General features: G+C 38.2%; 1 protein-coding gene and 1 pseudogene across 2 annotated transcripts; one reads left to right on the forward strand and one right to left on the reverse strand.

Annotated features, from left to right (window-relative positions):
- Positions 1 to 10,936: 10,936 nt before the first annotated feature.
- On the reverse strand, positions 10,937 to 107,205 carry ANO5 (anoctamin 5). 2 transcript variants are annotated; one of them, XM_065937229.1, is made up of 22 exons: positions 107,084 to 107,205; positions 98,042 to 98,085; positions 94,244 to 94,291; positions 86,583 to 86,624; positions 83,604 to 83,717; positions 74,892 to 74,960; positions 73,122 to 73,406; positions 68,100 to 68,213; positions 56,655 to 56,770; positions 50,498 to 50,632; positions 49,190 to 49,295; positions 49,026 to 49,086; positions 39,695 to 39,846; positions 37,545 to 37,619; positions 35,543 to 35,765; positions 32,426 to 32,595; positions 31,426 to 31,523; positions 24,281 to 24,411; positions 21,938 to 22,143; positions 20,039 to 20,217; positions 17,719 to 17,824; positions 10,937 to 13,067 (listed from the first exon to the last, which is right to left on the reverse strand). In XM_065937229.1, the coding sequence occupies exons 1-22, from the start codon at positions 107,121 to 107,123 to the stop codon at positions 12,843 to 12,845; spliced, it is 2,739 nt and encodes a 912-aa protein (XP_065793301.1). In that variant the 5' UTR covers positions 107,124 to 107,205; the 3' UTR covers positions 10,937 to 12,842. The 2 variants fall into 2 exon arrangements, with proteins under 2 accessions (XP_065793301.1, XP_065793302.1); XM_065937230.1 differs by lacking the exon at positions 86,583 to 86,624.
- Positions 107,206 to 115,908: 8,703 nt separating this feature from the next.
- Positions 115,909 to 117,423, forward strand: LOC136168875 (microspherule protein 1 pseudogene; annotated as a pseudogene).
- Positions 117,424 to 144,179: the final 26,756 nt, after the last annotated feature.

Here is a 144,179-nt window from a genome sequence, read left to right on the forward strand (position 1 = left end):
AGATGTAAGCAGATGCTATCAGTACCCCCACCAAAGCGGTCACTCACCTAGAGTTTGCCTGTAGCTTCAGTGGACAATTTCCATAAAGACTGTTGTATTCTAACCAAAGTACTTATAACTCTTCACCTGGATTTTTTTTTTCTGCTACAGGAATGTCCTTGTCCTAGTAGGGCAAGTAGAATTGCATAAAAGTTACTCCTAGAAGCACCCCTCAATCAATGAGTGATGGGAATCAGTGGATAAAGATCCCACCTTGTCCATCCCTCAGGGTAATAATTCTATGCTTTGCTTTACAGTCTCTGAAGACCCTCAGCGAGAATGAACTCTAATTTCCCATAAAGGTAACCCCCTGATAAACATTTGCTTTACTCTCTGTCTCACTTTCTCACTCCTTGGAATTGCATCCTAGAGTACTTTACCCAAATCTTTATTCCAGACTCTGCAAAAAGCAGGGCGGGGGGGCATTGAACTCAGGGAGTGATTGCCCCCATTTCCAGGTGGGGTCCCTAGGAGGGAACTAGGAAGTTATACAGAGGACTTCACACTGATTTGGATCAATCCAACATAACCACCAAGGAGTAGATAGGTCTGATCAGAACGAACATCTAGTTCTCTTCCTCAAGGCTTCCTCGATTTTTGTTGCAGGGGGTCCTAAGTGGAGAATCGGTGGCATTGCCAGTTAAGTGCCCTACCTAGAGAGGCTGAGAGCAGAGGCCACTGAACCAGGGGCAAGGTGGGGACATGGAATAAACCTAGGGGCTTTAGTTAGCAAAACCTGGGGGAGAATGGAGTTGGCAAGTGGAGGATGTTGCTCCTCTCAAGGAGTGTTATCCAAGCCTCTACTGCAGATTTAATTGCCATATGATGTCAGTAGAAAAGCCTACAGGTTCAATGGCCATAGGATGCTAGGAGGGCTCCGAGTGACCAGACCTACAAGGGTTATCTTGCCAAAGAACAGCAGAAAGCAGCTCACAGGCTAAAAGCAGCGTGAAATCAGATACCCTTCTCCCATGCCACATTTCCTTCCATGAATAAACTGTAACACCATCTTCGCAGTGGAAACAAGATGGGAGACAGGCTCTCTGAGAAACAGCATTTTTATCCAGGAATTACTGAGACCCAACTAAAAGCACTGTTTATGTCTTTAAGCCAACAAAGTTGGACATCTGCTAAGGTTAGAAATTATATTTCTTCCTGGCTACCAGCAGGTGGCGATCAAGATAAGAGTAATTACACACACAATAAAATTATTTTGGGGCTTATCTCAGATTCTAGCGTGAATTAAATTGTGAATTAAACTATACACAAATGAGAGGACTGTTTTGTAAAAATCTCCATTCTCCATATCAATTTCAGTGAATGATTTTGTTGTATCCCATTAGGTTAGCTTATTTAATCATTTCTTCCTAATTACTTTTAGGTGATTTCCAGTATTTGTTACAGATAATGCCATAATAAAATTGAATGTACTTGAGTTATCAACATTCTACACATATTTTTCAATATACAGTTCACAAATTTGAATCTGTGTAACATCAATATCTAGAGTGAAATTGCTGGTCAAACAGTGTAGTTTGCTATTTTTAACTTTATTGTGGAAAATGTCAACATATGAAAGTAAAAGAATAGATCTTAAAAACACATATGTCCCCACTACTGAATTTCACCAAATGGGAGCATCTGCAAATCTTGTTTTATTTATATCTCTTTCCATTTAACCTCTGCTCTCCAATCTATTTCCAGGGATATAATCACATCATTTCAACTACAAATATTTAGAATACATTTCTAAAATAGGTGTACTTTCAACATTATAGCAATAACACCATTATCATACCTAAAAATTGAAAATGATTCCATCATCCATTTTGAGATGAAATCATTGTTCAAATATATGCTTGCCTCATACTCTGCTGCTGCTATTGTTGCTATTCCCTAAAAGTAATCATTGTTCTGACTTTTACTATCATAGGTTAGTTTTTCCCTCTTTTAAACTTTATGTACATCAAAAACATCTATGAAAAAGTACTCCTTTTATTTTCTGTGAAATGTATCCATGAGTAGTCCATTTTTCATTACTATTAGTATTGTTTAATTAATATAATACAACTTTATTATAGCATAGCTGCATTTTTAGATTATGTCTAGTTTAATGCATTATTAATAAAGCTGCTACAAACATTCTTTACATGACTTATGGTGGACCTAAGTATTCAAAAATTGCTCCATCATAAGGTAAACTAATTAGATTTTGTAGCTCATACCAAACAATTTTCAGTTATAGTAAAAATTTCAGTCTCATTAGCAATGTATGAGAATTCCAGATGCTCTTCTCCTTTTCAACACTTGGCATTATCAGTCTTTTCATATTCTAGCGAGAATGTACTGGTCTAATCAGCATTTGTAATAAATCATGCTGTTTACCTTTCTGTGTTTTTATTGGCAACTTGGATAACCCCTTTCGTGAAACGTCTGGTTAGTCTTTTGCCCACATGTAAAACTGAGCTGTAAGCAATATTTACTTTGCAGGACTTCTTTGTACATTCTGAATATGTCTTTATTTTGGAAATATCTTCTCTTATCTGTGCCGTGTATTTTTACACTCAGTGTACTTTTGTTGAATAGAAGTTTCAAATTTTAAAGAAGTTAAATTTATCTGCATCATATACTTATAGGTTCCTGTTTTGCCTATTTCAAGTCATGAAGATATTCTCCTGATTTTATATTTTCTTCTTAATCATTTTCTAGGTGTTTGCCAATTTTGCTATTTTTTTCAAAGAATCAACTTTTGCCTTTGTTAATTTTCTCTATTGTATGCTTGCTTTCTATTCCACTGATTTCCAATAATATTTTTATTATTTGCTCTTTTCTCTGTTTTCTGGGCTTATTTTGCTAATTTTCTGTCTATATATTTGGGACAACAGCTTAACTGATTTTTGTAATTTATTCTAAAATATATATAGTTTTAAGATCTCTATATATTACTCCCAAAACAGTGATTTAACTGTTTCTCACAAATTTTGAAATGTCAACATTCGTTTTCTTTTTAAAATGTTACCTAATACCCACTGAGATTTCTTCTTTGATCCATATGGCATAAACAACTACATTGCTTCATTCTGAACATTTGGGAGATTTTTGAATTATCTTTCCATTGAGTTTATAGTTTAATCCACTATAGTCAGAGAACATATTCTAAATTGTTTCAGTCCTTTGGAATTGTGTATGGCTTATGGTCTGGGATATGTTCCATTTTGACTGATGTGCACTTGTAAAGAAGATGTATTTTGCATTGTTGGATGTGTTATAATTTTTCTGTCAGTTGTCACGTTGACTGAATGCATCAGTTAAATTTTCTATATTTTTACTGCATTTTTCTTGCCTAGTCTATCAGTTATTAAGAACATGGTAACATCCAAATACAGTGGTGGATTTACTATTCTTTTTAATTTTATCAACATTTTAAAATATATTTTCTTCAATGTTATTAGATAATACATATTTAGAAGTTACATCTCCAGGTAGAGCTAGTCATAAAAATCCGCCAGCCAATGCAGGAGACTAGACGTAAGAGACACGAGTTTGGTCCTGGGTTGGGAAGATCCCCTTGAGGAGAAAATGGCAGCCCACTCCAACATTCTTGCCTGAAAAATTTCATGGACAGAGGGGCCTAGGTGGCTACAGTCCATGGGGTCACAAAGAGTCGGACATGACTGAATGTCTGAGCATGTGTGCTTTTTAAATTACCATTATTCATTATCAGTTCAGTCACTCAGTCATGTCCGACTCTTTGTGATCTCATGGACTGCAGCACCCCAGGCTTTCCTGCCCATCACCAACTCCCAGAGCTTATTCAAACTCATGTCCATCGAGTCGGTGATGGCATCCAACCACCTCATCCTCTGGCGTCCCCTTCTCCTCCCACCTTCAATCCTTCCCAGCATCAGGGTCTTATGAGTCAGTTCTTCACATCAGGTGGCCTGTTGCACTAATTGTCTGGGAGCGAGTGATGAGAATGAAGACAGAACATGAAATCTGGTGCCATGGGTCGGGGGGCCTGCCACCTCTATGGGACTGAGGTGCAGAGTCCACTCTGAGTCCAGCTTTAATCCCTAATTGCAGACTACACGGTTTGCTCAGATCTTATCTTTCTCAAGACACATGCTGTGTTAATCACCTAATGCTAAATGTCACGGACTACACTGACATAGTCTAGATCTCCTTGTGATTACCCCAGGCCGTTTCCTTCTGGGCTAGTCTCCAGAGCAATTAGCAAGTGCCTAGGCAGCATGGACTCGTGTTCCAAAGTCCATGCTTTCATGATCCCAGTCATACTTCCTTCTGGGTCTGGTCTTGGGGTTTGTAACAAGGCAATTATTTTTAAGAAAAACATAAAAGATAATCATTAACACAGTTTCTTAATATATGTTATTTTTCCAGGTGCTATTTCTATGAAATTTCTCAAGGCTATGAAAGTACATTATTAGGAATTCCCACTACAGTGGCCAAAGTATTGGAGTTTCAGTTTTAACATCTGTCCTTCCAATGAACACCCAGGACTGATCTCCTTTAGGATGGACTGGTTGGATCTCCTTGCAGTCCAAGGGACTCTCAAGAGTCTTATGCAACACTACAGTTCAAATGCATTAATTCTTTGGTGTTCAACTTTCTTTATAGTCCAACTGTCACATCCATACATGACTACTGGAAAAACCACAGCTTTGACTAGATGGACCTTTGTTGGCAAAGTAATTTCTTTGCTTTTTAGCATGCTGTCTAGGTTGGTCATTGCTTTTCTTCCAAGGAGCAAGTGTCTTTTAATTTCATGGCTGCAGTCACCATCTGCAGTGATTTTTCATTATAAAAATCTCAATTCCTAGTATTACGTCTTGCTTCCCAATCTTCTTTGTCTAATATATGCACAGATCTGTCTTGTTTAGTGTTTCCTTGGTCTATTTTTGGTCCATTCTGTTACTTTCAACCTGTGTTCTTATATGTAGTTTCAAAAGGAAGCTCTGGAATTTTATCAGGGGTACTTATTCTGGGAAGGACCTAAAGATAACTTTTTCCTAAGCCCTGAGTCTGTTGAATGCTCAGTTGAACTTTTCTTTTCAGCTATTATTTTTGCTTTTGAAATCTATTTCCTTAAGATCAAATAATCACCATAAGCACAGGTTTAACTCCTGCCCATTTTTTTCTTTCCTCTCCTAGACACTGGTTCTGTAAGGCCACAAGTACCCCTTTGCCTTGAAATTTCCTGATGTTTTCAATCAAGTTTTTAAATACTTTACCTAGTTTCTCTAGTTGTTCTCAGGGTTCAGTAATCTGAATAAAGAACCAGGATTTTATTATGAGAAGTATCATTTCTTGCTGCTGATTAAAAACAGGATGAGTCTAACATGTTCCCATGAAGAATGCTTTCTGTACGCTTTTCATCAATTTTTCCTCTTAAATTTTTTCCTTTTCCTTTGCTTAAAAAAATTTTATATTACTATCCTCTTCTTTTGATGCTATTTTTCTTTGCTCTTTTAAAATAGCCTAGTTAAAAACTACACATTGTCCCTAAAAACCCGTGAGAAGTGTTTACTGCACCCATAATATTTGAGCAGCACAGTATTTTCAGTATCATGTACTTGAAATTATTTTGTAAATTCCATTGCATGATCTGTGAGTTATTTCAAAATTCGTTACATTATTTTCCTAGTTATTTTCTATGATTGTTTTACAGTTTGATTTTTATTGTGAATGAAGAAAATTATATGATTGATTTTAGCCCACTGAAATGGCTGGGGGTTTGGGTTTGTTTTTAATGGACTGGTATTTGGTGTGGTTAGTAAATGTTTATAGAGTGTGCATGAAAAGAAATTTCTATTCCTCAGATACTGAGTACACTATTTCATGAAGGGAAGTCTACTTTTTAATCACATTGTTCAAATGACCAAGAGTTTTTCAGTTTATTTTTTAATATTTTTGTCTCCATTGTAGTTTGGACTTTGCCAACTTGGTGAAGATGCATTTACCAGAAGGTCTTTACTTTTATATGGTATCACGTTAGATTACAAGAGGCAGATAGAAGGGAAGCTGCAGCTTTCTTTCTGAATGTCTTGAAGCCAGTTATGTGGAAGGACGAGGTTTCCCCGCCGGCTCAGGGGTAAAGAATCTGCCTGCGATGCAGGAGACCTGGGTTCAATCCGAGTCAGGAAGATCCCCTGGAGGAGGGCATGTTAGCCCACTCCAATATTCTTACCTGGAGAATCCCATGGACAGAGGAGCCTGGTGAGCTTCCGCCCACAGGGTCACAGAACTGGACACACGTGAAGCCCAGCACATGGGGAAGGACGCACAGAAACGGACCCAGTGGGTTCTACTTGTCCAAGACCTTTTCTACCCCACATTCACATCTTTCCAGTCAGCAAGTGGCCCCAAGCCCCTGACTGAAGCTTGACTGAGGGCTCAGGGCAGTAGTTACAGAGCCGGCAAAGTTTTACAGACTCTTTCCTGAGCATCCCGCGTTTGCGCATGCTCCAATATGACCGCACAAGGCGGTGTTTGGCAGCGCTGAACGGTACCTTTCCTCTGCACATCCAAAACTTCCCTCCGAGAAAATTACTTCCTAGTTCCTTCCACAATACCAAAGTCCTATCTTTATAGCGAATCTTCTGTTCTACAGTATTATTTTCTAAATTCCATCATATGATCTGTGTTATTTCAAAATTTGTTGCATCATTTTTTCCTATTTTTTATTATTGTTTTCTAGCTTGATTTTTATTGTGAACAAATAATTCACAAAGAATGATTGATTTTAGCCCACTGAAATTGCTGGGGGTCCTGCTTATATCCTGAGAATCAACTTGTATTGTTTAAACTTAGAATGTGATGTATTTAATTTCTCACCAATGTGCAGTTTTATTTTCTTGAATGTATTGGTAAAAGCACATACTTAATCTTATCTCTTTTAAATAAGATTTTCCATAGTTATTTTATGTAATTATTTTCTTAACTACACAGGCCTAGGGTTCTGAGGGTGTAAGATTCCAGCCACTTCTTCACGCTGCAGGATTAGAACAGTTTGACAAATTGGGAAGCCCTGAGTCTACATGCCTTTGCATATTTTTCTCTGATAGGTTGGAATGATAGATGTTTGGGAGTTATTACATAAAATGCTCTTGGCTAGTGGATTTGTTACTTTTATGAAATTCTTACCAGTTTTATGTCCCACTCCCCAAAATAACCCCGAAGATTTTCAAAAGCTCCTCTCCCATGTGACTTAGCAGCAGCATAGATTATATTCCTAGGGATATGGGATAGAAACAAGGGAAATGCATTATCTCACAAGTAGCCCAGACAATTCCAATGAAGCCTGTTGTGGATTTCTTTAGGGGAAAGATGGACTTAGAAAAAATTTTGTAAAATATCTCAACACACTATTTTTCTTCTTGGGATTTTCTGTTCATTTTAATCACCTTTCAAACTAGGAAAGATTAAAAAGGCAAAACAACAAAAAAATTACCACCTTCTCCATTTTTTCTGGATCATTCAGACTCTTTCTTCAAGGAATGTGCATTGCTAAATGTAAAAAACTTGCAATTTTGTGAATTAAACATGTTCCATATAATGCATTTTAATGTTTCTAGACAACCAAAAATGACTTAAAATCCTCTTAGGATGCTCAAATTCAGAAAAAAATTATTATCAATATTTTACTATAAGAATAAATTGAGCTTGTCAAAATGGAGCTTAAAATTAAGTATTACTTTATTCATCATGCCTATTTGAATCTCTTGCTGCTGTTAAATCACTTCAGTCATGTCCAACTCTATGCAACCCTATGGACAGCAGCCCACCAGGCTCCTCTGTTCTCTAGGCAAGAATACTGGGGTGGGTTGCCATTTCCTTCTAATGAATCTCTTGCGATGAATGAAATTTATGTATATGGGCTTCACAGGTAACGCTAGTGATAATGAACCTGTCTGTGAATGCAGGTGGCATGAGACACGAGTTCAATCCCTGGGTTGGGAAGATCCCCTGGAGTAGGAAATAGCAACCCACTTCAGTATTCTTGCCTAGAGAATCCCATGGACAGACGAGCCTAGCAGTCCACAGTCCAGGTCTTTGCGAAGAGTCAGACATGACTGAGCAACTGAGTAGACAACATAAGAGCAAATTTTCCTGTGTACCTCATACCACCCTCTTTGCAAAAAAAAAAAAAAAAAAAAAGAGAGAGAGAGAGAGAAGAAAAGAAAGCACTTGTTTTCTTGGTTAACACCATGAATAATTCATAGGAAAGTCATACCTAGTCAGCTTTAGGGGAATGGAAGCAGGTATCTCATACACATTGAAACACACTATCGTTTTTAATATTCTTCTGAATTTTCACATAATCCTGGAATAACTGATGTGATTGAATTATCACACACAAATTAGGGAGGTTAAATGTCATCTAGAAAAAAAATAATAGTTATAGTGATTCATGGGAGCAGGCTGCTCTAAGCCTGGCCAATGGTACATCTCACAATGCTATTTTCCTTAATGATACTCTTTGATCACATTATAATTTTGGTGGTTTATTCACTCAGTTGTGTCAGACTCTTTTGAGACCCCATTGACTAGCTCACCAGGCTTCTCTATCCATGGGCTTTCTTAGGCAAGAATACTGGAGTGTGTTGTCATTTCTTTCTCCAAGGGATCTTCCCAAACCAGGGATTGAACCTGGGTCTCCTGTATTGCAGATTCTTTACTGATTGAGCTACCAGGGAAACATAATAACTATCACTAACTAAAAACAACTATTAGAGAGGTTCTTTCACAACAACAGATTCACCTTCTGAATCAGTAGTACAAATTCCTTACCCACAATTGGAGTAAATCAACAGAGATCCCAGGGCTACACAGGGTACCTGACACTATAGTCACTTTGGAATCAAAAGTGTTATTTTGACACATAAGAGCTTTTAACTTGAAACTTCTTTGACTTTTCTCTCACCCTCATTAGATGGCTTAGGAAAGACACGCAGCTGCACCACGCACCTGCCAACACCTCTCTCCCCACAGAGATACACAAAGATTCATAAGAAAAGAACTCTTCATAAGGAAAGAACTCTTAGGTCCTTCTTCATCTTAGCCTCCTGTTTATCTTCTTTCCTTTTTCTTTTCCTTGACAACTTGCTTGATGGCTTAGTTATAAGAAAACTGTTAAAGTCAAGGGATCACAAAATATAGCAAAAGTAAGAGAGCATTCCATTTCTAAAGCCCCCACCCCCTTCTTGATGGGTTCATGTAAAAGTAATGTTTTGAAGTGGATTCTACTTCTTTTGTGCAAAGAAAAACTGATAAAGGCAAGGATTTGAGATGACATTTGAAGAATTTTTTTTTGTACTTAATGTTATTTTGAATAAAATTTCAAATGATTTCTGGAACATTTATGAAAAAAAAAAAAAACAACAACAGCTATGGGTGTGAATGAATGATAAAAACATCTGCTATGCTGATAAAAATCAACCTGCATTTGGTAGTTAGAGGCTCAATTCAGCCCTCTCACAATAACTAATGGGTCCTCTGTGGCAAATTGAGAGGAAACCCGAGTTCCTCACCTCAACTCAAGATGAGGAATGCCTACCATTTTGCACCTTAAGAGGAACCCCCAGAGCTCCATGGCAACTCGAGAGGAATGCCGAGTTTCCCACCGCAACTGGAGAAGAACCCCGAGTTCCCCGCCTCCACTCTAGATGAGGCCCGATTCCCGGCGGTGACATGAGTTGAATCCCGAGTTGCCCGTCGCAACTCGAGAGGAATCCTGAGCTCCCTGTCACAACTCGAGTTCAGTTCAGTCGCTCAGTCGTGTCCGACTCTTTGTGACCCCATGAATAGCAGCACGCCAGGCCTCCCGGTCTATCACCAACTCCCAGAGTCCACTCAAACTCATGTCCATTGAGTCCGTGATGCCATCCAGCCATCTCATCCTCTGTCGTCCCCTTCTCCTCCTGCCCCCAATCCCTCCCAGCATCAGGGTCTTTTCCAATAAGTCAACTCTTCGCATGAGGTGTTCAAAGTACTGGAGTTTCAGCTTCAGCATCAGTCCTTCCAATGAACACCCAGCACTGATCTCCTCTAGGATGGACTGGTTGGATCTCCTTGCAGTCCAAAGGACTCTCAACAGTCTTCTCCAACACCACAGTTCAAAAGCATCAATTCTTCGGTGCTCAGCTTTCTTTATAGTCCAATTCTCACATCCATACACGACCACTGGAAAAACCATAGCCTTGACTAGACAGACCTTTGTTGACAAAGTAATGTCTCTGCTTTTTAATATGCTATCTAGGCTGGTCATAACTTTCCTTCCAAGGAGTAAGCATTTTTTAATTCGAGAGGAACCCCTAATTTCCTATCGCATCTTGAGAGGAACCCTGACTTCCTTGCTGCAACTCAAGAGGAACCCCGAGTTTCCCCTCGCAGCTCGAGAGGAGGACCAACTCCCTGCTGCAACACAAGAGGAACCCTGATGTCCCCCTCGCAAGTCGAGAGGAGTACCGACTCCCCTGTTGCAACTCGAGATAGATAAGACAAATCTATCTGAACCAACTTGCCATCAGATTTTGTTTATTTTTTGGCTTCAGATTTTGTTTATTTTTTAGGAAAGTGAACAATACTTGTATTTCCTTTTAAAATGTGAGAAATTTCTTGGTAGAGAACTGGAAGGTGAGTACAAAGCATTTTAAAAGGAAAATATCTACCTCATAGGAACTATTTACTTACCTTAAAAACTACTTCCTCCCTTGCTAGTTTCTCTGTACATCCTAGAAACTCAACACTTGAGTTTGTTTCAGATTGCAGTGTTACAGATAACCTTGTGAATTAAATTTGTTTTTATTTATCTTACAACCTAGCTCTGCAAACACTCTTCAGCCATAATAATTAAAGCTTATATACAAGAAACCAATTTCCATGCTCTTCCTTATTTTTATTAGCACCCAGGAAGGAAGCAATATGAGCTGTACCAAATGTACAATACTGCAATAACAGAGTTTGATTTGACAGGGATACTGCATTTGTGGCTAATTTCATAGTATCACTAACTGGTTCTCTCAAGCAGGAAAGTACATTTCTTTCAGAAGTGAAATCATTCTTCATTAAGGAGAACATTTAAAATTATGCAAAAATATTCATAAAATCTACCTACTGGGTGACCAATTACTGCCAATATTGGGGTAACCATCTCATGGTTTTATAAAATTCATAATCATCAGTTCTAAACGCTTAATATTGATCATTAGTTAATATTACCTCTCATATACTTAATATTGGAAACTTAATAAAAACTATTAGAATCAAATAATGAAATGCTACTTTGAAAAAAACCTTAAATGGTTTCTTGTTTTGTGTGCAATTACAGAACACTATTCTTTTGAAACTGAAGTGTAATTTGAAACTAGAGATTCAAATGTTGTATAATTAAACATCTCTCTGTAGTGTTTAAAATACATAGTAAGTATTTTTAAGAGAAAGAAGAACAAGAACTGGAGTACCTGTGCCATAGGCTAAAGCATTAAGGAAGTAATTCAACAAACATACTTTTTTTTTTACTTAGCTGTCAAATCCATCGCCGTATTCTTACTTGGTTGATCCACATTTGGTGTTAACTCTGTGACTGATGTTAAACTAACAATTTGTCTAAAAGAAGCTCACATCTGAGATGTTACATCATCAAATCAATAGTACAACCACATTTTGTGGGTCTAAGGCATAGGAACAAGGCACTGAGCATTGTACAGCAGTGCATCAATAGAAAAAGTTGTAAACTCATTAAAAGACTTGAGACTGCTTTAACCAATGAGATAAAATTTCATAAATGACTTGTACCTAACTTACAGGAATAGTTAATGCTCAGATTCGCTTCATGATGCAAAATAGGCATTGTGGAAGAAAAATGGTTTTTAAAAATATTTCAGCGATTTTTTTAGACTGAATTCGGTAAGTTAATCAATATACATTGTCTTGCATTCTTAAACTACTAAGAAGACATAATCACTTCACTATATCTTTCATTTACTTAAAGACCTGAAACAATTTAACACCTTCTTAATGCTGTTTCCCAGATAAGACAATTCTTAAAACCACTGCTACCAAAGTGTTACATTTAAAGAACTGAGTTATTAGTCCTTGGCTGAAACCCAAATGTTCAGTCTCTTGAAAAATCAATTTTGTGTTCACCTGGAAGGACTATCTGGAATTCTGATGGATGTTTACCTTATTCAGGATGATTTCAGAACAAAGCTCTGCCATGATATCGTTCTAGTATTTTTAATATGTAAGTTTTCCTATCTTATCTGATTTTGGTTTTTCATCTGCATAGTCTAAAATGGCAGAATATATATATATATATACACACACACACATATATGGCTCAGTAGACCTCTTCACTTCTATTCCTTTTGTCCCAATACTTTCTCTGATAGGGTAGAGATAGAACACAACCCCAAAGAAAGAAGACCATGAAAATGTGCACCTTCACTGGAAGGTGATAGGAGAGCCCATGTCCAGTGTTTAATTCCAAACTGCAACATCCCATGATTTTCCAATATTCTGATTTCAAACATACATTTAACAATCATTTATAGAATCCCAGAAACAATATCTAGGGAGGGTCCAGCCAGTGAAGCAGACAGCTGTACTTCCAACCTCCATGAAGCTGTACAAAGGCCTCCATAAAAGTGTACAAAAACTCTGAGTTAAAAAAAAAAAGAAGAAGAAGAAAGGGAAAAGACACATGGCTTCTGGCTTCTGGCTCCAAATCCAGATAAACTGTGAAGCCAGACAGGCAACCAACTGCTTGCTCATTGTGTTAATTAGGTTGTTGATTTAGCCAGATTTGCTCTGCTTTCCTTGATAGCGAAATGCCTGTCAAAATCAGAAGCAGAATTCAACCTCAAGTTCTCTTTTAGTTTGTTAAGTTCAAAGTCATGGAGAATCTTGACAGTCATTAACTTTTCTCGCTTGATTCTTGCCAGAACATCTTTTGGAACATCAGGGATCATCCAGGCCAAGAAAAATTTAATTAAAAACACAACATGCTAGAGGAAACATAAGAGAAAATCAGAGACACTGTTTAGCTATCAAATGTTCAGCAAAATGTTCTTACAAATCATTTCATTCATTCAATAAACTGTGCTTGACACAGTAGATAGAAGGAAAAGCAGGAAGATTTAGTCCTTGGTATTGAAACTTTCCTATAAAACCAACATTAAGCAAATAAATAAATATATACTAAAATATGTAATTACAGAGATTCCAGTTGAACTTGGTTATTGAATATACTCTTCATCTATGCTTCCTCCTGCAAACCTAATCAAATATTTGTAAAGAAATTAATAAATTGCATTGTTCACAAAGAAACAAAAAAAGGGAGGAAACTGAAAACAGACTGGAGAGTGAAGAAAGCTGGCATTTAAATTTGCAATTGATGATACCATGATGGCAGAAACCAAGACAAAAGCCAATTTCATCTTGAATCATCAAAAAAGTTCAGAAAAGATGGTGCTAAGGACTGTGAAGTCATAGTGTGGGTGGAGTTAAAAATAAGAGGATTATTTAAAAATCTGTATAAGGGGCAGATGAATTTTCAGAACCTCTCTCTCATCCACAATTCGGGTATTACTTCTCTCCAACCTCCGTCCAGCAGCAACTGAGTGCTTTATTTTCTCTAGAAATTAAAACAGAAAGCTGTGCACTCAGAGACAGCAGGGATGGCAGAAGATGAAGATGTGGCATCATACTGAAAATAGGACAACTCAGTGATGTTCAGCATTCTGAATCACGAGATCTCTCCCTTCCCTTCTTGGCTCTCAACACAGCCACGAAATAGCTCAACAAGCAGGAGGTTGAATGATTTTTTTTTCCTCTAGAAAATATACCTAATCAGGGAAATTACAATTATAGATACCAAAATTTTGTAGGTCTCAAATGAAAAGGTGCCTTTTTCAGCCTACAGTGAAACCCACCCAAATGATCTTCCTCCTGTATCCACACAAAGTTCATGATCAGGTATCATTGCTTCACTCTTAAATATAAGCAGATTGCTAAGAACAACCAAATGCATAAGGAGGACTCTAACGTGGAAGAGTAAGATGGAAATGGACAAATAGGATCTATTGCCCATTTAGGATATCTAAGAGGATATAGAGAGAATTATGGGAATGAGAGAACAGTAGCATAATAAGACAAAGACACAAACTGGACTATTTATAAGAGAGAAAATAAGTGATAATTAGAATTTCAAAACAGTTGTTAACATCTGAATAAGAAAAATCTCAGAAAGATAGGACAGAGAAGAGAAGGAAATTATCAAAGAAATAATACAAGCAAATTTTCTCAACTTAAAGGGTAATGACATTTGCAGATCCAAGGAGTTTAGTGAGTATTGAAAACAATGAATATTGGACAATATCACATGACTATCTGGTGAAGTTTCATGAAAGAAGGTCTAGTGAGAGAATCCTCAAAGTTTATTGACATATACACAGATTATAAACAAAGACTGGAAACTTAGAATGGTATTGTATTTTTATAGCAACACTGGAAGCTGACAGAAAATAGAGCAATGCCTTAAAATTTCAGGAATATCTAAATAAAGTTGATTCAAAGTTTTTCAGGGAAAATGACTTTTACTCTTGAATACTATACCAATTAACCATCTATGAGAAAAAGAAGCTATTTTAATATTCAAGTTCTCAAAAATTGCCCATTTTCCTCAGAAAATTAATAAAAGATGTGCTTCATCTAAATAAACTAGTAATCTGAAAATGGGAAAAACCTAGATTGCAGAAAATACTGTATTTAATACAAGAGAAGTTAAACTCCCAGAATGATGGTGAATCAGAACCTGTAGTGAAAATCATAAATAAACAAAAACAAAAACTCAAAAGAATTCTTTTTGTAACTTACCAGGCTGAAAGGTGATCTAAAACACTGATGGAAAACGTGGGAATGAAAGTGACAAATTCATAAAGAATTGAGGGGGAAAGAGATTTAAATTATATACATAACCTCGATAAAAACAAAATTAAACAAAAACTGATTGGAACTTGTGTTTTCTTGCCTTAGACCTATCTAGCCTATTATTGGCCTTTACTAATGCTCAAAATCCTTCAAGCTAGGCTTCCGCAGTACGTGAACTGAGAACACCTGCAGCCAGACATCCTGGAGCGTGAAATCAAGCAGGACTCAGGAAGCATCACTATGAACAAACTAGCGCAAGTGATGGAATTCTAGCTGAGCTATTTCAAACCCTAAAAGGTGATGCTGTTAAAGTGCTACAGTCAATACGCCAGCAAATTTGGAAAACTCAGCAGTGGCCACAAGACTGGAAAAGGTCAGTTTTCACTCCAATTCCAAAGAAGGGCAACACCAAAGACTGCACTCATTTTACCACACTCATTTACCACACAACTGCACTCATTTTACACGTTAGTAAGATAATACACAAAATCCTTTAAGCTAGGCTTCAACAGGATGTTAACCAAGAACTTCCAGATGTTTATGTTGGCTTAAGAAAAGGCAGAGGAACCAAGATCAAACTGCCAACATCCATATGCAAGAGAATTCCAGAAAAACATCTACTTCTGTTTCATTGACTATGTTAAAGGCTTTGACTGTGCAGATCACAACAAACTGTGAACAATTTTTAAAGAGATGGGAATAGCAGACCACCTTACTTGCCTCCTGAGAAACCTGTATGCAGGTCAAATAGCAACCATTAGAATCAGACATGGGACAATGGATTGGTTCAAAATTGGAAAAGGAAAACATCAAGGCTGTATATATATTGTCACCATGCTTGTTTAATTTCTATGCAGAGTATATCATGGAAAATGCTAGGCTGGATGACTCACAAGCTGGAATCAAGAGCCAGGAGATATATCAAGAACCTTAGATATGCAGATGACACCACCCTAATAAAAGAAAGCAAAGAGGAACTAAAGAACCTCTTGATTAAGGTGCAAGAGGAGAGTGAAAAAGCTGGCTTAAAACTTAACTTTCTTTTTTTTTTTTTTTTAATTTTTTATTTTTCAGTGGGTTTTGTCATACATTGATATGAATCAGCCATAGAGTTACACGTATTCCCCATCCCGGTCCCCCATCCCACCTCCCTCTCCACCTGACTCCTCTGGGTCTTCCCAGCCCACCAGGCCCGAGCACTTGACTCATGCATCCCACAAAACTTAACCTTCAAAAAACACTAAGATAATGGCATCCAGTCCTATTACTTCATGGCAAAGAGATCGGGGGTGGGCAGTGGAAACAGTGACAGACTGGGCTTCAAAATCACTGTGGATGGTGATTCCAGCCAGGAAATTAAAAGACACTTGCTCCTTGGAAGAAAAGCTGTGACAAACCTAGACAGCATATTAAAAAGCAGAGACGTCACTTTGCCAACAAAAGTCCCATTAGTCAAAGCTACGATACTTCCAGTAGTTATGTACTGATATGAGAGTTGGACCATTAAGAAGGCTGAGCATCATAGAATGATGCCTTCGAATTGTGGTATTGGGAGAAGACTCTTGAGAGTGCAAGGAGATCAAACCAGTCAATACTAAAGGAAGTCAATCCTGAATATTAATTGGAAGGACTGATACCGAAACTGAAGCTTCAATACTTTGACCACTTGATGCGAAGAGCTGACTCATTTGAAAAGACCCTGATGCTGGGAAAGACTGAGGGTAGGAGAAGAAGGTGACAACAGAGGATGAAACGGTTGCCTGGCATCACCAACTTGATGGACATGTGTTTGAGCAAACTCCAGAAGATAGTGAAAGACAGGGAAGCCTGTTGTGCTGCCATCCATGGGGATGGCAAAGAGTCGGACACAACTTAGCAACTGAACACCACCACCAACAATCAAGTGAATAAGTGCCTTGTATTTCTTAGTTGTTTAGTCCCTAAGTCGTGTCCAACTCTTTTGTGACCTCATGGGCTGCAGCCTGCCATACTCCTTACTCCATGGGTTACCCCTACTTCTACTCGGGTTGTTACTTACTTCCTCCAAGGATCTTCACAACCCATGGATTGAACCTGCATCTCCTGCATTTGCAGGCAGGTTCTTTACCACTGAGCCACCATGGAAGCCCTACATTTATTTATCTCTTCCTTATAGGCCTTAACGTCTCATGATTTGTGGCCCTCTGTTTAAACCTTGGTCAAACACCCTCTCTGTATTGGTTTTCTTGTCTTATATCCATAATTATACTAGTTATTCTACAAGGAAGGAAATGTAATATAGTGGGAAGAGTGGAGGTTTGGCAGTGAGACATCTGGCATTGAAACTCAGCTTTAATATTAGCTGATTATCTTTAAACCAACTATTTAATTTTGCTGACTGTCAGATTTATTTGTCAAGGGTGAATAATAAGGCTGAACGTAGAAAGCTATTATTATAGCTTCTGGAACTGGTACATAATAGTCAGTAAAATTGGTGGGTCCTCTGACCTCAAGGGAAAAGGTCTTAATTTTTCTTTTCTGTGACCTTGGTATCTTAAACAATAGCAAGGAATAACAGGCAATCTGCTGTACTTAAATGATTCCTAACTTACTTTTTATGACAACAAATACTTCCTTCAAAATACTCTACTGAGATAATGCTAATTTTCTGCTCAACAGATACTCTTAGAAATATATGCCTGAAGGGTGAAAAGAGACTTACTGGCATGAAAGTTAAGAAAAGCTTACCTCCATGATTATGATGAAGGTCATCTTGGCAGCAAGGACGTGCCAGAACTGAATATTATGAACATATTTGTCCTCACTGTCAGGAGGATTTCTGTAATCTCTGTATCTGAAAAAATGGAAGTCAATGCAAAAAATAAATTACAACTTCAAACAAAAAGACCTAGCATAAATTCATACTGTTTCTTGTAAGAGACCCTTTTCTGTTCAGTTCAGTCACTCAGTCGTGTCCAACTCTTTGCAACCCCATGAATTGCAGCACGCCAGGCCTCCCTGTCCATCACTAACTCCCGGAGTTTACTCAAACTCATGTCCATCGAGTCAGTGATGCCATCCCGCCATCTCATCCTCTGTAGTCCCCTTCTCCTTCTGCCTTCAATCTTTCCCAGCATCAGCATCTTTTCCAATGAGTCAATTCTTCATATGAGGTGGCCAAAGTATTGGAGTTTCAGCTTCAGCATCAGTCCTTCCAATGAACACCCAGCACTGATCTCCTTTAGGATGGACTGGTTGAATCTCCTTGCAGTCCAAGGGACTCTCAAGAGTCTTCTCCAACACCACAGTTCAAAAGCATCAATTTTTCGGCACTCAGCTTTCTTCACAGTCCAACTCTCACATCCATACATGACCACTGGAAAAACCAAAGGCTTGACTAGATGGACCTTTGTTGGCAAAGTAATGTCTCTGCTTTTTAATATGCTATCTAGCTGGGTCATAACTTTCCTTCCAAGGAGTAAGTGTCCCTTTTAGTTGACCCTTTTAGTTGACCACAAAAGTCAAGTCAAAGGAAAATAACTGCTATTACCAAACATTTATCTTTCCTATACAGATAACAATCAAAGCCGTATGTTACTAATGTATAGTATAGATGTAGCAGGAGACACAAGTGAAACTTCTCTCTTGCCATGAACACAAGTTTCTCAGGATTTAGCTAAATATGCTCTTTTCATTCCATTCCCTTTCTTCTTATTCCTTAACAACTTAATTCTACCATCACTCCACTGACACCAACCGTCTCTGGTCATAAATTGAAAGAACATTTTAATTCACATCTTATTTTATGTCTGTGAAGAACAGAACTTGACACGGTCGACCATTTTCATTTGCTTGAAACTCTGTTTTCTTTTGGTTTACATGACGCGGCATTGTTTTTGTGTTACTTATTATCCTTCGGGGGTTTCCCTGGTATTCAATTTGTGAGTTCAGTTTTTCTATAATGTGTCTAGATATTGATGTTCTTCAAAGATTCTGTCCAGCTAGGAAGTGATGGCATCAAGAAGTCTGACACTTGTTATGATTCTTCTCTATATAAATATGGAATAGGACTTCCCCGGTGGTCCAGTGGTTGGGAGTCTGCCTCATTAATGGGGACACAGATTCTATCCCTGGTGTGGGAGGATACCATGTGCCCCATGGAGGCTAAGCCTGTGTGCCAAAACTACTGAGCTAGTGCGCCTAGAGCCCATGGTCTGCAACAAGAGAAGCCACTGCAGTGAGAAGCCCACCACAGCTAGAGGCTAAGTCCCACTCGCAACTGGAGAAAGCCCGCGGGCAGCCAAAAGCAAATAAAAAATATGGAACATAAAAACGTTTTTCTCTACCTGTGTTGCAGGTAGACAAAAACAGATATTGCTGTTTTTATTGGAATCCCAGATGAAGCAGTTGGTTTAAGGTTTAAGTTTAAAAGCTTTGATGTACCATATATATGTGTGCACGTGTGTACATATATATATATACACATATATACACACACATATATACACATATATATACACACACACACATATGTGTGTGTATATGCATAAATGATCTTTAAATCCTAAAGTAAAAAGACCCTCACAGTTCATGAGACACAGAGTGTGAAAAGAACAGGTTTACAAATCCAATTTCACACTCCCTACATTGAAGAAACCTTTCAGATGGGATGGCTAATGGACCAACTATATTGTTCTTTCTTTTCCTCTCTCTCTGTTTGAGGACACATAGTTAAATTCAAGTAGATTGAACGCACATATAATATGACCATGCTGTGTGATCTATAGACATTAAAGCTTGAATCAAGGGGACATTTGCTGGATAAAATTTTTCCAATAAATTTAGAAAATAAGAAACAATTCAAAATCAACATTATCTTTACCAATAGTATTCTCTTACTTTTGAGTATTCTACTTTTTTCAAATCAGAACCATACAATGTGTGGATTTTAGAACTGATGTACTTTATCCAAGATTTTTACGGCCCCAAGTAAATTTTTGTTAAGACATGAAGAAAACAGAGAACTTAACAAATACATTTAAAAAGCAAAATGAAAACAAGAGAAAACCTGCAAGTGTTGTAGTCTCGTTTCTCCGAAGGTACAGTGTTGTTTGGAAAATCGGCTATGAGGAATACTGACAGGCTGTTATTGACATACCCTCTCATAGGCCAAGTTTCATTTACTGAGTAGGCATAGTAGTAAACTAAACGGGGAATCATGTCCGATGTAAATGCAACAATAATAGCCTAAAGGACAAAGCAAGAGGAAAATCATGAGCTAATAATGCAGTTTTATCAAAGTCTGATTTGCATATCATTCAGATCATTGTACCTTAAGGATGCAAAATTACTAGTATGCTATTACTAATCATGTTAACATATGAGTCTTTGATCTAAAACATGAAATAGTTCACTTATGGTGTATGATCAGTATTACAAGATTTCATAGCTAGAAAGAGTTACATTGAAATTTTAACCTCACTATTTGTTTCCAAAAACACCATACCTGTATCTGTCTCTTTCCATCTTGCCTCGCTATTTCTCACATTTCTTACTGTTTCATAATACAGTTCTACTCTCTTTAACCGAATTTTACTTGCCTGGATCAATTTCATAAGATAGGACAGACTCTGTATATGTGTGGCAGGGAGTGTATAGGGAATGAGGAATGAAGAAACAGAAGACCATGTACTGGTAAATTTCCCATTGTTCAGTGCAATTAATTTCAGTACTTGATTCCGTAGGAATGGTGTTTTTCCCATCATTTCCTAAGCTCTGGAATAGTGTAAATGTCATGTTCCCTTTAGGTAAGATGAGTCAATTTAAAATCATTTTGCTCTGCATTTACATTTTTAGTGATAGATTTTTAATACTTTAATCTTTTATTAATTGTAAATGTTCTATTAATTTTAAATTTTTATTAATATTTAATATTTTTATTAATATTTTAATATTGCTTCTATAGCTACTGGTACATTTCATGTTTTATATCACTTACTGACCACATTTTGGCAGTTTTATTTTCTGAAAAAGTGACAATTTCAAACAGATTTTAAAATGTATTAGAATAAATATATATATAGCATTTTTATAATTTTCTCACTGTACATTGTAATTCTTTTTTGAGATTGTCAGAATTTTGTCTATCTTTTCAATGAACCAACTCTTGATTTATTTAGCAATTATATTACCTTTTATTTGTTTTCTAATGTGATTTTTTCTGCATATACCTTTATTCTTTCTTTCTTATCACTTTCTATTGATTAGTTTTACATTTTTTCTTAGTTTCATATAACAGGCTCAGTTCATATTTTCCTTCTTTTCAATAATAAAAGCATTTATTGGTATACACTTTTTATAAATATGGTTTTAGCAGATTCGTATGAGTTTTCATTTTAATTAAGTTCTCCTTGTAATTTCAATTTTATTTCTTTTTTGTGCAATAAGCTTTCTTGGAAGCATGAATATTAAGTGGCTAAATTTTCTTTTTTGGCTATCTTATTATCAAATTCATTTTTTATACCATTATTGTATGTGAATATGCATTGTAAAATTTCAGCTTTTGGGAATTCAGTTTTATGACCATTTTTAATAAGTGCTCCATAAAAATAACAGGTAAATGTTGTATATTCTATTTGTACTACACAACTTTATGTATAATAAGGCTTTAATTATATTACTTATATTCTTTATACTGTTACTTATTTTCTGTCTACTTTCTCAGGTGGTACGGGTATCATGTTATTTTAATAAGCATGTTTTACAATTTTCCTTGTATTTCTAAGAGTTTGCATGTCACAGATTTGTCTGTGTTGTTTAGCACATAAAAGTTTAGGGACATTTTGTCTTTATGAAGGTCACCATGATGAAATCAATGTAAATATTGAGTTAAACATTATTCACAATCTCCCTACCCTCAAGAAAAAAAATCATCAAGTACAGTTTCCACTGAAATAGGTCTACTTACATTAGTTGCAACAGAAAGGACAGCCATTCCGTAAAGAATGTCTTGCCAAACACCTATGCTATGAGCCTTCGCAGCTACAGGTCTCCTGTACTGAGTCGTAAGCTTCCAGGCATCCACCCGAATCTCTATTATGTTATTCAGGAGCGCGAGAAGAGGGGCCAAAGGAAAAGAGGCCACAAATAATGTAACAAATCCAAACTGAATAACTGCGGGGACAAAAGACAAATTCACAAACTCATCATTGTGGAGGGGAAAAGGGAACAGTTGGCCTAACTCCTGCCACTTCCTTCATTTTGAAGGGATCTACACCAGCAAAACCCTCCAGGCCTCCTTCCAGCTGCCTTCTTCCCCTTTCCTAGAGGAAGCACAGTGACTTATTGCTTACTAGACCAAGAAGGAGAAATTAGTCATGCACAGCTCAGTTCTATCCCTGCTGTTTCTTTTAAGATCTGCTTGTCTGAAAAAAGCATCTATTCTTATTAGATAAGATAGTCTTCTTATTCATAAAACACAGTCTTTTATTATTATGGCCTATGTTTAGGTCTGTTAGTCTAGTATTTATATTGGTATTGGCACATTTGTGGGGTAATCAAGCTTTCTATTTTGCTAACCTATGTACTTTTTAAGATCAGAAATAATTACTGACTCATTTGTATGTTCTGAGTATATAAAAGTACTCAACTATAAGCCTTATGAATGAATGCATTATTTAAGATTTGAAGATGCTAACAGAGGAGAAGGTAGTATAAACAAGATATTTGAGAATAAATCAGAAAATGAACCATATAAACATCAGAAATATATATAAGTTGCATGTGAGCAAAGGAAATACAGACACCCTAGAATGAGGTATTTTTAAGGTACCGGTTCTCTGTACTAACTTGACATCTTTCTGAGCATGTTTTACTGTCTTTCCTCACTAAGGCTTCACACCGATATAAGCTGGCTTATTTCTCCATGCTTCTTCTTTTGCTTCCATCAGCACTTGGGGTAAAAGAACCCATGTAGCTGGCAGACTGTACTTCCCACAGGAGAGAACCAAAAAACAATAAGACAAAGATGACTTTTCACCACAGGAAAAAAGAAAAAGGAATCTTCCACTAGTCCTCTGTTTTTAGATAGATCTTGAGTGTTTCTGGATTTCAAGATTTCTCATAATACTTTCTCATTAGCACCAGTCTTTTCATCTACTAATCCAAGAGAACAAACTGCCTCCTTCCTAACTTCTCTACTGAACCAAGAAACAGAAAATTAAGGTGAAGTGTTATGCAGAAACAGCTTGAATTTCTAGGTTCAAATCTCAGATCTTTACCTATAATCTCCGTGGCCCATGGCAAATAACTTTTTCAAGCTTCAGTATTCTTTCAAACAAAATGCAGTGAATGATGACTGTTCTGTAGAATGTTTTAAGATTAGAGATATAGTATGTAAAACAACAAGAATAAATTAACTCTTAGTTGGGTCTCAATAATTAATCTTATTATGAAACACTGATTTCATCTTTTACTTTCAGTTATAACCTCTGACACATTTATGTAAAAATTCACAAGAAACATACACAATTATTTAAAAATTATAGCCTTATGAGTCCACAAATCAAGGACTGCCTAGTTTTATAACTATAGACATCTTCCTATTTGCCAAAAAATACCTATTTTAATTCAGGTATCATATGTACGTATTTCAGTGGAGAAACAGTAACAAATTCAGGTCATCTCATTTATTCTACCATGACTTTTATGGGCCATGAAAATAAGCTGAGAAAACTGTCCTCTTTAATTTCACCAAAACAGCAGAGAAGGTCACACTCTTTCCTCTCTTTAATTGAGAGGAAACACTATAAGTAGATTCCACAATCAGTCCTGGGGTTCTCGCTCTTAAAATTTCATCCCAACCTCTCTTCAATCCTTAGAATATTTTATGTATTTCTTATGTCCAGGTTGGTTTTCCCTTGCATATCTACTTTTAGCTTCATTCTTTTCAGCCTGAAAAAAGGATATACACTAAATATATGTCAGACTCTAGTAATGTTTTTCATTGTATTCCCTCTATGAGCAATCACCAAAGCATAAAAAAAACCCAGAATATATCATATTAACATTAAATTGATAGGAAAAATATCTGAGATTGCTGTTTTGAAACTAAATTTCATCCTGCATTATATTTGGTGAAAATAGAAATACTGAGCCAATCTTTTTCCATATTTAGCCACCAATCTTCTCATCCACTATCCAATGATTTATTGAACACCTACTATGTGCAAGGTAGGAAAAATATTAAGAGGTGAAAAACACTTATTTTACTCAGCTTCTTTCATGTTTCAAGGCAGAGGTTGAAAATTACCTGTTTCCAAATACTCATAGAATAACCCAAGAGAACCAAAAGTTTCAAGGTCATGATCCTGCTCCCATCGACTGTATAGCTTTTCAGAGTTGGTTCGGGCTTTTCGGCGTCTCCACCAATTCAGAACCAAGCTGTTGGAAGTGATAAAAGTAAACATGAAATAGGATTTAAGAGAAAGGGGTCAGAGAATCAGAGTATTAGATCTAAAAAATGGAGGTGAGGGAGGGCAAGTAAGTTTAGATCACAGAACAAGTAGAGAGAGACATGACTGCAACGAAAGTCCAAGTCAAAATCTAGTGTTCTGTTCACATCTATTTGCTAAGGACAAAAGATCTTTATTTGGATGATTAAGAAGGGAAGACAACCCTGCCTCTGCAGGGTAATGTATTTACTCAGAGACAGTTCTTTAAAGGACACATGGAGGAGAGGCCACCACAGGACTGTTTTTACATATTTAGTTCACTAACCTCAACGATGCTGTGATACTAAGGCACTTGGGGGAATGAGAAATGGGTTACAAGAGAAAATGTATGACAAGGGAATATAGAAGTTTATCTAACACATGACAATAAATATGATAATCCTACACAAGATATTACCTAATTCAATTCTATATATAAATATATACATAATATATATATAATTTAATATATCATGATATATTGGATTACTTAAGAAAAGACTTTTTCAAAATTAAAAACTCAATCCATGCAAGAGATCATATTAACACATTTAAGGAGGAAATTATAAAATCATGGTGACTAATGCAGAAAAATGCATTTGATGTATTTCAACAACCTATTAAAACTTATTTATGATAGAAAAGAAGGAAAAGAAGAAAATCGCCTCAGTTTGACCAAAAGCATCTACCAAAATCCTGGGCTAAACATAATTCTTAATAGGGAAAAATAAGCAGAATTCCCTTTAGAATTAAGGTAAAAATAAGAGTGTATATGATCACATTCAAGACTTTAATGGAGATCTTAGCCAAACAATAAAATGAAAAAGAAAAAGTCAAAAGAACTGGAAATGAAGGAGAAATCTATGATGACAAACAGTAATGTGAATGGACTGCTTGCCTAGAAAACTCAAATGAATATAGACAAAAATTATTACAAATAATGAGTTTATCAATATATTGCATTCCTATACATTCACAAAACATAGTAGAAAATATAATTTTTAAAATTTACAATAGCAATTAAAAGTATCTAGAAATGAATTTGATCAGTGATTTATAAGACCTGTATGCTGAACTTCAAATATTTAAAGTCATTAATGTCCAAAATATACGTTTGTGAATAAAAAGACCTGGCATAATATAATGTTAGGTGTTTTTACTGAAACAATTGAAACATAATTCCAATCAAAACCCAAAATACTTTTCCATGTGAATTCTGTCAAGATGTTTCTAAAATTTACGCAGAAAGATGAAAGACAAAGGATAGTGAAGATGTTTCCATAGATAAAAAATAAGTAACTGACCCCACCATATATGAAGAGTTAATGATAAAGTTGTCTTAACTGAGGGAGTGTAGTACTGGTGTGCCTGGTGCTAAGTCACTCAGTGGTGTCTGACTCTCTGTGACCCCACAGACTATAGCCCGCCAGGCCCTCTGTTTATGGGGTTCTCCAGGCAAGAATCCGGGAGTGGGTTGCCATGCCCTCTTCTGGTGGATTTTCCCAACCGAGGGACTGAACCCGTGTCTCCTGCGGCTCCTGGACTGCAGGTGGATTCGTCACCATTGAGCCCCGAGGGAGGCCCTGTGGTACTGGTGTAGGGATAGACGAATTCTGGAGCAGAATGGAGGCCGATTATAACCTTGCATTTGCTGTCTGACATAAACAATGTTGCAGATCATAGGCAGTGGGGAAAAGGGACTTTCAATAAATGGCAACATGAAGTTATGTGTGTAAGAAATGAAACTGGACCTTTTATAGCAAACACGAAAATCCCGTCCATAGTATATTAAGAATTTAAAAGAGAAAGGCAATAGTAATGCTACAATATTAAAAATATTTAAGTACATGAGAATTGGTTTTTGATCTTGAGGTATGAGAGGATGTATTGAACAAGACTTTAAAAATGCTAAACCATTAAAGAAAGAGTTGATAAAAACTCCACTATATTAAAAGTATGGACTTTTGTCCATCTACAGAAGTGGTTCCAGACTGGAAGTGATTTAGCCCACATGGGACATTATTTGAAGTATCTGGTTGTCACAGCTGGGGAGAAGGTGGGCTACTGGAATATAGTAGGTAGAGTTCAAGGATGCTGCTAAACATCTTACAATACAAAGGTAGCTTCCAATACCAAACAATTATCTGGTCCAAAATGTCTGTAGTACTGAACATGAGAAACTGATTAAAGATACTATTAGAAAAACTTGTGCTGGGATAAGGTACTTGCAGCACATATAACCAAAAAGCAAGCAAACAAAAACACAGTAACCAAAGTTATAGAGTATTCCTACAAACCAGTTAGAAAAAATATAAACAGACAAGGAGAAAAATGATTAAAGGACATGAACAACATCTCATTTGTATGGTCAAAAGACTTATTCATGTTATTAATCGAGAAAATGCAAAATAAGAGCAAAATGAGATATTATTTATACTCTCCAAACTGGAAAAAATTAACTAATAAGCAATATAAAAGCATCGTGTCAAATGTGTTAATTAAAAGGAACAGTAATATGCTGCTTATATCAAAACTGAAATACAAGGAAAAAAAGGAATGATAAAAAGGGAAGAGAACCCCTGAGATTTCTGAGACAACACCAACAAGATGGGTATGCATGTAACTGGAGTCACAAAGGAAAGGCGACAATCCAATTCAAGAAAGAGTTTTTTCAGGAATCACAGAAGCACATCTACGTGCTCCATTCTAATTACAAACCTCTTAATTTCCTATTTAGTAACCATCATCTTGAATTCTATAATAACTTCCCTGCTTTTTCCAAAAAAGAAAAATGGTTATATCATCTATGATTCTTTTGAGTTAATTTTTGAGTGAAGAGTCAGAGTACATGGAGTTTTGTTATTTTTGTATATGGATGCCCAATTGTTCCAGCACTAGCTATTGAAAAAAATGAGTTTTTAATGAATTGTTTCTGCACCTTTGTCAAAAGTAAAATAGCTAAAAACAAATAAAAAAAAAGTAAAATAGCTATATTTCTGTGGATTTATTTCTTCAGTCTCTGTTCCATTTGGTTTATATGTCTATCCTTTCTTTCACCAGTCCTGAGTTGATTAATATGGTTTTATAGTTAAGTCTTAAAACCACGGACAGTGAAGCCTGGAGTGATACAGTCTATGGTGTCGCAAAGAGTTGTACATGACTAAGAGATATTGAATAGTGTTAATTTCCCCAACTTTATTCTTCTTTATCAAATTTGCTTTGACCATTCTAGTTCATTTGTCTTCAATATAAATTTGAGCATATGCTTCACTATATCTACTAAAATCCTGCAGATATTTTGATTGGAGCAACAGATATGTTTATTAATTTGGGGATAACTGGCATCTTTACTAAGCTGAGTCTTCCAATCCATCAGCACAATATTCCTCTCCACTCAAACAGATGTAATTTTTTTCAACAGGATTTGTGGTTTTCAGCATACAAATTTTCCATATTTTGAAGATGTGTATCAAAGTGCATTTCTCTGAACTATCAACTGCTGTACTGACAATGTTTCTTCCATTCCATACTTCCATTTCTTCTTTCAGTAGTTCTTCCAATGAGGGTCTATGAACGTAAACTCTTATTTTTCTTTCATGTCTAAAAATGCCTTTATTTCACCTGTACTTTATGTAATAATTAAAATGCCTCTAGAAATCTAAGGTGAGCTTTTTTTTCACTAAGAATCTTGAGAATACTTTTGCATGTAATGTTATTGGTAAGAAATTTGTTGAATATAGGTGGCATTCCTTTTTCTTCTGAAAGATTTTAAGATGCTTTTATCCCTGATGTTCTATAGATTGACCATAACATATCCAATTATGAATTTAATTTATCTTGCTTCATACTTTGGATTCATTTTCATTTCTGGAACTCATGCTTTTATTAATTTCAGAAAATTTTCAGCAATTACCTATTCAAAGAATTTTTTCCTCCACTATTCATTCATTTTTTTCCCCTGAAACTACTAGAATATTAATGTGGAAGCCACTTTATATAGCCCCCCTGCCACTTTAATTTTTTTAACCTCATTGTCTCTCTGTTCCACTGCACAATGTGGGAATTTCTCAGTACTGTTTTCCAATTCACTAATTTGCTCTTCAGTTGTGTCCAGTCTGTAATGGATCCCATGTATTGTACTCTTTATTTAAAGTGTGATTTTGCACTTTCATATATTAACAATGGATTCTTTTTGATATTCGTTTGTTCTTATTTCATTTATATCTATGTTTATTTAAAGTATTTCCTGACCCTTTTTATTGACAATATGACCTCCTTCTATACTTTTAGACTTTGTCAGAATCTTCCACCTGGAGTAAGTTCACTTTCTAAGAACTGATTTTGTTAGCGACCTTTGTAGCATTACATCTCATTTAAGTTTTCAAATTTTGGTTTGTAGGATTAAATTTACTTGTTTCTCTTTTCTTCTACTGCCCTGTCTGTCTTCTTTCCTCTCTGCAAATATTAATTTTCCTCTTCTGTTTGGTTTAGGAGTTTAACCCCATTCTTCCCTCCAGGTTCTCAATCTAGAGCTACGATTTAAAATAACAACTTGGCATTAGTTTGGCATTATTTCTCTGTGGCAATATTAGGGATGTGGTGTATCAAATACTGTTTGAAAGGATACCATCTATGTTCTTCCTTTGTTAGCACATGAAACAGCACCCCAGGAGTACTGGGAAACTGTTGGGGTGAGTGACAGCAGGGTGGGAGGGTGCTTTCAATCACCTTTCATGAGTAAGAATAAACCCAGCCCCTGGATTTAAGTACTATTAGACTGACTAGTCCCCTGTCTCAAATGCTCCACTTCCAGTCTAGTTCATCCTATAGGTGTTAATACCCCAACAGTGTAATTTCCTAACTCGGAGCCCTGCAATATTACAGGCTTATAATTCTATCTCTTTCTATCCATGGGAATTTTCATGTTACAACTGTCATTTTAGTTTGCTTTCTTTCTTCTTCTTCTTTTTTTTTTTTTTTAAATGCATTCATTATTGCTATGCTTTGGGGACAGAGAGTGATCCCTTCATGTGCCAGCATTTAATTCATAACCGATTTTCGTGCCTAGATGTATAGTTGAGCAGGACCCTGTGGGGCCTTCCTGGGACAGACTCCTCCCCATATCATCTGCATTAGCTCCTCTTTGAAGGAATTAGATAATATTATCTGAGGGACATTTCCTGAGTTGTTTCACAGATATGAAAACCTCCACCAAATGGAAGATGTTAACTACTTAATGACCATAAGCATATACCCCCCAAGATTCCTTAGGATTTATAATGTTTACCTCTGTGACATCGCCCTGTTATGTCAGCATCAACCAATCAGAGAACTGCGCATGAGCTGATCACATATCCTATGACCACCTCCGAGGTCATCCGGACTTTGAAAATGCTTTCCTGAAACCCATCGGGGAGTCCAAGCTTTTTCAGCACTAGCTGTCCCAGACTCTTTTATGGCACATTACAATAAACCTCAGATATGCAGATGACACCACCCTTATGGCAGATAGTGAAGAAGAACTAAAGAGCCTCTTGATGAAAGTGAAAGAGGAGAGTGAAAAAGTTGGCTTAAAGCTCAACATTCAGAAAACTAAGATCATGGCATCTGGTCCCATCACTTCATGGCAAATAGATGGGGAAACAGTAGGAACAGTGGCTGACTTTATTTTTCTGGGCTCCAAAATCACTGAAGATGGTGATTGCAGCCATGAAATTAAAAGACGCTTACTCCTTGGAAGGAAAGTTATGACCAACCTAGACAGCATATTAAAAAGCAGAGACATTACTTTACTTTACCAACAAAGGTCCATCTAGTCAAGGCTATGGTTTTTCCAGTAGTCATGTATGGATGTGAGAGTTGGACTATAAAGAAAGCTGAGCACCGAAGAATTGATGCTTTTGAACTGTGGTGTTGGAGAAGACTCTTGAGAGTCCTTTGGACTGCAAGGAGATCCAACCAGTCCATCCTAAATGAGATCAGTCCTGGGTGTTTATCGGAAGGGCTGATTTTGAAGCTGAAACTCCAATACTTTGGCCACCTCATGCAAAGAGCTGACTCATTTGAAATGACCCTGATGCTGGGAAAGATTGAGGGCGGGAGAAGAAGGGGATGACAGAGGATGAGATGGTTGGATGGCATCGCCGACCTGATGGACATGGGTTTGAGTGGACTCCCGGAGTTGGTGATGGACAGGGAGGCCTGGCATGCTGCAGTTCATGGGGTCGCAGAGTCAGACTCGACTGAGCGACTGAACTGAACTGAACAATAAACACTGCACTTTCCTTTACCACAATCTGGTGTGGGTAGATTGACTTTATTGTGGGCAGGCAAGTGGACCCGACTTTGGTTCAGTAACAGATGTGTCCATGACACACAGATATTTTCAAAGAGTTTGAATTCCAGTAATTTTGAGAAATAAAATGCAACTGTAGAATAATTTACAGAGCATATAACACTTAGATTTCCCAGTGAAATATTCATATATTGACTGAAATAAACTTCACTCAAGCAAACAGAGATGCATATTTAAAAATCTGTATTACCTTTATATACATTTGACTGTTGGTTAAAAGTGGAATAGCATTGAACATGTATATTACCCCATGTAAAATAGATGACCAGTGCAAATTCAGTGCATGAAGCAGGGCACTCAAAGCCAATGATCTGGGACAATCCAGAGGGATGGGGTGGGAAGGGAGGTGGGAGGGGATTTCAGGATGGGGGGAAACACATGCACCGGTGGCTGATTCATGTCAATATATGGCAAAAACCACCACAATATTATAATTATCCTCCAATTAAAATAAATAACTATTTTTTAAAGTGAATTTTTTGTTGTTATTGCTGTTGACTTAGACGTTAGCTAACAAAGGCACCATGATAATCAAAGAATTTCACCTTCTTTCAGAGGAAATCTCTCATGGTTACTTAAATAAAGCAAAAACTTGTAAGTCATACATACGGATAAATTGCCTCTTTAACGTTTCCAAAGATCTGTTTCCCAGTCATTATGATGGTCAACTGGGTTGTCAGTTCTACTAGACAGCCTGCAGGATCACACTAGCAGGAAGAAATAGGAGAAAAATTAAGTGAATGATGAAAAGATGGACTTTTGCAACAAAAGGAAACTCAAATCAGAAGGTGAGAATCTGAAGATTTGTATTGGAACAGATATTAAATGATACAAAGGGATATTTAGTCCCAAGTTTCAAGCATGATCACAGTGGTGGTGGTGGTGATTTAGTCACTAAGTCATGTCCGACTCTTGAGACCCCATGGACTGTGCCTGCCAGGGTCCTCTGTCCATGGGGATTCTCCAGGCAAGAAGACTGAAGTGGGTTGCCATTTCCTTCTCCAGGGGATTTTCCCCACCCAGGAATCAAACCCGGGTTTCCTGCCATGCAGGCAGATTCTTTACCAACAGAACTACTAAGGGAAGCCATCTAGTTGCATTAGATTTAGCTGTGGAATATGTTAAAAAAAAAAAAAAAGAAAAGAAAAGACAGGTTTCTGGGCCTTATTCTTAGAAAATTCCGAATCTTTCTATCTGTGTTAGGGCTGGAAGTTGTTATTTTCTTCATGTGACCTGGTAGCAAGCCAGATTTGGAAATCACTGAGCTGGTCTAATTCTATACCCATATGGGGAGCATTTTCTGCTGTACCTCTAGGAAGTTATCATTCATCCTTTGCTGGAAGCCTTCAGAAATATAGAACTTACTTATTCCAGTTCATAGCTCATGTTTTATATCAAACAATAGGTACAACATAACTTTCTTTCCCCAAACAAACTGGAGAGTCTATCAGCAGGATTCTAAGACCAATATGCTCCATGGACAGAGTCAGTATCTTAGACTTTTCTTGAAAGTTGATAAAATTTGAGTAAGTGTGGGGCACACCTAAAGGTACTGAACTAACAGTGAGTTACTGAAGCCATAAATATCACCTCTTTAGAGAATTCTTACCTCTTCACTTCTCCACACACCAAACAAATATGTGTATTTTCCGGGATATCCCACAAACTTCCCTTTAAAGAATGCTACGTAGAAGCAGGATGAATAATAATTTACAAACTGAAACAGGAACATTTTCAAGGTAAGACTGCTCTCATACTCCTGGTGAGTCCGAGGAATTTCTGATTTAAAAAAAAAACAACAAACAAGGTTTAATAATGTGCCTCCCTGTTTCTTCTTAAAATGTTTTACTCCCTGGGACAAGTGGATAGCTAGTCACATTACTCAGAGTGTATTGAAATGCTCCCCACTCAGTTCCTAACTGACCAATATTAAGTAGCTATGGAAGTGTACTAGGCTTTCTAGGACCGGCATTGCATTAATCTCATCACAAGCCTGGGAAGCCATCATTAGTATGTTTAGAGGGGTGAAATACTTGCCTGGGGCCACACAGTCAGAATATGGAATTCAAACCCTTATCAAACTGAAGAGCCTCCTGCTCATCGCCATGATTCCCAGGATATCTGTGTGTGTGTGTGTGTGTGTGTGTGTGCGTGTGTGCACACTCAGTCAGGTCCGACTCTGCGACCCCATGGACTGTAGCCCACCAGGCTCCTCTGTCCAAGGGATTCTCTAGGCAAGAGTACTGGAGTGGGTTGCCATTTCCGTCTCCATATCACTACATGATATCCTGTAAACATTTCAGATCTCTCTTGTCTATTTCCAATACAGTTTAAACAAAGTAAATCATGTAAAGGGCAGAGGGTGATTTCCACATTGAATTGTGCTTCCCTCTCATGAATTAAATGGGTTTATCAATTTTTAAAACAATGTCATGCAAACAGTGAAAGCAATAGTACACATTTCTCCTCTCCTTCATTTAAAGTGGATGATCATATGAATTCTTTTTAATGGCTGAGTAATATTCCATGGTGTGTATGTACCGCAGCTTCCTTATCCATTCGTCTGCTGATGGGCGTCTAGGTTGCTTCCATGTCCTGGCTGTTATAAACAGTGCTGCGATGAACATTGGGGTGCACGTGTCTCTTTCAGATCTGGTTTCCTCGGTGTGTAGGCCCAGGAGTGGGATTGCTGGGTCATATGGCAGTTCTATTTCCAGGTTTTAAGGAATCTCCACACTGTTCTCCATAGTGACTGTACTAGTTTGCATTCCCATCAACAGTGTAAGAGGGTTCCCTTTTCTCCACACCCTCTCCAGTGTTTATTGCTTGTAGACTTTTGGATAGCAGCCATTCTGACTGGTGTGTAATGGCACCTCATTGTGGTTTTGATTTGCATTTCTCTGAACAGTATACTAATGCATATATATGGAATTTAAAAAGATGGTACGGATAACCCTATATGCAAAACAAAAAAGAGACACAGATGTAGAGAACAGACTTTTGGACTCTATGGGAGAAGGTGAGGGTGGGATGCTCGGAGAGAACAGCATTGAAACAAGTATACTATCAAGGGTGAAACAGATCACCAGCCCAGGTTGGATGCATGAGATGGGTGCTCAGGGCTGGTGCACTGGGAGGGCCCAGAGGGATGGGATGGGGAGGGAGGTGGGAGGGGAGATCGGGATGGGGAATACATGTAAATCCATGGCTGATTCATGTCAATGTATGGCAGAAGCCACTACAATATTGTAAAGTAATTGGCCTCCAACAAATAAAAATAAATGGAAAAATAAATAAATAAAGTGGATGATCATTATCTACCACTTAATGAACTCCAAAGATAAGAAAATGTTAAGAGTCTCTTCACACCATAGGAGGATGGTATGAGCTGTGAAAGAGTAAGGGACCATGTTTTTCTGAGATGATGATCTTCCAAGGGTATGAGCTGATCCAGCCAAAACCAGGACATGTTCAGCAACATGGAAATGGTGACACATATTCTGAAGACACAGATAACTCCTCCACTTTACTAAAATTTAGTTGCATTCCTACAAAATCTCTAATGTGAGTACAGGTGATTTTTCTGTGATGAAAGCTAAGGTATTTTTAGGTGCTTGGGTTTTAGGTGCTAATATATATTATACACACGCACACACATATATATGTATACACACATACACACACACATTGTCGCGAACTCCAAATATGAGAAGAATATTTAATGACAGTGACTTCCCAGTGTTTACCCTGCTGCTGCTGCAGCTAAGTCGCTTCAGTCGTGTCCTACTCTGTGTGACCCCATAGACAGCAGCCCACCAGGCTTCCCCGTCCCTGGGATTCTCCAGGCAAGGACACTGGAGTGGGTTGCCATTTCCTTCTCCAGTGCATGCATGCGTGCTAAGTTGCTTCAGTCGTGTCTGACTCTGTGGGACCCCCATGGACAGCAGCCCAGCAGGCTCCTCTGTCCTCGGGGTTCTCCAGGCAAGAACACTGGAGTGGGTTGCTATTTCCTTCTCCAGTGTTTACCCTAGTGCTGAGTAAATACTGTGCTGGTCCAATGACAGTGCACAGATTTGGAGAGAGGCAGAAGCTCTCGGAGAGGGCAGTCACAGAAGAAGCTGAGGCAGGAGCTGTCTCTGATCTCGTCTCCACCTTGCTGGGGGCAACGGCAGAAACAACTGTGCTACTCTCCCCAAATGAACCTCCCATTCCACCTGGGGACCTCTTCACCTTCCCTCATGGCTTTAGGAGAAATTTTCACAAGAACATAATCCAGCTCCTAAGACATGGCAACTGAAAAGAAAAGCACTAACTTTTAGATTTATTCAGGAGGACCTGATTGTTCTGCTTTTCTGACAGAGGCTTTCAAAATTCAACACCTCCCAAAAACAGTATATAAGAAATAAAAATTATCTGTGTCTTGAGAAATGTGTGAGGATTTTATTTAGGCTTCAATTAATCCCATCAAGGAAGGATCAAGGCAAGAATACTCAAAAAAGATCTACAGAGGCCTAATTCCTTTTAGTTCTTCTTCCTGCTTCCATTATAATAGGCCTGAATGTAGCTGTTAGAGAATTCTGAAGTACCAGGCTATGTGTCTACCTGTAGAGCAAAACAGTCTTGAAATGTGCTTTGAAAAGAACTCCCTGGGGGCTGATCCAGAATGAAGGTGTAACATTGGTAGGAATTCTTTTTCAGAGTCATACTAATGATTTGGCCAGCTTACCCATTTTTGTAATCCAGGCAGATATTTTTTCATAAAAGAAATTCAAGATCAAGATGACAATGAAGTTCAAGCACGATCCAGTGAGAGATGTGGCTATCTGGGGAGTGAGGAAACTTTTGACATGCTGTAAGGATGCTTCACTTTCCATGAAGCTAGCAAATGTAGCAAAGACTGACAGGCGGTATACAATCACAGCTACCATACACGCGACAATCAGAGCCATCTGGGGAAGGGAAACAAAAACTGGTCACTCTGGTCTCTGTATAACGTATACAGAGCTGAAACATACTCTTCTCTTCAGCTCATATATTAAGTTTAGCAGATCTGACGAGGAGAGCAAGCCAAGCCAGTTCCTCTCACTATTGTTTAGTTGCTCAGTCCTGTTCAACTCTTGCGATCTCAGAGATTGTAGCCCATCAGGCTCCTCTGTCCATGGGATTTCCCAGGCAAGAAGACTGGGTTGCCATTTCCTTCTCCAGGGGATCTTCCTGACCCAGGGATCAAACCCACATCTCCTGCTTAGCAGGCGGATTCTTTACCGCTGAGCCACCAGGGAAGCCCCCTCTCACTGTAGATGGTATAAACGGCAGGAAGTGAAAACTAGGAAAGTAAAAATGTTAGAGATAAGGCGTATGGTAGCAGCTGAGTGAGTAGAAAATAGAAAAGTGCTCGATGCTCATCCTTTAAGTCCACCCTCTTGAACAAGTTGGAAAATTAGCCAGCAAGTCAGCGTCTGACTGTGGCCTTACCTGTTCCTGGGTAGCCCTCTAAGATTTCTCCTTTTTTTGCATTTTTAAAAGATCATAAAGAAGACAATTATGTGTAAGAGACTATTTGTGGCCCACAAAACCTATAATATATCCTTTACAGCAAACGTTTGGTAATCTCTGCTTTAGTTAAATATGCATTGTGAAGATTACATACTTTCTCAAGAAAAATATATTTAAAAATTCAATTTTATTTTCCCTTACAATATTGCCATTAGCAGTCTGATAAGCCTGGTAGTTTAGATATTTGTATAGATCCAGTATAAATTTTATACCTTCCCATACTGCAAAATCACAAAGATCTTTATAACAATGATAGGAGAATTTTATTGTGAAAGTTGAGGAACTGAATAAAATTAAATGAGTACTAGAAATAAATGACAGTGATCTTATCACACTAGAATATTTTTCATTTAGTGTCCCCAATTGATTATAACCCCTTTTAATTCTATCATCTCTCCTAAAATCCTTGTTATATCATCTAGGAAAATACACATTTAAATAGAAAAACCACTGCCTTTAATAAAAAAGGTTAAAGATAAAAAAAAATTATGGGTGGGACAACATGGAGTAGTGAGGTTAATCAATAGTCTACAATTGCCAATTATTTATACTTCAACAGGCTAATCTCTCAGAGGGTAGCTTTGTCTGTTTCCTAAAATTAAAGGTCAACTGTAAGGGGGCATAGATTTGGAAAGGGAAGGCAGGAAATAGATTATGAAGATGGAGGAAGCTATTGGGTAAAAAGCATGGAGAAAATCTGACTCCCTAACAATGGGATATACTAATTAAATTATTTAAGTAGAAGATGTAACATTTTCTTCCATTATTTTGGCAAGAGAATGAACCTTAATGATACTGTATAGATACTCTAGATGGGTATAAAGACAAATTAATATTTATTTACAAAAACTAACCAAATAGCCTGCAATCAAATTGTTATACTTTTCTGATTTCAAGTTATCACCAAATTAACGAAGAGCTGGGGGAGGAGGAGGAAGAGGCTTTAATATAAGGCATCTCTCTCTCCCCATAACTCTTTTTCCAAGGTTTAATTATGACACATCCATGTAAATTACAGTTTATTTTATGCAAGCACTCCATTCAAGATAAAAACAAAATACTGTAGAGGGGAAGGAAAGAGAGGGACACGGGCCATTGCAGATGAAACTGATGCAGTAACCCCAACATGATCTGAAATCAAATAGATGACAACAGTTTTAAGGAATGCTCACCCATAATATCACTGTGACTCCTGATAAAATGTACCATGGAAGACGGCTATACAGAGGCAAGTAAGGTTCCATCTCCTGTAATTTTGAAGAAATCACAGCAAAATTAAAAATCTACCCTCAAAGTCGGGATTCCAAGCAGTAGTCAAAATCACAAAGCCCAGCTCAAGTAGCTCTGAATCAGTAGATTCACCGTATCTCATGGAAAGCTACATTCTAGTAGTGGTTCCTTACATTTAGGTAGAAACCTTTAAGATTCCTAGATGGAACATTCTACAAATGATAAGACATAATATACACATTATTTCCTGAGTGCTGAATTCTAGTGGTATTCAGGGCAACAGAGACAGGAAAAACAAAGTCAAAACCTGAAGGCTGCTTCTCACGTGGATATGCTTTAATGACGTTCAAAATTTTTCTAATTGAGTTAAACTGAATTGGGCAGGCTTCCCAAGAGCTCTACTGAACTTCAGGATGTGTGTGCATACATCTGATGATGCACATGTGTGTAGCCAATGTTTGTGTGTTTGTATGTGTGTGCATATTTGTGTGTACACTTGTGTGGGTTTTCATGCATGCATGTGCATGTTCCTAACAGACTCAAATGTAAGAGGTTAGGTTGTGCTTAATGACTGAAGAAGCACTGCAATGAAGTTAAAACAAAAACCATAACCTCATTTCCAGAACCATTAAAGCTAAGTGAAGTAGATGATTCACAGTGAGCTAATACATATATTTTTTTAAAACTGGTTTCAAATGTAAACATTCAATACATCTTGGTTTTAGGTCAATAGTTTTTGGCAAAGCCAACTGAACTGCTTTTATATTTTTTCTATCCCATGAAGTATGAACAGATATATATCATACCATTACTAGGATAATATTTCTTTTAATATATTTCAATTAATTTAAAAATGTCACCCCAATTTTTAATATATTTTCTAAGGTGATTTTTTTCTTCATTCATTTATTGAATTTTCTGTATGGTTTCAATGCAATTTAATAAATCTTTAGTGAATGCCTGAACTGTGAGAATTTTGAGTGTTATACATAAGAACAGTGTCCTGAACAGAGTAGGGAATTGTACTGAAGAGATTTTAGAGGCTTTCTAGTCTCCCTTTAATAGCATCAGGTAACATGGTGATTATAGAGTATGGCAAGGTAAGAACTCTAAGAATATGCAGCGAAGAGTTACAAAATACCTTTCATTTTCATGTGAAACAAAAATGAGATACCAAGAAGTCAAAAAACTCAATTAATAACATACAGCCAGTTTGCCAGTTATCCCAAAATCTAGACTTTCCTTTCTAGACACCAGTGCAATTATCTTCCCATTACAGTCAATTAGTATGGTCTAGATGGATAAACTTTGGTCTAATATAGCAATCAATCATAAACTTATTACCTTAAAATAATACCATTTTAATTTTCACACGTAAATAGTATCATTTCCATATATGTGTGTGTTTCATATATATATATATATATATATATATATATACTAATTTATATATAAAGTCCACAACATACACACTATTTTCCATTTCATTTTATTTCACTTATGTATTTTATGTATGATGGCTTGGATCTGCTTCAAAATAATTGCAGGTGGCACTAGTGGTAAAGAACCTGCCTGCCAATGCAGGAGACACAGGAGATGCAGGATCGATCCCTGGGTCAGAAAGATCCGCTGGAGGAGGGCATGGCAACCCACTCCAGTATTCTTGCCTGGAGAATCCCATGGACGGAGGAGCCTGGTAGGCTATAGTCCCCAGGATCACACAGAGTTAGACATGACTGAAGTCAGGTGTAACTTAGCAGGTCTAAGTCATGTCTACTTAGCACTCATGCATGCATGCTCCATCTAGTAGCGGGGGGGGAGGGGGGTGTGTGTAAAAGAAAAAAAATTGCCCATGAATTAATAATCATTGAAGCTGGGTGATGACTCCATCCTGGGACTCATTACACTTTTCTACCTATTTTCTCTTGTGTTCAAAATGCATGTTAAAATCAAGTAAATAAGTTTATGTGATTTACATGTTGGAGAATTTTCATATATAAAGGCAGATTAAAATAGACATCATTATTTGAGAGGCCACCCACAGGCAGTGTGTCCACTGAAATACACTGCCTATTTCAGTTTCCTAATATACCTGAGTCACTGTATTCAGTTTCCTTTTTTTACACATAGCTTCAAATTCAGGTCTTAGCTGGAGCTGCTGCTGCTCCTCTTCAAAGTCTACCAGGTCCCACTCATATTCCAGTCTGGCTTGTCGTTGCTTCCAAAACTCCAAAAACAATGTGACTATGGGCAAAGAAATATATAAAAACAAATATAATAAAAAGATGGCAGAATAAATGAATAAGAAGTCAATAATTGGGTTTTCCTTCCTTTAGAAAAATCATTTTGGTTGTATGATGGTTATTCTGTTACTATTATGTTTGATAATAAAATTATAATACTATGAATTTTAGTATAATACTATAAAATAGTATTGAAATAACTATATATAAATACAAATTAGTTCCTTAGATAAACATAGAAAAAATTTTTTTAGGCACACTATTCTCTCTTTCTTCATTCAGATAACTTGAAATGATATTTGAATGTGACATTTTACTATCACCTCGATTTTGTTTACATGTGTTTTACTGAAATCATTCAAGCAACAGTACCACTTTCTCAGGCTTAGGGAAATTTAAGGAAAATATAAGAGCCATTTCACAGCACAATATCTTTCTTTGTGCTTCTATGTTTCTCTCCTCTGTCTATATCTGTTGGTCTGTCTCTCTCTGTATATGTATAATATATATTATTATATATAGTATAATATACAATATATATAGTTTTTTAAATAAGCTATCACTTAAAGAATAATATATTTACAGAAATGCACACAAACATGATCAGCACCCCTGGAAATTCTTAGAATCTTAAGGCATAGATGTAACTGGTTTATGTGTATATATTTATATATGAATATATAAAACACACACACAGCAGTTTCTTTAACCATTTGTCTATCAATGAACATTTAGGCTGTTACCACTCCACACCTTGGTTAATGTATTAATAGAGAGTGTTGCAGTGAATATAGGAATACTAACATCTCTTTGAGATCCTGATTTCAACTACTTTGGGTAAATACCCAGAAGTGGGATTGGTGTATCACATGGTAGTTCTACTTTTAATTTTTGAGGAACTTCCACACTGTTTTCCAGTTGTACCGTTTAGCACTACCATTCATAGTATACAGGAGTTCATTATAATTCTCAACATCCTCATTAACATGTCTTTTTTTATCTTGGTAACAGTCATCCTGACAGGTATCAGATACCACCTCATTGTGGTTTGATTTGCATTTCCCTGAGAACTAGACAGTAAGTAATTTTTTTTCATGTTATCTGCTGGCCATTTGTATAACTTCTTTGGAGAAATGTCTATCCAAGTTCTTTGTCCATTTTTAAATCAGGTTATTCTTTTTTTTTTCTTTCTTATTATTGAGCTACAAGAGTTCCTCATATATATTAGGGGTTAACCCCCCTATCAGACCATGGTTTGCAAATATCTTCTGCCTCTCCATAGGTTGCCTTTGCATTCTGTTGATTGTTATCTCTGCTGTTCAGAGTGTTTTAGTTTGATTTCCTCTGGCTTATTTTGTTTGTTTCTGTTGCCTGGACTTTGGTGTCATCTGCATGAAATCATTTCCAAGTCCAACATGATAAAAGATTTTCCTTATGTTTTCTTCTAGGAGTTTTATACTTTCAGGTCTTATGTTTAAGTCTAATCCATTTTGAATTGACTTTTGTGATGGTGTAAGATGTGAATGAGGGGCTTTCCAGGTGGTGTTAGTGGTAAAGAACCTGCCTGCCAACACAGAAGATATAAGCAACGTGGGTTCAGTCCCTGCATCAGGAAGATCCCCTGGAGGAGGGCATGGCAACCCATTCCAGTATTCTTGCCTGGAGAATCCCATGGACAGATGAGCCTGGTGGGCTACAGTCCATGGTGTCACAAAGAGTCTGACATAAATGAAGCGACTTGGCATGCACGCACACAAAAGGTAAATGAAAAATGTTGTCTGTCACATCAGTAAACAAAGGATATTTCTGCCATCAAGCCACTATAACCATCCAGATGATGAGCCTTGAGCAAATTCAGGATAGAAAAGAACAGAATACTGACTATTATAGAGTTAAAAAATGAGCCGAAGTAATGAGTGTGCATGCACAACTCAGTCGTGTCTGACTCTTTGCCACCCCATGGACTGTAGCCCACCAGGGTCCTCTGTCCATGGAATTTGCCAGGTAAGAATACTGGAGTATGTTGTCATTTCCTTCTCCAGGGGATCTTCCCTTACAGGAATCGAACCCACATCTCTTATTTTTTTCTGCACTGGTAGGTGCGTTCTTTACCAGCCGAGTCACCAGACAAGAAAGTTAAGGTGCATGCCAAAGGAATGATTCAATGAATCCAAACTCTTGCATCTTCCCATATACAGAAAAGTGCTAAATTCAGTAACTTGAGATACATAGTTTTCTTTAATTAACAGTAATCTTCTGATGTACCAACTACCTGGTCTTTCTTGCAAAACTCCTTTTCACCCTGGCTCCTCCCTTATCTCTTTGGAGCAGTCCCTCAGAGCTCTCTGAGAGTCTGCCTCCCAGGCTTGAAGTCCTCAGAAAGTCTGCTAAATGAAAAATAATTCTCAGATTTTAGGTTGTGAATTTTTTTCAGCTGACAAAGATAAGGGTCTAATGTTATTCTTTTGCATGTCAATATTCAGTTTTCCCAGCACCACTGGAAGACTATACTTTCTTCATTTTGCTTTCTTGGAAATCCTGTTGAAAATTAGTTAACCATATACAAAGGGATTTATTTCTGGACTCCATTCTGTTCATTGATCTGCATGTCTATCTTTATGTCAGTACCACACTGTTTTGATTGCTGTAGCGAATAAACAGTTTCTAACTGGTTTTCTTCCCAGGGCTAAATGCAGAAGCAGCAGATACAAACACCCATCTTCCAATATTTCCTTGAAAGAGATTAGCTTGCAAACTTTAAAAGCTGCTGCCTTAGGGTCCAACTTCTAAATAGCCTGCATCCAGATGCTGCCAGAGATCTTCCCATTTGGGACCCTGATGGATCTTGGCACAGCCCCAAATACTGGGAGCCACTGAGAACGAAGAAGGCAGCGTGGCCAATCACAGGCCACACTTATAAGGCTAGGAGAGGTAGCTGTTTTACCTAATGCACAGAAATCAACACAAAGAGGCAAGCTAAATAAAAAAAACAGAGCAACAGGTTCCAAGAAAAAGAACAAGACAAACAAACTTCAGAAAAAGACTTTAATGAAATGTAGTCAAGTGATTTACTTGACAAAGAGATCGAAATAAGGGTCATAATAAACATGCTTACCAAGGTACAGAGGACAATGCATGAATAAAGTGAGACTGTGAACAGAGACAGAAAATATAAGAAAGTAATAAACGAAATCAAGAGTATTATCAAGAGCATTAAACAGAGCTGAAGAACACGAGAATTTTATGGCAAAATTCAACAGGAGTGTTTGGCAGCTTACTAGATCAAACTGAGAAATAATCAGCCAACTCCAAGAAAGGGAAGTAGAATTCACCCAGTCAGAGGAGCAAAAATGAATTAATTAAAAATAGAAGATGATTTTTAAAAGGTGAAGTTAGTTTAAAGGATTTATGGGACAATATCAGGCAGACAAGCATTTGCATTAGAGGAGGTCCCAGAAAGAGAAGAGAGAGAGAGAGAAAACATATTCAAATAATTGGTAAAAACTTCTCTTAACATAGGGGGAAAAAAACAAATATCAGATCGAGGAAACCCACTGAGTTCCAAAAAAAGATGAAAACAGAAACACACTGAGACACATTATAATTAAAACTTGACAAGTTAAAGACAAAGACAGAATTTTATAAGCAGGAAGAGAAAACCACGCCATGTACAAGGCAACACTTATAAGATTTTTAGCAGGCCAAAAGGGAGCAGCACATAGTTGAAATACTGGGAAAAAAACAAAACAAAACAAAACCATACCTGAGGACCAAGAATATTCTACCTAGAAAGTTTTCCAGACAAGTAAAAGTGGAGAGAGTTTAACACAAATAGAGTGGCTTTTGAAGAAATGGTAAAAGGACCTCTTTAAACTAAAATGAAAACATATGAAAGTATAAATGTCACTGGTAAAGGTAGATATATAGTTAAATTAAAAATACTCTAATGTTATAATGGTGGTGGGTAAATCACTTGTAAATCTATTATGAAGGTTAAAAGGTAAAAGTAGTAAAAATAACTAACTACACTAAAATTGTGTAACTATAATAATTGGTTATATATACTATATAAATATAACTGTTAAAGGATACACTAAGAAGATATAAACTGCAACATCAAAAACATAAAGCAGGACAGAAAGTAAAATTATAGAGCTTTATATGTATTTCAAATTAATTTGTCTTAGCGTGCAATAGAATGATATAATTACAAGATGTTTTACCCCTTTGTAATCACAAAGCAAAAACCCATAAAAGACATGCGAAAGATAAAGGAATCTGAGCATAACATTACAGACAATTATCACATCCCCAAAGAAAAAGGCAACAGAGGAAGAGAGGAACAAAGGAATTACAAAACAATTAACAAAACTGTTGCCGAAGAACTCAAGTCAACCATTCTTCATTTGTTTGGCATTTGAAGCAAACTGGAAAGGTGAAAAAGTTCTATAAGTGGGTGCCTCATGAGCTGACCACAAATCAAAAAAACTGCCATTTTGAAGTGTCATCTTCTCTAGTTCTATGCAACAACAATACACCATTTCTCGATCAGATTGTGACATGTGACAAAAAGTGCATTTTGTATAACTCAGTGACTGGTCTGAGAAGAAGTGCCAAAGCACTTCCCGAAGCCAAGCTTGCAACAACAAAAAAGGTCATGGTCATTGCTGGGTGGTCTGCTGCCCATCTGATCGTCTACAGCTTTCTGAATCCCAGAGAAACCATTATATCTGAGAATTATGCTCAGCAAATCGATGAGATGCACCCAAAACTACAACACTTGCAGCCAGTATTGGTCAACAGAAAAAGGCCAATTCTTCTCCATGACAATGCCTGACTGTATGTGACACAACTAACACTTCAAAAGTTGAACGAATAGGGCTATGAAGTTTTGTCTCATCTGCCATATTCACCTGACCTCTCACCAACTGACTACCACTTCCTTCAAGCATCTCAACAATGTTTTGCAGGCAAAATGCTTCCATAACCAGCAGAAGGTAGAAAATGCTTTCCAAGAATTCATCAAAATCTGAAGCATGAATTTTTACATTACAGGAATAAACAATCTTATTTCTTGTTGGCAAAAATGTGTTGATTATAATGGTTCCTATTTTGATTAATAAAGATGTGTTTGAACCTAGTTATAATGATTTAAAATTCACTGTCCAAAATTGCAATTACTTTTTCACTAAATTACTTTTACTGTTAAGCTAAAAGGACTTAACAGGCACTTACAGTACATTCCATCCAACAGTAGCAGGATAAATATTCTTCTAAGTGCACATGGAATGTTCTCCAGAAAAGGTCACATATTGCCATCACAAAACAAGTCAATAAATTTCAAATGTTTGAAATCATATCAAGTATCTTTTCTGACCACAATGGTAAAAAACTAGAATTATATGAAAAATAAAACCTGGAAAATTCACAAATATATGGAGAATAAAGGGCAAGATACTGAACAAACAATGGGCCTTAGGAAAATGAAAAGAGAAATCAAAAAATATCTTGAGACAAATGAAACTAGGCATACAATACACAAAAACTTATGGGATACACCAGAGGCAGTTCTAGGAGGGAAGTTCAGAGGGATAAATGTCTTCATTAAGAAACAAGAAAAAGCTAAAATAAACAACCCAACTTTAGACCTTAAGGAACTAGAAAAAGAAGAACTAAGCAAAGGCAGTGGAAGTAAGGAAATAACAAAGATCAGAGTGTAAATATAACAGGGACAAAAGACAACAGAAAAGATCAACAAAAAGATAAATAAAATAAAAAACCTTAAGCCATAATTACCAAGAAAAAAAGATAAGGTTCAAATAAATAAAATTAGAAATTAAATAGGAGACATGTACCTGATTTAGTCAGTGATGGTTCACTGACTTGATGGACATGAGTTTGAGCAAGCTCCAGGAGTCGGTGATGGACAGGGAAGCCTGGCGTGCTGCAGTCCATGGGGTCTCAAAGAGTCAGACAAGACTGAGCGACTGAACTGAACTGATGCACCTGATATGACAGAAATACTAAGGATCATAACAGACTACTATGAACAGTTATATGGCAACAAAGTAGATAACCTAGAAGAAATGAATAAAGTCCTGTTGCTGCTGCAGCTAAGTCACTTCAGTCGTGTCCAACTCTGTGAGACCCCATAGACGGCAGTGCACCAGGCTCCCCCTTCCCTGGGATTCTCCAGGCAAGAACACTGGAGTGGGTTGCCATTTCCTTCTCCAATGCGTGAAAGTGAAAAGTGAAAGTGAAGTCGCTCAGTCCTGTCCGACTCTTAGCGACCTCATGGACCGCAGCCCACCAGGCTCCCGTGTCCATGGGATTTTCCAGGCAGGAGTACTGGAATGGGGTGCCATTGCCTTCTCCGGATAAAGTCCTAGAAACATACAATCTATTGAAACTGAATCATGAACAAACAGAAAATCTTAACAGACCAACTACCATTAAGGATATCAAATCAGTAATCAAAAACTTCTCCACAAATGAAAGTTCAGGCCTCAAAGCTTTAATGGTGAATTCTATAATATAGGTAAAGAAGAAATAATCCTTCTCAAATTCTTCCAAAACCTAGAAGAGGGAAGAAACCTTCCAAACTCACTTTATGAGGCATCATTACCCTTACACCAAAGTCAAACAAAGACAGTACAAGTAAAGAAAATTACACTTGATGAACACAGATACAAAGAACCTTAATAAAACAGTAGCAAATCAAATTCAGCAATATATTAAAAGAATCATACACCATGGTCAAATGAGATTTATTCCAGGGATATAAGGATAGTTCAATACCCATAAATTAATCAACATGGTATATCATTTTAACAAAATAAATGATTAAAAAAAAAAACCCATCTCAACAAATGCAGAAACAGCATTTAATAGAATTCAACATCCATTATGATAAAAACTCTCAAAAATATGAGTATAAATACAATGTATTTCAATATAAGGGTATACATGACAGGCCCACAGTTACCATCATAGTCAATGGTGAAAAGCTGAAAACTTTTCCTTTATCATCAAGGATAAGACAAAAATTCCCATTCGTACCACTTCTATTCAACTGAGCACTGGAAATCTAGCCAGAGCAATTACTCAAGAAAAAAAAAAAGACACATAAATTAGAAAGAAAAAAGGAAAGAAGTAAAACTATCTCTATTTTCATATAACATTAAGTTACAAAAAAAATCCTAGAGTCTCCACCAAAAAACTGCTAGAATAAATAAATTTAGCTAAGTTCCAGGATAAAAATAAATGTTTTAAAAAACAGTTGTGTTTCTATACACTACTCATGTACTATGAGAAAGAGGAATTAAGAAAACAATCCCATTTATAATAACATCAGAAAGAACAAAATACCCAGGGAATAATGTAACCAAGAAAGTGAAAGATATGTACACTATATAAGACACTGATGAAAGAAATTGAAGATGGAAACAAATGGAAAGATAGTCCATGCTCATAGATTGGAGGGATTAATATAAAAATGTCCATACTGCCCAAGTAATCTCCAGATTTAATGCAATTCCTACCAAAATTCCAATGCTATTTTTCACAGAAATAGAGAAAACAATGCTAAAATTTGTATAGGGCCACAAAAGACTTCCAACGGACAAAGCAATCTTGAGAAAGGAGAAAGAAGAACAAAGCACTAGGCATCATATTCCTGATCTCAATATTACAAAGTAATCAAAATAGTATGGTACGATTGGCATGGCATAAAAAGAAACACACAGACCTAGAGAACACAATCAAGAGCTCAAAAATAATCCCAGGTATCATGGTCAATTAACATTTGACCTAGGGTCTGAGAATATTCAATGAGGAAAGAATAGTTTCTTCTATGAATGGCTTTGGGGAAACTGGATATTTGTTTGCAGGACAAAACTGAAGAAAAGGGAGCCACTGTGTAGGAACGTAAACTGGAATGGAGCCATTACGGAAAACAGTGTGAAGGTGACTTAAAAATCAAAAATGTCACTATGATATGCTGGAGCTATTCCACTTTTAGGCATATATCCAAAGAAAACAAAATCACTATCATGAAGATGTCTTCACCCCCACATTCATTGCAGCTGCTGGGTGTTCCAGGTATGGTTGCTCTTCTGTTTGTTATGACGTGTAAGGTGAGTGTTGGTGCACAAGCTCTCTCAGTGGAGAGAACTGAAAACTATTACATCTGTTGTAACTTGTATACATACCTGTCATCCATTTCTGATTCCAAAAAAATGACAGAGGCAGGATCTGTCTGGCACATGATGAAGAGATGTCCATACACTAACTTAGAGGAGGTTGGAGAATTGTGGGTGAGACCTCACTGTCCCCTATTTTCTCTTTGAATCTGGGCTTTTCTCTTCAGACAAGCAGTCAAGCAGAAGTGACAGAAACCCATAAACCCCTCTGAGACACACACTCTCACAAATGTAGGTGTCCTTTTGACTGAATCAAGTTACCCTGCTCCTTTGACCAGTTTTTAAATGCACATACTTGTGCTTTGTTAAAGACTGTTAAATTGGGGAGAAAATAAGTCTACCTTTTCCCAGAGCCCCCCAAATTTTGAGACACGTCTTAGAAGTTTTTAGGTCTCTTCTTCACAAGTTACTCTTACAGAAGATTATTTTCCTCACTGACAATAGGAGAAACTTCATGACACTTCTACTCCCCATGGGATGCAAAAGAGAAGAGATACTGGGACATTTCCAAAATTAAGGGGAATTCCACTTTATATGCGAGCTCTTAACCAAATAGAATTTGACACAAGGAACTTAAATTCAAATGTTGATATATGAGCCCTCGGAAATTTTTGAGTCTTGTTCAAGTTTGTGTCTATGACTCAATATCCTCCAGTCACCAAATACTTAACATTTATTTTCCTGAATTAAGCAATTATTGAGCCTATTTTTACACAGTGCTGAGAGAGAATGTGATCTGAATACATACGAAGTTTCAAAAATTAAAGTGCTTTTCAGAGAAATGAGTAGATAATTAATAGGGACCTTTCTGGACCAAGGACTAACAACCACGGATGTAGACTCCATTAAGGTAGTGATGCTAGCAGAGACATAAAGACGTAAAATTACTTTTGGTTTATAAGGTATGCCAACTGTGTATGTTATATGAATAGCCAAATAAAACACAGAGAAAGCTGTTTTTATGTAACTACTTACTTACCCCAAATTCCCATGAAAACGGCAAAGAACAGTGTTGACTCATTGTCAAATAAATGGGAGATCTGCAAAGCAACAGTAACAGAAAGACTACTCAGTATCAAATGCAATACAGAAGGAGTAAACTGCAAGTCTTCCCGCATCCCGCATCCCGCAATACATACATACCTTTGAAGCCAAACACGTTGAATTTAGTCTCCAGTAGTCACACAGTTCATCACAGAGTGGGCACATGATAAGCTGGCCCCCAATCTCAGGATCACAAATCTCACTGCTGCAGAGGGAAGAGCAAAGTCGCCTGGCTGTGTTTCTTTGGAGTCTTGTTCTGGCCGCGCCTCGTGGCGTTTGTTGCTTAGTTGCTAAGTATCCAGCTCATTTGAGACCTCATGGACTGTCGCCTGCCAGGTTCCTCTGTCCATGGGATTTCCCAGGGAAGAATACTAGAGTGGGTTGCCATTTCCTTCTCCATGCCTCATGGCATAAAGGATCTCAGTTCCTCAACCAGGGACAGAAATGATGTCTTGTATAGTGGTAGTGCACAGTCCTAACCACTGGACTGCCAGGGAATTCCCAAGAGCAATGCTATTTTAAAAGATGTGTTTGGTATCCACACATTTGTTCTCAAGGGGGAAAGGGGTATGCATGTGTCCTGTCGCCTGAGTTGTGTCCAACTGTATGCAACCCTATGGACTTTAGCCTGCCAGGCTCCTCTGTCCTTGGGGATTCTCCAGGCAAGAATACTGGAGTGGGTTGCCACGCCCTCCTCCAGGGCATCTTCCCAATCTAGGAATCAAACCCATATCTCCTGTGGCTCCTGCATTGCAGGTGGATTCTTTACTGCTGTGCCACTGGGGAAGCCCTGAAAAGGGGTGGGGTGGGAGGAATTGGGAGGTTGGAATGACTCATATGGACTATTGATACTATGTATAAAATAGACAACAGATAGGAACATACTATATAGCACAATGAACTCAACTGAGCACACTGTGGTATCCTAAATAGAAGGGAAATCCAAAAGGGAGGGGATATATGTAAATATATGTATGGCTGATTCATTTTGTGATGCAGTAGAAGCTCGCACAACATTGAAAAGTAACTACACTGCAATAAACATTAATAATAAATAAATAGAAAAATAAAACATTCCAAGCAAAACAATTTAAAAAGTGATGTGTTTGGGTGAAAGTCCAAACTTATTCTTATTGAAACACATTTAAACAATTTTTCACATATGGGACCGGGACAATATAGCAGCAATTTTTGTAGATCAAATCATGCTTAAGGAAAAGAATCTTTAAAGCCCATTCTTAAACAGATTTTCCATAAAGTACCAAGTGAGAGGTAGCTGTTGTGTTTGGGTCTTTTTCAGAAATACCAATTATCTGCTGTAATAAAAAATATTCTGACACAAATTTCAGAAAAATATACTTTTGGCTAGCATAAGATTCTCTGTTTGGGCAACTCAGTTGCACTTACCTGCCTGAGATCTTAGGAATCGTTAATAAACCATAAACAAAACAAGCCAAGCCAACCACAGCTGCAAAGAACAGCATTTCTGTGTAAAATCCAAGAAAGACGAAATAGATGCCAATTTTTTCTCCATAATAATCCCTGTGAAAGAAGGTAAAAATAAAATCAGAGGCTGCAAGAATAATGAACTTCAGAAAGTCTTGGTTTTCCATTCAGACACACTTGTATTCTAGTTTTGGCCCCACTGCCTTCTAGCCCTATAATTTTGATAGTTACTCAATGTTTTAAACTTTAGTTTCCACATCATAAAATGCAGGATGATGCTTATCCATAGATTTGGTGTAAGGACTGAAAGAGACAACACATATAAATAAGAAGCCAACTAAGTGGAAGTTAAGATTTATTTTTAAATAATCAGGTAATTTGAAAAACTTTGAAATTTTAAAGAGTTTAAATGTTTTTAAATAAAGTACAGAACATGCTTCTAGCAATTAACAAATCAAAATCACATTCACAATGTGTCCCAAGACTTCTGCTTTATCTCCAAGATTGAAGTACTCAGACCACAATGGATGAGGGTAGTTTTACATATGAACTTTTATCTTCCTCGAAATCTCAACCTCTGATGGATCTTACAGAACAGTAAGATAGGGTACAAACCAAGGAATCAAAAATGAGTGTGAAATAACATTCCAAAGAATATACGGGCTCAGCTCTTGCTTTACAAGTTAAAAAATGACAGCATTAGTTAGTACAAATATTCAAATTTTATAATCAAGTTGTTATTTTTTTTTCTGCTGCTGTTTTTTAAACTAACTCTCCCCTTAAGGAATCTCTCAAAGACTCAGAGAACAAGATTTCTTCTGCCTCAGAAAACTAGACTTTAAAAAAAATTTAAAAAACACAAAACAGGTTAATCTTCTCCCTTATTCATATAGAGTTCAGCTCACCAAACATGTGAAGTCTTTCCACAGCTTCCTAGTCAGAGAGATGTGATTCTTCTTGGACACTAATAGCATGGTATACATAAATCTATTATACCATTTATGATTAAATTGTAATTTCCACACTCAAAAAAACACAAATCTAAACATAAAGGGTTTAAATTTTACATAATACAAACTTAACATACACTTAATTTCCCAATGAGAAGGTTTTAAAGTATTTTTCTCACTCAAAATTAATTTTATTGAACCTCCCATCCTTTAGTTTTCAAAATTTCTACTCTTTTCTAACAAAAGGAGGGATGTTTCTGCTTGTACCATCTTCTATTCTTCTCAGTGATAATAAACATTTTTACATGGTTGTTTTTCCTTGTTCTGCTTTTCAAATTACTATAAACCTGAAATTAAACTATGATTCCACTGTATTCCCTTGTTAATTTACTTACAACTTCCTTAGGTTCACTCACAGAAGATGAGTAAACTTGCTTTTTCTCCCTTCTTTTTTTGCTGAAGAATACAGCAATTATTATGATACTGCATAACATCAAAATAAAAAGAATAAAAATATCTGAATATCAGTTTATGAGTTCCCTAGTAATTTTCTGGTTAGGTGCATAGCAGTAATATTGATGTTTTACCTTAAAATTACTAATCCTATAGTCTGAATATGTATAATATATAATTTATAATAGCAACAAAAGTATAAACTACTGAGGATTAAACTTAAGATGGTTCTATAACTCTACAATACCCCTGAAAAAACCCAAAGTAGGCTTAAATAAAGACACATCTTTTCCTTGACATAACTTTGCCTTAATTAGAATATCTGAAGATGAGACTAGCAACCTACCTAAGTTAATTTATAAACTTAATGCAATTTCCATAAAAATACCAACCATCTTTTTTAGTAACAAGATAGACAAGTTGAGATTCAAGTTTATATGGAAGGATAAACTTGTAGAATGTACAAAGAAACACCAAGAGTAAGAGCTATGACGAGTTACTAGCCCAACTAGATATTAAAATATACTAGAACTAAGCCACCACAATTAAAACAGCCTTCAAATCACTTTATTATACACTTGAAACTAACACAACATATAGAAAATCAACCATAATATAAAATAAAAATTAAATTAAAAAAACAGCCTGCTACTGGTCCATGGAGAGTTAGCAAGATCAATCGAATAGACAGAACATCCAGAAATCAGCTAGAGTACATACAGAAATCTAGTACATGATAAAGAGTTTCCTAGGTGGCACAGTGATAAAGAACCCGCCTGCCAGTGCAGGAGATGCAGGAGACTCGGGTTCTATCCCTGGGTTGGAAAGATTCCCTGGAGGAGGAAATGACAACCTACTCCAGTATTTTTGCTTGGAGAATGCCATGGACAGAGGAGCCTGGCAGGCTACAGTCTACTACAGGCTACTGAGTGACTGAGCACATGATACAGGTGGTACCTCAAATCATTGAGGCAATGACAAACTTCTCAATAATATTAATATTTTTCGGACAAGTAGATAAAAGTAGATCTATTCTTTGAATAGAAAGTGCATATTTAACTTTATAAGAAACTGTCAAAATTGTTTCAAAGTTGCTATACCATTTTGTATCCCTATCACCAACCTTTGAGATTTCAAGCTCCCCCACATCCCTAATAGCCCGTATTGGTGCCAATCTTTTCAATGTTAGCTATTCTAGTGGGCGTGCAGTGGTATTTCAATGGCATTTTAATTTTTATACCCTTAGTGAATAAAGATAGTGTACATCTCTGGAGAGTCCCTTGGACTGCAAGGAGATCAAACCAGTCAATCTAAAGGAGATCAATCCTGAGTATTCACTGGAAGGACGGTTGCTGAAGCTGAAGCACCAACACTTTGGCCACCTGGTGGGAAGAGCCGACTCATTGGAAAAGACCCTGAAACTGGGGGAAACTGAAGGCAAAAGGAGAAGGGGGCAGCAGAGGATGAGAGGGTGAGATAGCTTGACCGACGCGATGGACGTGAGCTGGAGCAAACTGCAGGAGATTGTGGAGGACAGAGGGGCCTGGTGTGCTCCGGTCATGGGGTTGCAGAGTCACGACTCAGCGACTGAACAGCAACAACATCTTTTGACATACTTACTGCCAATCCATAAACATATTTCTTCGCTGACAAATCTTTTATAATCTTTTTTCCATTTTATTCTTATCACTGAGTCGTAAAAGTTCCTTAAATATTCTGGATAAAAGTCCTTTATTGATATGTGTGTTGTGCAAACATTTTCTCCACCATATGGTTTGCTCTTTATTTCTGTAACGGTGGTTTTTAAAGAACATACATTCTAATTTTTGAAATTAAATTTATGTTTTTAAAATTGTGCTTTTTGCATTTTATCTGAAAAGTCCATGCCTAACTCCAGACCACAGTAATCTCCTATATGATCTAGAAGTTTTGTAGTTGTAGTCCTTAAAATTAGTTCTCTTATCTGTTTCAAGTTAATTTAAATTTTTATACAGGAAAGAGTCAAGATTCATGTTTTTCATGTAGATAGCCACTTGTTTTAGTATCATATTTTGAAAGAACTATGCTTTCCCCAATGAACAACAGGCACTTTTATTGAAAATCTATCTATCTATCTATCTATAGATCTATTTCAGGACTCTCCTTTTATTAAGTATTTTTCTTTGGAAATAATTTCAAATATAGAGGTAAAATTGCAAGAATAATTCAAATAATACCTATGTACCCTTTAACTCTTTTATTATAAATAAAATATTGTTCCATTGCATTTTATCTCACTTCATATATTGCCCCATATATGTGTGTGTATGGACTTCCCTATAGCTCAGATGGTAAAGAATCTGCCTGCAAGGCAGACCAGGGTTTGATCCCTGGGTCAGGAAGATCCCCTGGAGAAGAAAAGGACAATTTATTCTAGTATTCTTGCCTGGAGAATGCCATGGACAGAGGAGCCTGCCAGCCTACAGTCCATGGGGTCACAAAGAGTCAGACACGACTAAGTAACTAAACTCACACGGGTGTGTGTGTGTGTGTGTGCACACGTGTGTGGGTGTGTGTATACATACACACTGTCCATGGGGATTCTCCAGGCAAGAATACTGGAGTGGGTTGCCATGCCCTACTCCAGGGAATCTTCCTGACCCAGGGATCAAACCCAGGTTTTCCACATTGCAGGTGGATTCTTTACTGTCTGAGTCACCGGGGAAGCCTAAGAATACGGGAGAGGGTAGCTGCATATATATATTTGAATTACTTACAAATAAGTTGTTTGAAAACATACTTCATGGTCCTTTACCTAAAATATTTCCTTGTCTATTAGTAAGAGTAAGGATACTGTCCTACATAATCATTGAGAAGCAACCTTAAGGATAATAACTGCTTTCTGCAACTCCTTTCTCTGTGATAACATGGTGTTTTCTTTCCTTTTTGGTTTACCTGGTTAAAAACTTCACACCTACTCATTAATTCTTTACATAAATTTTGTTAAAATTTTAACTTTATTTTAAAGATTATCTCATTACTGAAATGCAAAAGCAGTACAACTTGCTATAAATGAAAAGCTATAATATGATGAAAAACTTTAAAAAGTTATTAAATTTAAGTTAGACACTGCTATCTGATGAAATATCTGAGCTTCCACTTTGCTCTAAAAGAAAATCAGAAAGTGCTAACAAGGTACTGATCTGAGAAGTAATGTGTTTGTCTATATCAAAGGTTATAAGTATAAACCTTTGGGGAATATTTATAGCAGAAATATCTGTAGACAGCTAAGTACTCTCAATATATTTTCAACAATGTAAAATATGTAAGCCTCATTCTGACAACCTTGCTTATTTGAAAGTATACTATGAAAACATTCTCCGAGGGCACAATGTCTGAAAATGTTCTTAATAGCACTGACTGTAATAGTGAAAATTTTGAAGCAGTCTAATCTTTTTTAACAGAAAAATAGATAAAAGAGTTATGCAAAATTTATAATATGTTACTCTATGCTCTGTTAAAAGGCAGAAGATAGATCTGGGTGCACTCACAGGGAAGTATACAAATAATATATTATTTAGTGATAAAAAAAATCTTAGCAAAAAAAGTAAGTAAAGAGTCCCTTGCTCCAGAAAAAAACAGCTTGTGTATGTATTTTGTTATGCATGCACATAAAAATAAAGCTGAATGGCTATCACCAAATCAAGCATAGTCACTTTGGTGGAGTTTAAGGGAAGTGGAATTTCACTTAAAATTTTGCACACATCTTTATTGCTTAGAATTTTTTCAGCTACATGTCCTACTTTTATAACTTAAAAAATTATATGACTACTAATCAGAACAAGTAAAATATCCATCCAATGAAGAGTTCATATAATGATTTATAGAAACTGTTGTTTATATGCTAGCTGTCTTTTATTTATTCTTACAAATTTCCCCTCCTATTTGCCTTTAATGAAACTGTTGGAATAACATTTCAGTTGACTTGCATATACACATCCATCAGTCTTATAAAAAAGAGGCTGTGACATCTTTACATTGAGTAAAAATACCGCAACCAGGGGTTCTGTCATCTGATTGTGTCTTTACTGAACCCATAGCAGAAGTCTCCTAACACCCTGTATGTATGTAGCAATGTTATGGTTCAAAGCAAGAACCTGCAACCAGAGTCTTCCTGCACAGCAAATGAAACTAAGAATTGAAATAATAGAACAACTGCCTTCACAGCTGAGATCGATATATACAAACTATATACAACCTTTCTGTTATCTTCTAAATTCCTGGACCCAGAGAAAAACAAATGAACAAAAAATAAATATATTAAACACTAAGTGCTAAACCCATTCTAAAAGATATACATATATCATTTAATTATCAAATAACCCCAAAGGAAAGTAGTACTGTTACTCCTATTTTACAGATGAGTCTCCTAGAGGTTAAATAACTTGAACATGTTTATATGTTTCTAAGACAAAGAACTTGGATTTGAACCTAATCTACCTAAATACTAAGGCCTAACCTCTGAACCATCAAGCTATTTCTGCATAGTGGTTAAGATCATTCTCACAACAGCATTTTTCTCACAAATAAATGACTAAATGATAGTTTAGATACAAAATTGGGCAGATGGGAAATACAGTGGGTAAAAATAGTAAAAAGAATGGAATGTGATGCCATTGTGAATAAAAAGGACGTAATCAAGTTTTAATTAGTTTAATTTTGTGTAAGAAACTTACCTAATCAAATTAAAAGGCTGCTCCTTGTAAAAATAAGAAAACCGAGCCCAGTTCTGGTAGAGTACGTTCCTTTGATTGACAGGATTAGGAGGTTCTGACGCCTTCCAATACTGACCCTACAATAGGCAAGAAGAAATTACTGAACAGCAAAACAAAAGACAAAGGATAATGAAGGAGCACTGCTTTTATAAGAAGGCAAGTGAATGAGGCAAATGTTCTTTCTCATTTTTCAATTTGGATTTTCATAGTCCATCGATGTAAATTACTGTATCATTTAGTATATTATGGGCTCCTCTGATAGTTCAGTTGGGAAAGAATCTGCCTACAATGTGGGAGACCTGGGTTTGATCCCTGGGTTGGGAAGATCCCCTGGAGAAGGGAATGGCTACCCACTCCAGTATTCTGGCCTGGAGAATTCCATGGAGTGTATAGTCCATGCGATCACAAAGAATTGGACATGACTGAGGGACTTTCACTTTCACTTTAGTGTATTATAGAGTGTTGTTTATTTGCTACACTCTGTAACAAATGAAAATAACAGTACTTTATTAAATTCTCACATCCAGTTATCTAAAACCACAAGTGGAAGCCTGAGACTGGTTTAACTCAAGCTGCTCCTTTGATGTGGAATGCTCCTTTCATTCCTACTTAAGTTCCAAAAGTCACAGCTCAGGGATTCCTACAACTATAACTGGCTGGGACTTTGAAAATAGGCTGACTTTTTAATTTTATTGATGAAAAAAACAACCTCAAGCAAAGTTAAGTGAATGATCCAAAGTCACTGGTTGTCACTGACACCCATTTCCCCAAAAAACTTAATTAAATATATAAAACAGACTTTTAGCACTTCAGTTCAGTTCAGTTCAGTCGCTCAATCATACCAGACTCTTTGGGAATCCATTGGCTGCAGTACGCCAGGCTTCCCTGTCCATCACCATCTCCCAGAGCTTGCTCAAACTCATGTCCATTGAGTTGCTGATGCCATCCAACCATCTCATCCTCTGCCATCCCCTTCTCCTCCTGCCTTCAATCTTTCCCAGCATCAGGGTCTTTTCCAATGAGTTAGTTCTTCGCATAAGAACATAGTGAAGCATATTGGAGAACATAAGCATACTGGAGCTTCAGCTTCGCCATCAGTCCTTCCAATGAGTATTCAGGACTGATTTAGTTTAGGATTGACTGGTTTGATCTCTGTGCAGTCCAAGGGACTCTCTAGAGTCTTTTCCAGCACCAAAGTCCAAAAGCATCAATTCTTCAGCTCTCAGCATTCTTTATGGTTCAACTCCCACATCCATACAAGACTACTAGAAAAACCATAGCTTTGACTAAACAGACCCTTGTTGGCAAAGTATGTCTGTACTTTTTAATATGCTGTCTAGAGTGGTCATAGCTTTTCTTTCAAGGAGCAAGTATCTTTAAATTTCATGGCTGCAGTCACCATCTGCAGTGATTTTGGAGCCCAAGAAAATAGTCTGTCACTGTTTCCACTGTTTCCCCATCTATTTGCCATGAAGTGATGGGACTGGACACCATTATCTTAGTTTTTTGAATGTTTAGTGTTAGCCAGCTTTTTCACTCTCCTCTTTCTCTTTCATCATGAGGCTGCTTAGTGTCTCTCCTCTTTCTGCCATAACAGTGGTGTCATCTGCATATCTGAGATTATTGATTTCTCCCAGCAATCTTGATTCCAGCTGGTGTTTCATCCAGCCTGGCATTGCACATGATGTACTCTGCATATAAGTTAAATAATCATTGTGACAATATACAGACTTGATGTATACCTTTCCCAATTTGGAACCAGGCCATTGGTGCATGTCTGGTTCTGTTGCTTCTTGACCTGCATACAGATTTCTCAGGAAGCAGGCAAGGTGATCTGGTATTCCCATCTCTTTAAGAATTTTCCACAGTTTGTTGTGATCCACACAGTCAAAGGCACTTCACAGCCTCAAAATTATTTCACACATAAGTTCCTCCCCCTTTTTTAGGTACCAAGTAGCCTTATTATTGTTGTTTAGTTGCTAAGTTGTGCAGCTCCATGGACTGGAGCCTGCCTGGCTCTTCTCCCCTTGGGATTTCTCAGGCAAGGATACTGGAGTGGGTTGCCATTTCCTTCTCCAGGGGAACTTCCTGACCAAGGGATTGAACCCATGTCTCCTGCATTGGCAAGTGGGTTATTTACCACTGAACCACTAGGGAAGCTCCAAGTAGCCTTATTTATATAAAGTTAATTAGGTTTTAGCAGAGATCTGTCTAGGGCTTCTCAGATGGTGCAGTGATAAAGAATTTGCCGTCCAGTACAGAAGATACAGGAGACACAAGCTTGATTCCTGGGTTGGGAAGATTTCCTGGAGTAGGAAAAGGCAACCAACTCTAGTATTCTTGCCTGAAAAATTCCAAGGACAGAGGAGCCTGGCGGGCTACAGTCCATGGGGTTGCAGAGAGTAGGACCTGACTGAGCGACTGAGTACACATGCAGAACACTATCTATATATATTTGCTCAATATTGTTTCTTTAACTGTTTGCCTAGAAAATCAAACTGCTGAAGACAACATGGAGCAAACACCTAATTTAAAATTAAACGCATATGAAAATCTCTGTATGAGAAGGTATAAAATTTTATACCATCCAGATTCCAACTTTCATCTCCTGTAGCTAGTCCTACTGAATCTTGAGAAATGACAAAGAAAAAAGAAAAAAGTAGCCTATTTGGATATCTTAAAAAAAAAAAAAAGTTTCTTTATAGCACCTAAGGGAAAAATCTAGTACCTAAACCCATATTGAGGACAGAATAAAGAAAAAGAGGTAAAAATTAACAGTAAATGATAGCTCTCTCTAACAACAACCTAGTAAGACTGATTTTCTAGTAGCATGGAGGACTCTACAAGAAGGCTAGATGTATGGATTAAATTGTTGGTTACTGAAGACAGTTTGATAGAAAATAATCAATGCCTTGGAAACAAACAACCCTCAAAATCTTTGAGGAAAAAATAAAGCGACTTCCTGGCAGCACAGTGGATAAGGATCTGTGTGCCAAAGAAGGGGACAGCCCTTTGATCCGTGGTCCCGGAAGATTCCACATGTCATGGAGCAACTAGGCCCACATGGCACAACTCCTGAGCCCATGAGCTACAACTACTGAGCCTGTGTGCAGTAACTCCTGAAGCTTGTATGCCCAGGAGCCCACACTCTGTAGCTATTAACCCCACTTGTTGCAACTACTGCAGCCTGGGCACCTCGAGCCTATGCTCTGAAACGAGAGAAGCTACCGCAGTGAGAAGCCTGCACACCGCAACAAAGGGTAGCAAAGGGTAGCCCCCACTTGCCACAACCAGAGAAAGCCTGTTTGCAGCAAAAACAACCCAGCGCGACCACAAATAAATATAGATAATATTTTTTTAAAAGGTGAAAGTCAATGAAACTCTGATTTTTCTGCTTGCTAGGAACTGAAAATATTTTTTAAAATCTTCAAAAAAAAAAAATGAATGAACCCATTGGTGAAGAAAGATGTACAAAGACTGCATTGCAAAGTGTTTATTAACCTACTTGATCAATTTATTAATCTACTTGATCAAATGTCTTGGCATTGTTTAAAATACATAATCCCCAGAAGTTCTTGGGCCCAGGCAAAAAAAATGTGTGTGTGTGTGTGTGGGGGGGTATGGGGGGGAGTTTCTCTAACACAAGTTAAATTCACCTCAGTTGATACTTGTATTGAGAATTGCCACTCATTGTGGAAAATCCCTCTATACCCTTGTAGCTAGCATAGGAAAGAAAATCAACTGACCAGTGTTGAACAGATTAGAGTCAACAGCTAATACCTGAATAAATATTGACAGAGGATAGCTGAAAAAGAGAGAGGTTGCCTTTGGGCTTTTGGAAACCATGAGAGCAACATAATTTTCAAAAACATGGGCAATGATGTACATGTCACTTGTTTAAACAGAAATACCTAATTCTTCTATATTCTAAAGGTATGTGTTTCTCAAAAAGAGATCATCATCAAAAAAGCCTTTATAAGCAAGGAAGAGTTAAACAAGAACAAAGGAAAGTAAAACTCCAAGAAATGACCCTAAGTAGTTCACATGAATTTAGCCAAATAATGCCTGCTGATAACAGGTGATGAAATTTAAACACTAAATATCCAAAAGGAAAGATTTCTCTCACATACCCCCAGAAACTAGGCTGTCTTGGTTGACAAGTCAAGCTGTAGGTTTGGTTGAATGGGTGCATGATATAAATGTCACTTCTTTGTTGAACTCAACATGATCTGCCAGGCCCAAGGAATCCTTCGGCATAATCTCAGTTATTTGAATCTTTCTTATGGACTGAAGTCTTTAGCTTGTTTTGTATTTGTATGTATGCTTTACTTCCCAGAAATTCCTAGCCTGTGAGCCTGAATGCATGGTGTGTTCCAATAACATCTAACAGAATGCTCTGCAAAGATGCATGCTCTGTTGCTCAGTCATGTCTGTCTCTGCAAATCCATGGACTGTAGCCCACCAGACTCCTCTGTCCATGGATTTTTTTTTACATTATAACTAAAACCAATTGAACATTTGATGAATGAATATAAGAATGCATACAATTTAAGTCCTTTACAACTTCAAAACTTTAGAAGTAAGAAAAGAAAAGATTTGGTAGGAGGGAGCTAAGATGGCAGAGGAACAGGATGGGGAGACCACTTTCTCCCCCACAAATTCATCAAAGGAACATTTGAATGCTGAGCAAACTCCACAAAACAACTTCTGACCACCGGCAGAGGACATCAGGCACCCAGAAAAGCAGCCCATTGTCTTCAAAAGGAGGTAGGACAAAACACAAAAGATAAAAAGAGAGACAAAAGAGTTAGGGACAGAGATCCATCCCGGGAAGGGGGTCTTAATTGAGGAAGTTTCCAAACACCAGGAAACCCTCTCACCAGTGGGTACGGGGGAAGTTTTCAAATCTCGGAGGGCAACCTAACCTGGAGGAAAAATAAATAAATAAAACCCACAGATTACATGCCTAAAGGCAACTCCCAGCAGAAAAGTATCCCAGATGCTCGCATCCGCCACCAGCAAGTGGGGGATGAACGGAGAGGAGCAGGCGGCATTGCTTAGCGCAAGGACTGGGCCTGAATGCCCTGAAGGCAATCTAAGGGAGGTAACATGAGATAGCAACCTAACCTGTGGGATAGCAAGAGAGAGAGAGTTAACCTGTGAAAAGCCCTAACCTATGGCATAGCCGACCGTTGGACGGTACCATACCAGAGAAGAGCTTGCTGGCTGTGGACCGGCCCATCCCCCACCAGAGGCAGGGGGAGGCAGGCACCAGCCAGAGCCGGAAAGGGGCAAACTCAGCCCCAGAGAGGGCATCCCCTACCAAACTGCAAACAGGCTTCCAGTTTCAAACCAAAGACTTCCAAGATTCTGGATGGTTAACATCTGCCGGGAGGGTCGCAGCCAGAGATCAGCTCCCCAGAAGAGACACAAGGTGCACTGGACCAGGCACACCCAGAAACTGAGGCTGGGACGGCAGAGGGGAGAAGGCGCCCTTTACCTGGGGAGAGTGCGCCCGTCAATCTCCTGGCTGCCTGAGCTGCTCGGACCCTGAACGGCACAAAAAGAATCAAAAGAAATGAGGACAATCTCAGGGACCTGTGGGACGATGTGAAACAGTCCAACATTCGAATCCTAGGAGTCCCAGAAGAAGAAGACAAAAAGAAAGGCCATGAGAAAATACTCGAGGAGATAATAGTTGAAAACTTCCTAAAATGGGGAAGGAAATAGTCACACAAGTCCAAGAAACCCAGAGAGTCCCAAACAGGATAAACCCAAGGCAAAATACCCCAAGACACATATCAATCAAATTAACAAAGATCAAACACAAAGAACAAATATTAAAAGCAGCAAGGGAGAAACAACAAATAACACACAAGGGGATCCCCATAAGGATAACAGCTGATCTTTCAATAGAAACTCTTCAGGCCAGAAGGGAATGGCAGGACATACTTAAAGTAATGAAAGAGAATAACCTACAACCCAGATTACTGTACCCAGCAAGGATCTCATTCAGATATGAAGGAGAATTCAAAAGCTTTACAGACAAGCAAAAGCTGAGAGAATTCAGCACTACCAAACAAGCTCTTCAACAAACACTAAAGGATCTTCTCTAGACAGGAAACAGAAAGGTTGTATGAACACAAACCCAAAACAACAAAGTAAATGGCAACAGGACCATTCTTATCAATAATTACCTTAAATGTAAATGGGTTGAATGCCCCAACCAAAAACCAAAGACTGGCTGAATGGATACAAAAACAAGATGCCTACATATGCTGTCTACAAGAGACCCACCTCAAAACAAGGGACACATACAGACTGAAAGTGAGGGGCTGGAAAAAAACTATTTCATGCAAACAGAGACCAAAAGAAAGCAGGAGTCACAATACTCATATCAGATAAAATAGACTTTAAAATAAAGGCTGTGAAAAGAGACAAAGAAGGACACTGCATAATGATCAAAGGATCAATCTAAGAAGAAGATATGACAATCATAAATATACATGCACCCAACAAAGGAGCACCACAATATGTAAGGAAAATGCTAACAAGTATGAAAGGGGAAATTAACAACAACACAATAATAGTGGGAGACTTTAACACCCCACTCACAACTATGGATAGATCAACTAAACAGAAAATTAACAAGGAAACACAAAATGTAAATGACAAGTATACCTTCAAGGGTGAAACAGATCACCAGCCCAGGTTAGATGCATGAAATAAGTGCTCAGGGCTGGTGCACTGGGAAGACGCAGAGGGATGGGATGGGGAGGGAGGCGAGAGGGGGGATCGGGATGGGAAACACATGTAAATCCACAACTGATTCATGTCAATGTATGGCAAAAACCACTACAGTATTGTAAAGTAATTAGCTTCCAACTAATAAAAATAAATGAAAAAATAAATAAATCAAAGACACAATGGACCAGCTAGACCTAATTGATATCTATAGGACATTTCACCCCAAAACAATCAATTTCACCTTTTTCTCAAGTGCACACAGAACCTTCTCCAGAATAGATCACATCCTGGGCCATAAATCTAGCCTTGATAAATTAAAAAAAAATTGAAATCATTCCAGTCATCTTTTCTGACCACAATGCAGTAAGATTAGATCTCAATTACAGGGGGAAAAAAAACTATTAAAAATTCCAACATATGGAGGCTAAATAACATGTTTCTGAATAACCCTCAAATCATAGAAGAAATCAAAAAAGAAATAAAAATATGCATAGAAATGAATGAAAATGAAAACATAACAACCCCAAACCTATGGGACACTGTAAAAGCAGTGCTAAAGGGAAGGTTCATAGCAATACAGGCTTACCTCAAGAAGCAAGAAAAAAGTCAAATAAATAACCTAACTCTACACCTAAAGCCACTAGAGAAGGAAGAAATGAAGAACCCCAGGGTTAGCAGAAGGAAAGAAATCTTTAAAATTAGGGCAGAAATAAATGCAAAAGAAACTAAAGAGACCATAGCAAAAATCAACAAAGCTAAAAGCTGGTTTTTTTGAAAAGATAAACAAAAATTGACAAACCGTTAGCCAGATTCATCAAGAAACAAAGGGAGAAGAATCAAATCAACAAAATTAGAAATGAAAATGGAGAGATCTCAACACAACACAGAAATTCAAAGGATCATAAGAGACTACTACCAGCAGCTATATGCCAATAAAATGGACAACTTGAAAGAAATGGACATATTCTTAGAAAAGTATAGCTTTCCAAAACTGAAACAGGAAGAAATAGAAGATCTTAACAAGCCCATCACAAGCAAGAAATTGAAACTGCAATCAGAAATCTTCCAGCAAACAAAAGCCCAGGACCAGATGGCTTCACAGCTGAATTCTATCAAAAATTTAGAGAAGAGCTAACACGTATGTTACTCAAACTCTTCCAGAAAATTGCAGAAGGTAAACTTCCAAACTCACTCTATGAGGCCACCATCACCCTAATACCAAAACCAAACAAAGATGTCACAAAAAAAGAAAACTACAAGCCAATATCACTGATGAACATAGATGCAAAAATCCTTAACAAAATTCAGGCAAACAGAATCCAACAACATATTTAAAAAATCATACATCATGACCAAGTAGGCTTTATTCCAGGAATGCAAGGATTCTTTAATATCCACAAATCAATCAATGTAATACACCACATCAACAAATTGAAAGATAAAAACCATTTGATTATCTCAATAGATGCAGAAAAAGCCTTTGACAAAATTCAACATCCATTTATCATAAAAACCCTCCAGAAAACAGGAATAGAAGGAACATACCTCAACATAATAAAAGCTATATATAACAAACCCACAGCAAACATTATCCTCAATGGTGAAAAATTGAAAGCATTTCCCCTAAAGTCAGGAACAAGGGAAGAGTGCCCACTCTCACCACTACTATTCAACATAGTTTTGGAAGTTTTGGCCACAGCAATCAGAGCAGAAACAGAAGTAAAAGGAATCCAGATAGGAAAAGAAGAAGTGAAACTCTCGCTGTTTGCAGATGACATGATCCTCTACATAGAAAACCATAAAGACTCTACCAAAAATTACTAGAGCTAATCAATGAATATAGTAAAGTTGCAGGATATAAAATTAACACACAGAAATCCCTTGCATTCCTATATACTAACAATGAGAAAGCAAAAAGAGAGATTAAGGAAACAATACCATTCACCATTGCAACAAAAAGAATAAAACACTTAGGAGTATATCTACCTAAAGAAACAAAAGACCTATACATAGAAAACTATAAAACATTGATGAAAGAAATCAAAGAGGACACAAATAGATGGAGAAATATACCATGTTCATGGATTGGAAGAATCAATATTGTCAAAATTACTATACTACCCAAAGCAATTGATAGATTCAAAGCAATCCCCATCCAGCTACCAATGGTATTTTTCACAGAACTAAAACAAATAATTTCACAATTTGTATGGAAATATAAAAAACATCAAATAGCTAAAGTAATCTTGAGAAAGAAGAATGGAACTGGAGGAATCAACCTGCCTGACTTCAGGCTCTACTACAAAGCCACAGTCATCAAGACAGTATGGTACTGGCACAAAGACAGAAATATAAATCAATGGAACAAAATAGAAAACCCAGAGATAAATCCATGTACCTATGGATACCTTATCTTCTACAAAGGAGGCAAGGATATACAATGGAAAAAAGACAACCTCTTTAACAAGTGGTGCTGGGAAAACTGGCCAACCACTTGTAAAAGAATGAAACTAGACCACTTTCTAACACCATACACAAAAATAAACTCAAAATGGATCAAAGACCAGAAACTGTAAAACTCCTAGAGGAGAACATAGGCAAAACACTCTCCGACATAAATCACAGCAGGATCCTCTATCACCCACCTCCCAGAATATTGGGGAAAAAAGCAAAAATAAACAAATGGGACCTAATGAAACTTAAAAGCTTTTGCACAACAAAGGAAACTATAAGCAAGGTGAAAAGACAGCCTTCAGAATGGGAGAAAATAATAGCAAATGAAGCAAGAGACAAAGAATTAATCTCAAAAATATACAAGCAACTCCTGCAGCTCAATTCCAGAAAAATAAATGACCCAATCAAAAAATGGGCCAAATATCTAAACAGAAATTTCTCCAAAGAAGTCACACAGATGGCTAACAAACACATGAAAAGATGTTCAACATCACTCATTATTCAGTTCAGTTCAGTTCAGATCAGTCGCTCAGTCGTGTCCAACTCTTTGCGACCCCATGAATTGCAGCACGCCAGGCCTCCCTGTCCATCACCAGCTCCCAAAGTTTACTCAAACTCATGCCCATCGAGTCAGTGATGCCATTCAGCCATCTCATCCTCTATTGTTCCCTCTCCTCCTGCCCCAATCCCTCCCAGCATCAGGGTCTTCTCCAATGAGTCAACTCTTCACATGAGGTGGCCAAAGTATTGGAGTTTCAGCTTCAGCATCAGTCCTTCCAATGAACACACAGAACTGATCTCCTTCAGGATGGACTGGTTGGATCTCCTTGCAGTCCAAAGGACTCTCAAGAGTCTTCTCCAACACCACAGTTCAAAAGCATCAATTCTTCGGTGCTCAGCTTTCTTTATAGTCCAACTCTCACATGCATACATGACCACTGGAAGAACCATAGCCTTGACCAGATGGACCTTTGTTATTAGAGAAATGCAAATCAAAACCACAACGAGGTACCATTACACACCAGTCAGGATGGCTGCTATCCAAAAGTCTACAAGCAATAAATGCTGGAGAGGGTGTGGAGAAAAGGAAACCCTCTTACACTGTTGGTGGGAATGCAAACTAGTACAGCCATTATGGAGAACTGTGTGGAGATTCCTTAAAAAACTGGAAATAGAACTGCCATATGACCCAGCAATCCCACTTCTGGGCATACAAACTGAGGAAACCAGAACTAAAAGAGACACATGTACCCCAATATTCATCACAGCACTGGTTATAACAGCCAGGACATTGAAGCAACCTAGATGCCCATCAGCAGATGAATGGATAAGGAAGCTGTGGTACATATATACGATGGAATATTACTCAGCCATTAAAAAGAATACATTTGAATCAGTTCTAATGAGGTGGATGAAACTGGAGCCCATTATACAGAGTGAAGTAAGCCAGAAAGAAAAACACCAATACAGTATACTAATGCATATATATGGAATTTAGAAAGATGGTAACAATAACCCTATATGCAAGACAGAAAAAGAGACACAGATGTATAGAACAGACTTTTGGACTCTGTGGAAGAAGGCGGCGGGGGGAGGGGGGGGGGAATGATCTGAGAGAATAGCATTGAAACATGTATATTATCAATTTTGAAACAGATCGCCAGTCCAGGTTTGATGCATGAGACCAGCTCAGGGCTGGTGCACTAGGATGACCCAGAAGGATGGGATGGAGAGGGAGGTGGGAGGGGGGTTCAGGATGGGGAACACATATAAATCCATGGCTGATTCATATCAATGTATGGCAAAAAACACTACAATATTGTAAAGTAAATAGCCTCCAACTAATATAGATAAATGAAAAAAAAATAAAAACAAAAACAAAAGATTTGATGAATCTGAACACATGTTCTTTGATTAATAATATAACTTCCATTTTCAATATGTGTTCTAAAGAAAACTCATGTGCAAATGCAAAGATGTTTTAATAAATTTCCATTGAAATCTCAATGTGGAGAGTATTAACTATGTGTTTCAGCATAGTTCTCATCTTGGACCTAGGGAATCCAAGGGATATTCCCCAACAAAATGAGATTAAGCAACCTGTCATGAAAGAGGAAGCAAATGGAAGATTCTTTCTCCCAACAAGCCTCTGAATGTGGAAAAGCAAAAACAGGCTTAGTATTTCTAAACCAAGCATATACTTACATCATGGAGTGGAAAGGCAGATGAGTAAGTGTGAGAATTTAGCAGTCTTTCAATGCCAAACCTTTTCTTCCCATCCTCCACACCAAAAGGACACCGTGAGAGAATATAATAAACCTATGAGGTAAGCACATATACACCTTTCAGAAATCTAAGCTTTCTATGTTTTTCAAAATCACAATTTAACAATGTTTATTTTTTCTCAAGAGAAGGGCATGGCAACCCACTCCAGTATTCTTTCCTAGAGAATCCCCATGGACAAAGGAGCCTGGCAGGCTACATACAGTCCATTGGGTCACAAAGAGTCAGACATGACTGTGCGACTAAACACACACACACACACACACACACACACACACACACACACACACACACACACACACTTTTTCTCAATGCAGATACAGGCTCTGGTAATGGAAGGAATCTTCCCCTTGCTGTTTGGGGGAAGATGCAGAAGGTAGGGTTGTGTAGAACTACAGGTACTTCACCTCCTGGGTTTGAGAGCTCCTTATTCCCTCAGGGAGAGGAAGAATGGCTTATAACTTATTTTTTCTTCTCATGTCCCAAACTCCTCTGGGAGTTCTTTGTACCAGAATCGATGCTATAATTGGGGCTTTAAGTTGGAGTCTAATATCACTGCATCTAACAGTTGAGTTAGGGTAATAGGGAGTAGAATTGACACTTGGCCAAGTTGTCTTGAATGCTTTCCAATTCATTACTCTGATGTTTTATACAGGGCCTTTTCCTAATATTAACACAAGATGTGAATTTATTAACTCAAGAAGATCATACCTCTCTATATAACTACTGTGAGATTATTTACATATTTTTATCAGTCCTATCCTTTATAAAACTCTATATTTTCCTTGAGTTGTGTTCTTGTATATTGGTCAATTCAATCTCATCTGTTTTTTGTCTTTCAGAAACTTTTCAGAATTTCTGCTTTTCTGATTTCAGCCTTTTTAGCACTGTGTAGGTCTATTTCTCTTTCCTCACCTTTTAAACATTTTATTATCTAAGGAATTGCTGATTACAAGGTCTGTCATCCTTAAATCATTATCTAATCTGGTTATTCATTTTAAGGGCTGTTTAATACTTACGTCTTGATAAATAAATGGTAATTTATGCGAGGTAGTTTTAATTTTATAAATAATGTGATACATATTAGCTATTTTACATACTTTGGATTATTTCCCTAGGAAAGATTCACCAAAAAGAACTCCATATTGGGGAGCTAACAAAGTGGAAAACTTTATTCTTCCAGATATTAAGACTTATGATAAAGCTATGTTAATAAATACAGCATGGTATTGTCAAATAAAAACAAATTTAGACTGAGGAGTGACTTTAAAGAATTATAGGAAGAGGATGAGGCAGACTACTGCGATACAGAGATATGGGAACATGGAGAAGGAAGCCTGGTTCAGGAAGTGTCTTTCTTTGTGTTAAGGAAGGGCTAGTCTACATGCCAATATTGGCTCAGGTTACGGGTACATCAAAGTTTAGGGTCTTTTGGGGAAGAAAGAAGTCCAATTGAAGTTTGGTTAATTCACCTGGCAAGTACTTTGTTTCACAGGATTGATGAGGATAAATAGTTCAGATAACAATTTATGAAACAGAAGAGGACCGTGGAAGGCCTGTGTTTAAACTTTATTATTATAAAGTAATAACAAAAGGAGAAACTGTAAGGGTAAGTATAGATCTAAAAGTATAGATCTCAGCCACAAATAAGAATTCAATTTTGCCATCCACCATAACACTGATGAACCTGAAGGGTAGTACGCTAAGTGAAATAAGTCAGAGAGAGACAAATATGTAGAATATGATATGTAGAATCTAAAAAAATAAAATGAATGAATATAACAAAACAGAAACAGATTCAGAGAGAACAAACTAGTGGTCATCAGTAGGGAGAAGGAGGTGGGAGGGGGTGAGATAAGGAGAAGAAATAGGAGATACAAACTATTATATGCAAAATAAATAGGATACATGGATATATTATAGAGCACAGGGAATATAACCAGTATTTTATCATTTAAATGAGTATAACCGGCAAAACTATTGAATCATTATGTTGTACAAAAAAACAGTGTCTAGGATATAGTAAGTGCTATTTAAATATTTGCTATTATTAATAGTAATAGTATTTTAAGGAAACTTAAAACTATTTTGCACATTTGAGGTGTCATTGTTTTAAGTATATACTTGCAAATATGACTAAGAAGAATATAATTTGGATACATGCATTTGGTATATGTCAAAATAGTAAGAAAGAAAGAGAGGAAGGAAGGAAAAAAGAAAGAGTAAAGAAGGGTAGAAGGATGGAGGAAGGAATGAAAGAACAGACATTTCCAAAAAAAAAAAAAGAACAGACATTTCCCTCGTGCCAAATCTTAGAGCATTTCCTTCAGAGATTTATAATTATAAATTCTTTTTCTCTTCTCTCAGAGATGTATGCAAATCCTTTTAAAAGCTAAATAAACTTCTTGCCAGTTCTCTAACTCAGGAGTGTTTTTCTTAAGTTTTCTAGGAACCATCTCTTTCAAATGTAAACATCAAGAAATACAGCACGCTGTTTCCTTTTCTCTATATGGGAGTGTAGTCTAGGCATCTGGTTCCAAGTTATAAGTACCTGCTTCACATTAGATATATGAGAAGCTTTATAATTATGAACACTTCAATTAGTAGATGAACTTAGAATAAATTATGTGGCAAATAGTACAGCCAAGCCTAACAGAGGGGTCATCTGTGAAATACACATTGTGAGGCTCAGATATCATGATGATTGTGAAGATGCTTTGAAAAGTATGAAATCCTGTACCAATGAAAGATGTTCTTGTAACACTGTACAGTTTATACGTACATGAACTACAGTGTTCCAGTTGAAGATAGGAAGGAAGGGTCTTTTCTACATCAATTTTCCAAATAACTTTCTGAACAGAGCAAGAAAAGTATCGCTCCACTATGAAGGAGGGGAAGTTGTTGAGTTTTAAAGCTGAATTAACCTAAGGTATTAGCACTCGTGACAAAAAACAAGTAAAGATAAATGAGTACTGACCGTTTATACCTGAACAAGTGACTTACTTAATCCTATAAGTTCAATTGCCTATTGCTAGCAATTTTTTAAAGCATTTACAGTTTACAGAGAGCTTCATATATACTGCCACAGTTCAGGTGGCTCAGATGGTAAAGCGTCTGCCTGCAATGCGGGAGACCCGGGTTCGATCCTTGGGTTGGGAAGATCCCCTGGAGAAGGAAATGGCAACCCACTCTAATATTCTTGCCTGGAAAATTCCATGGGTTGAGGAGCCTGGTGGGCTACAGTCCACGGGGCCACAAAGAGTCGGACACGACTGAGCGACTTTGCTTTCACTTTTTCACTTTCATGTATACTCTTTCATTTGATCTTTCCAAGAATGCTAGTCTTTACCATTCTCTCTGTTTTAAGACAGATTATCTGGTTTATAAAGTAGACTTGTGAATTAAAACCTGGCCTTCTGATTTCATGCCATGTGCTCAACATTCCCTTAAATGTTGCCTCTTAGATCTGCTGTTCCTGCTAGTGGTGCTTTTTAATCCAGGTAAGACAAGGGAGAGAACTTTTAGTTTGCTGATTTGCATTTTTTTTTTTTTTAAATCTAGGTATTACATTTTGTTTAATATTCCTGTCAATGAATTTTTCAAAAATCAGATCTAGGGACTAGAAGAATGATTATTTCAAAATCCTTCTTAGAAACTTAGGAGTGGTGAATCTAAGGGGAATGAAGTCTCTCATTCCTCAAGGAAAGAGTAAGTAATCTCAAGAAGACTTTTGTCATTGTTAGAACCCTGGTGATTTCATTAGCTACATGGGGAAAGAGTAACAAAGAACCTGAATTTTTTTCCTCTAAAGTCAGATCAATAATAATAGGATCTCACACTTAGTAAATCCCTCATGCATTCCACAAACTATTCAAAGTCATTCACACCTTAACTCATTTAATTCTCAGGGTAACCTATGAGGTGGGCATTACTCTTATCTTAACAAGAAGAAACAGGGGCAAAGAAATGGTGAGAGATTTTTAATGATAAATTTAAAGATTCTAGGATTACAACTGGAGAGGAAATATTATTATAAAAAAGACTGAAAATGGTTTTAAATGAAAGGAAAAAGCTCTGATGTTTCTCAAATGTTGTCTATTGTGGACAAAATAAAATAATGCCTGCCATTTCAATAAACAAGGAATGTTGCCTGCCACCAAGCCATTTACCACTGCAGCCATCCCACAATGGGTAATTCAGGACAGAGAAAAGCAGGATACAGGTCCTACATAGTTAAGAGGTATACCAAAGGAACAATTTCAACAAGCCCAGACTTCTGAATCTTCCCATACCCAGAAAAGCACTAAAATTATTAACTTGAGATATCTGTGTTTTGCAACTAGCTGTAATCTTTTACTGTGTGTGTGTGTGTTTTTTTTTTTTTTCCTAGCAAAAACTCCTTTTTATCCTGGGTCCTCCATGACCTCTGTGCAACAGTTCCTCAGAGTTATCTGAGAGGCTGTTTCTGGGCTATAGTCTATGACAATGTCCCTGAATAAAACATAATTCTCAACATTTAGGTTGTGCTTCTTTTTTTCCCAGTCAACACCATATATAAAGAAATTAAAACATTTCATTTCCATTTGGAATGACCAATATTTCTCCTAATATGCACTGAATATATAAAATCAAATGCTAAAATTATAGACTGATTTTACAGAAATCTTAACAACATCAAAGTCCTCTAGGTCTCAAGTAATTTCCCCAATATTGCATGAGGCCTCTCTTTGCTATACTCACACTGTCAACTATTCACTTTTATGAAACAATTTGAGAAACAGGGAGGTTGACAGGGTTAAGTGGTCCAAGATGGACATTCAAACTTGCCCAATATCATGGAACACATCAAAGTTTACACAGAAACACCTTGCAGTCATGGTATTGCACATGTACACATATAAAAGCACACCTGAAGGGATGTACCCAAAGGTTTTCTCTACCTACAATTCTGTTTCTTGATGAGGACGGAAAGAAGCTTGACTCATCTTGAATGAGGAAGAGCTCTTGCCGATGTCTGGTGAACTGGACAGTGAAATATTCCGGGGTGGGATGCTTCACATCCCGGGGGAGCTTCAGAGGCTCAAGCATACACCTAAAAGGGATTCTGTCATCTGAGGGAATATCACTCTCCTTAACAGGCATTTTCATTCCCAACACTTCAGCGTAAGTAACTAACACCTCCCAAGGGGCATGGATCTTGACAAAATAAGTCCTTCCATCTTCAGAGTTCTGTATAAAATGGAGGCAAAATAGTGGAAATATTACTAAATTGATTAAAGAAAGAAAATATTTACAAAACCTCAAATTAAAGATGTCACAGCATTTTCAATTTTTTGAAAACTTTCAGCAAAATTTCTAGAAGAGTAATGCTTAAAACAGTGGTACATACCTTCTTCTTGTTTAGTTGCTCACTTGTAGCTGTTTCTTTGTGACCCCATGGACTGCAGCCCACCAGGCTCCTCAGTTCATGGGATTTCCCAGGCAAGAATACTGGAGTGGATTGCCATTTCTTTCTCATATATATATGTATATGTGTGTGTGTGTATATATATATATATGTATAATATGTGGGTTTTCCTGGGGGCTCAGTGGTAAAGAATCTGCCTGCAATGCAGGAGAGGCACAGGTTCAATCCATGGGTTGGGAAGATCCCCTGGAGAAGGAAATGGCAACCCATTCCGGTAATCTTGCCTGGGAAATCCCATAGATGGAGGAGCCTGGTGGGCTATAGTTCAGTGGGTTGCAAAAGAGTCAGACACCACTTGGCAGCTAAAAATAACAACACACACACACATATACACACACATGTATATACACACACATTATGCATGTGTGTGAGAAAGAAAGAGACATAGAAAAACAAAGTGAAAGTCTTTTTAAAAATATATTTCAGGGTCAATGTACACGAGCCTGATATCCATAGAAACACATGCAGTTCTGGACAATCCCTTATGTTTTTAACAACTAGTTATTAGCTCAGAACTGTGCTTAGGATATATGAGAAATACACAAAGTATAAGATGTACTTGCTCTTCTTACCCAGTTTCAATGTATTGCTTATACCTAGGAGAAGAACTTTAGGTAACAACAGTTCATTACAAAGGAGAATAGTTAAGTTACAGATAGAATATGTGGCATAATTCATATTTATTAGAGTTTAGTAAGAAAAAATTCAGCGATAAATATGAAGTAGAGAATATTAACTTAGAACTAGAGTATTGGAGTTTCATGGACAGGGTTGGATCTGAAATAGGTCTTTAAAAGCAATATGGAAAGAAATTCTAGACAAGTAAACAGTAGGTTAGAAAAAAAAGTCATATTAATGAGCAGAAAAAATGTCTAGGCCTTAGCTAAAAGTTTGTGTTGCAAGATAGCCAGGTTAACTAGTTAAGATGTTAGATTATGGGCCGTCTTCAAAATGAGACAGATATGAAACAAAAACCATGTCTTTACTTTCTCTGGATCCTGACGAGAACTATGCATGCCTATTTTTAAAGTGTTCCACTCATCACTCATCATCTCAATTTCAGAGCACTGACCTAGTTATTCACCTGGAATATCACAGGCCCTATCAACCCCTGTGTAAATGTTGGTAAGCCAGAAAAACTATTACTTTGCTCCCAAACACAAAAGTCTAGTCAGTCAAAGGTCAGAGTACAAGGAAACAAAACTTAAAAAACCAAGACTCTGGTATAGACTAATAACTACATTTACCATTTTATCTTCAATTTCCAACTCAAGACCAGTTTTTCTGAGATTTTGTTCAAATTCTTTTCTTCTTTCCTGTGGAAAAACAAATCAGTGGAATTCTGTAAAATACTTTTATTTGCCCAGTGATAAACAGACTTGCTACACAATGACTGGGCCTTCAAACGTTCCCTGGTTGTATATAAAAGCATTTTGTGTATTACCCCCATCTGAGTGCCATGAATGGCTTTTCACTGTATTATAATTCACACTATAACTATAAAAATCAATATATTTAGGAATAACCTCCAGGAAATATGCAGGACTGCTCCTCTGAAAAAAAAAAAACACAGAAAATTTTACTAAATTAACGTAAAACATTTTGATAAACAGAGATATATTATACTTCTAGTTGGGAAGACTCAGTCCTACAAAGATATCAGACACTTTAAACAAATGACATATTTAATGCAATTTTCAGGCAAAATATCATCATGACTTTTTAATCATGAAGAATAGTTTCACTCAGAAAAAGTAAAATTAAATTTAATTCAATTAAATGTAAATAATCATTACTTGAGAGCTTTAAAACAATAACTAACTATTTTAAATGCTTTTGGCTTTAACTGTAAGTGTGAAAAATTGTAACTGTGATTTAAGTATAATTCAAGTATGAGTTAACCCTTATGTAAGTGTGAAAAATTGCAACTGTGACTTAAATGTAAAAAATTATGATATAACTATGAAAAATAGTAAATGAAATTTTAAAAGGTTTTACTAGGATATCACAGGACATATCTTCAAATGCATATGTCCACCTTGAGAAATCTTCAAACTTTACAAGGAATATCTTTTTCTCCGACATCCAACATTTACAACATGTGAGAATACGTTTATGAACAATTCTCCCCTATCACAATTGCCCTTCTCTTATGTTACCAACAGAAAAAGCAGGCTGCAATCCTCCAAGAAAGCAAAAACAAAACAAAAACAAAACAAGGGGCGAGAAGGACATTCAAAGTACATTATCAGTATTAAAAAAGTGAATAAGTTCAGTTCAGTCACCCAGTCATGTCCAACTCTTTGTGATCCCATGGACTGCAGCACGCCAGGCTTCCCTGTCCATAACCAACTCCCGGAGCTTACTCAAACTCATGTCAATGGAGTCGGTGATGCCATCCAACCATCTCCTCCTGCCTTCAATCTTTCCCAGCATCAGGGTCTTTTCCAGTATGTCAGTTCTTCCCATCAAGTAGCCAAAGTATTGGAGTTTCAGCTTCAGCATCAGTCCTTCCAATGAATATTCAAGACTCATTTCCTTTAAGATTGACTGGTTTGATCTCCTTGATGTCCAAGGGACTCTCAAAAGTCTTCTCCAGCACCACAATTCAATAGCATTAATTCTTCGGCGTTCAGCTTTCTTTATAGTCCAACTCTCACATCCATACATAACTAATGGAAAAACCATAGCTTTGACTAGGCGGACCTTTGTTGGCAAAGTGATGCCTCTCCTTTTTAACATGCTGGCTATGTTGGTCATAGCTTTTCTTCCAAAAAAAGTGAATACCTCCTCTCATTACAGTAACAAATGCTTCTGTGAGACATGGGGACACCAGTTCTCCAAGTTCAGTAAAACTGAAAGCTGAGCTAAATATTGGTAGGTGATAGACCATCAAATGTTACTTTTATGACAAATCACTTGGCAATCTGCTGCTGTAATTCAGGAGTTCACCCAAGAAGATTAAAGCTGCTAACAGAGTACCATTTCTGTTCCAACCTACTTATTTACCTGAACAAGCCTAATTTATACTAACATAAAAAAAGAATATACTTGAAGCTGAAACATCTCATTCTAGGAATAATTCTCATACATCTACAAATAAAGGAAATTTGGTTGGGCTTCCATGGTGGCTCAATGCTGAGGAGTTGTTGCCAGAGCAGATGACATGGGTTCAGCACCTGATCCGGGAGGATCCCGCACGCCACGGAGCAACTAAGCTTGTGTGCCCCAACTACTGAGCCTGTGGCTCTAGAGTCTGGCAGTAGCAACTACTGAAGCCCATGCACCCGAGAGCTCATGCACCTCAGCAAGAGAAGCCACCACAAAGAGAAGCCTGAAAACCACATGAGTGAATAGCTACTGACAGCCACAACTAGAGGGAAGTTTGTGCAGCAGCAGTGAACACCAAGCACAGTCAAACATGAATAAATCAACAAAATTATTAAAAGAAAAAGAAGATATTGTTTAAAGCCCCTGCATTCATTTCATTAACTGATGCATTTAGGATGAGTTTACTTTTGATATTTGATAATTACTTGTCAAATATTGTAGTATTTCAAGTTTTACCAATTATGCACTTGTACAACTGTATTTTAAAAAAAAACCTTCAAAAAACAAAAGCTTAAGGCTTAGACCATTCTGATGAAGAAATAAGAACCCTTCAATGTACATACACATTTGTTGTAGCAAACTTGACTGCACAAATGATAGAAGCCTCCTAAATATAAAACACATTTAAATTAGGAAAAAATTACACAGAGAAAGTGGAAGGAAAATTTTAGGTGGAGAAAAGTAAATTATGTAAAATTTGAAGTGTTAAAAAAGTTTCTTCATATAATTCATTTTTTCAAAATAAATGATGATGGGTGACAAATTGCCATGACATCTACCTTCTAGGGGTACAAACTAAGAAGTGATTTAACTGGACCATTTACAATACACTATAAATTCTGTCTTTTGCAACTACTGAAATATATGATAAATAACTGTAGATGAGGAAGACTTGTAGATGAATCAGGCTTTGGGGAGAAGTCCAGGAGTTCATTTTAGACCTGCTGAGTCTGAGATTCTGTAAGACTTCTGAGGAGAGATACAGAACAGCCAAATAGGAAAGAAGTATGAAGTGGAAAAGTAAACAGAATTAGCACAAACATGGTCTTAAATTTTAAAACTGTGAGACTGGATGTATCATCAAAGAAATCAATGTAGATTGAGACAGGAAGAAGATCAAGGACAGAACCTAAGGCACTACACTAACATGGGATCAGGGCGAAGCAAAGATTGAAAAGCAGTGGCGAGTGAAATAAGAAGAAAACCAAAAGAATGGGGAGACTTGGAAGCCAAGTCAAGAATCTGCAGCAGAGAGAAAGGAATGCTAAGTGGTGGCAGATGCTGCTAACAGGTCAAGCAAAATGAGGGTTGAGACTTGAACACCAGATTCATTTATATAAACGTGAGCAGAGTGGGTGAGGTTAAGGCCTGGTAGGAATGGGTTTAAGAGAATATTGAGCCAAAAGAAAACAGAAACTGACAGTAGCTGGCAGGGAAACAGATCAAGAGAAAGTTTTTGTTCTTGCTTTTTTAGTTTTTATTTTTTAAATATGGAAAAATTAACACCATATTCACCTGTTGAAAGAAATGATTCAGTGAAGAACAACACAAAATGCAGTTTAAGGGAGAAAGAACCATAAAAGCAACATCCCTAAGTAGGCATACTGTAGCAGGCTTAAAACTGCTATTCTTAGAGAGGCCTGACTGCAAGCTTGGTTCTGCTGTTTGGAATCTGATTTTGGGGAGTGTTCCCACCACTCTCAGATCTACTAAGAGTGGCTTACTTCACTTCACCTGCTTTGTACAAACTATGTCATTTATATTGAACACTTGCTTCCCTTCAGGACTATGAAATATCAGTATGAGCTCAGCAGAAGGTGACAAGTAAAATCCCACAGTAAAATCCTACAGCGCTGCATCATTAATGAGTTTCCGTAGCAGTCAACACTTCCAGTGCAATGTCACACATCGTTACTGGAAAAATCAAGTGCGTCCCATGACTCCCCTCCACCTGGCGAGAACTCTTGCAAGCTTGTATCTGGTTTTCTCTGGATTTTGTCCCATGCATTCTTTTCCTTTTGCTGATTTTGCTTTACTTATTTCATTGCAATAAACCAGAGCCATTGAGTATGGCTGCATGCTGTGTCCTGTGAGGTCTTTTAATGAATCAGCAAACCCGGGGGTAGTCTTTCTGATCCCTAAAAACGGGTTCAGGACACAAGCAGAGTTCTTGGCTTTAGACAGAAGGACAGACAGCTCATCTGTGGTAACAGAAAGAAAGGGAGATTACACAGATGAAGATGCTGGTAGATGGACAGATATGGTAATGAAAATTAATAATTTCTCTTCTACTTGCTTCAGTTTTCTCAATGACTTAGAAAAGTGGTCAGCCAAGCTTGAAAATAAGAAGGATACATCCAAGATAAGAGAGAGAAAAGGTTATAAAACAGTCATCCAGCAGATTGGGAAACTGAATAATTTAAAGAAGTAAAGTGTGACTGCCAGATAGCATTAAGGGCCTAGTTGAGGTCCATTGGCACAAATATGAGATAAAGTCAGTAAGTGAGTTATATGTCTTTCTTTCTGCATGGTTCTGGCATGTATTAGGTAGACAGTTGGGTTTAACAAAGTTGTTTTGCAAAGTTAAGTATGATTGAGAGAGGACCAAGGGGTTTGATGGCATTTGCCATAAAGTATAACTTGATATGAGATTTAAACTGAACAAGCATAAAAAAGAGCATAAAGATAAGGAGCAGCAGTTGAAGATTAACATAATTATATTTAACCTGGTCCTGGTGAGTTGAAGGAAGAAGGATATTGGTCAGACAGCTGGATACTTGGAATGAGATTGCAAAGAGTTGTAGCTTTTAGTAATGGCAAGTTCTAGGGGAATGAAGGGCTGAGTTAGAGACTAAGAACTGGAAAAGGGAGTTCAATAAACAGAGAGGCCAGGATGCCAAAGATTATAAATAATTAAAAAAGGAGCTTGGGTGTAGAGAGTAATAGTGAACCAGGAGCTAAAATTGTTGAGAAACTTTTTGTTAACAAAATCTTCCCTGTTGGAAGATCAGGGACAGAATAAGGGCAGTGACAATACTGGGTAGTGATAACTCCAATGAGATTTTTTTTTTTCCATTTATTTTTATTAGTTGAAGGCTAATTACTTTACAATATTGTAGTGGTTTTTGCCATACATTAACATGAATCAGCCATGGATTTACATGTGTTCCCCATCTCGATCCCCCCTCCCGCCTCCCTCCCCATCCCATCCCTCTGGGTCTTCCCAGTGCACCAGCCCTGAGCACTTGTCTCATGCATCCAACCTGGGCTGGTGATCTGCTTCACCGTTGATAGTATACTTGTTTCAATGCTATTCTTTCAACATCCTACCCTCGCCTTCTTCCACAGAGTCCAAAAGTCTGTTCTGTACATCTGTGCCTCTTTTTTTGTTTTGCATATAGGGTTATTGTTACCATCTTTTTAAATTCCATATATATGCGTTAGTATACTGTACTGGTCTTTATCTTTCTGGCTTACTTCACTCTGTATAATGGGCTCCAGTTTCATCCATCTCATTAGAACTGATTCAAATGAATTCTTTTTAATGGCTGAGTAATATTCCATAGTGTATATGTACCATAGCTTCCTTATCCATTCGTCTGCTGATGGGCATCTAGGTTGCTTTCATCTCTTGGCTATTATAAAGAGTGCTGCAATGAACATTGGGGCGCATGTGTCTCTTTCAGATCTAGTTTCCTCGGTGTGTATGCCCAGGAGTGGGATTGCTGGGTCATATGGCAGTTCTATTTCCAGTTTTTTAAGGAATCGCCACACTGTTCTCCATAGTGGCTGTACTAGTTTGCATTCCCACCAGCAGTGCAAGAGGGTTTCCTTTTCTCCACACCCTCTCCAGCATTTATTGCTTGTAGACTTTTGGATAGCAGCCATCCTGACTGGCGTGTAATGGTACCTCGTTGTGGTTTTGATTTGCATTTCTCTGATAATGAGTGAAGTTGAGCATCCTTCCATTGTTTGTTAGCCATCTGTATGTCTTCTTTGGAGAAATGTCTGTTTAATTCTTTGGCCCATTTTTGGATTGGGTCATTTATTTTTCTGGAATTGAGCTGCAGGAGTTGCTTGTATATTTTTGAGATTAATCCTTTGTCTGTTGCTTCATTTGCTATTATTTTCTCCCAATCTGAGGGCTGCCTTTTCACCTTGCTTATAGTTTCTTTTGTTGTGCAAAAGCTTGTAAGTTTAATTAGGTCCCACTTGTTTATTTTTGCTTTTATTTCCAATATTCTGGGAGGTAGGTCATAGAGGATCCTGCTGTGATTTATGTCGGAGAGTGTTTTGCCTATGTTCTCCTCTAGGATTTTTATAGTTTCTGGTCTTACATTTAGATCTTTAATCCATTTTGAGCTTATTTTTGTGTATGGTGTTAGAAAGTGTTCTAGTTTCATTCTTTTACAAGTGGTTGACCAGTTTTCCCAGCACCACTTGTTAAAGAGGTTGTCTTTTTTCCATTGTATATCCTTGCCTCCTTGTCAAAGATAAGGTGTCCATAGGTTCGTGGATTTATCTCTGGGTTTTCTATTTTGTTCCATTGATCTATATTTCTGTCTTTGTGCCATACCATACTTTCTTGATGACTGTGGCTTTGTAGTAGAGCCTGAAGTCAGGCAGCCAATATCACTGATGAACATAGATGCAAAAATCCTTAACAAAATTCTAGCAAACAGAATCCAACAACATATTAAAAAAATCATACATCATGACCAAGTGGGCTTTATCCCAGGAATGCAAGGATTCTTTAATATCCACAAATCAATCAATATAATACACCACATTAACAAATTGAAAGATAAAAACCATATGATTATCTCAATAGATGCAGAAGAAGCCTTTAACAAAATTCAACATCCATTTATCATAAAAACTCTCCAGAAAGCAGGCATAGAAGGAACATACCTCAACATAATAAAGGCTATATATGACAAACCCACAGCAAACATTATCCTCAATGGTGAAAAATTGAAAGCATTTCCCTTAAAGTCAGGTATAAGGGAAGAGTGCCCACTCTCACCACTACTATTCAACATAGTTTTGGAAGTATTGGCTACAGGAATCAGAGCAGAAAAAGAAATAAAAGGAATCCAGATAGGAAAAGAAGAAGTAAAACCCTCACTGTTTGCAGATGACATGATCCTCTACATAGAAAACCCAAAGACTCTACCAGAAAATTACTACAGCTAACCAATGAATACAGTAATGTCACAGGATATAAAATTAACACAGAGAAATCCCTTGCATTCCTATACACTAACAATGAGAAAACAGAAAGAGAGATTAAGGAAACAATACCATTCACCATTGCAACAAAAAGAATAAAATACTTAGGAGTATATCTACCTAAAGAAACAAAAGACCTATATGTAGAAAACTATAAAACACTGATGAAAGAAATCAAAGAGGACACAAACAGATGGAGAAACATACCGTGTTCAAGGATTGGAAGAATCAATATTGTGAAAATGGCTATACTACCCAAAGCAATCTATAGATTCAATGCAATCCCTATGAGGCTACCAACGGTATTTTTCACAGAACTAGAACAAATAATTTACAATTTGTATGGAAATACAAAAAACCTCGAATAGCCAAAGCAATCTTGAGAAAGAAGAATGGAACTGGAGGAATCAATCGATGAGATTTAAAGCTCAGTAGTTTTAGGGCTAAGCAAGGGAGGATGGACTGGAATCAACAACAAGATACAAGGAGAGCAGGCATTCACCCATCTCCAGAAAAACAGCCTGCAGGGGAAAAACCTCCACCACTTAAGAGGGCTGCTGAGGATGGCATCAAGTCCCCAGGAGAAGCTAGGCTTGAAGAGACATTCAGACAAGAGCTGAAAGTGGTGACAGTGAATGAATTTTAGTGCCCTGGTGGAAGAGTTTCCAGGGAAAGAATAGAAGAAAAGAACAGGGAGGGATATGTACAGGGACTTACATAATATCTTTAGTTTTTTACTTCATGGGACATTTATTTCCTATGTTAAGCAAGTTAGTAAAAGTATGTTTATATGCTTACCCATTGCTGCTGTTGTTCAGTCACTAAGTCATATCCAACTCTTTGAGGCCCCATGGACTGCAGGACACCTCAAATATTTAATGGCTCAATCAGCAAAGAATCTGCCTGCAAAGTAGGCGACCCAGGTTCAATCCCTGGGTCAGGAAGATCCCCTGGAAAAGGAAATGGCAACCCACTCCAGCATTCTTGTCTGGAAAAATCCCTTGGACAGAGAAGCCTGGCGGGCTACACAGCCCATGGGGTCACAAAAGAGTTGGACACAACACACTAAACCAACCAACCAATATTCATTAAGCATCCATTTTTCTCCAACTACTCCTCTAGGCATTTAAGTATACAGTAAGAAACAAGACAAATAGACAAATTCTTTGGTTTTGTGAACTTACTTTATGGTGTTGGAGACGGTAAACAAGTAAAAAAAAAACACAAATAAATAATGTAAGTTTAGAAAGTGATAATGTAAGTTCAGGAAGAACATAATGTCAAGGCTATTTCAGATAGAATGGATTAATGAAAGCTGAAATGAAATTGAATACAAAAGATAAATATTATATTCATATACACACCCAAATTCTGGTGGTCACATTTAAGAACAAAGGTGAGCTACAAAAAGAAGCCCCTGTCCAAAATGTTAAAAAAAAAATTGAAATTACATATGTATTTTTGGGTTGCATATTTTGTAGTCTTTCCACTCAGTTTCTGCTTCCAGAAATATTCTGGGGCTGCTAATCTTTACAAAATAATTTCAGTGGAAAGACCCCTGTCAAATTATGGAATGTGCTTCTTATTATTCCCATCTCTCTCTCGTAAGTACTTACCGCCTTCAGTTCTGCTTCTTTCTTTATGTCATCAACATAGGAAAGCACAAAATCAATTTTCCTAATCCCATCTCTGAAGAAGATAGAATCTTTGCTTTGTTCATCTTTCTTAAACTGCAGGAGACATGAATGGCACAGGTTTAAATTACAGTTTTATTTTCAGATGGCAAAAGCATGAAAGAAATTAAGTTAAAATTTGGTCACCATCTAATTTCATTTTCCGAAAATGACAGATAAAGACAGAGCTTTCATCAATGGAAGATCATGCTTATTTTAGAAAGTCACATTCATAAAGAAGTTACATATTAAGCAATGAAGACTCAAGATGAAACTAAGCATATTGACTACATGCACATATAATAAAAATGCTACAATTATACCAAAATACAAAATGAATACATGTATACATTGATCCCAAAAGCATATTCAGAGAAAGACTTGTTACTTCATTAAGCAAAATACCAATTAGTCCAACAAATAATCCATGGTCACATACTACTTTAGGGGTATAATTCATTACAGGCTAATGAATGAATCTCACTGCAAGAACAAAAACATAATTAATGCTCATGCTATGTTTTCATAAAATTGCTTTTTAATTAACTTTTTGAAGGGTTAAAATCAAGATGCAACTAAAAATTAGAAAGCAAGTTAGCTTGCTAGCTGGTTTCAAGTAAACTCGCATACAAATCTCCTTTTTTTTTCCATTTATTTTTATTATACAAATCTCCTTTTCAATATCAATTATTTAAGTGAGCTAAAATCAATGCCCTGTTTAAATCTGTTACCAATTCTCTCAGTAAAATGGTCAAACTTGCAAATTTACTCTTCACATGTATAGTTCATTAATTCCTCCCCTTTCAAAACTACAAAAACATCAGAGAGCTTCAAAAAGAAGAGATTTTAAGTTTGACTGATTTGGTCCTCTTGGGAGTTCATATGTAATATGTCATAGTTAATATTTGGAACAGCCCACATATAATACCTAGAATGATGTAAATAGATGATACAGTGCATATCAGTGATCTCTCTAACCCTGTGATGCAAATTTATAATATAGACAACTTTCCAACTGCTTGAGCTAACTAGTGAATGGGGAACTGGGTTTTTAATTTTCATAACTGGTATTTATTTCAATGTATGAGTTTCTTTTATGGTATTCTATGCTGTTTTTCATTCAAGCTAGGCCAGGCAAATCACCCATAAAAAGGACTGGATGTAGATCAGTCAAGTAAGAATAAGAAAAAAATCTCATGCTTGATCTGTGGTTTATGAACAGAATAACTGTATTTTATTTATATGAATGCATAACTAGTATGTCTCAGAAAGAACTAGCTCCCACTGCACAGGAGGAAATGAGTGAAAAAAGAATGAAGAAATAAAAAATACTCAAGGAGTGTAGAGATTACATATCAAGATTTCATCATTTAAATGTTTTTGCACCCCAAAGGATACATAGTCATCTCTCTTCTCCTAAAAGAAAGTTAAAAAAAAAAAAAGACATGAAAAATTCAAACTATTATCATGTTATAGATCTTGATTATAAATCACTAAAAAAAGTGAACAAAATGAAAAATTATTTGAGCTCTTGTACGTTGTCACAGGATTAGCATATTTTATGAAATTACCAAACTGGGGAAGGGAAAATAATACTAATTAGATTAAATACAATCAAAGCAAAAAATTAGAGGGAAAAATAATAATCTTTTTGCTCTAAGTCTGGGTCAGTCATATTTTGTCTGGTAAAGGTTTTTTTTTAATGACATATATTGGTAAGAATTCATATTGTTTGTTTGAACAGCTAAATTTAGGTCCACAAAGAGAAGTTCTGGTGACAGAAGATGTGCATATAGAAATCAACAAAAATCACACTCAGAGTTTTTTTTCCATTAGGGAACAAACAAAGTAGCTGGACTATTTAATCCAATTATTTACTGAATGTTCAGTCAAAATGTGCTGTGTTTAGTTGCTCAGTCATGTCCAACTCTTTGCAACCCCATGGACTGTAGTCTGCCAGGCTCCTCTGTCCATGAGCATAAGTAATTCCCTTCTCTCAAAAACCAAAGGCTACCTAGAAAAACACAAATCTCTATCATTATGTCACTCACTAACTATAAACTGTAAACAATTTTTAACATACAGAGAAATCACCGGTAGCCCTATAAACACTATGAGGAGAGTCCCATGGACGGAGGAGCCTGGTGGGCTGTAGTCCATGGGGTCGCGAAGAGTCAGACATGACTAAACGACTTCACTTTCACTTTTCACTTTCATGCATTGGAGAAAGAAATGGCAACCCACTCCAGTGTTCTTGCCTGGAGAATCCCAGGGACAGGGGAGTCTGGTGGGCTGCCGTCTATGGGGTCGCACAGACTCTTACATGACTGAAGCGACTTAGCAGCAGCAGCAGCAGACGTCCTTAGGACTGTTCACAGAAACTGGTTGACTTCAACTGGGGCAGAAAAACATGATAATTTTGTTACACGTAACTGAAAACTATGAAAACATCTCATTATTTTGTTTTGCACAAGACATGACATTAGATCATTTTTTTTGCAGTGTGTGTGTGTGTGTTTTTTTTTTTTTTTTTATATTTGATTGTATTTGTTCTTGGAAATGCCTGTTTATAGTGAGTCAAACATCTGGGTGGCTATTGAATGAGGTAGTTATTCTAAGGCTCATAAACTTGGATTCTTCATGGAAATTCATAAACTTCTGAAACTGTATGTAAATTGAAAGTGTGTAAGTGCAAGTGTGTCTTTGTGTGTTTGCAATTACATTTTTTTAAAGGAAGAGGTTCTAAAGCTTAAATCAGACCCCCAAAAGATTATGAATCACCATTCTAAAATCTCAGTTGCCTGGGGAATAGGAACCAATGACAAAGTCCCTCAAATTAACAGCATTCATTGCAACAAAAATGACTCAGGCTAGCAATGCAGCCGCCCAAAGCACAGGCAGTTATCACTCCGCACTGGTTACCAGAAGACGCCGCCTCAGGAACAAATTGTATCGCGTGGCAGGCTGGGAAGCAATCAATAGAATGTTAGCAAATCCTGCCCAGAATTAAAGAAGATTTCCCCCAAAGCAGACATACAAACAGACAAACCCCAGTATGATCGCTCATGTGAATATGCATGTGTATGTGTAACACTTCAGATCTGGAAGGTGGGAGAAGACAGTAAGAAGAAAAGAAGAACAAAAAAAGAACAAAAAAGAAGAAGACAATAAAGAATAAATGAAAGAAAAAAAGGGGACTTTGAAGTAAATTTCCCTAAATCCTTTTACAGTAACTTTAAATAATACACATTTGTGGACCTGGATTAAGAAAGAAAAAACAGAAAAAATAATGAAGGAAAACATGAGAATGGAAATGTAAAGTAAAATAGATGTAGTAGAAATTCTGTTATGTATGCCTATATACATCAGGCAAAGAAAGCAAAATTATTATAGTTATTCTGGGACCATGTATGGTATGAAAAGCTCACCCAATAGTGTAAAATATTTCATTACTGAAAAAAATACTGAAATTACCATTACCATATAAGTGTGCGTGTAATTACTTTTTAAGAAAGAGCTTCCAAGCTTTAATCAGATCTAAAAGATTAATGATCTTTCATTACAATTAAAATATTTCACTATCAGGATACTGGGGGGGGGGGGAGTCACTTAATTACTTAAAAGCTGAGTTGTCTTCAATCTTCAGTTACCATTATTTTTAGAATACCAAAGCAATTCACTAAAAAACATCTGGGATAATCAATAATATTTGAAAGGAAAACAACCTATGGCACAAAAAGGCAAGTACTATATTTCATAGTATAATGAAATTATAAATTATCTAATTAAATTATCAATAAAGAATTTCAGTTCTTGCCATGCAAAGTTTTGTTTAAACTGTTGTTTTTCCTGGAATATGTTAAATAGACCCAGCAACTGGTGACTAAGCTGGAAAAGTCTCAGCTCTGTAAACTGAAGAGCCTACGATGTACAGATGAGTTAATACTGCCATTACTTAAAAAAAAGACAGATACATGATGGATGTTGGTCACTGTATAAAGCATAATATTTTGTGTTGGGCTGAAATATTCTAACTTAGCACTTTAGTTTTCTTGGGATCTTTCATGAAATCCACAAGTTACTACTTTTCTCAGATGTTTTACCAGAAGTCACCACAAAATTGTTAAGGGAAATGAAACACTCATACTCTAAGAAGCCATATAGGACCATATTATGACTTTCATGGGTCCCTTTTTCTGTTAAAATGTTTACTAAAAAATAATATATATGATTATACTTTTTTTAACTCAGATTTTAAAATATGTTAAAATTAAAACATTTCCATGGGATCCAATAAGTATTTTGTGCCTCCTATGCCTAAAGAATAAGTTGGCCCTGGAGTCATGGTTTAACTAGTTCCACAACATTAAGAAGGTTGAGAATGCAAGGTATAAAAATTTACCTAAATGACTGGTAAAAAGCCTTCTGTGATAAATATATCTAATGTCAAGTTACTTTGCAGCCTTTCCAATACAAAATATCCTCGCAATACAAAAATCAGTGAGCTCAGGATCAACAGTTAGTCCTGAAAAAGTACTGACTTAATATTTTTTTTAATTAATTTTAAATATATTAAATGAAGATCACCAAAGGACTTGATTACAAAATGATACAATTAACATTCCATAGAGTAAAAATTTAGAATTAACAACTTTATTATGTATTTCCATCATGTGCCAAATATGTTCACTTTTCATTATAAAATAAAAACACTAAACCTACTAAAAATGTATTTTTAAAATCATTCCTATTTCCTTGCTACTTTAGTAACTATTCAGTATATTTACTTCTAGTTTTGTCTAAGCACTGAATTTTTTTAATATAAGTGGCTATATTTAATGCACACATTTTTCTTGCCTTTTTAATAATATTACCATATTAAAATTCATTTTCATATTATTATAAACTTACCGTAAGCATAACTTGTCTGTGTCTTTTCAATTCATTAAATTTAATCTAATTTATTTGTAAAAAGATATGTTAGAGCCTCTTCTCTATAAATAGAGTTGAAAATTTTTATTACTGGTGTTACACAGAAGTTGGCAATAACATCTTTCTTTCATTACACATAACTTGAACACCTTAAGTCCTAACTTTTGAATTATTATGCCAGGTGTTTTAAATCTATATACTTTTTAAATCCAAGATAGAGATGAGAGAGAGAAAGAGAAAGAGAGAGAGCGCAATGTCCAATTGGAAATGAAAAAAATATATATTTACATGAGGATCAAAAATATGAAGCATCTATGGACAGAGTTAACATATATGTATAATACTTGCACATTAAAAATGAAAATATTGCTGATATATACTAAAACATATCAAAACAGAGATATATTTTATGTTCATGTATTGAAAAAGATCAATATCATTAAGATGTAAATTCTCCTAAAATTAATCTATAGATTCTAAGCAATACCAATCAAAACATCAATAATAATTTTTTAGACTTGTCAAGCTGATTGTAAAATTTATATGAAAAATGTAGATTCTAGAGTAGCCAAACAATTTTGATAAAGAAGAATAAATTGGAAATAATCTGATTTTCATACTTTTAATATAAAGTGAAGGCAGAGACATTACTTTGTCAACAAAGGTTCTTCTAGTCAAGGCTATGGTTTTTCCAGTAGTTGTGTATGGATGTGAGAGTTGGACTAAAAAGAAAGCTGAGCGCCGAAGAATTGATGCTTTTGAACTGTGGTGTTGAAGAAGACTCTTGAGTCCCTTGGACTGCAAGGAGATCAAACCAGTCCATCCTAAAGGAGATCAGTCCTGGGTGTTCATTGGAAGGACTGATGTTGAAGCTGAAACTCCAATCCTTTGGCCACCTGATGCAAAGAGCTGACTCACTTGAAAAGACCCTGATGCTAGGAAAGATTGAAGGCAGGAGGAGATGGGGACAACAGAGGATGAGATGGTTGGATGGCATCACCGACTCAATGGACATGAGTTTGGGTAAACTCCGGGAGCTGGTGATGGACAGGGGGGCCTGGCATGCTGCAGTTCATGGTATTGCAGATAGTCGGACATGACTGAGTGACTGAACTGAACTGAACTGAGAGTAATGAAGAAAGTGTAATGTTGTCAGAAGAATAGACACATGATGGGCAAAGCAAAGTTTAGAAATAAACTCACACCTACATGGTCAGTTTCCACAAAGGTTCTATGAGGAAATGATAGCACATGTTACATATGCATAGTAAAAAGCAAATACATTTAATTCTTACCACACATCATCTACAAAAGTTAACTCAAAATGAATCCCAGACCAAAGGTAAGAGTTAAAGTATAAAACCATAGAAAATCTGAGAAAATCTCCTCTACTTTGGTACAGACAATTATTTCTTCACGCACAAAAAGCATGGCTCATTAAAAAGAAAAAAAGAATATGAGAATCTGAACTTTAAAACTTTGAAAATTTGTTTTTGTTAAAAACAGTGTTAAGTTAAAAAAAAAAAAGGAAAGTCACAGACTGGGAGAAGATCTTTGGAATACACAAAGCTGACAAAGGTCTTGCCTTCAAACTTTTTAAAAGTTAGTGAAAGATAATCCAATTTCTAAAATACAGAAAAGATTTGAACATATAGTTAACAGAAGATGTATGAATGGTCAATAAGCCCATGAAAAGATGTGCAACATTATCATTCATCAGGGAAATGAGAACTGAAACCATGAGATATCATTCACTCAACCACTAAAATTAAAAAGCTGACGACATCAAGTGCTGGGGAGCACGGAGAGCAACTAGAACTCTCATGCATTACTGAATGAAAAATACACAACCCCTTTTAAAAACATTTTTGCAGTTTCATATAAAGTTACACATACTCTTTCCATATGACTCAGAAAATTTCTCCTAGGAAATTAGTGCAAAGAAATGAAAATGTATGTCTATACAAACACCTCTTATATGAATATTCCTAACAGTTTTATTTATAAAGCTGAAAATGATTCAAATATCCATCAAACAGGTGAATGGATAAACAAATTCTGGTATATCCATCAATGGAATACTACTTAGCAATAAAACAAAAGAAACCAAAAAATTATGGAGATATTCAATGAGATTCTGTTTATCAGTATCACGTGGAATTCTCGATGAGTTTCAGCAACATTGTGCTGAACAAAAAGTCCAGGAGTCAGACATAGAATATAGTATATATACACAGTATGATTCTGCTCACATATCACTTTAGAAAATTTTTTTTTTTTTAAATCAGAGCTTGCCTAGGGCAGGGGTAAAACAGAAAAAAGGAAGCTTTTTTCCTGAGGTAATGGAAATTTATATCTTGACTGCTGTGATTTGTTAAAATTTGTCAAACTATACACCTAAAATGCATTTTATTATATGTAATGTATAAACAGTAGTGATGATAATTTTAACTTGAACAGCTAGAAGAATAGATTGTATGTAGTTGAGATATGAAAGATTTCAATTGAGCAGCTTCTTGTCTGGGGAAAAAATTACATTTTAGACACATAAATATTGGAATGTCTTTAAACATTCAAATGCATATGGTGGGGAAAGACTTGGATATTTAAGCCTGAAGGTCAGGCGAGATGTCTATACTAGAAACTTCAAATTGAGTGTGGCAACATATCAATGGTAATAAAAACCATGAAACTGAATAAGATCCCCAGCAGACAGAATTAAATGCCTGGAGTCCTAGAGCAATCTTATCTAAGTAGATACGTGGACCAATTATAAATACTAAACTATATTCATGCTAACTGCTTCTGGATCATTTATTCAAATGTACATTCTGGATGGTTTGCATCTATGCCAAACGTCATAAAATATTTGAACAATTGCCCCTGAGATGGGTAAAATCTACACCCCCTTAAAACCACTAACACCATGTTGGTTGTTATTAAGGCATGCCTCTAGTGTGCTTCTAATACCCATTCCTGGTTCTTTTAGGTATAATCTTCATTTTTCTGTTATCTCATTTAAGGGTTTTAGCATCCTTCTAACCTAGCTATTCAGCAAGCCATTTTGGTACTGATGACTTCCTGGTGGCTCAGAGGGCTTCCCTGGTGGCTTAGACAGTAAAGAATCCGCCTGCAATGCGGGAGACCTGGGTTCAATCTCTGGGTCGGGAAGATCCTCTGGAGAAGAGAATGCGCTTTCCAGTATTCTTGCCTGGAGAATTCTATGAACAGAGGCTACAGGTCACGGGGTGGCTGAGCTGGACACAACCGAGAGACTAACAGGGTCAACAGCACTTCGGTACTCAGTAAATCCACTGTTGACTGTGCTGTGCTTAGAGGCTCAGCCAAGTCTGACTCTTTGTGACCCCATGGACTGTAGCCCACCAGGCTCCTCTGTCCATGGGGATTCTCCAGGCAAGAATACTGGAGTGGGTTGCCATGCTCTCTTCCAGCAGATCTTCTATTTTAACCTTAAAATAAAAGGTTAAATTGTGTGAATTCTTTCGAAGTTATAGAATCATTAGTCGGGAAATTCTAGCATAATAATGGTTGGATTACATTTCCCTCCCCCGCCAAAGGGGAAATACATCCAATGATATCCAGCTGATATCTTCGGCTTGTCTCAGCAGATCCCTCTTCTATCCATTGCTACCCTGCTTTTTTTCCTTGGGAGGGTGACTGGTTATAGATATCAAAGAGTTCCTCTCATCTCTGGCTTCCTACAGATGGCTGGAAGGAAGGAGGAGAGGGTAAATTTCTTCCTTTCTGAGGCTGGATTCAGGAGAGCTCTGACCCTCCCTCCACTGAAGTTCACTGACTGTCTCCTAGGTTCTAACAATTGTCCCCTCTCAATTTCCTTCATGGGCAAGGGGGTGATAATAAATATGTAAACAGTTCCCCCAAAATAATCAAGGAAAAAAAAAAAGAAAACCTACCAGTTTGACAGGAAAATAGACAAGATATATAAACAGAATGATCCAGCAAAATAAATGAAAATGACCATAAATGTAGAAAAAAGATAAATGTCTCACTCATATTGAGAGGTATGAAAGTTTAAATTATCCTAGGATACAGTAGTAAATGAAAAAGCTCCACTATCTATACCTCTCTAACAGACAGGCAAACATCTAAACTCAGTAAACACTGTTGGTAAGGCTCTGGAGAAAGAGAACACTTGTATATTTCTTAGAAATGCAAAATAGAGGGAAATTTGGTAATATATGGTAAAATTACATATGCCTTTATTTTTGATGGTTAAATACTATTTAGAAAGATACACTTGGCCAAAATATTATAAGCCTGATTCCCAAGGGTTAAAGACTAAAAGAAAGAAAAGATTTCCAAGATTAAAAACAACTGGAAGGTCCATCAGTAAAAGACTGGATGAATACATCATCCTAAACCCACACAATTGAATACTATGTCACATATTAGCAAATGAGAGCAAAATCAATACACAATACAGAGGGAATTCCAGGATGTTTTTAAGTGAAAACCAAGGAACAGATCAATATGTAGAGTATGCTATCTTTAGTGTAAGAAGCAGGAGAAATGTACACACACATATGTATTTAGACATGGACACACAGAAAAGTAACGGATGCACTGGAAGGACAAACTAGATAAAAATGCTCACTACAGAAGACTTAAGAGGAAGAAAAAAAGAAGAAATTTTTCTTCGAAATGCTTTGATTCATAATTTCAAACGGAGATGGATTTACCTTCAAATAATAAAGTCAAAGTTTCAGTGCCTCTTACATCAGTCCCTTCAAGCATTTAGGAAGAATTCTAGCAATGTGTTCGTTGCCACGGTCAAACATTTTTGTAAAGATTTTAAAGTAAATTATTGTCCTATTATTCTTCCTAAAAAGTGACACCAAAATAGCATAAGCTTTAGGCTGCACTTAACATTATTTGATCTATGGTTTTCAACTTGGGAATCAGGTAAGTGTTTAACATGGTCAAAAAATAAACATAAATTAAAATAAATTAAAAATTAAAAAAAATAAAATTTCTGGTATTTTATTTTGATCAACCCTACACATTCATTCTGGAACATAAAGATCAGTATGCTAGTGAAAGGGAAAACATTTGTATTAAAATTGTCAGTAAGAAAATAACTCTATTTCCCCATCTTCCCAAATGGTATCTTTTAGTTACTAAGCAACTAATAAAAAATTTTGAATGTCTTTATTTACTTCTTAATTGACATTCAAATTTGCTAAATAAATTGTACTTATTCATGATTATTCTTAGGTGTATACCTACAAGTAAGACGAGAGATGTATGGAGAAAGAATACTAAATTAGACCTTGGAAACCTGGGTCCTAATCTAGTCCAGGATATGCCCCCTAAACATATGTTTAATTTTGGTCAAATCATTAAACTTCTCACACCCTTCATTTTCTCATCTCTTAAAACTGAGAAAGTAAAATGCAAGCAAAATCCTATGCTTTATGCACCATTCTAACTAATGTGCCTGATGATACCTTTTTCCCCACAAGCAATGGACTGTTTGCAAATAAATTATCAAATATCATGTATAAGAACTTGAAAAATAACTGTGAACTAAGTAAGAGTCTTAACTGCTGATTATGCAAAGATAACCCATCATGTCCATGCAAGAAAGTGCGCTACTGATGGCTGCTTACCTGTGCTTCTCGACAGATGAGAAAACTGGACTCTCTGCTTCTCGGGTCCTAATAGCACCATGGAGAAGAAATAGCACTGTTAATAATAATGCAATGGAGAGCATACAACTGTCACCAACAAAAACTCTAGATTCTCTCTGCATAATCTAAACCTACAATTCAGAGGAGCTATGAAACACATGAAACTGGATGCAAAATTCTGCATGTACGTGGGGTTTCCCAGGTGGCGCTACTGGTAAAGAACTTACCTGCTAAAGCAGGATACATAAGAAATGTGGGTTCAATCCCTGGGTTGGGAAGCTCCCCTGGAGGAGGGCATGGCTACCCACTCCAGTATTCTTGCCTGGAGAATCCCCATGGACAGAGGAGCCTGGCAGGCTATGGTCCATAGGGTCGCAAAAAGTTGGACACGATTGAGCAACTACAACTAAGCATAGCACAGATATAACTTTTCTTCTTTTAATTCCGATTTTAGTTAGGTTCTTTTGTTTTCTTAGTTGAAACTGAAAGTTTGTAAATTTTATTTATCTTTTCAAATATTAGCTCTTAATTTCGTTGATTTTTCTATTGTCTTTTTAGTCTCTATGGCATTTATTTCTGTTGTGATCTTTACCTACTTGTATGAAGAGTTATCATAAATGGATGTTGAATTTTGTCAAATGGTTTTTGGTATCATATTCTTTTTATCTTTGATGTGATCATACGATTTTTGTCTTTTATTTTGTCAATGTGATGTATTATGCTGACTGATTTGCATGTATTGAACCATCCTTGCATCCCTGGAATAAATTTTCACTTGACTATGGCACATGATCCTTTTAATGTATTTTTGAATTCTTCTTGCTAATATTTTGTTAAGGATATTTGTATATGTGTTCAAGAGGTATATTAGCCTGTAATTTTCTTTTTTTGTGGAGTCCTTGTCTGGTTTTTGTATCAGCATAGTTCTGGCCTCATAAAATGAATTGAGAAGTATTCAATATTTTGGAAGAGCTTGATAATGATAGATATTAAATTTTCTTTGAATGTTTGGTAGAGTTCACCAGTGAAGCCATCTGGTCCTGGAATTTTGTTTGTTGAGAAGTTTTTGATTAACTATTAACTTATATATCACCATAAGAGAGGCTATATATGACAAGCCCACAGCGAACATCATGATTAAAAGAAAAGCTTACACCTTTTTCTGTAAGATCAGGAATAATAACAGGATGCTCATTCTTGACACTTTTAGTTAACATAATATTGCAAATCCTAACCTGATCAATTAGGCAAGAAGAATAAATAAAAAGCCTACTACATTTAAAAGGAAAAGTAAAACTGTCACTATTTGCAGATGGCATGAGTTAATATAACCAAAAACCTGAAGACTGCCCCCCCAAAACTGTTAGAATTAATTATTAAATTTAGTAAAGCTGCAGGGTATAAAAATACACAAAAATCAGTTGCACTTCCATACACACTAGTAAAGAGTTATCATAAAGAGAAATTAAGAAAACAATCCCATTTACAATTGCATCAAAAAGAATAAAATACTTAAGAATAAATTTAACCAAGAAAGTGAAAGACCCGTAACACATTGTTGAAAGACACTGAAGACACACATAAGTAGAAAGATATCTATGCTCATGGATTGGAAGCTTAATATTGTTAAAATGTCCATATCACACAAAGCAATCTACAGATTAATTCAATCAACCATAATTCCAATGGCATTTTTCACAGAACTGAATAAACAATCCTAAAATTTGCCTAAACCCACAAAAGACCCTGAATAACCCAACCGATCTTAAGAAAGAAGAACAAATTTGGAGGCATCATACCTTCTGATTTTCAACTATATTATAAATATATAGTAATCAAAACATAATAGTATTGATATAAACACAGAAACATAGATAAACAGAACACAAGAGCCCAAAAATAAACCCATTATATATGATCAATTAATTTATAACAAAGGAGCCAATAAAATACAATGGGGAAAGGATAGTGTCTTCTTCAATAAGGGGCATTAGGGACACTGGATAGTCACATGCAAAATAATGCAACTAGACCACTATCTTACACCATACACAAAAATTAATTAAAAATGGATTAAAGAATTGAGTGTAAGATCTTAAATCATAAAACCCAGGAAAAAAATATAGGTGGTGAACTCCTTGACATCAGTCTCAGAGATAATTTTTTGCATCTGACTCTAAAACCACATGCAGTAAAAACAAAACTAAACTGGTGGGATATACCAAGCTAAAAAGTTTCTGCATAGCAAAGGAAATCATTAACAAAATGAGAAGGCAACCTACCAAAATGGGAGAAAATATTTGCAAATCATACATCTGATAAGAAGTCAACACCAAAATATATATACATACATATAAAAAACACATACAACTCAATATCAAAAAAGCCAAACAATCCAATTGAAAAAATGGGCACAGGATCTGAATTAGCATTTTCCCAAAGAAATACTGATGGCTAACAGGCACATGAAAAGATACTCAACATCACTAATCATCAGAGAAATGCAAATCAAAATCACTGTGAGATATCACCTTACTCTCGTAAGAAAGCCTACTATCAAAAAGTTAAGGAATAACAGTGTTGGCAAGAATATGGAGAGAAGGGAACCCCTATGCACTGCTGGTGGGAATATAAATTGGTACAGATACTACGGGAAACAGTATGGAGATTCTTCAAAAAATTAAGAACAGAACTACCACAGGGTCTGGCAATCCCACTGATGGTTATTTATCCAACGAATAAGAAAATACTAACTTGAAAAGATACGTGAACCCCTAAGTTCACTGCAACATTATTTACAACAGCCAACATATGGAAACTATCTGAAGTACCTATGAATGGATAAATTAATAAATCATATGGACACACACACGTAAATACACACAATGGAATATTTCTTAGTCATAAGAAAAAGAATAAAATTTTGTCAGTTGCTACATCAATGGAACTTGAGGGTGAAATAAATCAGAGAGAGAAAGACAAATACTGTATGATTTCAGTTACACGAGAAGTCTAGAAAATAAAACAAATAAACAAAATAGAACACAACCTACAGACACACAGAACAGATAGGTGGTTGCCAGAAAAGAGGTGGGTGGAGACAAGCAAAAGGTTGAAAGGTGTCAGGAGGTATCAACAGTCAGTTACAAATAAGTAATGGGGATATAATATATGATACAGTGACTGCAGTCAGTGGTATAGTAATGCATATTTACTAAAAGAGAATAAATCTTAAATGCTATCACAAGAAAAAATATCTGTGACTCTGTAGGATGATGGATGGTAATTAGACTTATTGTGGTGACATTTGGCAGTATATACAACTATGATCATTATGTTGCACACCAGAAATTAATATCAGATTATATGTCAATTATACCTCAGTAAAAATGCACTAATCAGATACTACTAACTCTAACAAAAAAAGTCATCAAATATTATTCCTTGCATTATACTCAAGCAGAGTGTTAAGCTAAATACTGTTATCTTGCATATCAAGTCTCAGCATATCTGAGTTTATATCACAGAAAGCCTCAAAACAAATCCAAACTTATGCTTTCTCTCGTATAACACCCAGGAAGATGCAATATTAAGTTTACATGAAACATGGAATTTGCTTTACTTAAAAATTAATAGGTTGGAGGACAAAACATGAAGAATGTAGTAGGAATAAATAACTGAAGTACAAAGACCCAAGTATTCATATGAAGTATATATCTAACCTTGCCTCAATTTTTGTTTTGACTTACAAGAAGCTAACACATATATTTAACTTACCTCATTTGCTCTGGAATGATGTTCTTCTCTACTGACTTGTCTGTCTAAATTAAGCAACAAAAAAAGTCATGTTAAAATGGCCAACTGATTACAGTATGTTAAAACTCTGAATAGGGAGAATTCAAAATTTAAAAGATCATATTATCTGTGAACAGAAACAATTTTCATTCTTCCTTTCTAATTTTGATGTCTTTTATTCCTTTTCCTGCCTAACTGGTCTGGCTAGAACTTCTAGTACTATGCTGAATAGAAGTGACAAAAGTGAATATCCTTGGGTGACCAATAAAGTTAACTCATAAACAAAAGCTTCTTGAAGTTCCTAATAATTATTAAAAGTATAAAGGGGTTCTGAGATTTAAAAAAAAAAGTTGACAAATGCTATCTTAGCTATAAATTCAGTAGAAATGAATGCACTATGGGAATGATACAAGAATGTTCATAACAGTATTATTGGTAATAACCAGAAAACCAAGGTTTCCCAGGTTGGCTCAGTGGTTAAAAAAAAAAAAAAAAAAAAAACCTGCCTGCCAACCTAGGAGACACAGGAGATGTGTGTTCGACTTTTGGGCTGGAAAGATACCCTGGAGAAGGAAAAGACAGCCCACTCCAGTATTCTTGCCTGGCTAAAATCCCATGGACAGAGAAGTCTGGTGGGCTATACTCCATGGGGTTGCAAAGAGTTGGGCATGACTGAGCACACAACACTCAGAAAACCAGCATCACCCCAAATATCCAGAAACAATAAAGTGGATCAATACAATGTAGTATAATCACACCACGTATGGTATTTAGCAATAAAATTGAATTCGCTTTAATTAGATGCAAAAACATAAATCTCCCAGAAATAGTTCAGCAAAAAGGCAGAAATAATTAGCAATATTTCAATGACATAAAGTTTAACTATGCAAAACCAAAGTATGTTACTTATGGGTGAATACTTAAGGGTAGGTAAATGTTGGGATACAATTAATATAATTACTCGTCAAAAAAACACTCCAGTTCCCTAAGCTCAGATTGCTGTCCTGTATTGCAAACCACACACCAAATACTCAGGCCCTCTCTGCACTGACCTGTGACAACCTAGGCTCAGGCAATGACGTATGCTGCTACTCTGGCTACCGCTAATGCTGTGAATAGCAAACTGTTCTTTGTCTCCCATCTAGGTGTCTCATAATCTTCTACCTGGAACCATGAAATTGTAGCAGGATACTCTGTCAACTTTCAAATGCAGTCAAGTCTCAGACTTCTCACAGTTCTTGCCATTGATCGTCAGTACAACAATGATAATAATGGTGGTGATAATCATTAATCATTGATCAGAATCAGAAATCATTGATAATTTCTCAGTGATCAATGCAAAGAAATATAGGAAAACAATAGAATGGGAAAGACTAGAGATCTCTTCAAGAAAATGAGAGATATCAGCAGAACATTTCATGCAAAAGGGGTAAAATAAAAGACAGAAATGGTATGGACTGAACAGAAGCAGAAGATATTAAGAAGAGGTGACAAGAATACACAAAAGAACTGTACAAAAAAGATCCTCATGACCCAGACAACCACGATGGTGTGATGACTCACCTACAGCCAGACATCCTGAAATGTGAAGTCAAGTGGGTCTTAGGAAGCATCACTACGAACAAAGCTAGTGGAGGTGATGGAATTGCAGTTGAGCTATTTCAAATCCTAACAGATGATGCTGTTAAAGTGTTACACTCAATATATCAGCAAATTTGGAAAACTGAGCAGTGGCCACAGGACTGGAAAAGGTCAGTTTTCATTCCAATCCCAAAGAAAGGCAATGCCAAAGAATGTTCGAAGTACTACACAATTGCACACATCTCACATGCTAGCCAAGTAATGCTCAAAATTCTTCAAGCCAGACTTCAACAGTATGTGAACCGTGAACTTCAAGATGTCCAAGCTGGATTTAAAAAACCAGAGAAACCAGAGATCAAATTGCCAACATCCGATGGATCACTGAAAAAGCAAGAGAGTTCCAGAAAAACACCTACTTCTGCTTTATTGACTTCGTGAAAGCCTTTGACTGTGTGGATCACAACAAACTGAAAAATTCTTAAAGAGATGGGAATACCAGACCACCTTCCTGCCCCCTAAGAAACCTGTATGCAGGTCAAGAAGCAATTGTTAGAACTGGATATGGGACAACAGACTGATTCCAAATCAGGAAAGCAGTATGTCAAGGTATACTGTCACCCTGTTTATTTAACTTGCATGCAGAGTACATCATGCGATATGCCGGGCTTGATGAAGCACAATTTGGAATCAAGATTGCTGGAAGGTATATCAATAATCTCAGATATGCAGATGACACCACCCTTTTGGCAGAAAGCAAAGAACTAAAGAGCCTCTTGATGAAACTGAAAGAGGGGAGTGAAAAAGTTGGCTTAAAATTCAATATTCAGAAAACTAAGATCATGGGATTGAGTTCCATCACTTCCTGGCAAATAGATGGGGAAACAATGGAAACAGTGAGAGACTTTATTTTTGGGGGTTCTAAAATCACTGCAGATGGTGACTGCAGTCATGAAATTAAAAGATGCTTGCTCCTTGGAAGAAAAGCTATGACCAACCTAGACAGCATATTAAAAAGCAGAGATGTTACTTTGCCAGCAAAGGTCTATCCAGTCAAACCTATGGTTTTCCAGTAGTTATGTATGGATGTGAGAGTTGGGACTATAAAGAAAGCTGAGTGCTGAAGAGTTGATGCTTTTGAACTGTGGTGTTGGAGAAGACTCTTGAGAATCCCTTGGACTGCAAATAGTCAAAAGAGTGAATCCTAAAGGAAATCAGTCCTGAATATTCACTGGAAGGACTGATGCTGGGAAAGATTGAAGACAAGTGGAAGACAGAGGATGAGATGGTTGGGTAGCATCACCGACTCAATGGACATGCATTTGAGCAAGCTTCAGGAGTTGTTGATGGACAGGGAGACCTGGCCTGCTGCAGTCCATGGGGTCTCAAATAATCAGACATGACTTAGCGACTGAACTGAGAGGAGACAGACCCAAAACTGTGATAAATGCTATACCAGAAACTAAAACAGCAAACAGAGAGTGAGATAAACAAGGAGGGATGTGGTTTAGATGTAAGGAACTCAGAAAATCTCTCTGAGGGGGTAATAATTATACTGAGATGTGAAAGTTGAGAGGATACAAGAAACATAAGAACATGCAAAGGCTGCAAGACAGGAACAGTTTTTTCGGTGTTGAAAGAAACAAAGGCCAAGCTAAAGATGAGTAGGTAAATGGCAGAGAAGTTTAAGAAGGTGTTGGAAAGGCATGGAGTGGGGGACCTTTTGGGGAGGGCCTTGTATGACTAGATTTCTTCTATAGTGAAATAGTAAGCCATGAAAAAGTATTTATTTAAATAGTATTTACATTTGAATTTTATGAAAAGCACTAGTTGCTGACTGGAGGACATGTTAAAAAATAGTGAGAACTGAGAGAGGAAACAAATCATGAGAGGTTGCTGCAATAAATCACAAGAGATGATATGGGTCTGGCCTGCAGTCGGAAACACTGCAAAGGAAGGCACCCAAGTGGACTGGAGATATCTCAGCAAAAATGGAAAACAAACTGCTATCAAATTGAAGCTGTGCAGGTGGAGAGACAAAGAAGATGAAAGATTGCTAGACTTGAGCAATTTGTGAATCCATTTACTGAAATGGGGAAGATTATTAATGGTAGGCAATTAATACAGCAGATGCTGCTGACTTCCCATAAATATCCTTTCTCTTCCTTGTTCTTCACTAACAAAATACTAATTATATGGTGCAGCAATGAGCTCTCGCAAGAAAAGAACAAAAAAACACATCTCCTAGCCTTCCTTGCACTCTAAGAATACAGCATAAATTCAAAGCTGTGTGCTGTGCCATGCTAAGTCATTTCAGTCGCATTCAACTTTTTGCGACCCTGTGGACCATAGCCCGTCAGGCTCCTCTGTCCATGGGATTCTCCAGGCAAGAATACTGGAGTGGATTGCCTCGCCTTCTCCAGGGGATCTTCCCGACCCAGGGATGGAACCCGCATCTCTTACTTCTCCTTCATTGGCAGGCGAGTTCTTTACCACTAGTGCCACCTGGGAAGTCCAAATTCAAAGCTAACAAATATCATATAAATGACTTTAATGTTTATACTATATTCTAAGATGTAAGCATTAAATGAAAATGCATGTAAATAGCTTTATGCAGCCAGTTGTTGGCACAGAGATCATGAATGTCATTCTTGTTGATATTATTATTATTAGGATATATTCTATACTTTTACTAATTTTCACAACTATTTCAAAGTCTTTGGATAAGCTGTAGAGTGTCAGAATAAAGATAAAAGAATATATTCTGTATTCGGGTCTTTTTGTTACAGGATCTATTAAACAGTTAATAGCTAGTGTAAGCAAAGTACAAAACTAACATGCTATACATATAGCCATATCATTTAACTTTTCTGAGTACAGGTTTTCTTGTCTAAAGATTTAAAATATAAGTAAAAATTATTTGACATATATAAAATGTCACACAGTATCATTATCAAAGGGTTTTACTCATGAATACTGTCTAGATGCACAGCTCAAAGTTCCACAATGTCCGACTACTTCTCATTGGATTTTCAAAAAAAAAAAAAAAAAAAAAGGAACCCCATCTAGCAAACTCTTATAATAAGCAGATAAAGAACAGAAGTCTAAGAAAATACATGCTTTGTCTCTGAATGTATTATACTTTCACACTGGCATATGGAGGCTTTTATTTTCTTGAGGACAAAAACAGTCACTGTTATGCATAGAATTAAGCATAGTTCCAAGCACAGAGAAAAAAAATGCACACTTTATAAGCTAGAGTTATAGAATATTTTATATTTCCATATTTTAGAAAAGAAAGCAGAAAAACTGGAACCACTAATCTTTACTTCCTCTAATTATTTTTGCTGTACTTAACATAAAACAAATAGTTTAAAAAAAATATTTTCCAACTATTATCAGAACTTGATGCAAAGGGTTTATTTCAGAATGTGGAAGTGAAGTGAAGTGAAAGTCACTCAGTTATGTCCGACTCTTTGCAATCCCATGGACTATACAGTGCATGGAATTCTCTAGGCCAGGATACCGGAGTGGGTAGCCTTTTACTTCTCCAGGGATCGAACCCAGGTTCCCCCCACTGCAGGCGGATTCTTTACCAGCTGATGATACAGTTCCTTCAGATTATCTCCAATCCATAATAGTTCTCTCTCATGCTTTTGCCTTTCAATTTGCTGATTCCTCACCCTGGATCTAACAACTGTTTCTTTTTTTAGCTAATTTTTGCTTATGTTTCCACTTTATAACAGTTTTGCCATCTTCCTTTCAAGCCTCGCCAGAAACCTCCTCATCTGGCCCCTGGTCAGCCTCCTCCCTGCTCCCACAGCACCCTGGCCTTAGCTCTTTGGGAAATGTAGCCCCATTCTGGGCTTCCCTGGTAGCTCAGCTGGTAAAGAATCTGCCTCCATTGCAGGAGACCCAGTTCGATTCCTGGGTTGGGAAGATCCTCTGGAGAAGGAATAGGCTACCCACTCCAGTATTCTTGGGCTTCCCTGGTGGCTCAGATGGTAAAGAATCCACCTGCAGTGTGAGAGATCTGGGTCTGATCCCTGGGTTGGGAAGATCCCCTGGAGGAGGGCGTGGCAACCCACTCCAGTATTCTTGCCTGGAGAATCCCTATGGACTGAGGAGCCTGGCAGGCTACAGTCCATGGGGTCGCAGACTCGGACAGGACTGAGACCAAGCCCAGCACAGCACAGCCCTGTTCTCCCACCCTCTGTAAGACTGCAGACTCCCTGAGAACCGGTGGAGTGCACTTTCAGAAAAGCAGAAACATTAAAGACGACAGATGTATTTCCTCACACACCATGCTCCCTCTCTTGCATAGCGTTCACCTACTTGCGCGCTCTCTCTCACACACACAATCAGATGTTCACACATGTCAGAGACCCAGATACACTTTCACACCCCGAGAATATAAAGTTGAAGAAACTGCATAATCTACAAACCTCTGTCAACACAGAGGCATATCCGAAGAGGCAGAATTTGAAGCCTACAACTCTAGATCAGCTTCTTGCTATTCCTGCAACTTCCTCTCAAGTCAACAGAATTGATTAGGCCACTTCTCCTGTGGCCTAGAAACCAGAACTACGAAAGGTTCAGTATAGATCACTATAGCGCTCTCTCTTGCTAAGTCTCTCTCTAGTCGCTAAGTCATGTCCGGTTCTTGCGACCCCATGGACTGTAGCCTTCCAGGCTTCTCTGTCCATGGGATCTCCCAGGCAAGAATACTGGAGTGGGTTGACATCTCCTTCTCCAGGGGATCTTCCTGACCCAGGAATCGAACCCAGGTCTCCTGCATTGCAGGCACATTCTTTACTGACTGAGTTATGAGGGAAGCCCTATCGATCACTATGGAGAATCATAAAATATAAGTCAAAACTTATGCCATCCCAAAGACAGCTTTGAGTTTTCACTGAAAGCACATTACTAATACACACTCAGTGACCCCAGAACCCAAAAATAGCCCTTGGATTTACCAAATGGTCTTCTCAGTTTACATTTATTCCAGGAGTATAAAATAACATAAACATAAATACAGCCACAGACAAAAAACATGAATATTTCAGATCAGAACTTGCTAACAATGTCAATCAGTCAATAAGTCAATTTCAGCAACATTGACATTTTACTAGCAGCATTTCTTTACATAACAATTTAATGTTCTATTACACATTGCCCTTATAATTTCACTTTAAAAATTATTATACTGGGGGAAAACAGTTAATTGGAGATCACTGATTGTTTCTGTGTTCAACTGTAAAGAAAATAAACATAAAATATAACAAATCCTAGAAAAATCTATTATGTCTAAAAGGCACAGTATAAATATTCTCTCTCCGGGGAGAAATTTTATCACATGTAAATCAATTGTTTAACTTTCTCTTCAAAGGTGATTTAAAAATATGTAATACACAGATTCAGGCTTATCTATATTGGGGAATTTACTCTAAGAAATCCATTTTATATTAAAGCACAAGAATAAAAGTAGCTCTTAAAAATTCATGCTGTGGGGGACTTCCCTGGTGGTAGATGCATTTCCCTCTATATTTAATTATTTTTGTTTAAAAAGGGAGGAGTTGCTTCAAGTAATACCATCAATAAAATGGAAAGAGAACCCACAAATGGAAGAAAGTATTTGCAAGCCATATACACTGAATATATAAAGACTTTTTACACCACAATAATTAAAAGGCAATTAACTAATTTTTTTAAACAGGCAAAGGATTTGAATAGACATTGTTTCCAATGAAGATACATGAATAGTTAATAAGCACTGAAACAGGTACTCAACACTTTTGGTCACTGAGAAAATATAAATCAAAATCACATTGAGACAGCACTTCACAACCACTAGGGTTGCTATAAATAAAAAAGACAGACAATCACACATGTTAGTGAAGACATGAAGAAATTGGAGGCACTACATACTACGTGTGAAAATACGAAAATGAGACAGAAAACAGTTCAGCAATTTCTCAAAATGTTCACTATACAGCCACCATATTATTCAGTAATTCCAATACTAGGTGTATACCCAAGAAAAATAAAAACGTATTTTCATACAAAATCTTGCAATAAATGTTCAAAGCGGCATCATTCACAGTAGCCAAGGAAGTGGAAACAATTCAAATGTCCACCAATCGATAAACAGATAAAGTATGAATATATGCAACGGAATATTATTTGACCATAAAAAGGAATAATGCACTGATACAAGTTATAACATGCATGAACTTCAAAAACACTATGCTAAGAGGAAAAAACCAGTTACAAAAGATCACATATTGTATGAGTCTGTTTACCAGAAGTGTTCAGAATTGATAAACCTAGAGACAGTAAATAGATTAGAGGCTGCCTAGAGCTGGGGGTACCTGAGGTGTGGAGGGAGGTGAAGGGGGAATGACAGCTAAGAGGTTTCTGTTTGGGGTGATGAAAATGTTCCAAAATTAGATTATGGTGATGATGGCAAAATTGTAAATATACTAAAATTGGAACTGAACCTTTAAAGTGGGTGATTCTTATTGTATGTAAATTATATCTCAGGCTGTTAAGGGGAGGAGGAGCATGCATAATAAAATAAGGCATTTTATTTCTTTGGTGTCTTTGAAGACTAAATAGTTTGACTTCTTAGATCATTTATCACTTTACAAAAAACCCCCCACTGTTTCCATGCTCACATCTAACACTTAACAAGACATGAAAGTGTCATTAAGAGAACTGAATATCATTGAAGGCCCAGGAGACAGACCTAGAAAAATGTGTGAATTTTCAGGAAATCTGTACTAAAACAGACCAACAGAATGTGGGCCCGGGATGGCCTTAAGGGGAGTTTCCAGAGGTTGGCCTTGTCTCTGTCCTATCCCGTCCCAGAGGGCTTGGTATTTTCCCTGGACCCACACCTGTTTAGCTTCTGGCTGGTTCCTGGGGCCTCTGGCATGGCTCAGGAGGAAAGCCCAAGCAACACGGGTAGGGGGAGATGGGAAACCCCGGAGCAAACGATGGACAAACATTTTTCCAAAGAAACTAAGAATTCAATGAAAGCTTGTGAAACAGCAGCCTCCCCACGTGCAAAGGAATCTCAAACTGATGGACCTCAGGGTTCGCTCTGCTCCTCCCATAATTAACAAGGATCTCAAAGCTTGAGCAGTAATTGGCAAATAGAAACAGGCAACAGGACTCGAGGGCCCCCACCGGGAACTGCTGTCATGCGCCCTAAGCTTGGGCTCTCTCCTTGGTAGGAGGCTCCTTCTTTCCTCTGCCCAACAAGTTCAGGGGCCGGGGAACCTCGGTTCACCCGCCCACGCTCACCCACCCGGGCAGGGACGGTGCGCCTGGCGGGCGCTCTCTCGCGCGGGGCGCAGCGCACCCACGAACGTCCCCGGGATCCGGGCGGCGGGACCACCAACGTCCCCCCGGGGTCCCCGCGCCACGCAAGCCGGCTCCCACCTTGCTGCTGCACCATCTCCAGGACGTCTGGGTCGCCCATCTTCGCTAGCTCGTTGATGACGCTGCCCGAGGGGGAGACGGTCGACCACTGCGACGACTGGCGAAATCTGGTCTGGAGGCTGAATCTGATGGTGGCCCGCCGTGTTTGGGATGGGAGCAAGAAGCCCTCTTTGGAATCGTCGTCCTCCTCGGGTTCCACCGGCCTCGGGGGCGTCAGCCCGTGAGGCTTCCTCTCCGGCCGGTATTTCCACTTGTTCGGGTTCTTGAGGTTCAGCTTCAGCGGCCTCTCCCGGTAGCGCCTCTTGGACTGCTCCCAGTACATCTCCCGGATCTTGCCTCCCGGCTTCCACCGGTGCCCTCGGTTCTGGCCCTCCCGCGGCTCTCCCCGCCTCTCTCTCCTCCCCGCCAGCTCCCCGCCCCTCGACCCGCCGGGCTGCGGGCTATCAGGCTCCCTCTCGCTCCCGCCCCCTGCCTCACTCGGCCCGGGCTCCTCCGCCTCCCGTCCCCGCTCCGGGCCCGCGGCCGCCTCCCGGCCCTCTTGGTCTGGCAGTTCGCTTCTCAACAGGCCTTGCTGGTCCCATCCCACCGGGCTGGCGCCCGTCCCGGGCTCCTGGTTCTCCTGGGCTGCCGCCTCCCCTCTCTCCGAACCAATCTCTGCTGCCAGCCGACGGGCGAGGTGCGCCCTCAGCCTGTCGGTCTCGTCCTCGTCCATCTATCTGCCCGGCCCTCCGCCTAGAATGGGCGGCACTCGGAGAGAAACCCCTTCCCGGTTGAGGAGTTATTTTTTTGTCGGGTGAGAAAAAACCTGCCTTCCTTAAGGGGACCCCGCCCCTTAAAAGGCACGCGCGAGGCCAGTTCTGCGAGATTCTAGCAGCCCCTCCTTCCGGAATCCTGCTCAGGGTTATTCGCAGCTGTTGGCAGCAACGCGGTGGGTGCTGGTTTAGTGTCTAAGTCGTGTCCGGCTCTTGCTACCCCATAGGCTCCTCCGTCCATGGGACTTCCCAGGCAAGAATACTGGAGTAGGTTGCCATGTCCTTCTCGGGGGATTTTCCCGATCCAGGAATCGAACCCAAGTTTCCTGCCTTTTAAAAGGGAATCCCATCTCACACCGTTGGTTGAAAGTCAAGTTTGTCCTAAATTCGAATTCAGCCTCTGCCCCTTAGAAGTCAGATGGCATTGGTCAAGTTTCTTCAGGAGACAATGGCTTGTTTCTTCAAGAGAACCATTATTAGGACCCACCTCGGGGACTTGTGAGGGGCACGTTGTACAAGTGCGGTCGTAATGAGTTAAGAATTCAGATACTCTCTAGTATCTGGCCATTTTGCACTGAGCCCTGCTCCATCTCGGAGTTTCTTAGTGGCTTGGGCATTTTGACCTCAAGAAGAGTGAATGGTTACACTCTTCACAGACTCCTCTGAATTGATTTATGTCTTTGAGACGTTAACAACTACCAGCTCCCCCATAATTGGGAGATAAAAATTACTGTTTAAAAGAGGAAAAATAGATAAGTGGTGATGAACTAAGGCTGAGGTAGAGGTCTGAACTGAGGGTCTTGAGAGTGCTAAAGAGGAAATGACTGAGTTTGGGGCAGGTATGGGCTGATTTAAGAATAAGGAGAACATAACCAAGGAAGACTTGACCTTTTCGAATTTTCATGTTACTCTATTTTCCCCCCTTCTCTTGACATTTTTGAACCTAGAAGTGTCTTTTACAGATGAGAAAATAGGCCCGAGAGAAGTGTTTTGGTGAAGTCCATGGTTAACTGTGGAACTGGAAATCATCTTTTTTTTTTCCCCTATGCCTTGCTATCTGTTCTCTATTTCAGACTATAGGCAACTGCTTACTTGATGTGTTTTGGGATGGTGTTTGAAATGTTGGTATTCATATTTAAGCAGTAGACTTACATGTAATTAAAATAAATTGGTAGTTATCTTACAGGTGTTGGTATTTACCTCTTGATTAATCATGGTTTGAGTCTAATAAAATGTTTACCATGTGAAAAAAAAAAATGTTTACCATGAGAATTGTTTTGTGTTCTTCCCATATACCAGGTCCTCTGCTAGGTGCTGTAGATATTGTGATTTAACAGATGGTACAGATTTTGCTTTACGTAGATTAAATAAAAACAAAATAATTTTTCTATAATTTTATATAATTATATATTTAATATTTCTTGATTCTGCACCGTATTTGAAGTGACATGCGAAAAAGACATGTAATGATGATTTTGTGCAAAACTGAATATTTTGATGCTGATTTTGCTGATATTCATCTTCTCTAAGCTTTGTTAGCAAAAAAGTTGTATCTCGTGTTCTTTTGATAAAGGTATGTATTTTCTCCATAACCTTGAGATCTTGAGAAATTTTCCCTGTATTTTTATCACTGAAATACTTTATTTTGCTTATCCATTCATAATTTTAGTTTCTTTCCATTTAGAAACTTCTTTAGTCAATTTCTTCCATTGCTACACCCTGCCTCTTTAAACTCAATCTTCAACCATGCATTTCCAGAATTATGTTATGAATAATGAATACATGTTCTTTTAATGTAATTTAATACACAGTTAACTATTGTATTGAGACCAAAAACTTATCTTTTTTAGCCCTCCAAATTACTTCAGCCTTTGTTTCTAGATTATTCAGCCGTTGTTTCAGTGTTATTGCATCATCTGGTAGTGCCTTTTGTTTTAATTTGCCTTTTGTGTCCTATCCTAAGGGTGGTATGCAAGTGTTTAAATGACAGTAGAAACACAGCTGTAAATATAAAAATCATGATACTTTGGGTGCTAAACTGCCAAATGATTGCTTAAAATACTTGTTGGCCAACTGGTAAGTAGGCTTCCCTGGTGACGTGGTGATAAAGAATCTTCATGCTAATGCAGGAGACATGAGTTTGATCTCTGGATTAGGAAGAGCCCCTGGAGAAGGAAATGGGAATCTACTCCAGTATTCTGGGAAATCTCACGGACCGAATAGTCTGGGGGGCTACAGTCCATGGGTCTGTAAAAGTGCCTGACACAACTTAGCAACTAAACAATAATATAAAGTAAAAGTACTAGGAAGTCCTTACAACTCGTAAGTGAAAGTATGGATTCTCTGTAGAAAAGATGCTTTGTGGGTGTCAGTACATAATATATGAAAGCCTGAGCTATATAAAAGTTAAATGTATAAAAATGAGCAACACCTGCATGTGAATATTTTTTTATTCTAGCAGCTTCATTAAACAGATGGCTTTAACACTGAAGAGGGCAAGTTCATGAGCTACACTCTAGAAGCCAGGAAAGATCTTGGAAAGTCATGCAATGAATCCTTCTCACTGCTGGTATTTAAAGCAAAGATATGGTGCCTCTTGTCTGTGGTCTGGATCAGTCTGCTTTCTTGGTATCTCTGCATGCCAAGGCTTCAACTCCTACAGGAAGTGTTCTCCTTTTGGACTTGGCCTTCATTTATTTTTTAACTCCTAAAAATAGCTAGTGGTAAAGAATCAGACTACCAGTACAGAGACATGAGTTCCATCCCTGGGTTGGGAAGATCCTCTGGAGGAGGGCATGGCAACTCACTCCAGTATTCTCATCTGGAGAATCCCGTGGTCAGAGGAGCCTGGCAGGCTAAAGTCCATAGAGTCACAGAGTCAGGTATGACTGAGGCGACTTGGCACACAGCACACAAAAATTTTATTTAGTCCATATATTTTCAACATCATTACAATCTACATAAAATGACCTGCTCTTGGGTATGGATCTTTGAATCAGCAGTCGAGAGACCTGCATGTCTCTGGCTGTCCCTTAATGAGTTAAAGGGCGTGATGACCTTGAAAAGATGATTCTGCATCCCTCCTTCCTTGTCTGTGATTATTGAGCCTCTTAAGCTGTTCCACCCATCTCCCAAAGTTGTTGTGAAAGTCAAACAAATCCTATGCATGAAAGGACTTTGGAAACAGTAAAAATGTAACAAACATGAGAAAGTTTTATTGGCTGGCAGAGGTAGTTATAGGTTTAACAGTAGGTAGGGATACTAACTGTGGGGTGTTTTCTCCTCCACCCAACAAAATGCCATTTCAACAGTCTCTGAGATTTGCAGGCATTTTCTGACTCTTCACAGATTCCTCACTCACCAGCACTGGTGTCCGTGGAGAGGACCAAGTCTCCTTATTTGCAATATTTAAATACTGCAATATTTGTTTTTTTTAATTTTTCATTGAGTCATTTCATTTGACTTTTTCAATGAACCCTAGCCCTATCTACTAGGACTGCCTACCATCTGGCATTCTTCCCTGTCCTAGAAAAACTCACTTTACAGGCCGGCCTCTAGGGCTATTATGATCATCAGAAACACCAGCACAGTTTTGAGTACTCACATGCAACCTTACCATTTGCCAATGTAAAGACCCAGGGCAGCATGTCTACTGTGCCCTGTAACTAGAAAGATGCAGTTGGTTTCCAGTCTAGAGTGATGGGGAACTGTCTCAGCAAAAGATGAGAAACAAGAATGTTTTCATCTCTCTCATGACTGCTTGCAACAACCCCTGAGATCATAAATGATGCCCTCCTTCTTGCTGTCTGCAATGGCTTTTTTTTTTTTAAATCAGAGGATAATTGCTTTACAATGTTGTGTTAGCCTCTGCTGTAGTAACAGCATGCATCAGCTGTAAGTATTCTCATGTATCTTCTCCCCCTTGAGCCTCCCTCCTACTCACCAGCCGCCGCCACCATCCAACTTCTCTAGGTAATTTCAGAGCACCAAGCTTAGCTCTGCCAGTGACTTTCTATCACATATAAGGGCAAATCTAACCACCTTTCTTACCAGTAGCATTGCAGCACTATCCTTACATGATCTAGGCGTAGTTCCCACCTCTCCTATCATGTTCTAGCCATGCTGTCTTGTCGCTCTTCCGCAAACCAAATAAGAATTTTCCCATCATTTCCCAAGCACTTTGTACTCACTGTTCTCTTCTCCATAAAGATCTTTACACAGATATTTGATAGTTCACTCTCTTCCATCATTTTTCTATCTGAATGCACTTGCATGGGAAGAACTTTGCTGACCACCCTGAGTCAATAACCTCACATTACTATCCTCTTAGCCTGAAGTTTTTCTTTAGAGCCATTCTCTCTTTCTGACTTTGTATATTTAATTGCTTGTGCATATTTATTTTTGTATAAGCTCCCTGGAGGCTGAGATTTTCTCAGTTTTCTTTTCTTCTATATCTGTGGCACTTAGAATGGCTAGAATAGAAAGGTTCTCATAAATATTTGTTGAATGAATGATTTGTCAAAGGTTTATCATCACATTTCCTATTCCTTGAGTCACTAGCTGTCTTCTTCATTGTCCCTCACTTTCCTGCATCTGGGAGAATAATTGGATTACACACTTGCAGTGGCTTGGGGCTCAATGCCATTCTAAGAAATAATTTTCTAATTTTGAAAAAAAAAACCTCTAAAATTTACATAAAGATACAATTAGAATCAGCAGAGATAGAGACGATAATCAGGACTTCGCCTCACTATCTGAGCACCAATCTCTTGGCTGCTCTTTGAAAATAGAGTCGACCTTTGGCAAGCAGTGGTGGCAGCCACAAGGGAAGCCTAAGAATACTGGAGTGGGTAGCCTATCCCTTCTCCAGCAGATCTTCCCCATCCAGGAATCAAACCGCAGTCTCCCGAATTGCAGGTGGATTCTTTATCACCTGAGCTGTCAGGGAAGCCCACATTACAAGAAGAGACCAAAGACCCATCTGTGCTCTGGTGCTATTATGTTCCTGTATTAACAAGTATCCTTTGGTGTAAAGCAGTTGCATCCTCTTGTTTAAATGCCAGATGCTTAGGATTGTAATTTGTCTTTGGCATATACATACACAGGAGATGAAAAATCAAATGGACCCGTATGGTCTACACTGGCTGCATCAAATAAAAATCTGGATCTTGGACCTTGAATGGGGATACCTATATTACTATAGTTCCCTTTCCTCTTTCACAGATAGTTTTCCATCAGGAAATCTACACCCATTGGCTCTGCATTTTTTTACCATCATATCCCTTTAGAACCTCGACATGCCAATGGAAGAAACTGTTTCCTTAAAGGTTATCCTTCATTGCCTTCTATCAGCCATTATATCCAGCATGTCTTTCCATATCTTCACAATGGACCTGTGCCACTCTGAGTATCCATCCATAATTCTGACTCTCTCACTTTTCTGGAAACAGGATATGCTAGAAAGAGCAGGCATGCTACAGTCAGACATTCTGGATCAGACAGACCTGTCCAAGTCTGAACTGACTGCATAGCCTTTAGCTAGTGGGTTAACCTCTCTAATCCTTAATTTCCTCATCTTTATAATAGAAAGAGCCATATCCACCCAACAGTGTGGTTATGAAAAATAATAATGCTAAGTCATTGGCACAAAGTATTCATTAAAAGGATGTCAGTTTTTATCTTTCTTTTGTACTTTCAACAATTTCCTTGAAATTGAAAGATGAATTTCTTTCAGCAAATTCTCCCTTGTTATTCTCATTTACTCTTTTTTTTTCCCATTAACTATCTCTTCTTTGAGGCTCCCACTCAAATATCCAGCTCCATACTAAGTGCTCATTGGAAAGTGCTAAAGTCTTAAGTCACTTGTATGTTTTAATATTAGTCATCTAATTTGAATAAGTAAAAGGCTAAATCAATCTTCCTCTAAACTAATTCAACTTCCCAACTCTACCACTTATTTCGAAGTCATCAGGATTATCTCAAGCAGGTGATTAGTAATTATAATAGCCACTGTTATTCATGTAAGTATTAATTAATGTGCTTTGGATATATTACTACACTGATTCCTCATGATGATGTGAGGTAGGCACTTATCATCAGACATCTCTGTGTGTATTGCACAACTTGGCTCACCTTTTCTTTTAAAATTAACTCTATTGAGGTATATTATTTATTAGTAATTATATTAATAATTAAAACAATTAATTTTAAGTGTGCAATTAGATAACTTTGTGACATAAATAGTTATGTAACAGTCACCACATTCACAATCTAGAACATTTGCCAAAGCTATTCTATATGTTTGAAGTCAATTCCTTTATCCAATTCACTAGCCTCTGGCAATTACTGATATTCTATCACAATTTTGTGGCTCACCTTTTTATTCCAGTTTTTACTATAGTAATTAGTTATGCATATATGTAATTTGAAAGAATCTTACTTTGATTCTACGGAGTATCTCATCCTTTCTGCCCTGGTGTTTCTTCACCACCATGAAGTAGGTTTCCTCCACGCCACACTATTCTGGCATACATGCAGATCTTTAAGTAGGAGAATGTTAACACAACATAAAGCAACTCTGCCCAACTGGGAATGAAGGAGAAACACTCCCCTTTTCCATTGTTCCTTGGAGAGGCAATTCTGAGGTGCATTTAACATAACGCTCCAAGGGTTCTTCAGAGGGATCTACCTCCATTTGCCCTTGGATTGCCTTGTCTTCCTTTCATGTTTGTTCAGGTTTGACTCTTCCCAGCCTTCCTTAAGATAATTTCCCAGAAAAACCTTCCTGTATAGAAGTCTTACCTTGGGCTCTCCTATTAGGGGAAACCCAAGCTAAGACAATTATTATTTTTATTCCTATTTAAAAAAAAATATTTTGTAAACTAAGGCTTAAAAAGGTTATCAGTCCACAATTGCATAGCTATTAAAGGAGCAAGAGCTTGGACCTAGAATAACCTGATTCCACGATTTGTGTTCTTACTCACCACATAGCTTTTCAAGGTGGAAATTAAAATCAACTTTGATTCTGTGCAGTATATTCATAATGTACATCTAAATTGCCAGCTTTCTGATATTTATTCTTTTGAAATGTCTCACACTTCAGTTACTGAAAATGATTTCACCCAGCTGGAAGTCACACTGGGTAATTTCCTACTGCTTTCACTTTATAGCCTCCCTTTTTGCTTACTATGGCAGCCTGATAGTTGATTTTCTTTCTTCTCATCAGACTATATTGTTCATGGTTAAGTGTGTTGGCTCTGAGGCCTGATGAAACTGATATCAAATTTTAGCTGTCTCAGTCCTTAACCAAGTGATATTTGATGAGATTCTTAACCTCTCTGAGCCACAGTTTCTTTATTTATAAAATAGATAAAATAATTCCTAACTCACAAGATTGTTTAGGTTCAATAAATATAATTATGCATATGTTTTCATTTGTTCAAATATTAAACCATGGAATGCCATCTTCACTTTATTGCATTTATTATTATTGGTGGTGGTGAGTTGATTTTAAGTGGTAAAGTTTTGAGAAGCTGGAACCTTTTATTGTTAAATATATATTCATTCCGGGATTTCCCTGGCAGTTCAGTGGTTAAGACTCAGTGCTTCCAATGCTAGGGCACTGGCTTGACATAGTTGGTGAACTAAGATCCCACATGCCATACCGCACCATCAAAAAATTTTAAAAAGTAAAATATATATATATGTATATATATATATATATATTCATGCCTTTAATTTCTATGAGGGAATTTATTTTTATTAGTCTAATATTTTTAAAATATATGAAGCAAACAAAAGATTTCTGAATTTTGAAATCATGTGTGTCATGCATAAAGATGTCAATACAAATATTGTTTGAAGTAATGGAAGGAATTCTGAAGACCCACCAGACTCACATTATTGATTAAAGTGCTCCATTTTGTAGCATTCAGATGATCTTCAGTGCTGTGGCAATGAAATGAAAGCTTCCAAGAAATAGTAATTTCCCATTAAAAGATGATTTATTGCTTGGATTTAAATATGCTCTCATCCAATTCATATTCCCTAAAATAAATAACAACCTTGGCGGCTGCTGCCGTCGCCGCGGAGAAAGTGTTGGAACTGGCAGGCTAGGAATGAATCTCCTCTCGGCCTCTAAGCTCACCTGGTCAGAATCCTTGGATGAGCCTGTGGGACCTTTCCTTCTAGCCCTGTGGTTTGGAACCAGTGGCTTTGGGACTGTAAGAGGATGGACAAAGATTCTCAGGGGCTGCTAAATTCATCCCTGATGGCATCGGGCACTGCCAGCCGCTCAGAGGATGAGGAGTCACTGGCAGGGCAGAAGCGGGCCTCCTCTCAGGCCTTGGGGACCATCCCTAAACGGAGAAGCTCCTCCAGGTTCATAAAGAGGAAGAAGTTTGATGATGAGCTGGTGGAGAGCAGCCTGGCTAAGTCCTCTACCCGGGCGAAGGGGGCCAGTGGGGTAGAACCAGGGCGCTGTTCGGGGAGCGAGCCTTCCTCCAGTGAGAAGGAGAAGGTGTCCAAGCCCCCCGGCACACCTGTGCCACCCAGCCCCGCCCCAACCCCTGGACTTACCAAGCGTGTGAAGAAGAGCAAACAGCCACTCCAGGTGACCAAGGATCTGGGCCGCTGGAAGCCTGCAGACGACCCCCTGCTCATCAATGCCGTGTTGCAGACCAATGACCTGACATCTGTCCACCTGGGTGTGAAGTTCAGCTGCCGCTTCACCCTGCGGGAAGTCCAGGAGCGCTGGTACACCCTGCTCTACGATCCTGCCATCTCAAAGCTGGTCTGCCAGGCCATGAGACAGCTGCACCCAGAGGCCATTGCAGCCATCCAGAGCAAGGCACTGTTTAGCAAGACTGAGGAACAGCTGCTGAGCAAAGTGGGATCGACCAGCCAGCCCACCTTGGAGACCTTCCAGGACCTGCTGCACAGACTCCCTGATTCGGCAGCTGGAACAGGAACTGCATAAGTGGCAGGTGCTAGTAGATAGCATCACAGGCATGAGCTCCCCAGACTTCGACAACCAGACCCTGGCAGTGCTGCGGGGCCGCATGGTGCGGTACCCGATGCGCTCTAGAGAGATCACCCTCGGCAGAGCGACCAAGGACAACCAGATTGATGTGGACCTGTCCCTGGAGGGTCCAGCCTGGAAGATCTCCCGGAAGCAAGGTGTCATCAAGCTGAAAAACAAAGGTGATTTCTTCATTGCCAACGAGGGCTGGCGGCCCATCTACATTGATGGACGGCCTGCGCTGTGTGGCTCCAAGTGGCGCCTTAGCAACAATTCAGTAGTGGAGATTGCCAGCCTGCGATTTGTCTTCTTTATCAACCAGGACCTCATTGTTCTCATTCGGACCCAGGCTGCCAAGATCACGCCACAATGAGGAGTGGCGGTGGGACCCATGGGCTCTCTCTGGCCTCAGTGTCCCCTGCCATCCCAGCCCCTGGAGCTGGGGACTCAGGCTCCTGGAGAAACCAGAGTGGGCAGCGGGAGACTCGGCTCCTGGCCCCTCGATCTGAGCCTCTGCGGGAGGGTGGGGCTGGCCCTGGGGAAGCACCTGAGGCTGGGACCCTCAGCTTCCTTAGTGCCAGAGCCCCTCTCCTTCTCTCTGCAGACGATCCCGCCCTTTCCCCCAGATTCCTGCCTTTGCTCCCTGTCTTCAGCTGATTATTAATAGCTTCAGACTTTTCTTTTATTATTTTTCTTTTGTAAATACAAAGCATTGAGTTCCAAAAAAAAAAATATGACAACCTTGATTGAAATTTTAAAGGAGTCCTTAAAACTTGGGTTAAATAGAAAACCAAACTTGACTGAAATACAGGAGCTTCCAGTTAGTGAAAGCATACAATTTTGTACACTGACATTTATCAAGCCTTTTATAAAATGTGTTTGTGCAAATTTTGTCTATTTTCAAAGTACCTAATTTGGTTACAATTTCAACCATAAATACAAAGAAAATGCAATTAAAGTGTGCTGCTCCCTCAGTGGTTACATCTGGCATTTTATGTACCTAATTAAATCCTCTTTCTAGTACTCCACCCAGTGGCTACGTGGTCATAACCAGAAGCATAAGAAGCGTCAAGAATATATTTGACTGTCTCCAAATCGTGAGCAAGCTTGTAACTGAGCCTGCTGTGGTTTGTAATTTCATGTTTTAAGAAGAAAGTTCTTAATCACATTCTTTATTTAGTTCCCCCAAGCCAGATACTTATTTGTAGTTGCAAGCAGTCACTCCCAACCTGCTTGATTACATACTTGCTGAACATTAAGGGGAGGACTCTATCCCAAAATTGCCAGAAAAGTCATCTTCAAAGACAAAGAAATGGGAGTCTGTAAAATAAAAACAGGCTGCTTCAAACGTTAACTGATCAATATCTGCTCTACTGAGGTCAGAGAAGTTCCTGGAGATGGACCCCAGGGCAGAGGGGCACTCTGAATAAATTTTATATCTGTGATTATGTCATTATTTGTTCACTGATCTCACCTCTTGTTCATAAGGACTCCAACTATGTCGCTTACTCATTACCGCATCCACCAGAGGCAAGCATAGGGCTCAGCATATGAATATTCAAATGAATTGATATCCAAATGAATCTCTCCTTCATTGTTTTCCTCTCTGATCCTTTCTTTCATGAGGATTTTTTCTCCTTAACTAGACCATAGTCATCTGAGAGCAAAGACCATATCTTATATTTCTCCAAAATCCTTTCCAATGGTATTCCACTCAAATCAGTGTCCATACCTCTGGGATGTTAAGCTGTGAACTTGAGAAAGGAAAGGTAAGGAAGCAAGAATGAGAGTAAATAGTTGTGATGATTTATGCATGGCACATCTCTAAATATACATTGAATTATGTGCAAATCCCAAATTTGATCTATAAACTCTATGTTAATTTTATATGGCTCACCCAGCTACTGGAAAGTGAGAAAAATTGAGAAACCAAGGGAAAAACTCAAGGCATTTGGGTAGGCAAACTGAAGTCTAAAGTATAGCTCTGTTACTTGCCAGTTTTATAATCTTGTACAAGTTTCCAATTCTTGTTGGATTTCAGTTCCCTCAATTGTGAAATGGGTCTATGTCTTTTTTTGGAGGGTTGTTGTGGAGATTAGGTGAGTGGAGAATTTAAGACTCTAACCTATTAAAAAAACAACCACAGCCTATTACAGACCAATAAATATATCTCCTCTCCCCAGTCATTTTGTGCAAGTATTGTAACATCTCTATAACTTAATCTGCTCATTTGAAAAACAGGCGAAATGGATAAAGAGGTTAAATATGAGTCAGAGTTGCACTATACTATAATTTTAAGTTAGTTCCTAATTAGTTTTTATAATGGCTTTAAACTCAACTCATTTAAAAATTAACAGTCTCTCATACAATATTATATGGCACTTATGTAGGACATACACAGAAAAAAAGGATATGTGGTGTGTGTGTGTTTCAGAGAGAAATAGAAGGTAAAGTTTTCTCTGTCTGGGCTTGGTTCACCTGTTTTTTTCTTCTCAGTGTATGAATGAGTGGCTGTTACGTGTCACCCTTCATAAAACTTTGTTTGCCTAACCTTCATTTAGTTAAGCATAAGGTGTTTATCTCTGAGTTAGAGTTGACATATCTGCTCACACCATAGGGTTAGCTGTTTTGAATAAAAGAAGGTGAATAGTAAAAGAACATGTATCATTTTATTCATATTTAGTGATCTTTCAATCATTCTATTCAACTAATTTTAGTTCTGACTCTGGTCTAAGAACCTTATATATCATAATATGCACTCTTCTCCCTCTTCTTCTCATGAGGAAACTGGGGAACAAAGGGTTTCAGTAACTTGCCCATGGTTACACAACAGGTAAGTGCTAAAGCTAGGATTTACATGGAAGTAGATAAACTCGGGAGATGATGCTCTTCCTCTCTGCACTTTTCGGCTGCCTAATGGTTTACTGACTTCATACGTTATAGCTGAAAAGACTTACTGCCTAGCACTTGTGTTACAACAAAAGTGATTACCAATTCATATTATGTAGATGACCGTGGAGGATGCCCTGACAAAAATAGCTCTCTGACTGCCTGTCATTGCACCAATAAAGTTTCATTTATTTGCATCACAAGTTACCTCCTTTAAGATGTGTGAAGGTTGGACTGGGGCCAGGAAGGAGAGAAACAAATCCCAAGAGCACTGAAGTACTACTTAAAGGGCATGACTAGATTTGGTGCCTCAGTAAGAGAAAGACAGAGGGGACAGAAGGGAACTTCCCTGTTAGGTCAATTGTCATCACCATAAGGCCCTATTTGTGAACAAGGAAACTGAACTTCAGAGAGGTTAAGGACTTGCCCATGGTCACAAAGCTGGTAAGTAGCACATCATGGGTTGGAAATTGTGTCTAACTAAGCCCATGTTCAACTGCTATTTCCTCCAATACCCTTCCAAGGAAGAGGAGAAAAGGGGGAAGTGGTGTATCTAGGGACTTAAAAGGTGAAATAAAAGAGTTTGGAGAAAAACCTCATTCTAAGTTTCCAAGGGTGGCCTGTTCTTCAACTGTTTTTTTTCTATTCTTCTTTTTAATGAATTCATGTCAACTTATTATCCCTTATATGCTGCTCTACTCACTGTTGATTGCCTGTGTTGTATAATGTACTACAGTGGTGGTTTAGCCGCTAAGTAATGTCTGAATCTTGCGACCCCGTGAACTGTAGCCTGCTAGTCCATGAGATTCTCCAGGCCAGAATACTGGAGTGGGTTGTATGTAGGATGCCCTCCTCCAGGCAATCTTCCCAACCCAAGGATCAAACCTGGGTCTCCTGTGTTGCAGGCACAACATCTGTGCTTACTGCTATATATGTATGCAGTTGGCAGCATGGAGTAGGGGTTGGGTGGAGAGATTTTTTCTTTTCTCTAAATCAAGGAGTTTATGATCTGAATAGAGAAATAATATGCACATGATTTCTTAGATAACACCCCAAATTTCTGAGCCTGACCCAAGGCTCTTCCCAAGTGGATCACAGCCTTCCTCATTGTCCTGGAGCTCTTGCCTTCTCCTCACTTTTACCTCATTGAGACCGTCCAGCTACTCAACATGCAAGCCTGTGCTTTGTAAGTACGGTTTTCTGGAATATGTTTCTCATTTGAGGGTACTCCTCTCCTTCCTAACTCCTAACATACTAGATGATAAAGTAGCAGCTAAAGATCAGTCTCATGAAATGTTGCTGTTTAGTTGATGAGTTGTGTCCATAACACAACTCTGTGACTCGATGGTCTATAGCCCGCCAGGCTCCTCCGTCCATGGGATTTTCCAGGCAAGAGTACTGGAGTGGGGTGCCAGTGCCTTCTCTGCTGAGTCATAATTGTCTTTCATTAAAGCCCCTTCTGTTGCTGTAATCCAGAACAGCAGATTGTCCATTCTCTATCCTTAGACTATGAAATCTCTCAAGCATTTTTTGATATCTATGATCTGAATGAAATATTCTCTTCTTTTTGAAATGTGCCCATTACTGTATGAGGTACATACATTGAAAAATATAGGTAAGAATTTGAAAGAATATCACTCTCCAATAGTATATATAGCATAGCATAGTATAGCGTGTTCAGTATAGTGTAGTATAATAAGAAAGAGATACACTCGGGACTTAACTAATAACTAATGAAAGTTTATTATAGTTTATTATAAGTATATTGCAAGTGATCTTGGGTGTTCTACTGCTTCTTTCTCTCCTTTATATTCCCCCTTTCTCTCATTCATTCATTCAAGAAAGATCACTGAGCATCTTTGGTATTGATTAGTATTGTTCAAGGCTCTGGAGACACAGCAGTGACCAAGACAAATAAGGTCTCTATTCTAATGAAACTTCTCTCTCTTTTAGGGAGAGAGAAATAAACAGGTAAAAAATAAAATGATCACTTTCAAAGGGTTATAGGAACAACGACAGAATAATATGATAGAGAATTATTGGTTGGGGGCATATATTTAATGTAGGGACAGCTAGGAAGTCTCCTTTGGGGAGATGTTTTTTATGCTGAGGTTTGAATGATGAGAAGAAACTAATTACATAGAACAGAAGAGTAATCCAGGTAGAGGAAGTTGTATCCACAGAGGCCATATGGTATGTTCAAGTTCAGGAAAGAGACCAGTTTGAATGCAGGAGAGGAGCTAGAAGGGGCAAGTAGGTGCTTTTTCATTAGACTTTAAGGGGTCACTTTGAAATGTGTGAATTTTACCCTTTCACTTTTTGTAGATTATCCTATTTTATGTCTTTGGGCTTCAAACTTCCCAGTTAGGAAGGACCCAACTGAATAGATTACTCATCACCTTTGTTACTTGTATTAATTAAGAAAGTATTCACTCATCTGATAGATAACCCTCAAAATCTTAGTCACTTAGTACTGAGTGAAGTAGAAGTACGTTTCTTACTCCATGAAATTCCAAAATACTGTTCCTGATCACTGTTAGGGAGCTCTATTTTACTTAATCATTCAGGGACTCTGCCTGATAAAAGATTCACCATCATCAATCTGTATCTTTTGACTTTGCCCTCAATGTAGATATCCAGACTGGCGTGTGTTAGGGAGTTGGGAGAGAGAGGTGAATGGGTGACCTCATGAGAGGGTTTGTGGGCCATCTGGAAGCGATGTGCAGCATTTCTGCTCACAGCCAGCTATATGACCACACCAAACTGCAAAGGGAAGTGGGAAATGCTGCCTGCACGGTGCCCAAGAATGAAGGGAAACAGTTTAATCAACCTTGGCCGGTGCAGTGAATTGTCTGCACAATTGGCAGCCGTTTTAAGGCTTCCTACCCATGCTGTGTATGTGTTGTGGACTAAATAGCTTTAGTCATGTCTGCCTCTTTGTGAGCCTATGGACTACAGTCCTCCAGGCTCCCGTGTCCATGGGATTCTCTAGGCAAAAATACTGGAGTGAGTTGCCATGCCCTCCTCCAGGAGATCTTCCTGACTCAGGGATCGAAACCCTGTCTCCTGCATTGCAGTTGGATTCTTTACCCACTGAGCCATGGGGAAGCCCCTCCTACCTATGAAAGGTGGATAAAGACCAAATGTATTTTGAAAACCAAAGTTCAACTAAATATAATTTTTTCTAGAAAATGAAAAAATGCTAAAATTTTTATAATACAGACTACAAAAATCGCCTTGCCTAACTGAGATGAACAAAAAAGGAAGTGATTCTCAGCTGAAGGAACACTTTCATAGGACAGGTAGTGGGTTGAATAGTGTCCCCACCAATAGGTATATTTAAGTCCTAACCCCTGGTACTTGTGGCTGAGACCTTATTTGAAAATAAGACTCTTTGTAGATATAACAAAATTGTGTATCTTGGGATGAGATTGTTGTGGATTTAGAAGTCATTGTACATGGGGCTTCCCAGGTGGTACAGTGGTTAAGAATCTGCCTGCAGTGCAGAAGACACAGGTTCAATCCCTGTTTTGGGAAGATCTCCTAGAGAAGGAAATGGAAATTCACTTCAGTATTCTTACCTGAAAAATTCCATAGACAGAGGAGCCTGGTGGGTTACAGTCCATGGGGTTGCAAAGAGTCATGACTGAGCACAAGCAAGAGCTACATGGAAAGATAAAGCAGAAAGGAAGTAGATTTCCACATTAGTTTTATCCCCAGTCAGTACTTCCAGTGTATTCCCATGTCCCCTCTGTCAACAAGGTATCTCCCTTTCTCATTTCCAGGGATCCTCAAAGAGCACCTGTCAGACATGCTCAAAATTCATTCACTCTCTCCATTCGGCCACAGATAACATATAGCGCCTGCTATATCTCACTCAACTCTCCCTTGTCAAAACCCAACGTTTCACAGTTGCTTGAGGGAATCTCAGTGCACCTGTGATTATACATGCATGTAGCTAAACTAAAGGTGCGGAGGTCTCTGGAGGTCAAAGCAGGAGTTTTAAAATGTGTTTATTTGGCTGTGCTGGCTTTCAGATGTGGCAAGCAGGATCTTCCCCCTGTGGCATGTGGGGATCTTTTTTTAGTTGCTGTATGGGGGATCTAGTTCCCTGCCCAGGGATTGAACCCAGACCCCCTCCACTGGAAGCTCAGAGCCTTAGCACTGGACCACCAAGATCGTCCCTGCTGCTGCTGCTAAGTCACTTCAGTGGTGTCCAACTCTGTGTGACCCCGTAGACAGTAGCCCACCAGGCTCCTCTGCCCTGGGATTCTCCAGGCAAGAACACTGGAGGGGGTTGCCATTTCCTTCTCCAATGCATGCATGCATGCTAAGTCGCTTCAGTCATGTCTGACTCTGTGTGACCCTATGGACGGCAGCACACCAGGCTCCTCTGTCCACAGGATTCTCCAGGCAAAAATACTGAAGTGGGTTGCCATTTCCTTCTCCGATTTAATTGCTAAGTCATGTCTAATTCTTTGGAACCCCATGGACCATAGCCCACCAGGCCCCTCTGTCCATGGGATTTCCCAGGCAAGAATACCAGAGTGGTATTTCTTCTCCAAGGTAATCTCCAACACTGGCTATTTTAAGGAAGGGAGGGGAATGATCCTCTGCTTGATTTTCTAGCAACTGAGTCCCATGGGGCAGTGCCAGTTCCTCAACTCTCACTAGGTTGCTCATGGTAGGGGCTCCTTCATACTCTGGTCCTAACTCCTCTCTTGCCCCAGAGCTCTCATATGACCCAAGAGGCATGATGGGCAGCAAACATGGTCCTGGTGCCTCTATTCTTTACATCGTTTTTATTGACTTGACACCTCATTCTTGAGAAAAAGAAAAAACTGTTCTTCCAGCCACAGAGAACTTTTGACCAGAGAGAGGACTGTCACCTAGCCACACGCACATCCAGGTAATACACAGGTCTCATGAGGAGAAACGTAGAAGGAAAAAAAGAGGGTGATTGGTGTAGAGCAAATTTGCAGTTGTCAGGTATCACACCTCCTCTCCTGAGGTTGGTCCTACTGTGCTGTTGAGTCATCAGAGATTTTGAGCTTATAGTTCAGCTTTTATGTGACTTGCTAATGTATTTCCAATGCCTAGGGGAAGTTCACTTCTCCTAGTCTTGGTGGGGTATTAGTCGATGAGATATTTATAAGGTATACCTGGCAGACTTTGGCTTGGTTCAACCACAGGATTTGTGTTGAGGATGGAAAAAAAATAGCATCTGGTGATTGCAGGAGCCCTGTAAAAGAGGCTTCAGGGAAAATGCCAGCCTCCATTTATATCTGCTCGTTTTGTCCCTATAGAGGTTAAAAGAAAGCCTAGTGCAAGAGAATGGATTCCAACTGCAGCTTAGGAAGAAAGCCAAGGACAACAACAGAGGAAAGGAGAATGAGTTAGTTTGAGGAATGTGTTTAGGGTTAGAAATAGAGAACTAGAAGGTGTTGGGGAAATAAGTGTGACATGTCAAATACATACACATATATATTCAAATATATATATTCACATATATGTATATTTCATGGGGTAGCTTAACAGAAATTTACTTTCTTACGGTTCTAGAGGTTAGAAGTGTAAGATAAGGTGCTCGTAGGTTCGGTTTGGTTCTGTCTCTCGGAGGCCCTTCTCTTTGGCTTGCAGATGGCCGTCTTTTCTCTGTGATCTCACGTGGCTGTCCCTCAGTGCACACATGCTCCTGGTGTCTCTCTGTGAATCCAGGTTCCCTCTTCTTACAAGGATACCAGTCATATTGGATGAAGTTCCACCCTTTCAGCCTTATTTTAATTTTTTAAAGGGAAAGGAAAGGGAAGTCGCTCAGTCATGCCCGACTCTTTGCGATCCCATGGACAGTAGTCTGCACCAAGCTCCTCCGTCCATGGGATTTTCTAGGCAAAAATACTGGAGTGGGTTGCTGTTTCCCTCTCCAGGGAATTTTCCCGAACCAGGGATCGAACCCAGGTCTCCCTCATTGTAGGCAGACGTTTTACCATCTGAGCCACCAGGGAGATCACAGCTTAGACCTGGTCCGGGAGAGCACAACCACACCACATCGATCAGTTGATTTTTAAAGGCGTTATCTCCAAATACAGTCACATCCTGAAGTACTGGGGCTTAGAGCTCCAACATATAAAATCTGGAGCAAACACAATTCAGGTCCTGACAGATGTATATTCAGGATAATAAGCAAGCATGGTTTCACGTACAATTGAAGCACTAATTCATGTTAATCTTTCACTGTCCCTTAGATGTTTGTTTGGTAGAAGTAAACAGTGCCTAGCCCTGGATGGTGTTTGGAATGAGTCAGTACTTTTCAGCTTTTAAAAAACCGTATTACATTCATGTTTACAAAATATTATTTCAGTTCAGTAGTTAGAATTTCCCATTTTCAGATATCCATCAAGTGATTCAGTTGTTGTTGAAAGATAAGACTTCTCGGACTTGTCTGGTTGTCCAGAATCCACCTGCCAAGGCAGGGGACATGGGTTCAACCCCTGGCTGGGGAAGATTCCACACATCTCAGGGCAACCAGGCCTGTGCATCGCAACGACAGAAGCCTATGTGCCCTGTAGCCCATGCTCGGCAACAAGAGAGGCCATTGCAGTGAGAAGCCAGTGGATTGCAACTAGAGAAAGCCTGCAGGCAGCAACGAAGACCCAGTGCAGCCAAAAATATAAATAAATAAAAATTGTTTAAAAAGACAAGACTTCTTACCTCCCTCCATGCTAAGGTCAGTAGATGGCAGTTGCCTGCCTTTAGGAAAGAGCTTATATGATTGACCTCTTCATCCCTCTGCCCTTCTCCTAATCCACTTGCTAACTGATGTTTCTGGTTTCTAGGGGCAGAAATGAGAAGAAAGCTAGTAGAAGTGAGAAAAGGCACTGTTTTAGACAACTTGTGCTGCTGTTACAAACACCACAGACTGGGCGTCTTGAACAACATATATCTATTTTTCACAGTTCTGGAGACAAGGGAGTCCAAGATCAGGGTGCTGGCCAGTTCAGTTCTTGGTAAGAGCTTTCTTCCTGGCTTGTAGACAATCACCTTCTCACTGTGTTCCCCAGCAGCCTTTCTTCAAAGTGTGTGGGAGGACAGCGAGAAATCTCTCTTCTTCTTCTTATAGGGGCACTAATCCCATCATGAAGTTTCCATCCTCCTGACCTAATCTAAGTCTAATTATCTCCCCAAGGCCCTGCCTCAAAATATAGTCACCCTGGGGGTTTGTGTTTCAGCATAAGAATTTTGGGGAACACAAATATTCAGTCCATAATAGGCACAGAGGCATCCTGGCTAGGCCAGATGGCTTTCTGATCTCAGTTGCTAGCAAATGTCATTGGATCCTTAGTGACTACCACCGGTGAGCACCTCTGTCCAGCAGTTCCCTTCATCTGATGGCTGCCTCCTTATTCCAAGTGGTTGCTTAAAGCACATTTCCTTAGACACCAAGATTGTACTGGCCATATCCAGCTACTTGCAGCTAGGGCTCCTCTGCCCTTCTAGACAGCTTCGTTGGCAAGCCCTAGGATAACACAATACTGCCTGTTGCTTTTGCATGGTTTATAACTGGTTAATGGAAAAACTGTCTCATCCGCTCACTTCAACAACGCTTGAGAGTTCAGGCCTATCCCAGTGTAACTCTCTCTACTTTGCACCATATACTGTATTGGCACAAATCATTTAGTGGTCATCAAGTTTTCTTGATTATGGTACAATTTTACTTTGAAACCATATGTTATTTTTTAAACTGGGGTATCGTTGTTTTACAATGTTGTTAGTTTCTGGTGTACAACAAAGCAAATCAGATATTTGTATACCTATATCCCCTCCTTCTTGGGTCTTTCTCTCACCCCCGGTTCAGTTCAGTCACTCAATTGTGTCTGGCTCTGCATCCCCATGAACTGCAGCATGCCAGGCTTCCTTGTCCATCACCAACTCCCGGAGCTTGCTCAGACTTGTGTCCATCCAGTTGGTGATGCCAACCAACCATCTCATCCTCTGTCATCAATCTTTCCCAGCATCAGGGTCTTTTCAAATGAGTCAGCTCTTCACATCAGGTGGCAAAGTATTGGAGCTTCGGCTTCAGCATCAGTCCTTCCAATGACCATTCAGGACTGATTTTCTTTAGAATTGACTGGTTTGATCTCCTTGCAGTCCAAGGGAGGCTCAAGAGTTTTCTCCAACACCATGGTTCAAAAGCATCAATTCTTCAGCACTCAGCTTTCTTTATCTTTTTTGATACTCTCACCCCCAGGCTCATTCTATTCATCTAGGTCACCACAGAGCAATCCTATTACTGGGCACATACCCTGACAAAATCATAATCCGAAAAAGACACGTGTACCCTGATGTTCACTGAAGCACTATTTAAAATAGCCAGGATATGGAAGCAACCTAAATGTACATTGACAGATGAATGGATAAAGAAGATGTGGTCCATATACACAGTGGAACATTACTCAGTCATAAAAAGGAATGAAATTGGATCATTTGCAGAAATGTAGATGGACCTAGAGTCTTTTACGGTAGCACATTAAAAAAATATTTATCTATTTGGCGCACTGGGTCTTAGTTGCAGCATGCAGTATCTTTAGTTGCGGCATGCGAACCCTTAGTTGCAGCATGTGGGATCTTGCTCCTGGACCAGGGATCAAACCCACTTCCCCTGCATTGGGAGCACAGCATCTTAGTCACTGTACCACAAGGGAAGTCCCTCATAACAAATCTTAAGTCTTGTGAGTGGCCCGAAGAGCTTCAAGTAAAGGTTTAGCCAAGGTCTGGGGTTGGGTGGGTGGAGGGAGGACTCACATTACAGAGACAGCTTTCTCCAAGGAAATCTCTTCAGTAATTCTTCTGCCTACTCTCTAATCCTTCTATACTTTTTGATTTGGTTGCAACTTTCAAGAATCAGTTAAAATTTCTCATCTATTTTATTTTGGAATCTGGTCAAATCACACATACACTTACCCAAAAAGAATCCATGAATGTGAGAGAGAGAACAGGAAGGTTGAAAAATATTGAAAGAGATGGAGATAGAAATAGAATGCTATGTTGCTTCAGTCATGTCCGCCTATGTGCAACCCTATGGAGTTTGGCCCACCAGGCTCCTCTGTCCATGGGATTCTCCCGGCAAGAATACTGGAGTGGGTTGCCGTGCCCTCCTCCAGGGGATCTTCCTGACCAAGAGATCCAACTCAGGTCTCCTGTGTCTCCTGCACTGGCAGGAGGGTTCTTTACCACTGCAACACCTGGAATAAAAGAACAAGGATAAATAGGGAGGTTGGGAAAAAGGAAAGAAGGAAAGGGAAGAGAGAGAGAATGAGAGAAATATGCTAAAACTGTTAAAAGGTATTTATGTAGGAATTGTGTAAAAGATGATTGAAGTATTCTTCTTTATACATTTTGTATTTTCCAAATAGTTTACACTGATTTTTAAAATAAAATTTAATTTTATAATAGCTTTAGGTTTACAGAAAAATTGCAAAGATAGGAAGAGTTCCACCATGTCCCACAACCAGGATCCTGCATTAACATCTTATATGAGCAGAGTATTTTTGTTACATTAATAAATCAAAATTGATATATTATCATTAAATAAACTTCATATTTGTTCAAATTTCCCTATTTTTTGCCTAATGTTCTATTTCTGTTTCAAGATCTCACTCATCATATTACATTTAGTAAGTCATGTCTTTATAGAATCTTGTTTGCTCTATTTTCTCATCATTTCCTTGTTTTTGATGGCCGGAACAGTTTTGAGGAGTATTGGTCAGATATTGTCTAGAATATCAATCAGTTGGGACTTGTCTGATGTTTTTCTCATGGTTAGATTGAGGTAAAGTGTTTTGAGGAGGAAGATCACAGATGTGCTATTTTAATCCCATATATCAAGAATAAGTACTATCAAAATGACTTATCATTATTGAGGTTAGTCTTGATTACCTAGATGAGATAGGGTTTAGTAGATTTCTTTACTGTTAAGTTACTCTTGTTATCTCTTTTTCTACTAGCCTGCTTGACAGAAAGTCACAATGCATAATCCACACTCAAGGAGTAAGGAGTTATGCTCCACCTTCTTGGGAACAAAACTGCATAGAGTATTTGGGATTCTTCTGCATAGGAGATTCATCTCTGGTCCCTCATTTACTTCCTGGTCCCTCATAGGACTTTCCTGGTGGCTCAGACGGTAAAAGCGTCTGCCTACAATGCGGGAGACCTGGCTTCTATCTCTAGGTCAGGAAGATCCCCCTGGAGAAGGAAATGGCAACCCACTCCAGTACTCTTGCCTGGAAAATCCCATGGACGGACGGAGGAGCCTGGTAGGCTACAGTCCATGAGGTTGCAAAGAGTCAGACACAACTAAGCGACTTCACTTTCACTTTCTTTCCTCATTTACTTACTCAGTCATTGCTTGTACCTGTAATGGACACATTGACAATTAACGTAAACTTGGGGTAATATTGTAAAAAATGAAGTAAATGAAAATATTTCTAATTTGACATCATACTGAAATGCATTAGTAGCTACAGAAGAACCTTCATATTAACTATTTCACATAAGCTAAATATAACCAAGTATAATTAGCTTTGTAAACATATTTTTTCAAATAGTATAACTTGGAGGGACAGAAGAACTAACCAAATAACTTTAAATAATATTTTAATAACCTTTGAACCATACCCTTATTCTAAAGACAAAAAGAACTATAAACTAATTTTGAGCTCTGCTTGGTAAGCTTGTATTTCATAGTAGTAAGAGGGTACCAATTCAGAAACTACTTTTTTGTGTATTGCAGTGTTAAGCTAATGAGTAAAGACACTGATGACCAGAGTTGTAGATCTTGGAGAAGGGAGATACCAATATGGAATAGAGGAAGGCTACAAAGAACTCCATAGTATTAGATTAGAATTTTCCAGGGTTGAAACAGAAAAAGTACAAATGAACTTGGAACATTTTATGGTGACCTAAAGTAAGAAAGATGTGAGATTTGGACTGTGAAGAAAGCTGAGCATGGAAAAATTGATGCTTTTGAACTGTGGTGTTGGAGAAGACTCTTTTGAGAGTCCCTTGGACTGCAAGGAGATCCAACCAGTCCACCCTAAAGGAGATCAGTCCTGGGTGTTTATTGGAAGGACTGATGCTGAAGCTGAAACTCCCAATACTTTGGCCACCTCATGTGAAGAGTTGACTCATTGGAAAAGACCCTGATGCTGGGAGGGATTGGGGGCAGGAGGAGAAGGGGATGACAGAGGATGAGATGGGTGGATGGCATCACTGACTCAATGGATATGAGTTTGAGTAAACTCCAGGAGTTGGTGATGGACAGGGAGGCCTGGCATGCTGCGATTCATGGGGCTGCAGAGTCGGACACGACTGAGCGGCTGAACTGAACTGAAAGTAAGAAAGTGCTCCCCCACTCCCCCCCAAAAAAGATGGGATTGTGTCCAAAGGACAAAGGGCAAGCCTGAAGAGGCTTTCAGTGGCCAAAGCTGGCACAATTGAAATTTCAAAATAAAAGACTATAGTAATGCATTATAACCCATTGATAGGTAAATGGGAAAGAAAGGAAATCTTTTTATAGTAGAAGATGACAACTACTAAAAGTAGAAGGGACGATGGTATTAGAAAGTCATCATTTTGTGATTATGATAGCAATAATTGATTTAGGCATGATTCATCAAAGAATGATAAAGCTGTAATATAAATTTTAAAGGGAAATAGGATATATACATATCTCAAAGTATTTTCCCAGAAATTGCTTACTAGTCACCAAAAATGGGACATCTACTGTGATTCACTGAGGAGAAAACATTATTTCATTAGTGTCCCAGGCAAAATTGTACCTTGAATTGAATTATAAGAATTAAAAAAACCACAAATTGTTGCGAGACATTATTCTTAAATAATTGACTTGTGGGTCTTCCAAGAAATCAATGTTGCCAGAGACAAGAAAGCCTAATAAACTGTTCTAGATTAAAGGAGACTAGGGGCTTCCCTGGTGGCTCAGATGGTAAAGAATCTGCCTGCAATGTGGGAGGCCTGGGTTCGATCCCTGGGTTGGGAAGATCCCCTGGAGAAGGAAGTGGCTACCTACTCCAGAATTCTTGCCTGAGAATTCCATGGGTAAAAGAGCCTAGCAGGCTACAGTCCATGGGGTTGCAGAGTCGGACATGACTGAGTAGCTTTCACATGAAACATAAACACATTATATTATTCAATGCTGATTAAGTACATAAGAAAATAAGTACTCTGATATACCAATGATGTGTATGTCTTGATGGATGATTGGCTGGATGGATGAATTGAAAGACAGGTAAAGAGCAATATATCATCTAACCTGAAGACTTTAATTTCTTAAATGTATCCTAACAAGAGCTGTTTTTACTTTTCTTATATCTTTTTGGAAACTTTGATTTTTTTCCCCCTAAGATAAAATGTACAAGTATTTCTTTTCTCTAACTAGAAGATTGGTTTGTGCCCATTCAAGAAAATTTAGAAAAGATGAAAAATTTAAAAAGAAAATACCATCTATCTGTAACCCTACTACATAAATCTAACAGCCATTAATAAAAGAACATTTAAAATTATATTGATAACATATTTTGTATATAATTTTATTTCCTATTTAAAAAAATTGACATTATGTCATAATGTTGTCAAATGTCATTTAATAATTTCTGAATAACTAAATTTTAATGACAGCATGATATTTGGTCTATGGCTGAAACAGCAGTTTATTATACCATTTTCTTTACTAAAAGGCATAAGGTTTGTTTCTACATTGTTACTATTGTGTTTCTCTAGCTAATGTCTGTACATTCATATTTTACATATCTCTCATTTTCTAAAGTATACTTAAAGTGAATTTTCAGCTTAAAAAAAGTCTATCTACCTAAACACATGCGTCTTCATATTGTTTTATGGAATTTGTTTTTTGGTACTTGTCTGTTTTGTTTGACCATTATAATACCCTTGCCAGGGGTGTATGACAGTGTCTGTTTTACTATGCACTTACTAGCATTAATACTTCAATTTTGATTCTGTTATATTATATATTCATATATATATCTATATCTATAAAGAGGAGACAAAGTGAGAGAGTTAAAGATACACATCAATATGTTATACTAAAGGTATAAAGCTGGGCCTATAAATGGAGATGTAAAGAGAAATAGAGGCATAAGTTTAGAGGGAGGGAAAGAGGAAGAGAAGGAGAGAGAGGAGAGCAATGAAATATATGACGTAGATATAAATTTCCCTTCATTTTAAGATTCCTGAGAAAGGGGTCATCTTTTCTGGTTGACTTTTATTATAATTCTTCTGATAGCAATATGATTCTCTAGGTTAACATAAATACTTGTTCTCTTAAAGTAGCATATGTGTTCTATAGAGAGAGAATTTTTTACGAGTGCATATAGTATATTATTTTAACTTTTTCTTGCTCCCTCTAGTGAGAAAATCTATTTATGTATGCTTTGTAAAAGTTTCTGGCTTCTTTTTCAGTATTTAGTGCCCTCTGGTGTTTGAAAAGAAGGGATAGCAATATATTTTACCTCCAATTTGTTTCCTGCTTATTAGGAATTTCTTGGCATAGATGAATTGTATCAATACAGACTGAGCTAATGCTTGAATATTTTCATATTAACTTCAGAAATAAAAATGAGTGACAGCCGGTAATTTTGGGAGAGTTCTGGCATTAAAAAGCATCTGGCATTTTCCTCTGGCAAATGACAGAGTGAAAATTGCCTGGGAAACTTAGTTACCGCAATGGCTCTCCGTTACAAAGTCATCAACTGGACTATTCACATTCAGTCTGTAAAAGTCTTTTTCTTAATAATGTGGCAATAATGTAAGAATGAAAGTATCAAGAGGGAAAGGGAACTACCAGGGAGAAGAAAGGAGAAGAAAAATAACAATTTCTATTTGTTGTCAGTGCTAAGCTAAGTTGCTTGAGTCATGTCCGACTCTTTGTGACCGCACAGATTGTAGCCCACCAGGCTCCTCTTTCCATTGCGTTTTCCAGGCACGAATACTGGAGTGGGTTGCCATTTCTTCTTCTAGGTGAGCTTCCCAACCCAGGGATCGAACCCGTGTCTTCAGCATTGGCAGGAGGCTTCTTTACTATAGGTGCCACCGGGGAAGCCTTTACCATATCCTTCCTAGGGGATTTGCCTCGTTTTTCCACCTAATACAGAGAGTCTGCACTCATCACCTTTGCAGCTTTGGGTTATTTCATTAATATGATGTGGGCTTCTGTTTTTATCTGCACACTGAAGTTTACCCAGTTCAGTAATTTTGGAACATTTTGAGAGGCAAGAGAAAGACTAGGCACTTATGACACATGGAAGTCTAATGTAAAATGCAGGGAAAATCAAAGATAATCTAGTTCAAATGGAACACAGAGCTTGGGAAGTGTCTGGTTCCCTGCCAGTTGACTTCAAGTTTACCTCCTAGTTGACCTCTGGATCACCTCTAAGGCTTTCCAAGTTCTTGAGGAACACATTTTGACCAGTAAGGGCAGCAAAAGGGAAATTCACAAAATGCCTCCTCTTCACGTGTAGTTAAATGTTTCCCTCAAATGCAGTAAGTCTGCTCTCTGTACTGATTTTGTATTTCAGAAACTAGTGATATTTCTTTCATTTATTTATGTACTTAACAAATAGTTAATGATAACCTGAACTTATGGTGCTCTTGAATTGATGCTTTTGAACTGTGGTGTTGGGGGAGACTCTTGAGAGTCGCTTGGACTGCAAGGAGATCAAATCAGTCCATCCTAAAGAAAATCAGCCCTGAATATTTATTAGAAGGACTGATTCTGAAGCTGAAGTTCTAATACATTGGCCACCTGATGTGAAGAACTGAGTCACTGGAAAAGACCCTGATACTAAGAAAGTTTGAAGGAGGAGGAGAAGGGGATGAGATGGTTGCATGGCATCACTGACTCAATGGACATGAGTTTGAGCAAGTTTCAGGAGTTGGTGATGGACAGGGAGATGTGGTGTGCTGCAATCCATGGGGTCACAAAGAATTGGACACGACTGAGTGACTGAACTTAGACCCTATGGTAGGCTCTGGGGACAGAATAAATTTGTATGTTCCCTGTCCTTGAAAGTATATAGTCCTGTAGGGAAGATAAAGATTAATGAAATGATAATATAAAAATTCATTTATATCAGGGGCTTCCCTGATAGCTCAGTTGGTAAAGAATCCACCTGGCAATGCAGAAGACCTGATTTGATTCCTGGGTTGGGAAGATCTGCTGGAGGAGGGATAGGCTATCCACTCCAGTATTCTTGGGCTTCCCTTGTGGCTCAGCTGGTAAAGAATCCACCTGCGATGTGGAAGACCCATTTTTGGTCCCTGGGCCAGGAAGATCTCCTGGAGAAGGGAAAGGCTACCCACTCCTGTAATCTGGCCTAGAGAATTCCATGGACTGTATAGTCCATGGGGTTGCAAAGAGTTGGACACAAGTGAGTGACATTCACTTTCAATATAAAAAATATAACATTATGAAGGTAACACATTTAATGAAGGAAAAGTCAATGTTACCCTGAGAACATATGATAGGGAGATGTGATCTGGACAGGAATATCAGGCAGGCTTTCTAGGGGAGATAAGAGTAGTGGGAGCTAAAGACAAGTTGGGGGTTATCTGAGTAAAACAAAGAAGGAGTGTGGCACACTAATTAATTGAAGATGGTCAGAGTGGCTAAAACAAAGAAAACGAAGGTCAGAGGAGGAATGATATGAGAAGGGGCCAGGACAGAATCGTGTCAACTACTCAAGGATTTTGATCTACATCATAAGAGAAAAAGAAAGCTAGTCAAGTGTTTAAGCAGACGAGACATCATTGGATCACTCTGGCTATAGCATAATGAATGTATTATTCTGGTGCCTTGGATTGGAATGTGTCCATGGAGATAGCAAAAGTAGATATATTTAAGAAATTCTTAAGGCAAAATTTGAATTAACTAGGTGATGGATGGGAGAGGAAAGAATCAAGGATAATCCCAGATTTCCGTCTTACTCAACTGAATGGATGAGACATGTATCATCGAAAGAAGTATAAGGCTTTTGGAGAAGGAGGGTGACTCATGATTGTGATTTGGATGTATTGTGTTTGAAGAGATTTTGAGACAGTTTGCCAAGGTGACTATTGGAAATTCATACTTGAAATACAAGGAACCAATCTGAGTTGGAGATAAGATATGGGAGTCTTCTATGGTTAGGGAGGAATAGACACAAGGGCATAGATGATGCTTCCAAGAGAGAACATGAAAAATGACAATATAATAATGTCTCTAATAGAACTTCTGGGAGCTTCAGCATTATACAGCTAAGTAAAAGAGACAAAAAGAGTTCAAAGTTAACAGCTGTAGCTACAACCAAATCAAGATAATATCGAATCCTGGGACCCTGAGGAAGAAAGCACCTCAAGAAGTGCACGGAAGAGTCAAACAATACTGAGAAGTTAAAGAAGATAAGGCCTGTAAATACCCATTGGATTTAGCAGTAGGAGTCCTGAGTGCATTTTACAAGACCTGTTTCAGCAGAATGATAGAGGCAAAAATCTAGACTGAGGAGTGAGTTAGAGGTGAGTGAGTTGGAGGAGTGAGTTGAAGGTGAGTTGAAACATTTCATTATAGAAATTTGACCTTAAAGATGAGATGAAAGATACGCTGTTAACTGGTACAGGATGTAGAATGGAGAGAAGAACTTCTATTTTTATTTTTTGGCTGTGTTGCATGGCTCATAGAATCTTCATTCCCTGATCAGTGTTCAAATCTGCACCCTCGGCAGTGAAAGCACAGAATACTAACCAGGGATTTTCTGGGATTTCCATTTTTACATCAGAGATACTTGAGGATATTTAAACACTAATACAAGAATCAGAGAGATGTTGCAATGTATAAAAAAGAAAAGGATTCAGGGGGATAATCAGTCATGCCATTTTCCAGAGAAGAGTGATGATGAGATTGAAAGCACAGATAGAGGTACTGACCTCAGGCAAGTGGCTGCGCTTCTGCTTCAACCAAGGAGAAACACTGTTAGTTTATTTCATTATTTATGGCAAATTTGATTATTTGGTGGCAAGTGACAGGAGCACTTGTGCATATGTGTGTGTGTATACACATATACTGCTACTGCTAAGTCACTTCAGTCGTGTCTGACTCTGTGTGACCCCATCCCTGGGATTCTCCAGGCAAGAACACTGGAGTGGGTTGCCGTTTCCTTCTCCAATGCATAAAAGTGAAAAGTGAAAGTGAAGTTGCTCAGTCATGTCTGACTCTTCACGACCCCATGAACTGCAACCTACCAGGCTCCTCTGTCCATGGGATTTTCCAGGCAAGAGTACTGGAGTGGGGTGCCATATATATAAATATACATAATTCTTGTACTTTCTCTTAAATGGTGATATTGTCTGCTCAGTAAAGAATCTGCCTGCAATGCAGGAGATCCCGGTTCGATCCCAGGTAGGGAAGATCCTCTGGAGAAGAGAATGGCAACGTTACTACACTGCTAAATTTTAAGAATGGCATGTTAAGATTTGAGGTTAGATTAGCAGGTCAAAGTAAAGGAGGAAGACTGAATTGACCAGACGAATGTAGAAGTATGTTTTGACATTGTTGAGCATGTATCACGGTTGGTTACCATGAATTTATGGATATCCAATCTGCTTTCCTTGACTGACCCACCTTTATTTTGCTTTGTGTTTTCTCAAAGTGTTTAGCTGAAATGCAATAAGAAGTCAATGAAGGGAATAAAATTTTGTCTATTCACGGTCTGCATGGTGTTCTGCCCATTCACTATATATAATAACATTTTGAAATTCCCTGGAGCCACTCCTAATGTAATTGAATATGAGCAGATGTAAACTTGGAGGAAACCCACTTTCTAGGGGCTGGGGAAAGTTATTTACAAAGCTGTCTTTATCTAAAGTAGAAAACTGCCTCAGCATGGGGATTCTGGGGGAAGCTTCTGTCCACCGATCACTGCCAAAGCCAGGCCCTGGGAAAGCCACACTCACTCCCTACCAGAGTTGAGGGCAGCAAAAGTCTGCTGAGAAAGAACAGATTAACCGGGACGACAATCCCGTTCCTTCTGCAACGTCTCGCCAGCGCCCTCTACTGATAAAATTTAACACTGTGTCCTCTGACAAAGGGAAAAATTGTTTAAAGGGACCAGCTCCATTTTCATGTAGATAGAAATGCATTATGAATTTGGCCCTGAAAAGAAATAGATTGTTAACAGGGAAGAAAGCATAAGGCTATATGATAGTTTATTTTACTATCTGGGAGATTAAGGGACTTACCTAAGTTTACACAATGAGGAAATGGGAACAGGTCCTCCCTGGTTTTCCAATGCCCAATCCCGGGTAAAATATATAAATTACACCACGAGTTCATCCAATTTAAAGTTGTCTCCCCCTCCAAATTATGTTCTTCTGAAAGGATTTTCTCTCTTTAAAGTGATAACAGCAAAAATAATGGCTGTATACATTGGGCAGAAGCTCTGTACTTAACAGAACCTGGTGAAAAGGTCAAAGTATCCTTATTTTACATATGAAGAAAGTAGACTTAGGGAGGTCAAGTGATTTGCTTAATGTAAGACACTAAGTTACACTAAGTTTTTTTATTCCCAAACCTGACTTCTAACCTTTATGCTAGTTGAGTCAAATATTTTCTTCATTACAGTCAAGAAATTCTTACTTAAGTGGAATGGGATTGTTCCTAGGATTAGGGGAAAGGAGGTAATTATGGAGCAGTTACCGGAAGGAAGCGCCATCTATAAGTGAAAGGTACACCGGCATAGTTGGAGTGCTTACCTGCGTGTTCAGGGTTGGGAATCTGAGGCGTGGGCTTCCCAGGAGTCAGTGGTAAAGAGCCTGCCCGCCAATGCAGGAGTTGCAAGAGAGGCTGGTTCGATTCCTGGGTCCGGAAGATCTCCTGCAGAAGGAAATGGCCACCCATTCCCCTATTCTTGCCTAGGAAATCCCATGCACAGAAGGAGCCTGGTGGGCTACAGTCCACAGAGAGGCTAAGAGTCCGACACAATTGAAGCGACAAGCACAGTCTGAGATGGAGGGGTTGTCGACAGGTGTCCCTGGAGGAAATAATGTTTTTCTGAAAGCTGGGAAGAAACTAGAAGGCAATGGGCAACTGGGATATTGGGCTATGACTGCAGGGGGCAGGAAGTCTTTACAGATCATCAAGGCTTCTTTCACAGCTGGTCAAAAATACAGCTTTCTGCTTACTCCCTTCCCCTGTGCAGATCCTGTGCTAAGTTGATAGAATGTGTGTGTACAAGTGAGTGTCAGTATTCCTCCTCCCTGCTTCTGCCGTCTGGGGTTCAGGAGCCACTAATTAGCCCAGCCCCTCATTTTACAGATGAGAAACTGAAAGCCCAGAGAACAGATATGATTTACCGCACACAGTGGAGGGAGGGAGGGAAGCTTGGCATTCTCCTCCTCTATTTTGGGCCTCACAAACACAGATGCTAATGAATAGGATACAAATTCTGCTGAATTGTAGAGTTTCTTCTCTGCTTTTTTTTGGCTTGCTCTTTTAGCTGTATACTATAAATTATATTTTTATATTTGGAAGTGGGTAGCTACGTCATTTAAATGAAGAGAAGGGTATGGATCTTGAGCAATGACTGTGGTTTTATAATGCCACCACTAATCACATCTTTTAGTGCAGAAGGGCCTGGAAATTTTCCCAAGTTGTTCTGCATACATGCAATATAGATATAACCTTTTTCATAGAGCTTAACCACTCAAATGTGGTTTCTTTTGAGTCCTTGGTTAGAGAATAAATTTTTAGTGCGATGAATGAAATATCACTTGAGGTTGGGAAAGGAACACTTTAATATTCTTGAATCAGCTATGTTTAAGTCAATCAGTCCAATAAAGGCAGATCTCCAGTTCAGTACTGATTGGCAAACTAAGATTTGTTGCTTCCAAGCCTCTGAAGTTCTTTGTGCATGTTTGCTCAGGGAATGCAAAGAGATTTTCTTGTGAATTTACAGAAAAGAAAAGCATAAATAATGGTAACCATATTTACAATAGAAAAACTGTTTTGTACAATAAAAAATACAGAATTCTACAGAAATTAGAGTTCTACAAAGCATTTTGAAGACTAATAGAACTGGGAAATATCTTAGATATATTCTCATCCAGCCTCTTAATGTCATAGAAGTGGAACATGACAGTTGACCTTTTCTTTCAATAGATAATTATGCCTTCAGAGGGTCTTTTTTTAAAAAAGATTTTTTTCCAAACTTTAAACTTTTTATTTCGTATTGAGGTACAGTTGATTAATGGGCTTCCCAGGTCATGCTAGTGGTAAAGAACATACTTGCCATTGCAGGAGAAGAGACATGGGTTCGATACCTGGGTCGGGAAGATCCCTTGGAAGAGGACACAGCAACCAACTCCAGTGTTCTTGCCTGAGAATTCCTCTGGTCAGAGGAGCCCTGTGGGGTTATAGTCCATAGGGTCACAAAGAATCAGACACGACTGAAGTGACTTAGTATACACACATAGCTGATGAACAATATTGGAGTAGTTTCAGGTGAATAGCAAAGGGACTCAGCCATACATATTCATGCATCAATTCTCCCCTAAAGCCCTCTTCCATCCAGGCTGGCAATAACACTGAGCAAGAGTTTCATGTGCTATACAATAGATGCTTGTTGGTTATTCATTTTGAATGTAGCAGTGTGTACATGACCTTCAGTTCAGTTCAGTCGCTCAGTCGTGTCCGACTCTTGGCGACCCCATGGACTGCAACAGTCAGGCCTCCCTGTCCATTACCAACTCCTGGAAATAACACAAACTCATGTCCATCGTTGGATGGTGATGCCATTCAACCATCTCATCCTCTGTTGTCCCTTTCTCCTCCCTCCTTTAAACTTTCTCAGCATCAGGGTGTTTTCCAATGAGTTGATTCTTCACATCAGGTGGCAAAAGTATTGGAATTTCAGCTTCAGCATCAGTCCTTCCAGTGAATATTCAGGACTGATTTCCTTTAGGATTGACTGGTTGGATCTCCTTGCAGTCCCTTCAATAATGCAAGATGTACCATATAGATCTAGAGCTGAAGTTGTAATTACAAAAAACACCAAATCAAAGCCACAAACTTACAGCTAAAAGAGACCTAAGCCACACCTTGTCTAAACTCCTCATTTCTAAATTGGGAAAGAGAGCACTGTTGAGTTTGAGGCCCTTTTCAGCAAAACCATAGATGGTTGTTTCTGTTTGTCTATTAGTAGCGTTGATGCTTGCCAGATGTAGGACTTTAGGAACTACTGTTAGGGGAAGCAGGCTGGCTGAAACCGCCCACCCCGGCCAGGCCCTTCAGAAGCCATTCCCATAAGTTGTTTTGTGACAGGAGATCCTGGTAAGGAATACGGAACTAATAAGCCACCACCAGCCGGAAGAGTTCGGGAAAGGTCAAAAGGAGACACCTCGTGTCTGTCCACTTCCCAGAAGCCCTCTCGCTAGCATCCATCTTGGCTGAGCGATGCGTGCGCCACCAGGAAAGACTGAATTAGAATGATTGGCCAAAGACCACCCGGAAACTAATCCCATCACCATAAAACCCAAGACTGCGAGCCAGGCGGCAGAGCAGTTCTCCTGGGTTCCCTTACCTCCTGCTCTCCACCCGGGTGCCCTTTCCCAATAAAATCTCTTGCTTTGTCAGCACACGTGTCTCCTAGGGCAATTCCTTTCCGAGTGTTAGACAAGAGCCCAGCTTTGGGCCCTGGAAGGGGTCCCCCTTCCTGCAACACTACCATCAGTGAGCTTCACTAATCTCCTTTGTAAAATTAGGATGATAATTCTTTATAGGATTTTTGTGAGGATTAAATAAATGAATAGTTAGAAAAGTAGTTTTTAAAATGTGAAATACTATCTATTCTCTAAGTAAATATGAGTACACAATATACTAATATATAAAAGCAATATTCATGTTGTTGTTTTTCATTATTCAAAGAAAAACACCCAGATAAATTTAAGCACTAGGTAGAGCTCTTACTTTGAAGCAAGGAAGCTCAATTTTTCGACGAGCTGACTTCAAAGAAAATGAAGCAGAGCAGAACCCTTGTGGTCCTTACTGAACCTCCCACCCCCCACCCCATGTCCTCTGCCTGCCTTTAGTCTGTGGAAGCTTTAGTTAAAGAATAAGTTTAATCAGAGTAGTGAAGTGAAAACATGTAAAAGGAAAGGAAAACAGTCAGAGGAGACCAAATAACAATAATGAACTCATTAAGCATAGCAAGGACCTTTAGTTCTTTCTCAAGGGCTACAGATGATATTCTGAGCCATATTCTGTGACTGAAACCCCAGGGGGAGAAGTTACCTACACAATGACCAGACTATACCCAGGAAATGAGCTGCCACAGTTCCGAGAACTGATGGCAAAGAAATGGAAACAAATCAACCCTGGAACTAAAGATGAACTGTACCTAAAACAATCAGGATGACCAACTAGAAGGTGACTGTTAGAACTGACTGTCCTGTTTCTGCCCGTATCCCCCTCTTCCTGTCTATAAAAGCTCTTGCCCCACTGGTTGCCAGTGGGGGGTGTCAGCCTTTGGATAGAGGTCTGCCCTCCCCTCCAGTTGTGGTATCTAAAATAAAGCAAACTTTCCTTTCCACCAAACCAGCCTGTTTATTGCCTTTAGAGTGGCAGGCAGCCGGATCCCATACTCCTTTTGGTAAGAAAAACAGCCAGCATTGAAAGCAAATTTATAATAAAGTTTATGTCATAAATTGATAGGAAGGAGCATTGCAGGAGTGAAGAGTCTCTGCTGTTGTTTTGAAATGTACTAAAATTTCATCTGTTTTAGTGCTAATGGGCAGACTATGGGTCACTTTTAAATTATGTTGTCAATGATCTGTTATGCTTAGTGCACCTTCTATTATCATAGCAAAAATTTATTTGTCAGAGAGAACAAACAGAATATGAGACAAGTTCATTGTGATGAAGCCAGCATGAAAAGTCCAACTTGGGAGAGATGTGGAGAAGGCGCCTCGGGGAGTGTTGCTCTCTCCCCATCACTCCTACCTTTGTCCTTCTCCCTTAAACTATATTATGCTATTTATTTTTAGCATTTAAAGCCATTTGCTATATATTAACATACTTGTTTTTTGGTCTGTATCCTCCCAAGAAATGTAAGCGCCATGAGAAAGTAAAAGATACAGAAGAAGAGTGTCTGGACATACTGCTACTGCTGCTGCTAAGTCACTTCAGTTGTGTCTGAATCTGTGAGACCCCATAGACGGCAGCCCACCAGGCTCCCCCGTCCCTGGGATTCTCCAGGCAAGAACACTGGAGTGGGTTGCCATTTCCTTCTCCAGCGCATGAAAGTGAAAAGTGAAAGTGAAGTCGCTCAGTCGTGTCAGACTCTTAGCGACCTCATGGACTGCAGCCTACCAGGCTCCTCTGTCTATGGGATTTTCCAGGCAAGAGTACTGGAGTGGGGTGCCATTGCCTTTTGTCTGGACATACAGACAGTGGATAATCATTTACTGAATGAACATCAAAAGTCAGAAGATGGGAGAAATTGAGATTTTAGATGTAAGCACTAATCTTTTTGTTGTTGTTGCTGTTGAGATTTCAAACACAGTCTTTACTTTCTGTGTTTTTGCTCTTTCCGAAACTGCACAGCTCAGATGGAACTTGAACCCACCCACAACCCAGACTGGGTCTTGAACTCATGGGCTGCGACTCCAACCCACTGTCTTTTAATTGAAATCTTGCACACCTGGTCCCAGGACTTAATGAAGTTCAGGTTCTTTAGGTCTCAGCACAGAAGGAATTCAGCAAGAGACAAAGTGATAGTGGATTTGTTTAGACAGTGGATTTGTTTAGATAGACACACCTTCTATTAGACAGACAGAATGAAGTCAGTTTCAAAAGGCAAGAGTGGCTCTGGGAGAAACGCACTGCACACAGAGTGTGGGCCACTTGGCTAGAGGCCTTGACACATGGGGTTGTTAGTTCTTACGCGCAGGGTAATTTCATAGGTTAATGAGTGGGGTGGGGATTTTCAGGAACTGGGCTACCGCCCACTTTTTGGCCTTTTGTGATTGACCTCAGAACAGCCATGGTCCATGCTGGTGTGTCATTTAGCCTGCTAATGCATTCCAATAAAGAGACTCAAGGTCTCTTGGAAGTCAAGTCTTCCTCCATCTTGGGCCTAACTGTTTCTAACCAATTTTGTCTAGTGTCACAGCCCTGTCATTCTTTAAAATGTGCCCCGCCCCTGTCTCCTCCCATCTCAGTTCCACTGGAGGGAACTTGAGCAGTCCTAAGGTCTGATGCCTCTTCAGGTGTCTCCACATAATTCAACTGCGATTCAGAGTAAAATTTTTGTACTCTAGGAAACATGTGTTCCTTTTTCAACTCTAAGTACAAACTCACCCTATTTCCATCTTA

The sequence above is a fragment of the Muntiacus reevesi genome, chromosome 5 (genome assembly GCF_963930625.1).
Source record: "Muntiacus reevesi chromosome 5, mMunRee1.1, whole genome shotgun sequence".
NCBI lineage: Eukaryota > Metazoa > Chordata > Mammalia > Artiodactyla > Cervidae > Muntiacus > Muntiacus reevesi.

Bases quoted from the DNA above. Each gene is read 5' to 3' on its own strand.
- ANO5 (XM_065937229.1), bottom strand. From the start codon at position 107,123: ATGGGCGACCCAGACGTCCTGGAGATGGTGCAGCAGCAAG. The intron at 31,524-32,425 runs GTAAGAATTCTC...TCTTCCTGCTAG, and splicing joins GTGTGTGGAGAAGTGAAGAG to TGTGATCCTGCAGGCTGTCT. The intron at 22,144-24,280 runs GTAATTTTCAAC...TTGTCCCCGCAG, and splicing joins CTATGAGTATTTGGAAACAG to TTATTCAGTTTGGATTTGTT.